Raw genomic sequence first — 144179 nt, 5'->3', positions numbered from 1 at the left:
TAAAATGAATTGTAGAATATATTGTTCTCCTGATGGAGTTGAGTTACAAACAATGGAGGAAGATGGTTTATACAGAATGACAATGATGATGATGGAAGCAGAAGAAACAAAATTGTTTCCTGCATTTGAAGAAAAGGATTTACCTGAAGAACTTAAAGAAACAGTGAAATCTGAAATATGGGATTTTACTGGAAATGAGATGGGTCTGATGAAAAATGTAGATCCAGTAAAAATTACATTGAAACAGGGAATAGAATTTCCTAACATTCCACAGTATAAAATGAAAGCAGAAACAATCGAAGGTATTACACCTATAATTGAAAAATTAATCAAGCAAGGTGTATTAAAGGAAATGGAGAGTAGCTCTTGTAATTCACCAATTATGGGAGTTAAAAAGTCTAACGGAACATTTAGAATCGTACAAGATTTGAGAAAGATTAATCAAATTGTCGTTCCATGTTGTCCTGTGGTTCCAAATCCAGCAGTAATTCTATTTCAGATTCCACATGATGCTGAATGGTATACAGTCATTGACCTTTGCAATGCATTCTTTACTGTTCCCTTACATCCAGACAGTTATGAAATCTTTGCTTTCAGATTCCAAGGTAAGACCCTCGGATGGTCAAGAATCCCTCAGGGCTATACAGAAAGTCCTTCAATTTTTAACGAACTGTTAAAAAGATCATTCGAAGACCTAGACTTACCTGGTAGGTCTACGCTAGTGCAGTATATTGATGATTTGTTAATAGCTGCAAAGACAAGAGAAAATTGTGTAACAGACACAATAATTCTGTTAAATCGCCTTGCAAAAGAAGGACATAAAGTGTCCCCAGCAAAACTACAGTTTTGCAAACAAGAAGTAAAATATCTTGGTCACAGAATTGCAAAGGGAAAAAGACAAGTAACAATAGAGAGAATAAAAATGATTCAAGCAATGTTACCACCAAGAACACAAAGACAGGTCAGAATGTTCTTGGGAATGGTTGGTTACTGTCGACAATGGATAAGTGGATTTTCAGTAATTGCAAAACCACTACAAAGACTGACAAAGTCAGATGTAAAAGATCCAATTATTCTCAATGATGCTGAGATGGATTCTTTTGAGAACCTGAAAAAGAGCTTATGCCAAGCTCCTGCTTTAGGTATGCCAAATTATGAGAAAGATTTCGAACTGTATTGCAGTGAGAGAGAAGGATGTGCATTATCTGTGTTAATTCAGAGACATGGAAATTTAAAGAAACCTATTGCATACTTCTCTGCAGTTCTTGATCCAATTGCAAAAGCATTACCAGGTTGTTTGAAAGCAGTTGCAGCTACAAGTATCAGCCTCGAACAAAGTGAGGGGATCATTATGGGATTTCCTGTGAAAGTTTTTGTGCCTCATTCAGTTGAAATATTACTGACAAGAGGTAAGACTCAACATCTAACAAGTAGCAGATTGACAAAGTATGAGAAAATCATACTAGGAGCAGATAATGTTTCGATTTCAAGATGTTTAAATCTGAATCCTTCTACATTACTGCCTGATTCTGAAATTGTTGATGACATTGAAACAGAACATGAATGTTTAGATGTCATGGAATTCTGCACAAAACCAAGAAAAGACATCAAAGACAGACCTTTGTCTGAATCGGATTTTGTCTACTTTGTAGATGGCTCATGCTTAAGATCCGAAGGAGGTGTCTTAAAAGCCTCATATTCAGTTTGTACAGTCGTAGATGTTGAAGAAGCATCATGTCTTGAAGGAGTTCGTTCAGCACAGGTGGCTGAATTGATTGCTTTAATTCGTGCATGTGAAATATCAAAGGATATAAGAGTTACCATCATTACTGATAGCCAGTATGGGTACGGAGTTGTACATGATTATGGACAACTCTGGTCACAGAGAGGATACATGACATCAGCAGGATCACCAATTAAAAATGCAGTTTTCATTAGGAGATTAATTGAAGCAATACAATTGCCAAAAGAAATCGCCATTGGTAAGTGTGCAGCGCACACTAGAGGAACTGATTATATTTCCAAGGGAAATGCCTTCGCAGATGAAACAGCTAAATACTGCGCAAGGAAAAATTATTCATACAATCGGGAGAGGAGTAAAGAAACTGATTCAAATTCATTAATGCTAACAACTGTTGTAGAAACATGGCATGAGATTAGAGATTTACAAAATGAAGCAGAAGATGAAGAAAAAGACTTGTGGTTAAGATCAGATTGTAGACCACGTGAAGAAGATGGAGTGTGGGTTTACAAAGATGGCAGAGTAGTCTTACCAAATTGTTTGATTGCTGACATGGCCAGATTATATCATGGTCCAGCACATCTCGGAAGAGATTCTATGGTTAGACTTTTCAGAGAAACATGGTTCAATACCAAGTTTAGAACTATTGCTGAATCTTTTTGTCAAAGGTGTTTGTCATGCCAACAAATGAATCCAAATAGAAAATCAGTGGTGGGGACAGGAATAATTGGTCGAGAAGGTGGTCCCTTTACCAGGTTACAAATGGATTTCATTGAAATGCCATTACACAATTGTTTGAAATATGTGCTTGTAATTGTGTGCTTATTTTCAAGATGGGTAGAGGCTTTCCCTACACGACATTGTGATTCAATTACAGTAGCAAAATTAATGCTCAGAGAAATCATCCCAAGGTACGGTTTTCCAGTCACTATTGAGAGTGATGGAGGAAGCCATTTTGATAACAAACTGATGAAGTTAATTTGCGAAGCTTTGAGCATTGAGCAGAAAATACACTGTGCATACAGACCAGAGGCATCAGGAGTAGTTGAACAAATAAATGGAACAATTAAAAACAGAATTGGAAAAATGTGTCTTGAAACAGGTGTAAAGTGGACTGATGCTCTTCCACTTGTTTTGATGTCATTAAGAAGTACACCAGATAAAAAGACAGGTTTGAGTCCTCATGAAATTTTAATGGGAAGAGTTATGAGGCAAGCTTTTGTACCTGTAGGTAAACTATTGAGCATAAATGACAGTGCAATTTTGGATTACTGTAAAAGGTTATCTGATATGGTAACTTCTGTGTCTAATCAGGTGGGAACTGAAGCTCAATCAGATGAAAAAGTTTTGACACATGATCTGAGACCTGGCGATTGGGTCAGAACGAAAGTACATCGGAGAAGGAATTGTCTAGCTCCTAGATGGCAGAAACCTAGGCAGATAATTTTGATCACTACTAATGCTGTAAAGTGCAGAGGATTGAAACGTTGGATTCATCCTAGTCATACTATTCCAGTACCAACTCCTGAGAGTTCTGATGTTGAAAGTGATACCACAGACGATTCTGATTCTGAAGCAGAAGGCGAAACAGAAGGTGAAATAATTCCAGATTCTGAAGATCGACAAGAAAGTCGACATCTGGAAACTGTGCCAGTGAATGGAAATTTGACAAGAAAAGACTTGGAAATAATTGAAATAGATTCTGAAGGTGAAGAGAATCTGTTAAAAGGAAAGATAACTGAGGATTCGGTTGTCTCCATTGAAGACAAAGAAGCAGAACAAAAAGAAGTTTCAGACCAGGAGAGTATCGAAAGGCAGAGAACAAACTCTGAAGTAAGGAACAGAAATCCGAAATCTGGGAAGTTGGGGGTAATTGAGGAAGAGGAGGAAGACGAATTACCGAGTACCAGTGATGGAAGACAAAGTGAAGTTCCTGAAGGAGTGAAATTGCCGAATAGAGAAGTTCCTGAGTCAATTGAAATTTCAGACTACGAAACTGAAGAAAGTGACGTGGAAGGTGATAGTGAAAACAGAAAGAAAAGGACTTGGAAGTCAGAATCAAATAATTCTGAACCAAAGAAGAAGTACGTGAGAAAAGCAGACTACTGGCCAGGTGGAAGATTGAGAGTCAGATTGATCAAAAAGCCAAAAGAACAAGTTGAAGAAATCAGTAGTCAAAAGAGTCCTGGAAAAGAAGTTGGAGTTGGAAGAAAAATTGAAGTGATATCGAGAAAAGGGAAGAGAATAATAAGACCAAACCAAAAATACAAGTCTCCTGAGTGGACTTACTTAGTAATTCCACCTGTTATTGACATATATGATAGTAGTGAAGAAGAAAACGAAATCCAAGAAATTAGTGACAATGATTGAAGTATAGAAATATTAAATTGGCAAAAGGCTGAAGAAAATTTGTTAGTTGACACAAGGTCGAAGAAAAACTGTTTAGTTGAAGAAAACTTATGTATGACATAAGGTCGAAGAAATCTTGTCTAGGGTTTTAAAAAAAAATATATATATATTTTAAAAGGGGGGTGTAAATATAAATTAAGAATTTTAAGAATTTTTAAATTTATTTTTATTTTTTTTGAGGCTAAAAATAACCAAGAATGCCTTATGTTAAGGAGAGCACTTCAAAGTGTTCTGTTTTTAAAAGATGCTGTAAGATGACTCTGGTGTGTCTGCTCATTTTAGTTCTGCTCTGGTTGGTTCTAGCTGTGATTATCCCTTTGGAGATGAATAGAGAATTACACAAAGTTAACATAACAAGCAAAGCTCTGATTAGTCAAACTAAACATAGTGTGTCTGCAAAAGTTATTGATCATCAGCCTAACATTCATCAAGATAAATCAATTGGTGATTTCTCAAGTAATACATTCACAAAGCTATTGAGTGAATATGTTAAGGTAATGGATGCAAAAGACTGCTACGTCTGTGTTAAGTTACCTGCTTCTGTTTCTGAGGGAGTAACATATAATATGCTTCCTCTCACTTATGCTGTAACATGTAGTGTATTAACTAGTTTATTTTATCAAACTGGACGTTTAGAATATTACTATTCAAATTATGATGAAATTTTTGCAAATATTAAGATTGATAATGCTTTAAATAAGCATAAGAAAGCAAAACAAATGAGAGAATTTTTCCTTGTTACTAACGAACTCACTTACGAGTATGCTTACAAGAATAATCTAACATGTAAATTAAGTGCTGAAGGGAAGAAATTTTTAAATATGGTTGAAGAGAGAAGAGCAATTTATAAGAGGAATGAATTAGTCAAGCAGACTAAGTCAAGTTTCTGGCAAAAAGAGGATGAGAAATTAAATGGCAAAATGCTTGAAAATATTGCAATTCACATAGACAAACCAGTTAGTGGAAAACTTTGCATTAGAAGAGATAATACACTTTTTGATAATTATTTTGTAGGTGCAAGTAACTGTGAAGATACTTATCAGATTTTGGGAGGTTGGGGATTTAAAGGTGGAAAAGATCCTATCTTTCCTGGGATTTATTTTGTTTGTGGTGACAAAGCCTACTACAACCTTCCAGACCACTGGTATGGAACTTGTTATGTGGGAATTGTTTTTTCCTAAAGTGTTTCATGTCGACAGAGATTCAGAAGGATTGTTTAAAATTCATAATTATGTAAATAGAGTTAAAAGAGAAACTTTTACTGAAGTTCTGGGAGATATTTTTCAAGCTGTAATACCTTTTGTTGGTATAACCTTAAATGCAGGGAGAATCAGAAAATTGTCCACTATAGTTGATAGATTATCAACTGACACAGCTGATGGGTTTCAATTAGTGAATGTAGAAGTTATTGCAATTAGATCCATGGTAATTCAAGACCGCCTTGCTTTAGACATACTCCTAGCAAAAGAGGGAGGAGTCTGTGGCATTTTACATGTACAACATTGTTGTACATATATACCTGATGAAAGTAAGAATATTGAAATGTATATTAAGAATATTAGACAAATGCATTCAGAGATAATTCCTTTAGAAGAAGATGATTTTACAGGGAAACTTTCAAAAAGGTTTCAAGCAATTAAAAACTGGTTTCATGATATCGGAAGTTCAATTCTTGGCAAGATTTTGGCACCTTTGATTATAATAGTATTCATTTTTATTTTGACCAAAATAGGTTGTTTGTTACATAAAAGAAAGAAACAGTTGAAAGAAAAGAAAAGAATCTATAAACTCAGAAAAGAAGAAGAAAGAGAGATCGAATTACAGGAGTTACATAGAGAGCGTTATGCTAATTCCAAAGATTATGCAGAAACAGACTTTTAGGTTTACTAATACAAATGAATTTGAATCGATTTCATAGAAAATTAAATTATCAAAATTTTGAGTGCTGGTGTGGTGATTTGTTAATCACCAGATGAGGGAGTTGATGGAGCGAGATAGAAAACAAAATTTTGTTTAAACTCGTGAAGTCACATTTCCATAACATGAATAATAATATTAATGATTTGTGATTTGTCATGCTAATACAACTTAGATTAAACTTTACACATGGGGGGACTAACATGTGTGCTCATAAACGTGCATAATTGTTGCATCTTTTTGTTCGTGCAAAATAATAAAATAATTTATTGTTTTCGTTTTTGTCATAACTAACTGCTGCAAACTTAAAAGAAGCATGTGCTTGTTTTGCTTTTCCTTGTCTATGTGATGTCAATTCTACTATTCTAGGTGCATTTAAGTCTCATGGAATAACGGAGACTGGTAGATATAAACGCTGCTTTATTTGTTTGCAATGGCTATGTAACATTTTGATTAATCGGGTGGGTTAATTAATTAGTAAATCCTGGGGTGGATACAGAATCTACATTATTTCTTACATTAATACTTTTCTTGTGTTTGTTTTATATTAGAAAACATAAGTTGTCTGCTTTTGGGCCTTGTCTGCCCGAACTACAATATGCTGAATTTTACTTCTGCAAAAGTGCTGAGACGCCCATTCTGAAATAAATTATTCGTCAAAAGCTGCGTTCACAAAGCAAAAACTAACGTGCTATCGTCATTCTGTCGGACATGGCCAAGGTCGAAAAAGAACATTTTGTCAGTCCTTAACTTGGCATCCGCGGAAGTCAATTGGAAGTCAATGGACGCTGCGAGAATGACTTTATACAAATGTTGCAATCCTAGGAAGCTCCTGGTTGCACTCGGAAGGGACAATGGTCTCTAAGAAAAGTGACTTAATGGAAGTTTTGAAAAGTGGGTGACATGTCACTTGTCACTCTCAGCCAATGGGACGTCGAAGATTTCTGAAAACTTTCCTTTGCGTAGTTTAGTTCGCGTAGAAAGGTATAAAAAGTCATGCCCCTAGGGATGGGCTGGCTGCTGCTTTCTGACTTTCCGATGAGGGTGAAGTGCTGACGGACTTTGCGTGGAGCACGTAAGAATCCTCAAAGAGCTTTACTTTAAATTCTATCTATTTAGCTTAGTTAGGGAATTAGGTTTTAGAAATGCTAAACTTTATATATTCACTTTAATTTTGTTTCACTTGCTTAAATTGTATTTTACTCACGTTTCTTTACAAACATGCTAACTTTATTGCTAATAAAATTCATTTATAAAACTATCAACTTATATACCATAATTTAGTAAATAAAATCTTACTTTTGACAAACAAGCTGGTCTTGGTTATTCAGGAGTGTAGGTTACTATTAGCTAGATCACGTCGCCAATGGTGGTCGTTTAAATGGTCAAGTTTTATTCTAATGACAATATTCTTTACGTGGATGTATAAAATTGTATATAGATTGTAGATAATGTGTATATAGATTTAATCTGACCACCTGATTCAGTAGGCCCAAAATATGTCAGGTTTATAAATGGGTCCAAAATTTAGTATAGAATTTTGTTTATAGGTTATGAAGTTGGGTAGCGTTGTTTATGATATATTTTCTATAGGCCGCTGGATCAGTTGGAGCACTCGGGGTGCTTGGTGCGGTAAGGGTGCCTGGCACAACAGCGCTTTTCAGCGGGATCGCTGAATTCTTGATTCTTGATATTTCGAGCTACTCGGTAACAGCTGTTACCGTGGAGTAGGCTTATTTACGATTGGACAGTGGATTTGGCTCGGTTGGCATTTTCGGCCAACGGAGAATACTTTGATATTGTCTAGTGGTGTGCAGGACGCACATTAACATTTGTGGTTGTTTTTTACACATACTTTGGTTTATACCCTTTACCCATCTAAGAGGCATTATTTGGGTCACTGGAAGAACGAGAGTTCCAGGGGCCTTCACATGTTTATTTTCATTTAACTGGATATCACAACTAAAGGTGGCAGCGTGCATTGCATTGTGTATAGGTATTAACTATTGTATTTACCTCTTCCACTTAACAGGGGTATTCTGGAGGTGTATGGTTTACACACTTCCCCTGTGATGCACAGTTAGAGGTATACTTAGGTAGGTTGTTATATATGTGATGCATGTTATAGAGAGACGCTGAAGGGTATTGACAAATATCATATTACTGGTACATGCTTTTTGTATTGTTATAGTTACTCCGCAACAATTCTTACGCTGCCAGATACCTCTACACATCTACAAGAGTTATATCTTCCTTTACAGGTATAACTCCTATACGGTAGATTCATATGTACTGTTAGTTCTGCTTAGTGCAAAACATATACTTATGCGTGTGCACTGTTTATGTCTTACAGATCTCCCTCCCTGCTGTCCCCTTCCTTTCCTTCCCTGATCAGTTCATTTTTCCCCTCGCTTGATCTTCTCAATGCTCTGTGCCATTACGGCAATTCAGGCGTTGATTCGATCTAGAGGCGGGCATACTAATCAACAAACCGATCCCGAGGACGTTATCATAACAAAGGCATACCTAGGCCAGACTATGTACAATCAGGAAAGCTCCTAATCTATCAGTTCACCGATTCACATAAAAAGGGTTCCGGACTGCCGCTACCTGCACAGGTAAATGGTTGTTTGTTCTGCAAGAATGTATATTTAAGGTAGAGCCAGTGGTGCTGAAACAATTTTCAGAGAGGGGGCACTGGCCAATGTCATTTCAATAAGATTAAGGGCCAGATGTAGGTAGCCAAATACCGGTCGGTAACGGCCGAATTCGGCCGTTACCGACCGGTATTTGGCTTTCGACATGTAGGGGGATTGCAACAGGGCATTTCGGTAATTTTACAGATTCGGTAAATATACCGGTCGGTAAATTTACCGACCGGTATTTTTACAGAATCGGTAAAATTGAGATGTAGGTGGGACTCTTCAGAGTCCCACAAGCCCTACAAATTCGGTATTTTACCATCAAATTCAATTTGATGGTAAAATACCGATTCAGGTGTGCATGCACATGTGTGCATGCACACCTGTGCCATATGACAGGCAGACCTGCCCTTAGGGCAGGTATGCCTGCCACATGGCCCCGAACCTTTTTTGGGGGTGCTAGAGGGTGTCAAAGTGACACCCCCTGCACCCTTGTCAAAATCTGTATTTACCGATTCGGTAAATACCGACCGGTAATGCCCCATTCATTCCTATGGGCTTCAAAGCCCATAGGAATGAATGGAGCATTACCGGTCGGTATTTACCGAATCGGTAAATACAGATATTTACCGATTCGGTAAATGGAACATCTGGATGTTCCTACATACCCCCCCTTCTTATTTACCGATTCTTAATTACCGAATCGGTAAAATTCGGTAATTAAGAATCGGTAAATAAGTTCTACCTACATCTGGCCCTTAATGATTTTTAAAAAAAACAGAACTTGGAGCTAGATGCAGAATCCTCAGTCATAAAATATACTACATGGCTGGAGTCTAACTGTTTGAAACTTGCTCCTATTACAATGATTAATAAAAATAGCCCGTGGTTTTCAGAAGCCCTGAGATTAGACAGACAGGCTTGTAGAAGGCAAGAAAGAATCTGGCGAAAACATTACGAAGCACCGGAAAAAAAAAGGTACAAAGCTATGCCCTCAGACTTTAAAAGAAAGTTGATTACCGAGAAAAGCCACTGTAACACATCACACAGAAAAAGCTGGCAATTACAATAAAGAACTCTTTCAGACTGCAAAATATTTGACCTCAGACACGAAAGAGGACTCTGTCAATCATAGTCAAGAGTTTTGTGATGCACTTGCTCACACATTCAAATCTAAGGTGGATCAAATCTTTGACCAGTTTGCCCAACTCTAAGTCACACATTAATTCTATAGAGTAAGACGACATTGCCAAAGCGTCTTTTCTTAATTTTACTCCTACATCTTCAACTCAAATAGCTAAACTCATTCTTATGGCCAAATCAGGATCACCAGAAGATCCTTGCCCCCCTAGAATTTTACATAGTATCGGCCAATTCATGGGACCTTATCTGTCCAAGCTGTTTAATCAGATGATGTAACAAGGATCTTTTCCCACTGTGTGGAAACAGGCTTGTATCTTACCTCTTTTTAAAAAAAGTAATTTGAACTCAACCAACCCAGCCAAGTATTGGCCTATCGCAAGAATTCCTTTGCCTGCAAAGATAATAGAGAAAACTATAAATGCAGACCTTTCTACCTTCATCACAGGCAGTCAGGTTTTAGATCATAGCCAGTTCGGTCTCAGAACTAATCATAGCACTGAAACGGCTCTGATAAAATCCACAGAAGAAATTCGGTCCTCTCTAGATGGCGGTGGGTCAGCAGTTCTTATACTGCTCAACCTATCCGCAACATTTGATACTGTAGATCATGCTCTTCTGGTCTATCGATTAAAAAACATAGGGATATGAGGAGGATCCCTCTCCCTACTAACATCATTTTTATCAGAAAGAACTCAAACAGTCCACCTAGGAAAATTCAAGTTGGCACCTTTTACACTGCCATGCGGGGTCCCTCAGGGCTCCTCGTTGAGTCTTATGCTCTTTAACATTTATGTGGCTGAATTGGCACCACTGATCAGAAGTTTTAATTTGATTCCTACCTCCTACGCCAACGAAACCCAGTTGGTAATCTCAGCAGAGGATAAGGATATAAATCATTCCCTAAAACTTCACAATTATATGATTACATTAAGTAACTGGATGAGCAATCATTGCCTGAAATTGAATTCAAGCAAAATGGAGATGTTCATGTTTGGTAATCTTTTTCCACCTTGGTCTCCAGCATGGCGGCCAGGCAATCTTGGCCCCCCTCCTACACCTATAATCAAAGCCAAGAACCTTGTCGTTATTATAGATGACAAATTGAGCCTGAAGCCCCATGTATCCAAGGTGGTGTCTTCCACATACTTTATGATTATAAAATTAAGAAAAATACTCCCTTTCATTCCCAAAAAATCCAGAAAGATGGTTGTGACCTCTCTAGACTTATCAAAACTTGACTACTGTATTGGCCTATACAGCAATATCCAATCCACTCTTCTCAGAAAGTTGCAAAAGGTTACAAAATGCCGCTGCAAGACTCATACGGGATATCCCCAAACATCAGTCTGTTAGAACAGGGATTCAGGACCTGCACTGGCTGCCAGTTGGTCAGCGGGTAAAATTCAAGGTGCTCTGTATCGCTCACAAGGCACTCCATAGAGAAGGTCTGACATTTTTATAGGACCTTTTCAGATGGTATTCACCCAACAGACCTCTACGATCAGCCAATACCAATCAGATGCCTACTGTCAGAATCAAAAAATGAACTGGGGAGGGATGAGTTTTAGCTACAATAGTATAAAGGAATGGAACTTCCTTCCATTACATCTTAGGAAGATTCCCTCTCTTCTTGAGTTCAGAAAGCAACTAAAGACATGGCTCTTTCAGGAATAGTGGTCTGAAACACACTATGGAGAACTGTAAGCGCCAAGACACCTAAGGGTATATGTGCGCTATACAAATCATATTAATATAACATAACATAACATAAAAAATCTGTTATCTTACTGGGTAAGTAAGTCCAACAACGAATCCATTAATTGGGGGGTTGAGGAGGAAAGACTTCTGACTTAAACTCTTTTTTAAATGTAGGAACCATGCTTTCGTCATAAACCACAGAAGGTAAAAAGTGACATATCTGCTCATGGTGAGCAAATGGTGAATCAAAATAACACCATGATGTTCATAAATCACAAGAAGCAACAAGTGCTTAACTGCCACTAAGCCTCACTTGGGGAAAGCAGAGCTTGTGAGGAAAGAGATGTATTATATGTCATGGTTGTGACTTCACAGTATGATAAATTTGCAACCCCATCTTGAGTCTAGACAGGCTTGTTTAAAAAACCTTAGCTCAACCCTGGGTAGCTGCGGCTTCGATCAGTCAGGCCTTGTCAAAGGAACAAGTGCAGAGCATTTAGAAGTACCAAAAACAGCTGCATAAGAAATACATTTAATGGAAAGGAGACCTGACACCAATTTATAAATATAATTCTCATTTTTGTGATTTTTTTACACACCAAAATGACCAAAAGCCACCTGAGGGTTCCTGATATATAAACTATTAAGCAAATAATAAATCAATACTTTTCATTCAACTCGTAAACAAGTATTGGGAGCTACAGCATCTAGCAATTACTTGTAAAACTTTTGAAAATTTTGTGAAGTTGAGTAAGGCTATTGTGGCCTGGTCCGTGTGACCAACTCTGGCAGGTAGCAAGTCAGAGGAGTCAATAAGGCTTGGCAGGACAAGTTATCTTCAATCAATCAATCAATCAATCATAACACTTGTATAGCGCACTACTCACCCGGAAGGGTCTCAAGGCGCTTGGGGGAAGGGGTTTGCTACTGCTCGAACAGCCAGGTCTTGAGTTGTCTCCTGAAGGCGAGATGGTCCTGGGTCAGCCGAAGGTGGATGGGGAGGTAGTTCCATGTCTTGGCCGCCAGGTAGGAGAAGGATCTTCCTCCGGCGGTGGCTCTTCGGATGCGTGGTACGGCGGCGAGGGCGAGGCTGGTGGACCATAGCTGGCGGGTGGGCATGTAGAAGGTCAGGCGGTCGTTGAGGTACTTGGGGCCCAGGTCATGGAGAGACTTGTGTGCGTGGGTAAGGAGCCGGAACGTGATCCTCTTGTTGACGGGGAGCCAGTGCAGGTCTTTCAGGTGGCCGGAGATGTGGCTGCGTCGGGGGATGTCCAGGATGAGTCGGGCGGAGGCGTTCTGGATGCGTTGGAGTTTTTTCTGTAGCTTGGCTGTGGTTCCGGCGTAGAGGGTGTTTCCGTAGTCCAGTCGGCTGGTGACGAGTGCTTGGGTGACCGTCTTCCTGGTTTCGGTCGGGATCCATCGGAAGATCTTTCGGAGCATACGCAGGGTGTTGAAGCACGAAGAGGAGACGGCGTTGACTTGCCTGGTCATCGAGAGGGAAGAGTCCAGGATGAAGCCCAGGTTGCGTGCGTGGTCGGTTGGCTTGGGTGCGGTGCCCAGGGCGGGGGGCCACCAGGAGTCGTCCCAGGCGGAGGGCGATGGTCCCAGGATGAGGACTTCCGTCTTGTCTGAGTTCAGTTTCAGGCGGCTGTTCTTCATCCACTCGGCGACGTCTTTCATCCCTTCGTGTAGGCAGGTTCTGGCGGTGTCGGGGTCTCTGGTGAGGGAGAGGATCAGCTGGGTGTCGTCGGCATAGGGGATGATGTTGAGGTTGTGTTGGCGGGCGATGGCTGCAAGAGGTCTCATGTAGACGTTGAAGAGGGTGGGGCTGAGTGAAGATCCTTGCGGAACGCCGCAGATGACTTCGGTGGCCTCGGATCGAAACGGGAGAGGTGGACTCTCTGTGTTCTTCCGGCGCGGAACGAGGTGATCCACTCCAGTGCCTTCTCTTGGATGCCGATGTTGCTGAGGCGTTGAACTAGGGTGCGGTGGCAGACAGTGTCGAACGCAGCAGAGAGGTCCAGGAGTATGAGTGCCGCTGTTTCCCCGTTGTCGAGCAGGGCTCGGATGTCGTTGGTGGCTGCGATGAGGGCGGTCTCGGTGCTGTGGTTGGCTCTGAAACCGGACTGCGAGGGGTCGAGGGATCTGTTCGTCTCGAGGAAGGCGGCAAGCTGTCTGTTGACGATCTTCTCGATGACTTTAGCAGGAAAAGGGAGGAGCGAGATGGGGCGGAAGTTTTTGAGGTCGGTGGGGTCCGCTGTTGGTTTCTTCAGTAGGGCGCTGAGCATGGCATGCTTCCAGCTCTCCGGGAAGGTGGCGGTGTTGAAGGAGGTGTTGATGATGTTCCAGAGTTGGGGTGCGATGGTGGAGTTGGCCTTGTTGAAGACGTGGTGTGGGCAGGGGTCGGTCAGTGAGTGATCCGGAGTGGATGGTGTTCATTGTGCGGGCTGTGTCCTCGGTGGTCACCGTGGTCCAGGTGCGGAGGGTGGTGGTGGGGGGCGTTGGTTCGACGGTGGGGTGCGTGGATGGTGTGCTGAAGCTGTTGTGGATGTCGGCGATCTTGCGGTGGAAGAACGAAGCGAGGGAGTCGCAGAGGTCTTGTGACGGAGTGATGTCGTTGTTGCCGGTGCTGGGGTTGGAGAACTCCTTGACGATGCTGAAGAGCTCCTTGCTGTCATGGGCATTGTTGTCTAGTCGTTCCTTCAGGGAGTTCTTCTTGGTGGTGCGGATGAGCTGGTGGTGCTTGCGGGTGGCGTGTTTGAGGACGGTCATGTTGTCGGTGGTCTGGTCGAGGAGCCAGGCTTTCTCGAGGGTGCGGCAGGTCTTCTTGGAGTCCTTGAGTTCGTCGGTGAACCAGGATGCCTTCTTGCTTCTGGGTCTGCTGGGGGGGGTTCTTCAGTGGTGCAAGGTCGTCGGCGCAGGCGGTCAGCCACTGCGTGAAGTTGCGGGCTGCTTCGTTGGGGTCCGTTGCGCTGGCGGGTGGGTTCTGGCTGAGGGAGGTGGTGAGCTGGTCGGTGGTGATCTTACTCCAGCTTCTGTGGGGAGCCTGAAGCGGGTGGTGGTGGGTCATGGTTCTTCTGAAGCTGAAGTGGACGCAGCTGTGTTCGGTCCAGTGGAGTCCGGTGGAGTGGCTGAAGGTGATGTGCTTGCTGGATGAGAAGACGGGGTCAAGCGTGTGGCCGGCGTAGTGGGTGGGGGTGTTGACCAGTTGCTTGAAGCCGAGGTTGGCGAGGTTGTCCAGCAGGGCGGCGGTGTTGCGGTCCTTGTTGTTCTCCAGGTGGAAGTTGAGGTCTCCAAGGAGGATGTAGTGAATGGAGGGGAGGGCGTGCGGGCTGATGAAGTCTGTGAAGTCTTCGCTGAATTGTGTGCGTGGTCCCGGGGGTCTGTAGACGAGGGTGCCTCTGAGGGTCGTCTTTGGGTCGGTGTGAATCTGGAAGTGGAGGTGCTCGGCAGCGGCGAAGGTGTCGTTGGAGTCGGTCGTAATGCGGATGGTGTTCCTGTGGACGATGGCGATGCCTCCTCCGGTCTGGTTGACGCGGTCCCTCCTGATGATCTTGTACCCGTCCGGGATGGTGATGGCGATGTCGGGGGCTGAGGAGACGTTCATCCAGGTTTCCGTGAGGAAGGCGACGTCTGGTGATGTTGCGTCGAGGAGGTTCCAGAGTTCCACGGCGTGTCTGTGGACGGAGCGGGTGTTGAGCAGGATGCACTTGAGGTGGTTGTTGCTGGTGCCTGGTCTTTTGGGTGCGGTGCAGGTTTGGAGACAGGTGAACTTGCAGGCTTTGCAGGTGAAGGGTCCGTGGATGCGTCTCGGGGTGGCTCGGCAGCAGGCGGGGTTCCGGCCGGCATCTTCCAGTCATAGCAGTCTTTGTTACAGTTCCAGGTGAACTGCCAGTGGAGTGTCCTTGAGGCATGGAATAATGGAAGCTGAAGGATGCTGAGAAGGTTGATCCGAAGATATTGGTCTTCCTGGGGCCACCCCTTGGTCCACAAAAACACAGTGGAGAAGCTTTGGCTACATGGGTCCCTCGAAGTTCAGTTGAAGTCCAGTCAAAAAACAGTTGCCCCTGATCAACTGGTCTCTGGTTACAGCCAAACCTTCAGTTCCTTTTAACTAAGGCTAGTGTTAGTCTTGGGTGACCAAACTGCACTCCGAGGACTCTCCCTGAGTTAGCAGACTTGAGTGCATCTTTTGAGCATCAGGGCTCGATCTCACAGGTTGCACTTTGGTGGTCAGCGGCGGTCAGGCAATCTTGGCTATCAACTCACAAGGCAGTCTTCTTCATCTTCAGCTTTTGTGGCACTGTAGCTGTAAATGGAAGTCAGCCAACTGACTCTTGGAGTAAATGTTTTTGTCTGAGGCTGTGGGATGACTTTTTATCCAGTAGGGCACCAAAGGCACAGTCCACTCTTTGGTAGCCCAAGGAGTAGTAGGTGCAGTCTAGTACTGGTGCAGTCTCTCTTGGTTGGGTACAGGGAACAGCAGGGAAGCCCTTCTTTTGTCCACTCTTCAAAACATATATGATCTGAGGTCTGGGTGATAGTGGCACTATTGTGTATGCCCAGTACTACCCTCTGGGGATGCTGTGACTACTAACTAATGACAACTTCATCCAAAGTGAGGCATCTAGCTATGCCAGAGTGCAATATTCGGCACACTCCCATGATGGCAGAACCCTTCTCTCAGTGTGTGAAGCTTGATAGCCCACCCTAAAGGTGTGGCTACCTCAGGGCTGTATGCCCAAGAGAAAACTGGATTGGCCACTGTTTTCCCCAATCTGAAAGGCTAGACCGTGTATTTGAGGGTCATGCACCCTGAGGTGGTATGTCTTTTGTTATCGACACGTTTTACACAGCTAAGCCGTGTACTTCAAGTTTATGCGCCCAGAAGTGGTATGCCTTTTATTATTCACATGTTTTACACAGCTGAACTATGGAGTATCTCCTTGTAGGAGGCTGGAAATTCACTCCCTGTGTGGAGTTCCAGGGCTGTGCACTGCCACTGATCCCATTGTTGTCATATAACGGGCATGCAAGTGTGCATGGCATCATGAGTTAGCCTGTAGCATAGTATCAAATACTGTGCACATTACCAACATTCAGCAGAACACCATCCCAATATATCTAAAACAGATATTTACATAGAACACAAATATATATGGTCACGGAAACTACTTCGTGAAGAAAGCCTCTAAATTGTCATATCTCCCCACTTTGCGGATGTAAATGTATTTCGAACCTCTGTATATCACTGCACTCCGTCATATACTTTCCTGTGTATTCCAACATAAGCATCATTTATCTTTACAACAATAGCCTTTGCTGTTTAGTGTACGGTTTATAAATTGAGTAGTGCCCATATCTTGTCATTTTCATTTAGCCCTTGTGTTACTGTTTGGAATTTTGCAATCAGGCCATCTTGTGAAGAATATATAATCGCTATAGCTATGCGATGATATGAAAAAGAGAGTCCAATCACATTCTATACCCATGGATTTTCTGTTAGACTTGCCTACTCTCTGTTTGAAAAAGAACAGTTGAAAAAAAAATTTTCTGCTTAAGACAGAGCTTTTTCTACAAACTATAGCGGCGGTAGCGGCGGCCATTGTTTGTGCTTTTGCATAGGAAATAGCGATCATTTTCATGCCCTATTTTGAAAACATGTGGATCTATGGCAATGTCAACGCATATTAGGAGTACATCACATCATGGCATCGCTATATCGATGATATATTCTTCATTTGGCAAGGCCCCTTAAATACCCTGACATAATTCCATGAGTGGCTAAATGAAAGATTCCGGGACCTTCGATTCGCCATGTCCTATAAGAAAGAAAAACGTAACTTATTAAACCTATAGGTGATGACGGAAGACAACAAACTTATAGTCAACTTATGTACCAAGCCCATGAATAGAAACACATTACTCCACTTTGAGAGTAGCCATCCCAAACCACTAAAAGAGAATTTGCCATATGGGAAATTTCTGGGAATTTGCAGGATTTGCTCACGGAAGAAGGAATACTTCTGCAATGGCAAAGTAATATGTAAAAAGTTGATAAACAGAGAGTACCCAAATAAAACTAGTCAAAATGCCCAGAAGCGTGTGTCGTTCACCACTAGAGAAATTTTGTTATCACCTAAAGAGAGAGAAAATGCCAACAGTTTACGTGCGTACGTCTGCCAATAAAATCCAAAAAATCATCCATTCCAATGTGAAAATATTGAATGCCTTTAACATTCTAAAACCTTTATTTTCCTTCAAAAAGGACAAGACACTATGCCAACAATTGATACATGTGGCTAGAAGAATAGAAGAAGGATCTCTGGCACCAATTCTTGGCCTACCACTCATAACAGGACACTGTAAGTGAAACAATTGCATAGCTTGCAATGTTACCAAGAACAGTTCAAATGTCATGATCAATGGACGCATCTGGCCTCAAAATGTGTTTTAAAATTGTAACGCCAAAAATGTAGGGCCTCATTTATAGAACTGATGCATTGTAATGCTGCTGCAACAATGCGTCAAAATTACCTGCGTTTCACTACATAATTTTTTTAACACCATGGATGGATGCACCATATTTACGGTATGGCGCATCATGGTGTAAGGTCCAGGCTGCATCAAAAAATGTGATGCTTCTGTGGGCGTGATGTCGCAGCAGAAGTAAGAACCCTCACAAACTTGATGGTGACAATGCAGGAGACCTTGCACCAAGAGGCCAATGTGTCTAACATGGGCCCATGCACACAAATGCACTGATGCATCTGGAGCAATAGTAACGTAAGACTGGCCAGTGGCACATAATGTGACGGTAACAACCTTAATGTTACTTTTCTGTGCATGAAGCATCAATAATATATAAAAAAATTACACTTTTGAGAAAAAGAAAAGGGCACAGTTTACAGAAGGCACCCATGGAGCGGGGAGCAGAGAACAGCAGCCAGGTCAACAACTCCAACAACCTCAGCACCAGCCAAGATGTCCATACAGACTCCCACGGGAAGAGAAAGTGCAATTTCAATGAGGAGGAGAATGCCCTCTTAATAATATTGGTGACAGAGCACCAACTTCCACCCCATCTCGCTCCTCCCTTTTCCTGCTAAAGTCAGCGAGAAGATCGTCAACAGACAGCTGACCGCCTTCCTCGAGACGAACGGATCCCTCGACCCCTCGCAGTCCGGCTTCAGAGCCAACCACAGCACCGAGACCGCCCTCATCGCAGCCACCGACGACATCTGGACCCTGCTCGACAAGGGGGAAACAGTGGCCCTCATCCTCCTGGACCTCTCCGCTGCATTCGACACGGTCTGCCACCGCACCCTTGTCCAGCGCCTCGGTATCCAAGAGAAGGCACTGGAGTAGATCATCTCGTTCCTCGCCGGAAGAACACAAAGAGTCCGCCTCCCCCCGTTTCGCTCCGAGGCCACCGAAGTCATCTGCGGCGTCCCGCAAGGATCTTCACTCAGCCCCACCCTCTTCAACATCTACATGAAACCTCTCGCAGCCATCGCACGCCAGCACATCCTCAACATCATCTCTTACGCCGACGACACCCAGCTGATCCTCTCCCTCACCAGAGACCCCGACACCGCCAGAACCTGCCTACACGAAGGGATGAAAGACGTCGCCGAGTGGATGAAGGACAGCCGCCTGAAACTGAACTCGGACAAGACGGAAGTCCTCATCCTGGGATCTTCGCCCTCCGCCTGGGACAACTCCTGGTGACCCCCAGCCCTGGACACCGCACCAAAGCCAACCGACCACGCACGCAACCTGGGCTTCATCCTGGACCCCTCCCTCTCGATGACCAGACAAGTCAACGCCGTCTCCTCATCGTGCTTCAACACCCTGCGTATGCTTCGCAAGATCTTCCGCTGGATCCCGACCGAGACCAGGAAGACTGTCACCCAGGCACTCGTCACCAGCCGACTGGACTACGGAAACGCCCTCTACGCCGGAACCACAGCCAAGCTACAGAAAAGACTCCAGCGCATCCAGAACGCCTCCACCCGACTCATCCTGGATGTCCCCCGACGCAGCCACATCTCCAGCCACCTGAGGAACCTGCACTGGCTCCCCGTCGACAAGAGGATCACGTTCTGGCTCCTCACCCACGCACACAAGTCTCTCCACGACCTGGGCACCAAGTACCTCAACGACCGCCTGACCTTCTACACGCCCACCCGCCAGCTACGGTCCACCAGCCTTGCCCTCGCAGCCGTACCACGCATCCGAAGAGCCACTGCCGGAGGAAGATCCTTCTCTTACCTGGCTGCCAAGACTTGGAACTCCCTCCCCATCCACCTTCGGCTGACCCAGGACCATCTCGCCTTCAGGAAACAACTCAAGACCTGGCTGTTCGAGCAGTAGCATACCCCTCCCCCCAAGTGCCTTGAGACCCTCCCGGGTGAGTAGTGCGCTATACAAATGGCATGATTGATTGATTGATTGAATGATTGAACATCAGCACTTTGTCACCTCAAAATCACCATTAGTGAAGAAAGAGGTAATTTGGCAGTCCATAGTGGCCAAGTTCAACAGCATGGGGCAAGCAAAGAGGACAGTCACCAACTGCAAAAAATGCGGCATGCCTAGGAGTTCCAGGACGGTGCAGGCCACGAGGAATGGAATAATGGCTAGAGCGGTAGACCCCAAAGCTGGGGGACCAGTTTACAGTTTTGGTTGGGACAGCTCAACATCCTGTGATTCAGGGCAAATCACTTAATCTCCCCATGCCTAAAAAAATGAATGTACCCATTCATTACGCAACTGGTGCTCATGTAAAGCGCTATGATACCTTCAGGTTGAGTTCACGTTATATAAAACTCTCCCCCCAAAAAAAGACCTACAGGTAAGTTGCAACAAGGGGCAATGTGTACAAAAAATGTCATGTTATGCAGTGAAGCTAGCTACGTCCCAGCGCTCTACTGTGTGGTGTGCATGGCAAAGGGCAGGAATCTGAGCCATGTACTGTTAAACATCACATAAATGTAAGTCATGCTGCCCAATTACATGTTGCACAGCTCAGACAGGCTCCGTCACGTTTCTCTGTTCCAGGTGTCTAGTGCAGTACTAGTCCAGGTTCACCTTTGTATACTGCCACTTGTAGTGAATTGTGCAACATGAGTCACCAGAACTGTAAGTCCCAGAATAGAAAGCAAAACACATAGACTGGAACAACACATGATGCATAGACACATGAACCCTGCCAAACTTGATGGTAATAAAGCAGGCCACATTGCACCAAGAGGCCACTGTGTCTAACTTGGGCCTATGCACACACATCTGGACTGTAAAGCAATGGAATGGAACGGGCGTGGCAGAGGAGAAACTGCTCACCTGAGAGGGGGATCAGTTGTGGGGCATGTTAAGTATCCACACATGTGAACATTTCAAGAGTGATGAGTGTAGTAACCTGCACAAAACTACCAAGCACGCAGCTGTCTCGACGTGAGGCGAGAGTACACAGATATCAGCCGCCATGGTAGGGACCAGCCAAACTCCTGTCATGTGCTAAATCAGAAAGGGTGTGGGGTGAATGCAAGTGATGCGCACCAGAGGACCATGTGTGTTGAAACAAAATATGGTATGGGGACCTGATGGGCCCCTGGTAGTGGAGTCCAGTGTAGGCACTGGCTGAGCATGTTGACCTGCCACTGTGTCTGAATGGGGAGGCACTGCATAGCAAGAAAGTGAGAAGGAATATGTGTACTGTAAGATTGCCTGATCAAGACATGTGCACTGCTGTGTCAGACAGTGTCACATTTGTGTTGTAGCAGGGAAGGGACGACAGAAAAGAACCCATTGGGTACTACATGCTATATTTGATGTGGACCTGGGTGAAGATGTAGCATGTGGCAGGAGGGAATTTGAAGGCAAATTGTCTCACCATGCCACATATGTCAAAGGTAGAGGATGTGAAACAGGGATCTGTCAAGGTATAGGATGAACTAGATTGCCACCACTAAGGCCAGGAGTAAGGGATGTTTGGAGACTGAGTGGGATGGGAATAGTTGTATGACAAACCTGGGCAGGTTCATGTCAACAAGTGCAGCACGGATCACTGACAGAATTTCGACAACAGTAATATCGACCTACAGAAATATTGTGACAAAAATATTGTTGTAAAAAATGTCAAAGTAGAAAATATAGTTTTTTGTAATATGTATAAAAAATAATGTAAAATAAACTAAATAATACATTTAACTTCAAAAAAATACTTAGGGGCCCATTAGGATCTCGGGCGGATCGTCACCGCCCGCATGGCAGTGGCGATCCACCCGAGATCCGTCTCCGCCTGCCACCCATTTCCCCCCACCATATTACGATGGCGGTGGGGACCGCGGCGAACAGAAAGACTGTCCGCCGCTTTTCCGCCCAATCAACAAGGTGACCAGGCACCGCCAGCCATATTATCATGGGGGCGGAAACATGCCTTTCCATGGCGGCATTGCCGCCACAGAAAGTCATGTGGTAAATACTTGCAGGGGCCCGTTGCGGGCCCCCAGGGACTCTGAGGGGCGGGGGGTGACATGGGGGGTACCGATGGTACCCCCTGCACTTCCATGCACAACATGGCAGGCACCACGCGGTGCCTGCCATGTTGTGCATGGAAGTGCACAACATGCCTTCCTGGCATTGTGGCGGGCGGTGCTGAGTGCACCGCCCGCCACAATGACAGGAATGCAGGATGTGTCCGCCACTGTGGCGGGCGCATCTTAATATCCCCCGTGGAGGGGAATAATTGACTATTCCCACTTCAATAAGTGCAACAGTAGGGAAAGTGTTGGATAACATAGGGGTAAAAGTTACTATTCCCACTCCAGTGAGTGCAATAGTAGGGAAAGTGTTGGATAGCGGAGGGGAATAATATACTATTCCCACTCCAAAGAGTGCAACAGTAGGGAAAGTGTTGGATAGCGGAGGGGATAAAATTACTATTCCCACTCCAAAAAGTGCAACAGTAGGGAAAGTGATGTATAGCGGAGTAGTAAAAATTACTATTCCCACCCAGCGAGTGCAACAGTATGGAAAATGTTGGATAGCGGAGGGGAAAAAATTACTATTCCCACTCTAACTAGTGCAGCAGTAGGGAAAGTGTTGGATAGTGAAAGGATAAAAAATACTATTCCCAGTCCAGCAAATGCAACTGTAGGGAAGTGTTGGATAGTGTAAGGGTAACATTTACTATTCCCACTTCAGTGAGTGCAACAGTAGGGAAAGTGTTGAATAGCGGAGGGGAATAATTTATTATTCCCACTCCAGCGAGTACAACAGTTGGAAAGGTTTGGATAGCAGAGTGAAATTATTTATTATTCCCACTCCAATGAGTGCAACAGTAGAGAAAGTGTTTGAAGCGGAGGGGCTAAAATTACTATTCCCAGTCCAAACAGTGCGACAGTAGGGAAAGTGTTGGATAGCGGAGGGGTAAAAATTACTATTCCCACTCCAGCGAGTGCAACAGTAGGGAAAATGTTGGATAGCGGAGGGGTAAAAATTACTATTCCCACTCCAGCGAGTGCAACAGTCGGGATAGTGTTGGATAGCGTTGGGGTAAAAATTACTATTTGTTAATCAATGAGGACTAGCCTATCTGTGAAGGTATTACAGGACTCAGGAGTGTATAACAGGATGGAAACCATTAGGTTTCTTCATGAAGCCCTCACCCACCAACCTAGTTGGTGGCATGCTTCATCATCGGGCCCACCCAATGACACCGAATGTGTCCCGGGTGTGCTACTACGTCTGGTTACAGCGGAGCTGGCATGTGACTAAGTGTGCAGTGTGGTGACGTGAAAGTGAGGTTTAAAAAGGCTATACAGTGGTCCCAGTACCCGAGGGGATAATTAATCTTTAATATCCGGGCCTCTGTTAGCATTAAAAAAAAAGGCAAATTGGATGTTATTGGAGTACATTTTAAGACCTCCTACATCCAGGTGTGGTCTACATGTTTCAGCCAGGCCTTTGTAGTGAAACTGGCTTTCCTCAGGACCATTTGAGTAAGTGATGGTGCAATTTATATTTTAAGTGAGTGTTTTTGATTTGGAAAATATGTAGCACTCGCTAACGTGCTATATATGTGGGAGGGGGATTCCCTCTCCAAGCATTACTGAACATATAACATATAAGACGGACACACATACAGAGAAAAAGTCTTTAGCATGATTGCTAAAATCACAAATGAATGGATTGCCAATTTATAAGGTGGTGTGATGGCGAAAAAATGTGACAAAGGTGTAACCGTACTGGTGGTGCGGTTATGGTGAGATAAGCGGAATATGTGTATGGTTGTGGTGGGCTAGGACACGTGAGCACACACACAGGTAATGGTGGATACAGTAGGGAAAGTATCCTCACGCTAGCGATTTGAGGCGAATGCCCCAAGGAGAAGTCCGGCAGAGGTTTTGACCCTATAAAGAAAGGAGGGGGCCAAAGGCTGTTATGGGCCTGTGGAGGGCCTGAAAAGAAAAGAGTGTCTTACCCAGGTTGTAGGAGATTCATATGTTACTCACGGCTCTGGTGGTCAAGACCTACAGGAAACCTACACACCTAATTAATAATTAAAAAACATTAAAAAGGTAGAAATGATTGTACTAACCAAATGTTACAGGTTAGAACATAAATCCCAAAACAAAATACAAAAATAAACAATTACCAAACATGTTTATCAATTCAATTCAAATAACTATCGATGATCAAGTAATGATTAATTAGTGTAAACTAAATTTCTTTCCACCATCTACCCCAATAAACACCACAACACCCACCCACAAATATTTACACAATTTCCATAACTAATTTTACATTAATAAAATAATATCAATGAACAACAAATAATTAATTAATTTTTATAAATTTCTTCCCACCATTTACCACTATAAACACCACAACTCACACATCAAAATTATTACACAATTGGCATATTTAAAATGCATTAATTAGCATCAATTAACAAATAAATAATTAATTAAAAATAAATGACCTCCCACCATATTCCCCTATAAATGCAGCACCAATTTCGTAAAACATGACACAATTAACATAATTAATTAACAATTAATTAATCGCAATTAACAATCAAAATATAAATAACAATTATTAAATTAATTCACACAATTGACATATTAAAATAAAAATGAATACATGTTATATTAAAAAATATTAATAAAGGTATTAAAATTAAATAACCTCCCACCATACTCCCCTCTCAACCCACAACCCGCTCCTAAAAAAATGACACAATTAACATAATTGCCAATGAATTAATAATAATTAATAACACATTAATAATAAATTAGTTCCCACAATTAACAATATAAAATATTACATAAATACATTTTATTAAAAAACATAACCTGACAGCTCGACCCAGCACTAAACTTCAAGGACTCCTACTTTGAATTCCAACATCATCCGGTAGGAGTCCAGCGGAAGCTGGGAGATGTGGTGCAAGCGGGGATGGAGACCCTGGTGGGTACCCTAGAGGGAGTCCGTAGGTGCCTTAGTCCCAATGGGAACACCTTGATGGCTAGAAGAGGCACCTACCCTCTGCTCCATGGCTTGGATCAGTCCCTGGATGACATTATTGATGTCATGAGGCAGAGGCACAAACAACTTCCCTGTCACAGTGGCAACAGTGAGGTTGCCAACCAGCTGGGGGAGATTCGCAACACCCCGGAGTCCATGGAACAGAAGCAGGCCTCCTACAAGGCAACAATGCTTGCCTTAAACTGCAATGTCGCTGCTGTGCTGACAAATCAGCAGGCCCCACTTAGTGCAATGCTGCATTAATTGTTGGTTCTAAGAAATGCTACTGTGGGAAGGGGATCCACATCTTCAGCCCATGATGTGTGTGCCTCCATCACCTCCAGCACCAACAACACTCCGCTCGTGGGAAGCACCAAACACATCAGAGGATGAAGATGTGAAGTTCACCCCTTTCTATCATAAAACTGTCCAGTAGCATTTCTCTGTGCTACATGGCCAGTTTTTCTTTTGACCTGGGTTTATGACCAAGCCAGTGTACTTCTCAACTGGTACTGTCCTCTATTTGCTTTCCCACCTGTTGAGATCACTGATTTGTGGATTGTCGATGTGTCTTTTCTTTCCAAATGGCAATTTGTCACTCCTGCTCACTGGACCACTCCTCTCCTCCACAGGTCCAATGACATGCATCCCTCATGGACTCTGTCTGGCCACCCAATTGCTCACAAAATATGATGGGGTTGTTGCCGCAAGGACTGCCACTTGCTCCTTGTCTCAAGTGTCAATAAAATCAATTACCAGAAGCAGCATGTTGTTTGACTGTTCATGATCAGACTAAGTAGAGCATGGTGGATGTGATGACCCTAAAGACACTACTTATTGTCACAAGGGGATTGTGTTTCATAGACCCATGGAAAAAGCTGCACAAGCCAAGGCAAATAGTTTATGTGATTCCTAAGTGCATCTAACCTATCAAGTAGTTACCCAAGGTCACAAGCATGAAGTGCTACAATTAGCAATCAGTCAATGGTAAAACCGAATAAAGTTTCTGCCTAGGTGGTGGATACTCTCATGCATACTAGTCAGCAAACAACAGCGATGAGACAATAAAGTGGTGCAAGGGAGAGTGTGTAAATGTCTGGCATCAGTGTATTACCCAACACATCCATCATTAGTCACAATGGTTTGACATAATAATCCATACAAAGCATATAGCATCACTAACACACAGTGCAACGGTAGGTGAATACCTGTTTTGGGCTGTGTTTCCATTTATAGCAAGTGTGTCACAGTGCACAATCACATTTGAAGATCCCTCAAGTAGCACCATTGCAAACTTGACGTGATCTAATCCTTAGGTGGCCTATAGATGTTCTGCGAACCTGTCCACTGACTCCTATGCCCTGTGAACCATTTGCATGAGTGTGGCCACCTCCAGCTGAATGCCAGGCTCAGCTTAATGTCAACATTGTCTATAAGGCATTGCTTTTCATAGACTGCTTGTTGCCCTGGGGTTGTGGGGACAGCCTGCGGTGGCATTGCCAGCTGTGATGAGGAGGGTCCCAGGACAGCCCCTAGATGGGAACCACTCTATTTCCTGCCTGGTGCTTGCCCTGTCAATTGATTTCTGTCCCCAAGGTGGCAACTTCCAAGTACCCGCTGCCTTCCATCCTCGAGCTTCCTTCCCATGGCAGTACCTCTCCAAGTGAATTCGGTAGGCCTTCTCATGCTCAGGTGTCATGTTGTCGAGTAATGACATATGTGTCAGACCAAGCTGAAGTTGTCCAAGTTGTCATCAATTGCATGCCTGAATTACTGTTAGCTGTTACTAAAGACACTGATCCCTAGACAACAGGTAGAGAGCAACTAATCAACATATGCTAAGTAGACACTATGGGCCAGATGTAGGTGGCCCAATACCGGTCGGTAACGGCCGAAATTCGGTAATTTCGGCCATTACCGACCGGTATTGGGCATTCGGGATGTAGGGGACCAAAAAGTAGCTGAATCGGTAAATATACCGAATCGGTAAATATACCGAATCGGTAAAGTTACTGAATCGGTAAAGTTTCCGAATCGGTAAATATACCGAATCTGTAAATTTACAGAATCTCTAAAGTTACCGTATCGGAAACTTTACCGATTCGGTATATTTACCGAATTGGTAAAGTTTCCGAATCGGTAAAGTTACCGAATCGGTAAATTTAGCGATTCAGTGAATAAGAAATGCTAAAAATGAATTTCGAGATGTAGGTCCCCTTTTAAATACCGAATTTGCATGAAATTCGGTATTTAAGAGTCGGTATTTACCATGGATTGAAATCAGGTGGTAACCAGGTGCAGGCTATAAAAAAGGCCCCAAAATGCACCACTTACACCAGAATGGCGGCATTCTATGTCATTGCGAGGCGTCTACCGCTCCAGACAGAAGGAGAGAGGGTCTGGAGGAGGGAGGAGCAGGTGTATAGGCAGAGGATCACACTATTCCAGCTCACTGAGCCTGAGATCCTACAGAGGTACAGGCTGGCCCCACAAACAATCCTGGACCTCATCAGGGACCTACACCCACTTTTGGACCATCCTACCCCAAGGGCGCACGCCATCCCACCCCATGTGCAGGTGCTGTGCAGCCTACACCTGCTTGCATCTGGAAGCTACCAGAGTGTGGTTGCTGCGGTAGGTGGGGTGTCCCAGAGCTGTCTGTCCCGTTTCTTTAAAAAATTCCTTGATGCCATGTTGCAGAGGATGCAGCACTAAATTAGCTTCCCTGCAACGCATTCAGAACTGTTAAGGACAAAGACAGACCTCTATCAGATGGCGCAGTTCCCCAACATCATTGGCTGCATTGATGGTACCCACATACCAATATGCCCACCTGCTGCCACAGAGTACATTTATCGGAACCGTAAATCCACCCACACCATAAATGTACAGGTGATCTGTGATGCAAAATACGTGATCACTGACATAGTAGCCAAATTCCCAGGGAGTACCCACGACTCCTACATCTTCCAAAACTACGCACGCCTGACTGCGGGGGAATTCGGCGAAGGATACTTGCTAGGTGAGACACTGTGTAAATATTACTTGAATCGTATCACAGGTGGATGTGTGTGAGCATGTGATTAATGTTAATTTCTTTTTACTAATAGGGGACAGTGCATATGCCCTCCGGTCCTTCATCCTCACACCCTACCTCAACCCAACAACACCAAGTCAGAGGAGATACAACAGGGCACACAAAACAACTAGAAACATTGTGGAGCGCACCTTTGGCATGTGGAAGAGCAGGTTTCGCTGCCTCCATAAAAGTGGAGGGGCCCGACAGTACACACCAATCACCTGCTGCAAAATGATTGTAGCCTGTGCAATGCTGCACAACCTGGCGGTCAAGAAGGGCACAGAAGTTGAAATCTCAGATTATGAGGACCATGACGACGAGGAAGCAGTGCCTGAACCACACACATCTGGAGGAGCAACATCAACTGATGGCAGACACAGACGGGAAGAGGTCACACGCAACTATTTTTAAGTAAGTAAGGAGACAAAGACAGGCGTAGTATGCTACAACACTAGTTTAATTTTGTAATGACGTTGGTTTTTTTAAGCACAAAAGTGCAACAAAAAGCATTTAACTGCAATGCTCTCAGTTCTGGTTAACTTCACCATGAACTGTGAAAGTTATTTCCTTGCTCGCTTCCCAGTAACACTAGTAGGTTGTTCAACCTGCTCACTGTCTTGCTGGCCTGTGGCCTCAGCATGGCGCCTGCTCCTCCTAGTTTCAGGTGCAAGGGTGCTTCCAATGCTGCTCGTACTCGTGCTCTCCTCACTTACAGGCACATCCAGAGCAGCTGTGTGTGCAGTTTGTGCATTCAACAGGACCTCAAGAGCACTGGTCATCCTGCCCATGCCCCTAGTGACCTCATTTGTGTTTTCTGTCATGGCCTCCTGCATGTTGGTGCTTCTCCTGCATAACAGGGATGTGGCAGTGGCCAGGCGGTTGATAACTGTACTTTGGACATATGCACGATGCCTATCCTTGTGCCTTGCAGCAAAATCATTGTCTAGTTTGGTGCATAGTAGCTGCACCGAGTTGTTGATTCCCCGCATCCCTGCTGCCATCTCCTTGTTGACCTGTATCACTGATGCCCTTTCCTATCTCTCCAATGTTACTATTCAGGGACCTCAGCTGTCGTTGGCATGCCTGGATGGCTCTTCCCTGCATCCTTTGTATCCGCACCATGCTCCCCTCCAGACCAAGGAACACACTTCCCTCAACATGTGCATCTGCTGGACTTTCTTGCACTCTGCGGCGTCTTGCAGTACTATGGCCCATCCCTGCACTGGAGTGTGTTGTGCCAGAGCTCACTGCTACAGGCAAGTTCTGTGGTCCGTCACCCTCCATGTCAGCTGCTACGGACTCCAAATCGGGGAGGGGAGCCACGACATGCCTCCTGCCTGGTTGTGATGGGGGTATCACATCATGCTGTGATGCTGGCATTTCTGGTGATGACCGCAGGAGAGGGGACTGAGATCTGCTAGGGGACGCCAGCAACTCTTGGGCCATTTCTGTGTCTTGGGCAGGTGGATGGCTACTTGATGCAGCTTTGTCCTGTGGTACGTTGGGGGTACTTTGTCCTGCATCCTGACTCTCCTCCCTCTCAGGTGGTGTCCCTTCAGCCTCCTGCGAATGCCTGCGAGACGTTTCACCTGTGGACACATGAGCGTACATTAGCTAAGCCTACTGTTTCACAGTCACTACAATTAAATAATTATCACATTGGCCATGTTCTGTATGCAGTCACTACATGAACTAGTTGGTTGGTGTACTGTATGACATGTCCTTACATTTCCTGTCTACATATCGCATCATGCATTGGCCCTGTATATTGCTAGCAGTACTGGACTTGGGTTCACTTGCCCACTAAGGGTACAGGGAAGGGTGTTGGTATTGGGGGGGGGGGATGCAGTGCTGTCTACTTCTCCCAGTCCGCAGACGCTGTCTGGTTCTATGGTTGAGGCCACCATCTCCTCCAGGTCAGTCAGGGGGGGTGCTGGGTTCTTACCTACCTCGATGTTAAGCGCTCTGATACCCACGGGTCTTGTTCGCGCTATACAAAACTCTATAATAAATAAATAAATAAAATAAAAATTACCTCCGCCTGTTTTTGATGCCTGCTTGTGATGTTCTGCCATTTTCTTTTTGGTTAGGCTCCTCAGGTCATAGAAACGTTTTTTAAGGTCCTCTGTGTCCATGGTGGTCACCCCAACGGCATTTACTTTCTCCATAATGTCCAGCCAGATTTTTCTTTTGGCTGATTCAGCCACAGTGAGGGACTGCCTGCCAAACAATTTGTGGTGCACCTTCACCACCTCTTCCACAAGGACCTGCAGCTCCATGCTGCTGAATTTCAGTTTCCTCCTCCTCTCAGGCTGCTCTTTTTCTTGGCTGCTTGTCATTTTTCACTTTTAAAACTGCTCAAAAGCCTTTCTGCTGCTCCTGCACTCTGCTCAGCTCCAACTGCCTTTCCAAAAGCTTCTAATTAGTTGCAGCTGCCTGTGTATCCACTTCCTGGTAGGGAGGGGGAGGGTGGTAGCACCTGATTGGCTGCCTACATGAGTTTCACTTTTGTTTGCTTTCCGACTCGGTATTTACCGAATCGGTATTTACCGATTCGGTATTCCCTATTCATTCCTATGGGCCTTTTGGCCCATAGGAATGAATAGGGACTACCGATTCGGTAAATACCGATTCTGTAAATACCGATTCGGTAAGTTCCGATTGTCCGATACCGAATTTTACCGAATCGGCATTTTTTACCGATTTATTTCCTACATACCATTTTCCGATTCTAAAATACAGATTCGGTAAAATTCTGTATTTTAGAATCGGTAAAATCGATTTACCTACATCTGGCCCTATGTTCTTTGTCCAGCCGGACAGAGTTTATTTAGACAATATGTTTATTTATACAATTAGTGAAAGAAAAAAAGTGGAGCGCAACCTGCGACCCACACAAACAAAACAAAAAATTAGAAGGGAGGGGGTTCAGGCAAGTCAACTTAGATACATAGGATCATCTTCAGGGCAGTAAATTAGAACATGCCTGTGTGCAAACAATAATCTGTTTGACAATCCTTAAATCAAGGCAAAAATACATATTACAATTAAGGGAAAGAATTTTGGGAAGAAAAGAGAGAAAGAAATAGGACCGCTTGGACAACAACCCACACGACAGCAAAGAGTTTTTCAGCATTGTAAAGGAACTCTCCAACCCAAGCGCAAACGACATCCCGCCCTCACAAGAACTGTGGGACTCACTAGCCATCTTCTTCCACCGCAAGATCGCTGACATTCACAACAGCTTCAACACCACAACCGCCCGACTACGCCAGACTCCACCTCCCCTGCGAACACCTCCAGCGCCATCCACCTGACCTCCTGGTCCAACGTCAACGACGACGAGACACACAAGGTCATGAACTCACTCTACTCAGGATCTCCGTCAGACCCGTGCCCACACCACGTATTCAACAAAGCAGACGCAGTCATCGCACCCCAACTACGGAAGGTCATCAACATCCACTTCAAAACAGCGAAGCACGCCAAAATCAACGCCCTCCTCAAGAAGCCCAAGGCGGACCCCAAGGACCTTAAGAACTTCAGGCCCATCTCCCTGCTCCCGTTCCTGGCAAAGGTCATTGAGAAAATCGTCAACAGGCAACTGGTCCGCCACCTGGAAGACAACAACATCTTGGACCCGTCCCAGTCCGGATTCAGACGAAACCACAGCACCGAGACAGCCCTCATCGCCACCACAGACGACATCAGGCGCCAACTAGACAACGGCAAAACTTCAGCCCTCATCCTCCTGGACCTGTCGGCCACCTTCGACACGACTGCCATTGCACTCTAAAGACACGCCTCCTAGAAGCCGGAATCCAAGAGATGGCCCTTGACTGGACCACGTCCTTCCTCTCTGGCAGAACCCAAAGCGTCCGCCTTCCACCCTTCCGATCCAAAGCCACTGACATCATCTGCGGCGTCCCCTAGGGCTCATCCCGACGCTGTTCAACATCTACATGGCCCCCTCGCACAAGTGGCCCACCAGCATGACCTCAACATCATCTCCTACGCCGACAACACAAAGCTCATCCTCTCCCTCACCAAGGGGATTGAAACTTTGCTTTCAGACAGGGTGTATTTGAGTCCACCACAATTGTTATTGAGCCAGTGGAGCAGTTGTACGAGGGAGTCTGCAGAGTTGGTTCAGAGCATAAAAATGTCGTCAATGTATCTTTTCCACAGGGCAATGCCACTGTGGAAAGGATTTGTAGAGTTAAGGATGCATCTCATTTCCAGATCATCCATGAACAGGATAGCTAGGTTGGGAGCAAAAACTACTCCCATCGAAGTACCCTGCACCTGACCATAAAATTGGTCATCGAACAGAAAGAAGTTTTTTGTCAGGCAGATTTCTAAGAGTTGTAATATAAACAATGTTGGTGCAGTGTGTGGACGTGGGCGCCTATTTAGTACCCCTTCAATGACAAGCATTGACTCTATTTGTGGGATGTAAGTATAGAGTAATTCCACATCCAGCGTGCACATCGTGCTGTATGTGGGGTCAAAAGGATGTTCTTCAATGATGTTAATCATAGACATGCTGTCTCTTACATAACACTCTGTTTGTGGGATGAAATCTTTAATGAAAAAGTAAATATATTGTCCAAGTGGTTCTAAAATGGAGCCGCACCCTGAGACAATAAGGCGGCCGGGTGGTGTTTCTAAGTTTTTGTGAATTTTTGGTAAACAGTAGATTACTGGTATTCTAGGTTCTTTAGTATTAAGGAATTGGTATTCCTTTTTAGAGAAGAAGCCAGATTCCAAGCCCTCATTTGTGATTTGCAGAATGAGTTTTTGTATCTCTTTCGTAGGATTACATGGGAGTGTGCGATAATGATCAGTGTTCCTCAGTTGTCTGAGGATCTCATCCTTGTATGTGTCTATACTCTGAATAACAATTCCCCCACCCTTATCGGCGGGTTTGATGACTAAGGTCTGGTTATTCTTAAGTGAGGATAGTGCTTTCTTCTCCGTGAGAGAAATGTTGTAAGGCACATAAGATTTTTGTTTTTCCACCAATCAAGCACCAAAATGGGCGTCTAACCACCAGCTTATACCGCAAACCCACTGAGCGAAACACACTTCTCAGTTACAGCAGTCACCATACACATGCTCTTTGAGACTCACTCCCCTATTCTCTTCTTTGTATTCGACTGAATTGTTATCACAAAGAGGATTACTTTACTGAAGCCAAGACACTGAGTGACATGCTCTGCTACCGTGGCTATCCACGCAAACTTGTCCGACGGTCCTTAAAAAGAACTTGGTACTGCCCCCGAGACGTCCTCCTGGAACCCAGATCCAAGAAACCCCAGGAGAGACTTGTATGTGTCACAACCTTTTCTCCAGAAAATGCCATACGCAAGAGTGTATTGAAACATTGGAAAGTTCTTAATGTAGGTGTACTTGACATTGAACGCCCCATATTTGCCTTCAAGAGAGCAAAAAACATTAAAGACCATCTTGTAAGGGCAGCTCTTCCACCATCTGTCTCTAGGGGCACCTTAAATGATTTATGGGGCCTCCCTACCCTTGTAGGTCACGCAAAATGAGGGGAATGTTTTGCATGCGATACCACCGTTGAAGGCAAAGTATTCACTTATGACAAACTAAAGTTTGAAAGAAGGCATTTCACTAATTGTAATTCTGAAAACGTTATTTATGCCATTTTATGTCCCCGTATGAAAATATATGTTGGACAAACAACTCAAAAGGCCAGGCTACGGATCGGACAACATCGCAGCAGGATCCGCTGCAGCACCCCCAATGCCCCACTAGTGGACCACTTCCAGGCATTTGGACACAGTGAACAGGATTTTACCTCGACAAATATTACTACGATCAAACCCCCAAGAGGAGCAGACATCTCGCAATTGTTGAACTAAGAGGAGCTAAATTGGATACTAAGAACAAACAATATTTGCAACGGCCTCAACCGCCTTGAGGACTGGAACTCATTACTGTAAAACAAAGACAGTAGTCCACCTGCCTTTATTGCCATACCCTTACAGTGTGACTAAACTCCACCGAATGCACACACTGTATGTTACACTGGATATCTTTGCATTCTGCCTATACAGTAACCTTTTTTTTAAATGCACACTCTTACTGTTTTAATTGTGAATCACATATTGTAAACAATCACACTGATCTCCCCTTTTTAACTCTCACAATTGTATATATCACTATGGCCTCACACCTTTCCAAGATGGCCTCCACCTTTCCTACTACTGTGCCTCTTCTATTTTCATGCTCCCAAATCACGTGCGCTGCAATCACATGATGCTGATCTAACCTCAAATAATAACTGACTCACTCCCTTGGCACCACAAAATTCCCGCTGGAGCCGCGCTAAACTGGCCGCCCTTCGAGTATTCACTCGGTAAGTTTAACCTCAGCACAGCCTCTTGATACCGCGTCCGGTTGCCTATGTGGTTTACTAACTTTAATCTTACCTCCCAGGTAGCCCGCCGTAATCTCAACCCGCGACTGCTTTTTTCATTGTACTATACTCCACCAATTGATTTGTGGGATAGGACCTCACAATGAAGTTACTCCGGCCTTACTATCGGGTAAGACCTCCATTCCCTATTGCCCTCTGCCCACCGGCACCGTTACCAGTTCTCTAAAATGAGCCAATTTTTACCCACAGGCATCTGGCCCCCTGGGCCTAAATACACAGCTCATCACGAGGCCGACCCGCTCGCACCAAGAACCTGCACGCTAATCGTGAGTTGCAGGCACCCAGCAACTTCTGGTAAATAATGGAATTCATTAGTGTATTGTTCGCGGCAGGGCCACATATTCTCAGACCTTAGTTCACATAAAAATCACTCCTTTCCAACGTATCATCAGACTCTCCTGGTCCACATTGATTTAAGTCCTTAAAGCATCAATCGCGGCATGCTCACATATTCTGCTATATTGATTTAAGTCCTTATAGCATCAATCGCGGCATGCTCACATATTCCGCTATATATATCCTTAAATTTCAGTCCACCTTCTGCTATATATGTCCTTAAATTTTCAGTCCACCGAAACCTCACTAAAATCTCTCCTGATGACTCTCCATCGCTATTTTTACTTCTTTCATTCTCACTAGTCGGAATTTTCCTTCCTGAATTTTCCTTCCTTTCTGTTCCAGACCATCGTGGCCTAAAACAAATGTTTTGAATGAATTCCCTCACTTACCTCCCTACTGCATGCTCATGTAATGCAGTCAACTTAAATAAGTGGTCTGAACTTGCAAATGGTTTTTAATATGCCTTATTTTTTTCTCTCTTTTCTTCCCAAAATTCCTTCCCTTAATCGTAATATGTATTTTTGCCTTGATTTAAGGATTGTCAAACATATTATTGTTTGCACGCAGGCATATTCTAATTTACTGTCCTGAAGATGATCTCATGTATCTAAGTTGAGGGATCGAAACGTCGACACCAATTGTACCATATGGCACTAAATACTGTGGATGTAATGCACAATGGTACTAATACAAAAATCAAGTCTGTCTCAAATACACTAGAAAACAGACCCCCCTCCTTGCCTGAACCTCTCCCTTCTAATTTTTTGTTTTGTTTGTGTGGGTCGCAGGTTGTGCTCCACTTGTTAAAATATTTTTTTTCACTAATTGTATAAAAAACATATTGTCTAAATAAATTCTGGCTGGCTGGACATGGTGTCTACTTAGCATATGTTGAGTAGTTGCTCTCTACCTGTTGTCTAGGGACCAGTGTCTTTAGTAACAATTACCTACCCAAGGTCCCTAGTGAATTGCCTTTGGGTTCCCTTGTTTCCTTACAATGAATTACTGTTAGCAGCACTAGTGGCATGTCCAGCCAAAAAAGTCATCTATGGAACGAATCATGACTAACTGTCATAGAATGCATGCACTTCTCCTAAAGTTACAATGCAAAAGTACTCAGATCTTGCCATGGCAGTGTCTAGCCTAGTAAATGTATACCCATGTGAATAGTAAGACTGATTCAGAACATTTATGCTGTGTACACATGGAATTGTACATATGGTCCATATAGGTACTCCCTTTGGATTGTCATTCCGCATGCAAGAGTGTTTCATTAACGGCCAATCACCTAAATGAAATGTGTAATGTGTAGCAAATACATTTAGTCTGCCTCAGCAGTGCTTAACTGTTATGGTAAATACACAAGGCCACACACATTGCAGCATAGAATGACTCTGTGCCAGTTAGTTGAAACATAGACACGGTGTTGTGAGTTGCCTCCAAATCAACAGACTTGTTGGATAGTTCTCCAATATTGACTCATAGACATACCCGGAACACTTTTACATATATTAGGTCATGGAATTCAATGTATAGCATGTGGTCCTTTACATATCCAAGTGTATCTTCTTAGATTTCAGTACTAATTGTTACCTAGATTCACATGAACTCATACTTTATCCATGTGATGAGTGTGTGCATGCATGCTCTAGATCTCATATGTATGAGTATATTGTGCTGTATCTTACAGGTCATAGTGCAAAAAGGTTCAATGGTGAAAATTCCTGGGGTAGACAGTATGGGTAACAACAGCAGTAGGTGAACTGTGAAATGGCCTATATGCTGACAACACAGTGCATACATGCCCGTAGTACTTAACACATTGGCCTTATTCGTCACAAAACACTACAAAAATATATACAAGTGTCTTTTGTAGGTTATTAGGTATATGAGGGCATTAGTCAGGCATGTACTGGTGACATCTGCCATATCAACTCATACCTATTCTGTCTGCACTGACGTAGGAATCATCACAGTCTGTGTGGACCTGCCACACAAAATTGACCATATGTTGCCATGTAGACGCCTACACTTGCAATGTGCATCAGGCAGGCAGATTCAAGTTTATCCTTTCAATTCTAAGTTCACATAACATTTTGTGACTGAATCCTTTCTACCACCATGGCATTTTGTCAATTGTTCTTCTATCACCCCATCTGACATGTCACCGATATGCATTACTATGAGGGATGCGCAGGTACCAATGATGCGGGATGACAGTTGCCACACATCATGGTGAATGTGGGCTAAGGGGGAACCAATTAAATAATTGAAATAGACAATGGACGTACACACTCACAGCAACAGATGACGATATGTAACTCGCAAACTTGTATTGCTATCATGAATGATGTATTTCAAATCTGTCACCTCATAAATACATAGGCAGCATCTATACTAGGAAGGAATCATGTTTCGGTATGCCTATGTTGCTCACATGGTCACCCCAATCCATTGGAGTCCAAACTTTGGCTGAACTACAGGTACATGTATGGATCCCAAAACATTTTTCTTTTTTAGCAGCATGAATGTCTGACATGCCTTCTATCTTTTAGACAGTACCATATTTGGCAGGGTGGAGGAACGCATTATGCAGTCATGGACATGTTATGATTGGACAGACAATACAAAGACAATTAAATTGTAAAATATGTTGCTGTGCACATGTCAACATTAAATGTGCTGTTGACAAGGTTGTATTGTCTGGGATGTGTGTTAAAACCCAACCACACATGTGCTGCTCAAAGTTTGACTTGGCCAAACATAATGTGTCAGAAAAATCACAGCCTATCCCATGCAACATTTCTGTCACATATTTCGGGTAAAATGTTGTCACTTTCTGTCCATAGTGCGGGTGAGAGACATTTTAACTAATGACCAACTGTTGGTTTTGGGGCAGGTGATGGTACATGTGCCATAAGCATTCACACCATAGTTGGCACAACATTAGCACAGCAGATTCAGAGCCATCCATCTTGGGAGCCTGCATAAATTGGAAACTAATTCACATTGCATTTTGCCCCAATCATTTGCACATGAAACTTTGTACTACTTCGTGTTGTAAATGTAAATGTAAATGTAGTATACTTGTAAAGCGCACAGCTGCCCCAGCAACGGGGCGTCCCGGCGCTGTATAACTCTGGGGAACCCGTCCTGGCTTTCCCTGTGGGATGGTCCCTTGCTGGGAGTCCCCAAGGTGGAGCCAGGCATCCCCGGAATTGGTGGGGCCGTTGTGGAGATTAGGCAAGCTAATGCCCAGAGTTGCCGAGTGGAACCCCTGATTAGAGTAAGCACCGAAGCGAGAATTATCGAGTCCGCTGACCAAGGTCCACGACCCTGCCGCGTCGGGAATTGAACCCTGGTCCCAGGCTGACTTCTGCTCTCAGGCCTGCCGCCTCTAACCAGTGAGCCACACTACTCCACACTGTGAACTTACATCTAATGAAAAGTTTGTTTCACCTAACTGATGATAACCCTTCCACATCTCACTGCAACCAATATACAAGAGCACATACAATCCTTTCAGTGACACTCACTGGCGGCATTGGGATTTCTGAAGCTGTCTTCCTCATCGCGTGTGTATTTGTCTGGTCCTCCTATAAGACAAAAATATTGTACATTGTTTTGTGAACGCTGAACATGTACACTGTGTAAATATGAAGAAAAGTACATTGACATCACAGATGCCTGGTATTGTCTGTATTTTGGACATGTAGCAGAAAGCAAAGTTTGAATGCTCTAATGATGGACATGTTGCAGTGTTTTCGGATAACAGCAGGTGTATCAGGTGCACAGAGTGCAGAAAAGGTACAAGATCAGCCTCGCTTGCTACATGGTGCAAGGGTGCCTGGCTTAGATGGCTATGTGGACAGCCCAACTTGACTGCATAGTATGATATTGCTGGGGCCTTTTCAAGTCAATACATGTTCTGAACAGTGCTACACACATCAGACAGTAGCCATGCTTATTTGTCTTCTTCAATCAGCTCCTTACGTGTGACCAGTGCACTGTAAATAGGCTATGATCTTTCAAGTACTGTACAGGTTCATAAAGGAATTATGAAAGTTGTTTTATAATATACATGTATGTGTAACAATTTTGGGGGCAAAGCAAACACCCGGTCCAACCTGTTGCCTGATGACATGTGAGTGCACTCCCCTGTAACATACATGGTGGATGGCCCCCACAGTTTGGAGTCAGTAACGACCTAGCAGGCCAGGTGACAATATACCCCCTGCACAATGGCAGATGAGTCCCACAGCACCTATGCTTACCCTCTGCACTGCTCTTTTGGATATTGTAGTGCCACTGTGAACAGGCCCATGTGGGATGTTCTCTTTATTTGGCGGAGTTAGCCTGTATCGGGCCATACTAACCCAAATACATATCTGGCCCTTTCTGTTGAAAAAGCATTTAAAGATGTTTTCAAAAAACACACAGCTACAAGCTCATTGAATTTAGGGACTTATCGATAAGCCCACCAACTTCCGTCACTAAGTGATCTAGGATATCTGCTTCCTGGCTGACCACATCTGCCCATCAGTGCTTAAGTTGGTGGACGCTATGTTCAACGTTGAAGACACGACTCATCTGGAGCCGCATCTTCCCCTAACGTTCCTGCCTCTCTCGTGTATGGCAGCCTTGGTTTACCCTTCCTCCACTGCTGCTCATGTTCAAAAGGTAGTACACCAACAGCCACAGCAGACCACCAAACTCCTCCACTACAGATTCTTGGCTCAACATCTCCCACCGGATCTACCCACCATAAACACAAACAGCGCAAAATAACAACCTTTCCCTGTACTCCTAAGACTACAAACCCCTAAATAGACAAACACTTAACAATACAGTGAACAAAACAATACAAAATACAATTACAATACAAAAATAACAGTTTACGTAGACAAGAGGGACAGCATAGAATCCAACAAGCTAAAAATAAAAACGGTACAATTCATAAGAGCTTACTCCAAACACCTTCAACAGCCAGCACAGACAAAAAGACTGTAAGTGAAAGGAACATCACACTTCCTGGTTTGCAGCATGGCTAAGTTATTGCATCATTTCCTGGATAGATGTGTCATGTATATTGTCACATGTCCTAGTAAAGCATCACGTTATCTACTAAAGCATCACATTTCCTACTAAAGCATCACGCTTCCTACTAAACCGTCACATTTCCTACTAAGACATAACGTTTCCTACTAAAGCATCACATTCCCTACTAAAGTGTCACATTTTCTACTAAAGCATCATTTTTGTTAGACGCTTCGCTAGACAAATAGGCAAAGCATGAGTTACACATAACACATGACAATGCACAATGCATTGTTTTGAGGCTTTGGTGTTGATGTGTGGCTTCCGACTGGTGCACCAGGTGCAATCCGTCATGCAATGGGCAAATGCGTGTGTTTTCATTGACACAACTTGCCCTTTGTGTGTGGTACAGTGTATTGATTGGTGGAATGTAGGTAAAAACTCCCAGGAACCACTTTTCTTGCTCACATTATCTTTGATAACATGCTTGTAGACTTGAGATGTGTCACATGTGTATGTTAACAGTGCACATATGTGTGACTCCTTGCGTTCATGGTGCGGACACTACGACAGGCAATATATCACTGTGAAATACACTCACATCCTGTCAAATGTGCATATCTTGACATATTCAATATGTATTACAGTTTGTATTATGCTTTCCTTGATGAATGTATCTGCGTAGTAGGCATTTTTTGTTCACGGATATTGCACTCCTATGCAAATGATATCCACATTGTCATACAAGATTATGCCCATACTTGAAGATCGTACTGCCTACCTGCATTACTGATAAAGGATGTGTTGCAGACACAATACTCACTCAGGAAATGACATACACTGGCTACCTCAGCCTGTTTACTGTGTATGTGGCACCCAGCTCACATACTGACTTTATAGATGTGAAAGGTAAGTTGCTAGGCCAATAGGTCACCTGTTCTTATGTGCATGGCATCATATAGCAGACTATAATACCCAATGACCACTATATGATACAGGGGTACACACACATCTGCTGTCTGGGCTTGGTGTCTGGCACCATCTGTGACACATGCACATTATGCCTGCAGTAAAGTGTCAGCCAAAACTGTTAGCCGATATCTGGTTCTTCACGATTTATGCTTGAGTAGGCATAAAATGTATGATAACTTCCAAATAGCAATATGTTTAGCATTTACATGCATCACATTCTTCAGCAACAGAGAGGGCTTATGTGAACTTAGAATGTGGATAGGCATTTACACCAGATGGGTAAATGTGTATTTTACCATGACAGGTTATTGGCCTGGACGGTGAACTCCTCTCCGTTTGTGGAGTTTGCGGAGTTTTCTGCAGTCCACAGAGCATGCGGAGTTCTGAAAAACTCTGCTCCGCAAAGTGGAACAGAGTTTTTTTTTCTCGTGCTTGCCAACATTAAGTTGGGGAGCGCGAGCATGGAAAATCCAAAGCAGGATCACCTCCCAGCTAGATTTCTCAACGTAGGTGGTCATGGATGGTCATGACAGCTCGCATTGAGAAACAGTCAAATTGTGTTGAGGAAACTGCCGCTCGAGTAGAACATCTACTCGAGCAGCAGAAAGATGCTGTGCCCTCTTGCACTGTGCATGGTGCTGTTTGCACTGATTTTCCAGCGCCTGACACACATCCAGCACTAAAAATCTGCAAGAATGACGCAACCAAACACACTCCACCACTTGCGGAACTCCCTGCAGTGTGGCAAAGATTTCGGACTATGTAGAACTTTGGGTGAAATCCACCTAGGCCTACAGATTACGCCACTCTTGTCTGACCTTGGATTTGTCAGTGCATGCTAACTTGCCAGGGTTGACATCACATGTGGTTATAGCTTGACCTGTACTTGGCTATTAGATTTGTCTTTTGGCATGAACAAATTAGCACACTTAGATGGAGCTGTAGGAGACACAGCTGTGTTTCAGAGTAAGAGAGCTACACAGGCACATTAATTCCTGCATGTAACAGTTGCATCCATGCTTTGTGGATCAAGTGTGGCTGCATTGTGGCTAGGTAGCCAATCCAGCATCGGCACACGTTAGGAGTCCATATTTATATGCGTTAGATGAGACGCTGCACTAATTTTGCTATGTGCTTGCAAATGTTTGTGTAGCATATGTAGACTTGCTAGGTTACACTGTGTGCCCATGGGTCTCTGTTCACAGTCATAGGACAACAAGACCTCTATACTGGCCTCCATGAGCGTAAAGTAGTGGAAATGTAATGACTTACAACACATACACTCAGTCATTGCACACTGTTTAAGTGTACACTCTCTTTGGATTGTGGTAGGATGTCTGATAGTCAGTACACTGTTGCATCGCACATATTCACGGCATGAGCACACGGTTTCACATTGCTACCTTTGTTTGGTGCAAGTCTTCCACACAAACATTCGTTTGGCACATGTTGTTGATATGCACCCATGTTTTGGACCACATGATGGTGTCCTGGGATAAGAAAAACACCTAGCTACAGACCTTTGTGATGGGTGAAATATAATTAGATGAGATTTGACTCTATTGATGTCTACAGTTTCTGTTAAATAAAAGTACTTACACAAAGGAAGAGTTCATTCATTTATCGGCATTTTTTAGCACTTGTTCAAAACAAAAATTGGATTTATGGCTATGAAACTGATTCAGGCTTTACTGAAAAACTTCTGCACAAGGGGGCTCCTTCGTCGAGTCCCAGCTATTTGCCTACCTTTTCCCCTCTGTCCTCATCTTCATCCTCATTCTCATCCACTGCTTCCTGTTCCTCGTGGCACTCGTTCCATTCGCACACAGATGTTGTACAATATACAACAAAGCAGGATAATTTACAAAGCATGGGAGGGGGAGAATAGCAATTACCCCAGGACATGTCCACACAGCGGAAGCAAGACTTCAGTACCCTGAAAGTCCACTCAACATAATACCACTGGTCTTGCCCAGTGCAATGTTGTAGGTGCGCTCTGCGTCTGTTTGGGGATGTGCAAATGGGGTCATCACCCATGACTGCAGACCATATCCTTGGTCAGCTGAAAAGACAAAGGGAGAAAATTCAATCAATTCTTCAGGACACACAGAAAATATTATGGAATGGTCAGTTCTATATGGAATACCCAAGAAGACGAGAAGAGAACAGGCAGAAAGCCGGTTACTAAGAACAGAAGCCCACCTGTTTGCAAAATTCCAGACAGCAACACAAGGACTAAATGAAAATGACGAGATATGGGCACTACTCAAAGTATAGTCCGTACACTAAACAGTAAAGGCTATTGTTGTACAGATAAATGATACTTATGTTGGAATACATATGAATATATATATATCATAGAGTGTGTTGATATTAAGAGTTACGAAATACATATACACCCGCAAAGTGGGGAGATAGGAACATTTTTAGGCTTTCTCCACAAAGTATTGGGTTTCTATGTACAAATCTGTTTTAGATAAATTGGGATCGTGTTGTGTTGAATGTTGGTAATGTGCACAGTATTTGATACAATGTTACAGGCTTACCCATGATACACTATATATAAAAGCATATGGAGAAGCATATTGCTTTTAACCCCAATAATTAGGCTTATTTCTGGGTATCTGAAGAAAATTAGATATTCTCAAAACAATAATAATTCTGAATTGTTTTGCATTGTGTACATCAAACAAAGGAAAGTAGTTTATTTTAGTGCGTATGCTTTGACTGTACTGGAAATGTATGGTCAAATCACGATTTAGAGGCAATTAATATTATTTCTAATTCCAAAGCAAGGCAAACATTTTGTTTGAAATATTTGTATGCTTTAGAAAGGCCATAGACAAATGTTACTGGACATGTTGGTGTGTATTTAAACATTTGAAACGCGCTGGGCCCAAAAATGTAAAAAGGCCCTTGCTGTGCACTCAAACAAATGTAACATTAAATAAAAGAACAGTAATATTGCAGATGATTTGCTCATTAACCTTCTAACATTTGTCTTTGAGCTAGAGCACACACTAAATTCTACAAACAACAACAAAAAACATAAAATTATAGTCTCACCTTTGTACATTGTCATAGTGCAGGCTCTTTGGGGTTGCTGCCGCACCAAACATATCTCTATGTCTCGTGCCACTGGTCATTGTACTTAACATGGTATAGGGAAAATAATAATCATCATTGGTTGCCTCAAGTTACCTTGGATTTGGAAGTGTGAGATGAAGCTTTTGAAGAAATGAGAATGTGGTTTCCATTGATGTGAATAGCTGAGTGCGAGTTGGAAATATTGTAAAATGGAAGAACGTTTTGGATGAGGAATTGAGGCGTCCAACGCTGACAAAGACGTACATATTTATGAAGTAGTCAATTTTAATTTTTTTCTGTTTGTGATTTAGTGTATCGAGAAGTGAAGTGTTTGCACTTCAATTGAGTTGAGACTTAGGAAAACTAAACTCCTTCATGTTAGACATCATTGAAAGAATGTTTTAAAACACCACGAGACTTGCTTTTGGTTGCCAAAATGAATGATGATCTAGAGAGTATAGCCTGTGTGGGGTTAGTGATAAGTTGTACAAAAGTATGTTACCTCTTCTTAAGCCTGTCAATTTAATGAAGAAACCTTGGGAGTATCTGCACTGGACATCATGTTAGTAAATTATAGCAAGTAAGCACCAGTTCTTATAGATTATTTTTCCAGGAGGTCAGTGATACGATGTGTGAGATGAGGAGTCGTACAGAAGTCTCCAGATTTTCTGGAAATTCTGTTTGACAGAGGAGAAAATTGGACTGAGTTGTTCACTGAATTTGCATTTGCAACTGAGTAGTTTGCTGCACTCCAAGATGTCCAGCTCAATTTTTTGTCAGAGTCTCACCTGCCTGCTTCTGTTGGGACATCCCCAATTGGATCGTCATAACTTTCTCTTTGTCTAAAGTTTCTCTCTCTCTTCCTCAACCTATCATCCTCTGGATTAGTCCTGCTTCACTTGAACTGTCCTCCTGACATTTGTGGGGCACGTCCAGCTTCTAAGAAGCATTCTTCTTAAATTGTTGTCTTCTGCTTCTGTTTGAAATCCTGATGTTCTATACTCGTCCTGTGTATTCTACCCTTCAGATGTAGTCATTGAACCCCTACTTTGTCTGGCCTTCTTCTCTGGTCCATCCATACTGGTTGATTCATCTCCCCAAGGCATCTCTTTTCTCAGGTGCGTCTGTAGGAGAGTAGGGTCTGCTATCCTATGGTCACCCCAAATTTTTGCTTTTTGCTTCACTGGTTTATGACTTAATCTGGCTGTGGGCCTGCCAATCAGACCCACAGCCTGCTGTTCTCTCTCTAAATTAATGCCAATGCACTCTAGGTGCATTACAAATTTGAACTGGTTCTCCTTATAGGCCCCTGTAACAGTGTACCCAGGGTACACAGGGCATAGGTGTTTCCAAGGCCTACCAGGGGCTGCAGCACGTATTGTGCCACCCCTGGCCTGGCCTCCATATTTGACACAACTGGCTGATCACTCAGCTGGGGTAAGTCGGTGTAATCACCCCTTACTTAGGTATACTATGCCTGTACCTAACCTAAAATGGACACATATGTTCCTATCAGCCACTCCTATGGAAGGCCTCAGCAATCCTGGAGGCAGAGTGCTTGGAAATATGTGAGATGGTGCTCTGGCATGAGCTGAGCCTGTCTGCAGCTTTCGGAACCAAGTCCTTTAGCTGTTCCATGATACTGCCATACCATATACTCTTAAGTGCATTATGAACCTCGCGGTTAAATGCTATCTTTGGTTTGGCTTTATCAAAACATGTCGAGTGAGGTGTCATACGAATTGGAATACTACCCCCTCGCCAGTTCTGGCGACGGGGGTAGCATTCCACCCTTCTAGAGGGACACGACATGTACCTAGCCTGAACCCGGTTAAAGTTAAACGTGAGCCTTAGCATCACAAAATGGATGCTCCCACCACAGACACAAGTCTGACCTCCTGCTGCTGGGAGTCCTTCCAGCGAGGGAGGCTTGGACAAAGGGTTTCCTGCCTTGGGAGGTGCTAGCACCACCCCAGACAGGATTTTGTGTATTGGGTAGGACAGGGCTGAATAGAATCAGACATGCCTGGGGCACACAAGGTGTCCCTGTGCATATGCCAGTCCAAACCGGTGCTGGGGCTCTCCAGCCCCAGTCTTGGCGTGAAGCTGGACAAAGGAAAGGGGGTGTAACCACCCCCTTCCTGGTCCCACCCCGAGGAGGGACCTAGCAGGTAATCCGGCCCCTAGATTTGGAATAAGAGTAGGAGCTGTGTCCCAAGACTTCAGATCATCCTGAACTCGACTTGAAACTAAGAAGAAAACTGGACTTCGACATTCTGCTGCACAGAAGACTGAAGAGAATCTCCCTTGTGGCCAAAGAGTGACCACCCTGTGAATACAGGCACCAACCAGCAACTCGATATCTGCTTTGCTGCCGCCTCCTGCCGAAGCCCGAGCCCAGAGCTCGACGAGACCCAGACTTCCAGACATCTCAGAGACCGATCCACAGTCCCTGCAGAGAAGAGACCCGTGGAGGCACCGAGAGACGTGGGACCGGCCATCTCGAAAGACCCCGAGAAGCTGACTGCGCAACACCCGAGGCACCCTCGATGCTGTGCTTTGTGATTTGAGAAGCCCTACCATCGAGCAGCAACTGCACCGAAGATCAGCCCCCTAGCATCTCCACAATCTGCGTGGGGCCCTTTTGCACTTTGCCACTTGACGCGCCATCCCGGTCAGTTGCCACATGGCTAGCGGCCATCTTGGCGACGAAATCTACAAACTACACCACTGGTCTGGTTGCTCCAGACTGGCCCTTGCTCCCCTTGACCGATTGATTGCCATTGCTGCTCGGTCTGAAAGGTGAACAAACGCCATTGAGCAGACCTTTATTCGAGCCATTGGGCTCTCCTCCCTATCCTGGCAGGGGCAACAGTGTGCCTTGCTACCCGAGAATCCAAAAAAACAGTTTGACCGACCTCGTCACGGAATACGGCCACATTAAGCCTCCACCTAGTATTGTGACTAAAGGCTTAGTTTAAATATAATGGTTAAGACAACAACTGTCATCTCCTGTCCTGATGATGATGCCCTAGATTAAAATACGGCATCGAAACGTCGTCGACCTCTGAACCCCCAAATGCGATATATGACTGAAATATTATCATTTGCAGTGGAGTGTTATAATGAAATTTAAAATCTGTAACAACTGATTAATAGTATACAGATGCAATTTTTGCTTTTGCCCTCTTGGCCACTATTGTTTTGTTGTCTTGTCTTGTATTGTATGGGTCACGGCTGTGCCCACTTGATACTAAATGGTTCTTCCATTTTCATAATTATCGTTCTAAATCAAATAAAAATAAAAATTCTTGTCCGGCTGGACAAAAGTCATTTCACCTATCAAGTGTATGAAAATTGTTTTGTCTGTCCTCACAGACTATTTCGTTTCTAAAATAGGGACCACTGTTTTAAAAAATATGCCCCTGAAAAGGAGCACCCGCTCTGACCTTGCTGGTCCGAGTGTGGTAAATAAATAAATAATACCCTATTTTTGAATGCATAAATGAATAACAGATAGCTCAATAAATAAGAGTCAAGATTCGAGGTAGTAGGAGTTTCGCAGGTTTATTACAGCATAAAGGACAGGAACAGGACAACCTGCATAGGAATAGGATGGCAGGGCCCAGCAGCTGCTGGGGCTGGATCTGGGATGAGCGCGCTGACTTTTAATAACAATACATGAGCATATATACATAACGCAAACACATAGCATTACATTGCAGTAGGCGTAGCAGTGGGTGGAACAGAAGGCGTGACGCGTAGCAGTCGCGAAAGATAAGGGCGAAAAGAGGTGTAACAGGGCGTATACATAGACATGTGATGCAAACGTAACAGAATATGTCATGAATGGGGCGGAAACCATGGAGGGGGCTACCTAAGGAGCCGGGACCTCTAACCTGATGGTGCGCGCAAACTAGCAATGACGTATCACTAGGAGAAGCTGGGGGCTATGAACTCTGTGCTAGGAGCAGAGACTGAAGTCTGGAGAGTCAGGGCGACATGTACCTAAACAGTATCTAGTATCTGATGTTTAGAGAACATGTTGATATAAACTAGAAGTCAGGAGAGGAAAGGCTGACTTGATTCTAAGACTGGACCATGCATTATTCTACATGTAGTGCGTGATGAAGAATATTAAATGACCATTAAATGCAGTATTTCTCTAACGTGGAGACGTGAAGGCTAGACAATGACGGAAACTATTGATGCGATTCAGTAGCTTTAGGAATGCAGAGAAGGAGGACTGAACTGATAACTGGAATCATAACATATTCTTGGCAGACTCAGAGACTGAGCCAGGCTGGACCGGGCACTGCGAGGCAGGAAGTAAGTGAAGGGTCGAGGATACAGGTGGGGGCTGTATCGCTCCTCAGCGAGGCTTCAGGAGACAGGAGCTGAATCTGGTGTCCAGGCCCTTTTGAGGCCTAGAAACGGGGACTTTATAATGGAATAACGTGCACACTGAGAAACGTGGCAACGTAGCTTTACATAGGCCTGATATTCGTAGTATTCACGAGGACTGGAAACTGGCATACTAGAAGTGGACACAACTATAATTGCGTCATTAATCGAACATGGGGAATGCATATGCATATTTAATCATGCACACATAACATATGATGGATGACACGTAGGGACACAGAACATGGCAAAATTTACTTTTCCACATTCCCTCCTTGTCACTACGTTTCCATCAGGAAACATCAATTTTCATGATACCGTCTATCATTTCATACAGTATCATTTGCTCGTCTCGAATTATCCTGGAACGGGATTTAGAACGGGGCTTGGGACTAGGAATACAAGAGGTAGCACAAATGCCGCAAATCGCAGGGCCACATTGTATACAGAGGCAGCAGCTGAATATGATCGCTGCTGCAATACCTAGAAAGGACAATATTTTCCATCCCCATGCGGAAATTATATTCCAGAACCAACCGGACCATGTCCAGGTGCCTGGATCTTGGTGTATCAGATGGGCAATTTTATGGAGTCTGGTTATAGCTGAATAAACAGACGGCGCGTTATTTGGAATGAAAATGCAGCAACTAGATCCGATGACTCTACAGGCCCCGCCCCTATCGGCCAGTATGACGTCAAGGACGAGACGATTCTGTAAAACGACAAATCTCATAGCAGATTGCTCTTCGGTTAAGTTACCTAGAGCAGAGGCAGTCTCATTTACTACAGCTTCGAGGGTTCTGGTTAACCTACGGATCAGTTTACTATTCTGGATAGGTCCTATAAAGAAGAAGAAACCTCTGTTGAAATCTGTATACTGTTCTAGAGCAGTTTCAGTATAATCGACAATTGGGGACTCCCTTCTATGTCTAATGTGTACTAGATGTGTGTTTCTATGATAATCAGGTGGGGCTAGAAAAACTGGTGGCAGTAGGAAGGCAATGTAACAGGTTCCCTCCCAATCGAGAGGCAAACGAACATATGCAGTTTGACCACAAATAAAATAAGAATGACGTGAAGCTTTGAAGATAGATTTCCCACTGTCACTATACTTGACAATAGTAGTACAATCACTATGTCCTACATGTACAGAACCATAATTACGGACACATAATTCGCCTTTGACTGGTAGTACTGAAATAGCAGGTAAGTCTGGAGTAGTATCAGACTGAACATTCAAGACCATGAAATTAGACGAATAATTACCTAAATTATACACTTCATTTTCTAGATCTAACCCGGTTCTGTGGGGGAGACCTTGCTTGTCTGGAAAACATGTACTGTTAAGACAAGACATATCTGTTGAGGATGACGTTAACGTGGACCATGCTCCACACGAACCATTATGTGAAAATGGATAAGGAAAAAGTGGCAGAACTCCCTTCGGGGTCTGGAAAGGGGGGAGTCGACCACACACCCAACAATTAGTGGCATTGCTGGTCTGGTGTGAGTAATGTAACATGCGGATAAAAGAGTTATTTCGCATGGCGAGGCGGTAAGAGAGTTCATGAGGAGGCAGATCACTAAACGTGTGCTCTACTGTAGTATTAGCAGACTTATTTACATGAAGAACTGAGAAATACAGGAAAAATGCATAACTGGTGCAGGAAATCATAAGGCTGGAAAACAATATGAAACATAGAAAAACGATACATCGGATTGAGTTTTGACTAACTCTCTCACTATGGGGGTCTATTTTATACATGTCAGAAACAGTCTAACCGTTTCACCTAGGGGAGGACTTAGACAATCAAACTGACTGACTTATTTTACTAGACCGGAGTTTTAGCTTGTACTCCTGCTGCGGAGTTTTCTCTAACAGGGGAGGGGTTGTAGCAATGTCTTTTGCGGGACAGTCCTTGAGAACAATATTCTGGCAATCCTTTGAATCCTGGGAAATGTTCTTTAAGGCGGGTTTCAGGCCATTAAAAAGTTTGACATGAGAAAGGTGTACCCAGCCTTTGCGTCCTTCCAACTTCACGGCTGTACGGGTGGTGAGGAGGACCTGTCGGGGCTCTTTCCAACGAGGCTCCAGCGGACTTGATCTGTCAAAGTTGCGGACCATCACCATGGATCCTGGGACGATTTCATGCGGTGCCACCTCGGTATTGTCTGGAAATGCGGCGGCAACCTGTGAACGACATGAGTTGAGGGCAGACATCAAGGAAGCTAGGTAATCTGTCAGCATATTACTTGAAACATCGGTAATACTTCGGGGTCTAGGAGTACCCCACATGTTAGGGGGGCGGCCGAAAACGACCTCATACGGGGACAGACCTGATCTGGAATGTGCGACCATGCGCATATAAAATAAAGCGACTGGCAGAGCTACTAGCCAGTCCACACCTTTTTCTTTACACACTTTTGCAATACGGATTTTCAGGGTCTGGTTATGTCTCTCTACGAGACCGGCTGCTTCAGGATGGCGTACACAATGAAACTTCCACTGGTACCCTAGCAAAAGGGAAACATGCTTCATGAGTTCAGATGAGAATGGCTGACCGTTGTCAGAATATACGACTCTAGGGAGTCCATAACGAGGGAAGAACTCACGAACCAACTGCTTGGCAGTGGTCGCGGCTGTGTAATCTGGAACTGGATATGCTTCTGTCCACCTGGACAAAGCGCATACAACTACAAGGACATACTTGAAACCTCGACATCGCTCCATCTGAATATAATCCATCTGGAGGACTTCAAAAGGGTGGTCAGGGGGCTGGAATCCACCTTGTTCCACCGGGACACTTTTACCTGGATTAAACTGACAACATATCATACAGGTACGGACTTTCTGCTTGGCTGCAGCTCGTAAATGCTTGTTAAACCAAATGTTCTGGATACTGTCTAACATAGCTTTTTCCCCTAAATGTGCTGGACTATGTGCGGTATTGATAATGACTTGAACCATAGAGTCGGGGAGAAACCATGTGGCTCTACCCTTCGTTAACCATCCTTGATCTGTCTGGACCCCTCCTTGTTCGGACCATTTCTTGATTTCTTCGGGAGTAGCGTGTAACTGTATGTCTATGACATCTTGTGTAGGGTCCTTAACTGTCATGCATGTAATCGGATCTGGAGTGTGTGTCATGTTAACTGGAATGTCTAGAGACTGTGCTGTAAGCTTGGCTGTGCGATCTGCTAGATCATTACCTTGAGAAATAATGTCAGTAACTTTCGTATGTGCTTTGCACTTCATGATAGCGATAGATGTCGGCAAGTGTATGGCATCTAACAGAGCTTGAATAAGGAGACCATGCTGAATCTTGGTTCCATGAGAAGTCATGAAACCTCTCTCCTGCCAGAGCACTCCGAAGTCGTGTACGACTCCAAATGCGTAACGTGAATCTGTGTAAACATTAACTTTCAAGTTCTTGGCGTGTATGCAGGCTTGTGTCAGAGCAACTAGCTCTGCTGCTTGAGCGGACAGGGTGTCAATACGGTGTGTTTCAAGAACTTCAGTGTCAGTAGTCACTGCATACGCGGCGACTAGTTCTCCTGTACTAGTTCTCATACATGAACCATCCACATAAAGTGTCAGGTCGGGATCTGGTAACGGAATATCTGTCAGATCTTGTCTTGGCTTTGTCGTAATGTTAACTACTTCCACGCAATCATGTGGGTCAGGATTTGAATTAACTGATGGTAACAGTGTAGCAGGATTCAGGATGTTGCAGCGTCTGATTTCTATGTGAGGCTGGAACAGTGTCAATTCATAACCTGTTAAACGTGCAATTGTCAAGTGCTGAGTTTGTGTTCGGTTTAAGAGAACTTCCACGGAATGTGGAACTTGTACTGTCAAGGAGTGTCCTAAGACTATGGAATCACTTTGTCTGATAGCTAGTGCTGTGGCTGCAACTGACTTGAGGCACGCAGGCAGAGCCTGGGCTACAGGATCTAATTTGCTCGAAAAATAAGCACAAGGCTTGTATTGTCCTGCTTGATCTTGTGTGAGAACAGATAATGCTGTACCTTCACGTTCAGTGACGAAAAGTGTAAAAGGCTTACTGTAGTTCGGTGTCGCTAGAACTGGAGCTTGGCATAAAGCTTTCTTTAACTCATTGAAACTAAGTGTATGTTCAGATGTCCAAGGGAGGACAGTCGATACGGCTGCCTCCTGTATCGTTAACTGTATCAGTGGTTTGGCTAGAAATGCATACTGAGGAATCCATTGTCTGCAGTAAGAAGTAAGGCCGATAAAAGCACGTACCTCCTTCTGGGTCTTGGGCTGAGGAAGACTCGCTATTAACTGGATACGGTCTGGTGTCAACTGCCTACCCCTCTTGGACAGCAAGTGTCCTAAGTAGACCACTTGCTGGACACAGAATTGAAGCTTAGAAGGGGACACCTTGTGCCCCATCTCGGCTAGGAAATACAAGACTGTAAGGGATGCTCGCTCGCAACCACGTTCAGAACGGGCTGTGATCAGTAGATCATCGACATACTGGAGCAGGGCAGTGTCAGTTGGCATGTGAATGTTGTCTAGTTGTCTCTTAAGTGCTTGACTGTAAATACTAGGACTTTCTGTGAAACCTTGAGGAGCTCGTGTAAACATATAGCTCCTTCCATTTAAACAAAATCCGAAAAGGAACTGGCTGTCTGGATGAATAGGAACACTGAAAAATGCGTTCTTGAGGTCTATGACAGTGAAGAACGTGGCTTCGGAATCAATGGCCGTTAATAGGGAAGAGATGTCTGGGACAACTGGGTACTGAGGAATAATACATTTATTAAGCTCTCGTAGGTCAATCACTAATCGATATACTGGGGGTGCATTTGGATCAGTACGTTTCATGACTGGAATGATCGGAGAATTACATACATTGGAGTCAGTTTCTACAACCACTCCCTGAGCAATAAGCTCGTCAATAATTTTGGATAAGGCTGCTACAGCCTCAGGTGGCAATCTGTACTGTCTGATTCGTGGTAACACTACACCTGGCTTGAGAGTCACACGATAGGGTGTGATTTGCATGTAACCTACATCAGTTGATCCTTGCGCCCATAAATGCTGCGGAACATTAGACAGTCTTGAATCAAAATCACGTAATACATAGTGACCCTTGAAGTCACGTAGGAACAATCGTATTCCCTCTGGGGAACAGCATATAACTGCACCTAACTCTTTCAGTGTCTTAATGCCTAATAGGTTTTCTGGACCTGATTTAGTAAGTAACAGATCAGTAGTGCGGGACAATGGACCTACTTCTAGAGTAACTGGCTTTGAAATCTCATTTACGATAGGTTTTCCTGAAAATCCAAGGGAAACATTTCTTGAGCCTGAGAGCGGAGCCCCTGGAACTTCGGCGTGACTAATTGTGGTCCTACTTGCCCCTGTATCAATCAAAAACTTTCTGTCTTTCCCTAATACTTGACTGTGAACATAGGGACCTTCTTGATCTACAGGTATCTCGATGAGAGGCAAGCCTACCTCCCTCTCTAGGCTGTTTCATGAATACTGCTGGTACTCTGGATACTCAGACTGTGCATACTGGTACATCTGCGATGTAACATGCTGTGTTGCAGCGATAGGCTGCGGTGCTGTAACTGTCTGTGGCGCATTCTGTGGCTGAGGAGTCTGTGAAACTTGTTCTTGTCTAGGCGGACGTGGTCTTTCTTTAGTCTTACCAGTAGCTATGTTGTGTTTCAGAACTGCACACTCATTTATGAAATGACCTGGCTGTTTACAATAATTGCAGTTCCCTTTAACGGGAGCTGCAGGATGACTGGCTTGATTCGGACCCCTCTTCTGACTGTCTTGAGGAACAGATTGTGCAACTAGTACTTTCATTTTCGTGTCTTTCATACGTTTTCTTTCGTGTTCTTGCTCTTCTCTGATTCTATTCTGGTGGTATTGAAGCATTTGCAACATCTGGGACGGGGTATTAGCTTGCCAGGTACTTTCGACTTTCAGAACTCGATTTTTAATTTGTGGGCTTGAATTCTCGACTAATTTAGTAACAAAAAGGTGAGGGTATGACTCACTACTCGTCTTGAGGCCACTGTTGATGCTAAAGCATTTTTCAAACCTAGAATAAAAATCACTAATATCTTCGTCTTGCTTCTGTTTACAGGCTGAGATTGCATCCCAGTCTTCTTTTCTAGTTGTCAATAATCTAGGTAAAACTTGTATTAATAATTCTGGTAATTCTTTACATTTATCTCCAAGACCGGTACCTGGTACTCGTACCTTATCTTCGGCTTCTAGAACTGCCCAATCGATCTTTTTCTCTCCCACCTCCCATTCTTTTTCCTTGAGCTTTTCATACACCCCTGCGGGCAGCAGAACCTTTAACATTTTAGTTATATCTGGGTACGTGTATTCTCCCATACGGAGCATGTCTTTTAATTCTCTATGGAACCCTGCTGGATCTTTGTCATGACAGGGAATTAATTTCTTCATCTCGAGGAGTTCCATCTTTGTAATTGGAGTGTAAACAAACACTCGCTGCATTTCGCCACCCGTTCCTTTAACTGGGTGGACTTCTCGTAACGGATTCTGTCTTTCCATGTAAAATGGTTTACCTTCTGGAGGTGAGGCATGAACAAAATGCGGGTTCAGAAACGTTCTATATTTGTGACGCTGTTCTAGAATGACACTAATTAAATCGGTACCTAGACCTTTCCATCTATACTGGAGTAACTCGTTCAGGACATCATGTAACGGACCTGGATCAGAGTGCTGACCCTCATACAATGTAATGAGGTGCTGAATCATATACATACCCGCCAGTCGTTGCTCGGCTGGGGGCATTTTCAGAAACATTTGTGCCACTATTTCGTCTGGAAAAGTGGTAGAATCAGTAATCCATCGGACTGCTGATCGGGCTAGTTCTTGTTCATGCATGGCACTTAACTCACTGTAACCGATTCGTGATTTCAGAATGTGATCGGTAGCTTGAAACACTTGTTCTAGTGAACCTTGTTCTGGTGCTGGAGAATGAAAAATAGACTTGTGTTCTAGGCGTAAATGGCGATCTGGAAATCTAGATTTTCCTACATACGCTATTCTGGCGGGATTCTCGTCCTCTACCTCTTCAGTATCAGAGTTACTTTCTTTCTCGCTTACTTGTGCTGCTTTACGCTGTTCGTGTATCTTTATTATTTCTCTACGGATTTTCTTGTACATACTCTCTATAGCACCGACGGTCTTGTGCTTACCCTCGGCTATATTATCACTCCACCTTGTCAGGATTTTCATTTCGGCCGGATCTTTAGACGGGTAATCTTGTTCTCTTATTAGACAATTGATCAGAAACTTTAATATCATGAGCTGGATCTCGGCTTTCCTTTGAGACATGGCCTCGCTAATACTTTCTGGATCATCCCCTGTACGGATGAAACGATATATTCTGTCTAGATCTTCTTTCATATTCGGTAAGGTGACTAGATACTCGGCCACCTTTCTTACGCGGAATGAATATAAAACCATATTATCCTCGCCTGGGACTGGATCATAGCCGCATTCGGCAAGGGATTTTCTTATTTCTGCTACAGTCTGATGTCTGGGCGTACGCTGTGACGCTTGTGCATGTAATTCGGCTGTCGTTAAACGCTTGTGTGGCGGCGGGGTTTGAGGAGGACCTCCTCCTGCGGCCCCTAAACTGGAGTCTAGGTCTACTGAGGCTCTTCGTCCTGGCAGAGTGGGAAATGGAAATGTAGGCTGCACTTGTATGGCGGGCTGGACCGGGGGTACCGTAACGGGTACTCCGGTGTCTGGAGGAACGGGAAGTGCCTGATTTACAGGGACTGGTGGAGCGCGAACAGGATTTGCATATTCTGGGACTGTGTCGTCCAAATAGGACGAAATAAAAATATCAGCTGCGGTCTGTTTGTGACGTAGCTTGGTCGGAACTAATGGTGGCGGGAAATTACGGGATGCCTCTGGGGTCGCTTTTGGCAAGCCCTCGGCAAGGAGAGGATACATACCCCTAATAAGGGCATGCCTCTGTCTGTCTGACTGTTCGGCTTTGACTTGTTCACCTATCTCGATTAGTTCTTTTTCTTGGGCTCGCTCTAAGGATTCTCTACTTAATTCTGACTTTCTGATTTCCTTTTCAGTTCTTCTATGAGCTTCTTTGCGCCATAACTCGATGGCATCTTTCTGTGACTGTCTGGCTTTCTTTTTCCATAATGCCTCTTCTACTCGCATGATGCACTCGGCATCCCATGTACCCGATACGGGCCATCTATACTTTTCTTCTAACTGTTTGGTATACTCTACCCATAAATCTAGATACAATATGGCGCTTATGCCATGCTTCTGATACATAAAATGACCTGGACTGTCCCTCGGCGGAACAGGAACTGCTTCTTCTAACAAACCCTTTCTAGTTTTTAGCTGACGTAATCTCGAAAAGAGAGACATTGTAAACTTGAATCGGAACACAATACAATACACGAGAAACAATAACAATTTGGAGAACAATTCAGGCATACCACGACATTGGAAATACATTGAACAACATCATAACATAACAGTTCGGACAGAATATTACCTGGAATACTGAGAACAGAAACACAAGAATTTCTCGAGAACGGAACAGACTAGAGTTACTGGATGCACTGCTGAAACAGTACGGAACATACCGGTCCCATAAAGGGACGCATCAAGACCCGTATCCACCTAGGTGAACACTTCGTTTGTGAGTCTGTGTACCACCAACCCACGGACCAGAGTCAATTTAGATTGACCCTGTCTAGATACTACCCCAGTAATGGTACTCACCGGGCAGCAAGAACGGAAAGCCTCGGACTGGACTGGACTGCTACGACGACGGACGACGAACTTCGGACTTCAGTTACGGGTGGGCCTCCGGATACCTCGGACCTTGGACTCTTGGCTTGGGCTCTGGTCGGGACTCGCCGCGTTCCTCCACCGTCTCGTTTGGATGCTGGACCGCCTCCTCCGTCTCCTCCGTGGGCCTGAGGGATACTTGAAGCAGAAATATCTGCCGGTGCACAGAAGAGTTCCGTCACGACTGCAGAGGGTCAGGGGGTCGGCGTGGCTTCACCGACGCGTGGGGAAAGGGCAAGTCCCTGTTCGGGCGCCATTATGTGGTAAATAAATAAATAATACCCTATTTTTGAATGCATAAATGAATAACAGATAGCTCAATAAATAAGAGTCAAGATTCGAGGTAGTAGGAGTTTCGCAGGTTTATTACAGCATAAAGGACAGGAACAGGACAACCTGCATAGGAATAGGATGGCAGGGCCCAGCAGCTGCTGGGGCTGGATCTGGGATGAGCGCGCTGACTTTTAATAACAATACATGAGCATATATACATAACGCAAACACATAGCATTACATTGCAGTAGGCGTAGCAGTGGGTGGAACAGAAGGCGTGACGCGTAGCAGTCGCGAAAGATAAGGGCGAAAAGAGGTGTAACAGGGCGTATACATAGACATGTGATGCAAACGTAACAGAATATGTCATGAATGGGGCGGAAACCATGGAGGGGGCTACCTAAGGAGCCGGGACCTCTAACCTGATGGTGCGCGCAAACTAGCAATGACGTATCACTAGGAGAAGCTGGGGGCTATGAACTCTGTGCTAGGAGCAGAGACTGAAGTCTGGAGAGTCAGGGCGACATGTACCTAAACAGTATCTAGTATCTGATGTTTAGAGAACATGTTGATATAAACTAGAAGTCAGGAGAGGAAAGGCTGACTTGATTCTAAGACTGGACCATGCATTATTCTACATGTAGTGCGTGATGAAGAATATTAAATGACCATTAAATGCAGTATTTCTCTAACGTGGAGACGTGAAGGCTAGACAATGACGGAAACTATTGATGCGATTCAGTAGCTTTAGGAATGCAGAGAAGGAGGACTGAACTGATAACTGGAATCATAACATATTCTTGGCAGACTCAGAGACTGAGCCAGGCTGGACCGGGCACTGCGAGGCAGGAAGTAAGTGAAGGGTCGAGGATACAGGTGGGGGCTGTATCGCTCCTCAGCGAGGCTTCAGGAGACAGGAGCTGAATCTGGTGTCCAGGCCCTTTTGAGGCCTAGAAACGGGGACTTTATAATGGAATAACGTGCACACTGAGAAACGTGGCAACGTAGCTTTACATAGGCCTGATATTCGTAGTATTCACGAGGACTGGAAACTGGCATACTAGAAGTGGACACAACTATAATTGCGTCATTAATCGAACATGGGGAATGCATATGCATATTTAATCATGCACACATAACATATGATGGATGACACGTAGGGACACAGAACATGGCAAAATTTACTTTTCCACACGAGTACTAAGCTTTTTCCACTTCCTGCGTGCTTGCATTAGCCAAGGCCTGTTTGCTCCAATCAAGTTGCCGACACCGCCATCAGCTAGAGCCTTTGTGGGACAGCTCGTGATCGACTTCTGGACGTCCTTGACCTCTTCGTGTTCACGTGGCTGCGGAGACAAGCTGCACCTCTTCACCTGTTTGCACCCGACATCGCCTGGTTCCATCCTGGTTCCACGGTAGTCACTGGCTAGTGACTTTGAACATTGTCCCCTCTGCTTTCAGGTCTTCACATCTCCATATCCATCCTTGGATCCACCGGAACTCTCCTCGACGACCCTCCTGCAGCATCTTCATCTCCAGGCTCCATCGACCTGCGTGATGAAACCCGACACGACTTGGCACCTGTGCACCCGATTCCTGTGGGTGAGGTAACTCAGCAACGCCGGTGTTCCTACACTGGTACACAACCCTAGTGCCTAGCTCTAAAGTTTCGTCCTTCTAGGTCCATCGGAAGGTTCCTTAAACATTAACTTTGTAACTTTTACGCACCATTGACTTAACATTGGTGCATGCGTGCACTTTAAGCACTGCACCCGAGTCCCGCGGGCCTTTCCCGACTTCATCACTGCTAGTCCCGAACAGCTCCAGCGATTCCCCAGGCCCTAGGCCTCCTTCCTTTCCCATTGGTGGTTCTTATACCACTATTTTAGTATATGGTTTAAGTGGCCCCTAGGGCTCATCCATATTGTGCAACTTTTGTGTATTTAAACTATGTTTTGTTTTAACGCATTTGCTTCTGTGCTCATAAAGAGTATAGGGGATATTTTGTAGTAAATAAATATATATATATTCAATATATATCTGTGTGGTGTCCTTTCATTTGGTATTCAAGGGGATTGTGTATGGTAAAACAGCTTGCTTCACATGCCTTTACAGAGTTTAGCCTAAGACTGCTTTGTCCACGCTACTAGTATAGCTGGTCTATAAGGTTGACTTACAACCAATCATCATAAGGGTTGCTTGGCATGGTACAATGTGATCACTAGAACTAGTGAGCATCATATACCAGGCCAACTTCTCACAGCGTCCATCTAGAAATCACTGCTTACTCGTTTATCTGTAATCCAAAGGTGCTTTTCCTATTTCTGTAAATGGACCAGGCTGCTTGAGCTAATGCTATCTTGTGTGCACTTTTCTCATGAAACTATTGTACTCCTGAAATCATATCATTGTTTTGGTTTCCATCACATGTATCGCATTGGTGCGTATATGTAAACTTATATAAAAGCTCCAAGCATTGTGTGTGGGGGGAGAGGGAGTTTAGAATTAAATGCTCTTTCCACCTCTCCTGCTACTGAGCCTACCGCATCATAGCAGGTTAAGGAGTGTTCTGGGACTTCCGGGTAGAGCAGGTTTAGGTGCCCTTAACCTATGGTGAACGAAGGTAAGGATGTTACATCATTGTGTGTGAGTTACACCGGTTTAAGTGTGAGGAGTACATTATATTTAATTTGATATTTAATGAGTGAGGGCCTGATTTACAAAGTTGAACTTACCCTTTTTTGTAAGTTTACTACTTTTTGCTATTCACAAACTACATGCAAAATATTATGACTTTGCACTTACTATACTTATGTGTGCGGGGTTCACTGCCTTGATTGCGGAGGACTCGGCACATATAAGTGCAGGAAAGGTAAAGTCATACAATTCTGCATGTAGTTTGTGAATACCAAAAAGTAGTATTTATCAGTGGCAGCTGGAATGACTCATGGGTGGCGGGAACTGGGGAAAGGGGTGAGGGGTGTACGGGGGTACGGGGAGGTGCAATGCTGTGCAATGTAAAATAAAAATAAAAATAAAAATGATACACTTACCTTGCCACCCCCGCGTCTCTCCTTCTTGCTCCTGCTCTCCTAGTGGGACAGGAACCCAGGAAAAACAGCCAGGCTCCCTTGACCAATCACAACGCTGCAATGCAGCATTGTGATTGGTAAGCACCCAGGCTCCCCAAACCAATCACAACACTGAAATGCAGTGTAGTGATTGGTTTTGAGCATCCTAGTTCAACGCTTAACCAGGGAATCGTGGCCTGGCCTTGTTCTCCACTCATGGAGAACGAGGAAAGCGCGCATGACTGGTTTGGGTGGCCTGAGAAGGCCACAATTAGGTGTGGGCAAACCACTCCGCCCTTGCCCTGCTCCGTGAGCAGAGCAGCCCCGCCCACCCACAAAGGAAACATAAAATGACAATAACTCAAAGTTATTATCATTTTATATTTTCTTTCCTGTACACTTCTCAAAGGCAGTGGGGTGACACTCTGCCATAGCAAAGGAGGCGCCACCTGTATTTATAGGGAGTGCATAGTAGTAATCCTCTGACCATAGCTTGTGAATACCAATAAGTAGTAAACTAACACAAAAGTGTGAGTTTACCTTTTTTGTGAATCAGGCCCGCAAACTGGCATGGAGGCACTATAAGGCACAATGGGCGTCAACATTCCATAGTGTTTTATGTGCTTATAGTGCATGTGGCACAAGCAGAGAAGACGTGAGCCTGCTCCTTTGAAGGTTGAGATGTGCCAAACCAGATCTGCAAATGCAAGTCATTTCCACTGAGATTCATTGTGGTTGATTTGCATATATTTCATTGTGAACATCCTTAAAAACTGACTAGATTTAAATACTCAGTTGAACAACTAGCACAACAGCAATTCAGAGACTGCCTGTGTCTACCTGCAGTACATAAGCCATTGTTGTACTTGTTACACGGCGGCCCTATTTACAACATATTGGGTTTCACCCCTCCTTTCAGATGGCAAGATATCGTGAGAGTTCATGATCCACGTGCAGAGAACAGGTACAAGACAGAGGCCACAGTATCTTGTCAGGGTCGATGCCATCAATACTTTTTTATTGTATAGTGCTTCATTCGCAATTCTTCCATTTCTAAGCATTGTAAATAAGAAGTGTTACCTTTACACAACATAGATGTTTTCAGTTTACTGATTACGAAAGGATGAAAGGTTAAGTCGGCTTTGCCCGAGTGTACACTCAGGACCCGCATATCACCACACTCTGAACCATCTCGCCTCCGACATGTATCCTTCAAAGGCTAATGAAATGAGTCCCCTTGAGTTGGATAATGACTTGTAATTATAATGAATGAAAAATGCAAATTTTAAGATCTACATTAAAAATAAGGTCTGCTTTTAAAAATAAGGCATCGTTATTAAATGTAAATGTCAAGGTATTTGTAGAGCGCACTGCCACCAAGCGGTTTCCTGGCGCTATTACTCATACTGCTGTGGAGCCCTTCCTGGCTTTCCCTGTGAAGTGTCCACTCCTGGGCACCCCCAGGGTAAAGCCAGGCATCCCAGCGCTGTTGGGGGAGGTGTGGAGGTTAAGCAAGCTATTGCCCAGAGTTGCAGCGTGGGGCCCATAATTACAATAGGCACCGAGGCGAGAATTATCAGGTCTTAGGAAATTGAGCCCAAGACCCGCCGAGGCGGAAATTGAACCCTGGTCCTGGGCCAGAGCTCTGCATCAGGGTCTGCTGCTCTAGCCATTGAGCCACACTCCTCCACTATCGTTATTATGTAAGAGATACTTGGTGAATACTGCCCCTCTAACTGTAACGTTATTTCTTGGTAGAAAATGTTCCTCTCTTCCGCCACTCTGTGCAATCTTATATGGACAAGAACAAGAGGCTCTTGACTTAAGAAGAAGACAGGAATAGAAACCAGAATTTGCAATACTATGTTTTAAATGTGTTTAGGGCAAGTTGAAAACATTTTTTCATACAAATTACTTTGTAAAGAATAGTTATTTTTCCAGCGCCAATTAGGCTGTCAAAAAGGGAGGAAGGAACAGCAGGTTTATTTTTAATTCTTTTTAAATAGTACTTTAATTAGAGCCGCAAATGAATGTGAAAAATAGATGAGCTAAGTACATACAGACAAAAAAAGCACTAGGTCGGATAGTGTAATATATCACATCGATTTCACACCTTCATGGACTGTCACCATAACTCTTGATATGCAGAGGCGGCCCAACTAGCATTTCTAGGCATTAATATGTCATGTTAAAATTTTCAGTCCAGTTGGGAGAGGAGAGATGTTCGTTCTCCATATAGCCAGCAAGATAGCCCCAGCTCATGAGTGAGATATGATTTAAGTATGTGGGCCCTTAACACTAGTATCAAATCGAGGCACAGATACATAGATAGGAGAAAGGTGGACATGCTTGAGGATATATCTCACATGCATGCGCATCTTTCATTACAGTGAGGATTGGCTTTAGCGCTGGTGGCACCTGGTGCGACAATCTTTTTTGGCATCCCCCAGACATCCTCCTCGGATTCCCTCACAACCACCAGACAAAAGTGCCCCTCATCTCTCCATGGCTGCTATCTCACATACATTTCATTTTTTTTAAAGCACAGGTAAAGCCTGGCTTAACTTATCCACTCAGCTATCCACATATCCACATAAAATACAGATCTGTTCTTTGTAGCAGGCATATTAACCAGTGGCGGTCGCCACTAACAAAGGGTGATGGGGTGGGTGGGGGGAGTGTGAGGGTGGGGAGGGTGGGAAAGCAGGTGCTTATGATGGACACGGGACAGGGTAATAATAATTAAAAAATCTTACCTGACACAGTTGGCCGCTTTCTGCATCGAGTCGCTCCTACTGGCCTCTTCCTGGGTCACAGCAGCCTCCCAGCGAAGAATAAGGTCCCCGGGCGTCATAGGGCAGCAGACTCCATATGCCCCTTTTTAAGATTTGTGATACAGCAGTGTCTTCTTGAGAACATACACTTGGGATTCAAGTCAATATTTTATTAAGTTATCCAAATGTACAACCAGCGGACATGCTTAACACTGCACTTAGGAGGAATATGGATGTCATTGGGAAAGAAGGAACCTTACCTGGTTGTGATAGAGAGTTTGAGAACACTTCTGATTCACCCAAGTTGCCCAACAGTATTGATTCATTCAGAGATGGTCTGGATACGTCCATCATTGTACCAAGGCATTGAATACCTGTAAATTTGCTTATCTTAGGATTGCACAAAAACTGGCAAAGTCATACCACAAAGAATGTCACTCCAGCATCCATTTCAGAGTTTTAATGTAGCCGGGGCAGTTGAATCATACATTTCATATATACCACTGATCTATTTAGATAACCGTGCCATTTCCATACCAGTCCACAATCAAGGTTATTGAGGCATTTTTTGCTATATGTACCCTGGTGTCATAAAGGTCTAGGATCTCCTAGAGATGATTCTATTAAATGTGATATACATGTATGATATGAATGATAACATCCTCAGCTTCAGACAATCTCTGAAAACCTGGCTTTTTTCTCAAGCTCATCACTGACAGTATAGCTCCATTCACTGACTGCCTGCCTGGTTCCTTCCTATAGCGCAATGAAGCCTCCGGGCGTACGAGCGCTCAACAAATCCCAAATAACATTAACATTAACATTAACATTAACATAAATATTAACATATATTTGCCTCCTGGATCTAAAGTAGTGCGCAGGGCTGTGACACCACACAGGAAGTGCACTGCTTTTCTTTCACAGCATCTGCTTTTCTGGAAGTAAACCAGAGCATGCACAAAATTATTAAGTAATACAAACTGTTCTAAAATGTTGGTTAATTGTATCAATGAAGATTAGTAGATTAAAGCACCATTGCAATGCCCATTTCTGCTTGTCCCCCCTTTCTCAACCACCATTTTTTAGGTGCCGCCTGCATCTTGCGAGACATAGTATGAGCTTACCAATAACATACAAGATTTAGGAGACCATCCATTGCTTACCATTGGTTGGCTTACCCGTCATTCTCATTTTTCTGTTTCTTATTCGTGTCCCAGCTTGTCAGTCTTGTGCTTGTCCCTCCAAAGGAAAACAGCCTTTTTACCATCTCTCTTGATTGGCTGCCTTCTATGCTTCCTCTGCTTGCTTTTCAAACACTACTTTTTTCATTTGGGTTAAGCACTCAAATAGAGTAAATGTGTTTTCTAGCTCTCACCCTCGTGTATTTCTTTCCTTCTTCAATCTGCATTGCTCTCTGTTGCCTATGTGATTCTCCTGCACCTTTCCATGTTGTGCTTGCCCTCGTGTACTCCACCTTCTATTGTATCTCCCTCACCCACTACACACTGCTCTCTTTCCCCATTTGCTCCCCCCACACTCGACTTTGGTCCCTGTCATCTGTTTCTACCTACTCACACCCTCTATGCTGCTGCCCTGTGTTGCTTCTGCCACTGCCCCTGCCCCTAATTTAGGGTCCAACAACTCGAATACAAAAAATATGTTAGCTCTTTTTATTTTTTTTAGTTTCTGATCCAACTCTGATTGGTAAATCCTGAGGTTAAAAAGAAAAAAGTGGTCATGTCCTTTTGTAGGCACATGCATGTTTGGTGTGTATGTCTACAAGATGATTGGGATGCTGTGCAACATGGTCAAAAACCATTGGCAAAGCCAATAGGTCCCAGAGGCAAGATGTATTGGCTTTCCCATTGCTTGTTTAATTTATTTCTTCACTTTCCTTGCATTCACTGGAGCCATGTTCAACAGAGGGATGGGCTGTTTGCTCCTCAGGGTCCTTATCAACCAATTAGGGGGTTTATAAAGCACGCTACTCACCCATGAGGGTCTCAAGGTGCTGGGGGGGAGCGACTCCGGATCAGTCAAAGAGCCAGGTCTTGAGGTCCTTCCTGAATGTGTGCAGCGTCGGGGAGCATCTGATGTTCACAGGGAGCTCGTTCCAGGTCTTGACTGCATTGTAGGAGAAAGCTCTCCCACCGGTTCTGTCCCTGCGGATGGGAGGGACCTCTGCCAGGGCAAGGTCGTGGAGTGGAGGTTCCTCTTGGGTATGTTGAAGGAAACTCTCTTGTTGAGGTATTTGGGTCCGATGATGTTGAGGGATTTGTAGGCGTTGGTGAGGAGTTTGACGGTGTCCCTCTTCTCGACAGGGAGCCAGTGCAGGCCTCGAAGGTGTTGGGACATATGTTTGTGGCGTGGTGTTCCGATATCAAGTCTGACTGCAGCGTTCTGGATGGTTTGGTGTTTGTGTAGAAGAGTTCTGTTGATTCTGGCGTAGAGGGCTTTGCCGTAGTCAAGTCTGCTGGTTATGAGTGCATGGGTGACGGTCCTTCTGCAGTCGGGGGGATCCATTTGAAGGTCTTAAGGAGGATGCACAGGCAGTTGAAACTAGTGGAAGCTACGGCGTTGATCTGGCGGTTCATGGAGAGGCAGGAGTCAAGGATGATGCAGAGGTTCCGAACGTGGTCTGTAGGGGTGGGTGGGCTCCCGAGGGTGGAGGGCCACCAGGTGTTGTCCCAGATGGAGGTGCAGGATCTGAGGTGAGTACCTCGGTCTTCTCTTAGTTGAATTTCAGACAGCTATCTTTCATCCAGGCTGCCACGTTCTTAGGCGAGCAGAAAAGTAATGTAGGCAAAAGGCATCAACTCTTTTTCAGGGTGGTGTTATCACCATCTACATCTCCAAGTCAGAATTTAGATAACAGCCCCTTCAATATGTGTGCATGCTGTATGAATGGTACAACACAGGTTCACAATCTAATGAACAGTGTCTAAGAATGCTGCGAAAAAAGTTTTAAAATCCCCAGTTGGTGGTTTACACTCATAGTGCTCAATGTGTTCAATTAAGTGATGTTGAATTTAGATTGATATGTGTAGTCCTTAAAACAACAAGCTCAAAATGTTCACTCTTTATCATTTTAACTATTTAATTCACAATTTAAAATTTTTTCAAATGGTCATTATCTTTTATAATATAAAAAATCCGACCTTGTTTATTGAAACTAATAAAGGGCGTATATACAATTAGGTTTGAAAAACTGGATTATTTGCGAAAAATATGCCTGTATGTTCAAAATTATTTTCATTTGTTGGAAAGTATTCCACTACTTGCATTTTATGAGAGAATTTAAGGCTAATCTGAATTTGGCTTAAGTACATTTTGCGACTGGCTTAATGCACACATTTAATATTAAATAAATTCAATTTTTACATGACATTTCACTCTACTCAAATATGTAAGATTTAACATGTGGAAAAAAAACCCTTGTTTTCATATGTGCAACTGGTAATCCTTATTTGTTTAAAGATAAATGATTGCTTATTGCTGTATGTTGGGTTGCACTGATGCATCAAGAGATATATCGTAGTTTGCTACAGTGGAATGGAATACATCCGCGAACATCACATATTTGGGGTTTTAAAAATCACACAGTTCCACAGTACAAATATTGAATGTTTTTAGTCCAGATTGAGGTGTTGTTTCTTCATAAAAATTCAAAAGTAGCAGTCTATTCTTGCTTTAACCAGGCAGTAGTCTATGAAATGTCGGTGTGTACATCCCTTGTGTATAATTCTTCTGTACAAGGCTGCCAGCAGCAACATTAAAAACCTAGTGTAAGGCTGGCAATCATGGCACACTGTTGATCGGCCTACTTTGATTGCAATTCATCTTTAGATGCATTTTGACCATACATGACATTGCTCAGTACTCATGTACGCTGCCTTCGTCCCAGCTTATGATTGAGGGGAGTTTTTACCCTAACATGCAACATCCATTTTTCAGAGAGTTGCAGACCACATTTCAGAGAGCCTGGCATGCTACTGCAAAGGTCACTGCAATCGAATTTCTTTGTAGGTTAGCATTATGACGATCTTTTGCAGGAGAAGGGCACCTTTCATCATTTATTTATTTTCCAGACTAAAGTAGGAGTTTGACCTCACCTCTCAGATCAATAGTAATTATAAAGGGGTGGAGACCGTCTGTTCTCTGTGACTTTCTATAGTGGAGCAGCTTTATACTAACAGCAATCTCGTTTTCCTTGGGTGTAGAATAGAAAACAACCAACAACTTTTCTCTTATGCGTGCTCTCGTTATCTTGAAACATGCCTTTAGCAGCTATTAATATAGCTGCAATGAAGAAGTGTAGCAGAACAAGATATTGCTCCACCCGGAGGAAGCCACATAAATAGCTGCTCCCTGCAGGGAGGACAAATGACCACTCCTACAGCTTGTGGAGAGCTTGATGGGGCCACGAAGACCATGGAGCTCCCCCCGCACCCCCCAAAGTTGTACATGGTGGATGATCTGGGTGAGCACTAGGGCACCAACCTTTAAATTATGCGGGTCCTAGGGGATGGGTTCCATGGGGCCATAATAGGCTTAGGGAAGGGGTCCCCTCCCCTTCAAAATAGATACAGCCCTGGGGATGGGGTCCCCAGGGCCTGATGAGACGTGGGAGGCATTAATGACCTGGGAACTCCATCTCCCAGGGCCAGCTCCACCAACGTCCTAGGTGCCCCCCCCCCCCCACATTGTGGTTTCCCTTCCCACACTGGCACTGGCAGTGAAACCTGTATTCGCTGTTACTTGGCAGGAGTAATTTGAAATCTCCCGCCAAGCGGGAGCAAACATGAGGTCTGCTCCCATCTGGTGGGAGCTTTTAAAACAAGCATTAAAAATGCAAAAGGTCTCGCCTTTAATTAAGTTAAAGCCATTTGCTTTGCTATACAATACCATTAGCAAAGCAAATGGCTTTAACTTAATAAAAAGCGAGACCTATTGCATTTTCAATGCTTGTTAATTTTCGCAATTGGCTAGTCCCCTTTCATTTTTTTCCCCTTCTCCTTTTTAAAAATATTTATTTTTTATTTTTATTTTAGAACATCTTGTAACTCCCCAGACAGTGCCACCTGGCAACTTGCTTGCTGCTCACTTAATTCCATCTGCAGTGTACTGCAACTGCTTCTTAACAGGGCAGCTATTTTGGAATGCTATTGTCCAGTGTGTGTAATTGTTATACTAGTACAAGATGACTCTTATGTTTAGAAGTATTAGGTCAGCCATCTTGGATCAGTACAACAATGATACAGTATGCATGATACCATTCCAGTTTAGCCATTTACTGCGAAATTTACTTTTTACATTTTTTTTACATTATTTTCCAGTCAGACTTCTTCGAAATACAATAATCATGATATTCAAATAAGAGCAAAAAGGGGAAGGACAAACAGAGAAAAAACAGCAAAAGAATCCAATGTCACAAAAGGTAGCATGCCTAATCTAAAGCTGGAGAGATAGTTAACAAAAAAAATAGAGAATCTAGAACTGGAGATGTAGATAAGAAAAATACATAATTATTCACTGTTAACACTGCAGAAATCCCAACTGAGATTAATCCAGAATTGATCAAACTTTTTCAGCGAGGAACGACCGCCAACTTTAAACAAGGGTAATTCGGACTCTGATGGATGAGTGCACACCATTCAGCTGCTTTTGGAGGAGTCACAGAGACCCATGAACTTGCAATACATACCCAGGCACAGACTAGCATTATCGTAATTAAGAGCTGGTTACCTCCCTCATACTCAAATTTAGCTCCCAACATGATATCTTTGGTAGATAATAAAACTTGATGTCCCGAGCTAGAACACATAAACTTAATCCCAAACCCAAAATTCATGTAAAACGAGCCATAACGCGAACATATGTAAAATAGCCGCAGCTCGAACGTTACACTTGGGGCATCTGGCCTTATCAGAGAGAGTATCACTCCCCTTCTAGAGATTTTATCTTGTGTGTAATACAAAAGAAAATTTCCACAGCTGTTGTAGCTTTAAATTCATAAATTAATCTGAATCCCTGAGACTAGAATCTTAGATGAGACCCGCCGACTTCACTTTGCTGCCAATAGCACAGCGTCATCTTTGAGCTACTGAGAAAGGCCTTGGAGATCGTACTGTACTGATCAATGGTTTCCTGCCTGATTTATAATGTTAGTACGTAAGCGCTGCTTCCATGTCAAGTGAATATTGAATTCCTGACTGGATATACAGCCTGATTCATCATTCTCCCGTTTTGCGAGCCCCTAATAGCGATTCATAAGGAATCGCTATTAAGGACTTGCAAAACGGGATTCATGTAGGAATTGCTAAATAAATTGCGATTCCTACACATTCCTTATTTGCGATTAGCAAATTGCTAATCGCAAATAAGGAATAACTCCCCATTCATTCCTAAAGGCCCATAGGAATGAATGGGGAGTTATTCCTTATTTGCGATTAGCAATTAGCTAATCGCAAATAAGGAAGCGATTTCAAGGGTGCCAGGGGTGTCCAAAGGACACCCTGTAGCACCCCTGAAATGCAACGTTACACAGGTGTTGCGCACACACATGTGTAACATGCAAAAGAAAAAAATGCACTAAAGTGCTTTAATCTATTTTTTCGCTATTTACCATGAAGTCAGACTTCGTGGTAAATAGCGGCCAAATATAGCGAATTCGCAATTTAAATTTGGTTGATGAATTGCATTTAAGGAATCTCTAATAGAGATTCCTTAAATGCAATTCCTCGCACAATAGCGAATTCTATAATAGCGATTATTGCATTTGGGATGATGAATCCCAAATGCAATAATAGCGCTCGCAAAGGGCCAGATTCTCAGAATCTGGCCCTTTGCGAGCCGATTTTCGTTTCATGAATCAGGCTGATAGTCCCTTACTTGCAAATGGCGAGGAAGCTTGTACGTATCTTAGAGTCCTGAAAGAGTGAAGGGCATTCAGATCATACAGCTGGACCAGCATGAGACCCCCTGGTGTGCCCAAGCTCTACAGGTCGAATCTGGAAAAATTGAGGGAAAAGCAGGATTATCCCAGAGCGGTGTATCTTTGTTTAGAAAAGCTATTAAATATTAAAAACAGATCTCCTTCTGCACATACACGAAGATCTAAGTCATAAAGTGCATTACAAGCCTGGTGGGGTTGGAGGGGGGCTACACCAATCAATAGGAATAACATGTATTTATAACTTTTAAACAAGCTGCAATGTTCCAATATGAGACCAAGTATATACGGCAACATATAAACTAGAGAGAATGTGGAGAAAAATACAAGAGTAATCTACAACAGCCGATTGAACACTGCAGTCACTACAAAGGAACTCGAACAGCATTGCACAGGGTGCTAGAGAGCTATTTCTGAGACCGGTAGAATGCTATAGCCCATTAACTAATGGGTCGCGATCCCTTCCTCTTGCAGTGTTGCCTTTCACTGTATGAATGTTTTCCTCTCACCATATCCGAAAAGTTGCATAGTCCATCACAGTACAAAGGGGTCACACCTTTGTAATCACGAAATATTGTTCCTCGGTCCATACTAAAGGTTATTATGCCCGCCTCGCCAATATAATAAGAAGTTATTGAGGTGCCCAGGAAGAACGGTGAATGAATTCTCCAAGTTTCCCCGATAGTTTTCCTCATCTGCGAGGGCAAGCCTGTGTCCCCTTTAGATGCTCGTACCCAACAATGTTCCTTCCTTAAGAGATAAGACATGTAACCCTGTCAAACAATGCTGGATGTTAAGCTCCCCGTAACCGATAATGCTACGTGTCCTACTTTGGAAGAAAGATAAATACTACCATGGGCTCGACGTCACAGTACCCCATAAAAGAAATATATTGTGGCAGAAAATGCCAGTACTCGATGATGCCATGCCCAGAAAAAGACACAACTTCAGCGACAGTGGCTGATTAAGTTCTGAGTCTCCACCCGTCAGACTATCCAGTGCAGGCCCGGACTGGCCATAGCGGGCACCGGGCAAACCCCCGGTGCACCGCACGGGTGGGGGCTGGTTTTGGGCCCCTAGGGGCCGTGTTTGTTACAGGGCCGTTTTTGCAGCATAGCTGCAAAATCGGCCCTATACCAAAATCGGCCGAAAACCGGCCCCTCAAAGAGCTCGGCGGCACCCACAACCCCCCGAGTGGGGGGAGGGGCGGCCGAGCACTTTGCCTGGGCTGGTTGTGGTTCCCTGTCCGGCCCTGGTCCAGTCCATAGTCTCCGGTGTTGTTATGTTCCAAAGGGTGGTTTTGCCTTTCTCCTTTACCTTAGGATGTTGTGGGCCTCCATGCTCCGATTCTGGTTACTGGAGCAAACCACGGCCACTTGGAGGGGTAAGGCAGGCATTCTACTGTCCGGAGCCGCCTGGGGCCTTGGTGACCTAAAACCTCTGGGAGGACTCGACAACACCACTGCTTCTCACACAAAATGGCACCGGAAAACTCACCATAACTGGAAGAGACGCTACCCTGTCAACATAGGTAGGAACGAAGAAAGTACATAGAAACTGCCACACTGCAGAGGAAGAGAAGAAATACTGCATTAACAAAGTGACTCTATTGGCATTAGAAACAAGTCCTAAACAAGCATTGCCAGGCAGCCGCAGTTTATTTTTGCATCTCGCTTTCACTTTAAAGTGAAAGCGAGATGCAAAAATAAACATGTGCCCTGCTTTCCTTCTGTCGTGACGATTTCTTGTCTTTATGGGGCCATGTGTTTGAACACATGGCCCCATAAAGATAGGAAACATTTTACTTCAGAAGGAAGGCAGGCGAGCACGTCCAAGTGGGCCGTCTGACAAAGAAAAAAGTCTACGTCAGATAAACCTCTTTTCCAATGACTGGCCACCGTTTAGCATAAATGGTGATGCCGGCCAATGGAAAAGAGGGGCGGGGCTTAAAGCCTATTACTGAAAGCTACTGAAAACTTAAAATCTCGCCGAGCGAGCTGCGCATGTGCGCAGCCACGTCAGCTGAGACCTAAAAAAGGCCCCCACCAGCTGGGAGTGGACTTCAATGCCGATCTGAATATTGCTCCTGCCCGCAGGAAGCAGCATTAGTTGCTCCCTGCGGGTGGGAGCAATGCCGGTTCCTGCTGGAATCGGGAACTGGCTGGTGCCCTGGGGGCCTTCGCGCTCTCCCGCATCCCCCAACAAGTAGATGGTGGGTGCCTTGTGTGGGTGTCAGGGCACCCCCCCCTTTATTGGCTGGGCCCCAGGAAATGGGCTCCCCTGGGCCAAAATGAACCTGGAGGGGGGTACATATCTACCTCCCACATTAATTATTAGTTGGGCCATGCAAATGGATCCCAGGGTCCAAAATTGGCCTGTGGAGGGGCCACGGGCCCCCTGCCCCCCTTTAATCATTAGCTGAGGCCCGCGGATGTGGTCCCTGGGGCCGAGATTGGCCCAGGGAGGGGACAGGTGCCCCTATCTTCAACAAAATATGCCAGGTCCCGTGGAATTTGGTCAGCGGGGTCAAAATGGACACAGGGAAGGGGTGGCACCCCCTTCTTCAGGAACGGCTGCCTCTGGGGTTTACCACAGGACTGGACAGCAGGCAAGGCATTGTGGCCAGCCCACAAATGTGCACGGCTTATGGCTGTGGGTTTGGCTGCATGGGGAGATGTTGGCCAGGCCTTGCAGCCAACCCCCTACTGCACATGGCCCAAATCGTGTGCTGCGGTGGTTGGATTAATGTATGGTAATTAAATAATGCTTCACGTAAAAAAAACTAGAAATTCACTGATTAAAAACAAAAGTTAAAGGGACATTATGGTTAGGAATTAGCAATAAAAAAAATTGAAATTCACCTAAAAAAATTAAAGATTTCAGGGACGTTATAGTTAGGAAATAGAACAAAAAAATACTTGAGAAATTCACTAAATAATCAAATGTTACAAAGATGTTATAGTTACGTCCACATTTTACACACACAAAACTATTTTATAGACACAAAACCAAAGAAATTCAGTAGTTATAGTTATCTCAAGTAAGCATAACTTGTACTATAAAGTAATAATAACTAGCGCCTTCACCATGCACTGCTAATTGCCCCACATATTATATCACTCTTTACATTTTTTATGGCCTCTTTGATAATATTGCTGCAACATTTGCTGGCAAATTATTGATAAGAAAGATGAACATCCCTGTAAACTTTGTTTTTTAAGTAAATATATATATCTATAAAGATATCTATATATATATTCACTAAAAAAACATAGGTTTCAGGCACGTTATAGTTAGGAATCAGCATTTAACAAAACCTTTGAAATTCACTAAAAAACATAGGTTTCAGGGACCTTATAGTTAGTTGGACATTTGACTCATATAAAACCAGAGAAATCCGCCTGTTATAGTTAGTTGAGCTAACTATAACTCGCGCGCCCGCAATGCACTGCTGATTATGTCACATATTACATCACTCATGACATGATCAGTGACATCACTGATGACATCTCAAATGACATCACTGATGGCATCACTCATGACATCATCCACGTGACATTCTGATGCACATACTGATGCTCTAATATAAACTTTGATACACCCATTCTAAAAATGCTGATTACTATTTTTGAAGAATGCCTTATATTACATAGCACTCACTATTTCCTAGGTCTACACACACATCCCTGAAACCTATGCTTTTTTTAGTGAATTTCTAAGGTTTTTTAAATGTTAATTTCATATTTTAATGTTTCTAAAACCTATATTTTTTGTAATATTTTTTTTAACATTTTTGAACTCTATTATACTTCTTCTTTTTTTTTACTTTAACAAATATGTAAAGTTTTATATCTTCCCCAAAAAATATGTATATTTTTGGGGGGAGGGAGAAAACTGCACTCCCATACTGGTAGCGTACCAAGCTCCATCACCACACGAGTCCTATTCACCATATTGCTAAACTCGTAAATGATGCGCATTTCATATCCGATGACTTCATGTCACTGCGTCCCGCATAGCATCATATAAGCATGAAGTCACCCCAGCTGCTACTTTGGTATGCGATGGGTACGCAGTACCAAGCCACGTGTTACGTCATGTACGTATGGGGTCGCGACCTCTACACTTTGTGTATGTGACGAGTTCACGCTGCCAGACCCTGTGTTACATCACAGACGTATAGTATCGCGCCGGGTACGCCATTCCTCTTTTTTTTGTCTCAAAAGTATATCTAAATAACTTTAAACAGTATATGATAGCAAAGCGATAATCTAAAATTTCTTAAACATTTATATGTTTCTAACTGTAATAAACTTATATTATGAGGAATATATTTTGTCAAAATCGCTTCGGTTGTGGCCTCCTTGCGCACTCGGTGCGCGATTGCCATGTGACCTAAAAAAAGCATTTGATTGGTTCATAACATTTCCCATTGAAACAGTTGGATGACCCCACCCATTTTAGTCATTCTCTCTACAGCGTTGGATGAGAGACCCCTCTTCTGCTTAGAAAGCTTTTTTGAAAAGTGTTTTCCTGTATACACATATCTTATACTACACACAAAATGCAACGATCATCTTGATCAATATTCATGATCATGCCATGCATCTCAAACGTTCCATCAAAAAACAAATATGTGTTACACGACGCCCCTGGTGTGTGTTTGTGTGCACATTATTGTGCTACCTTTCGGCCTGGGTATTCATCGCTCTAAGAAGTATCAGGAGCCAAGGGCAGAGTGCACATCCTAGATCACATGTGACAAACAGTAAACAGCAATGTGTAGATTTCTTTTGCTGTACGCTCTGTTGTCAGGCTTTACCAACATAGTAGTGTGTTATATGTGAGACTCTCAGATCCACATTTGACATGCATTGCTTGACTGTAATGAGTGTTATCACTGTGTATGACGTAGCCTCACTGCTGATCCACCCTCCATCCAAGCACATTCACATGTGTACGCTTCGCTATAGCAACACTTTCAATAATACCGCACACTATTGAGATGCGTGTCTGCGCATATTCACTACCTTGACAACGACATGTAATGTTCACCATTCAATCTTTTCAAACACCATCTCATTAACGATGGTTTCCGCCTTCCCGACACATGCTACACTAATCTAAAGTGCACACTCCGCAAGGTCAAAACTACAAAAGAAACACACATAAGTACACTTCCTGGCCAGACAGGAACTAAACAACGCCCCGTCCCCGGAATAATTATTCACACCCCTACGCTGGCCAGGCGAACCCAAGCCCAGCCCACTTTGCATATGTATAAATAGGATAACGACTACGCCACATGTCCCAGTTCTTCCACACTGCCTCAGGTGATATGGCCACATCCACCTCGCATATCACAATGCGCAATAAAAACAAAATGATGCATGAGGTGTACACCATCCTGGCAATCAACACGTGCTCTAAGTTGTGAGCCCTACTGCCCGTCGTCCACGAAAGGGCTCCATGAGGTGTACACTATCCTGCGATCAACACTCCATTTGAATTGTGAGCACTGCTGCCCGTAGTGTTTGCTCACACAACAGGTTTTAGTAATGATATAAAATATGCCCTCAACATAATACATTCTGCCAAATCATCCATAGAGACAGGCCATGATGCAGTTTTCAATGACACACAATATGTCTCTATCACCATGCAGACGGTTATACACGTAATACCATATCCAAGTCAGAAGAATTTTTTGACTGCATCGTAATTATATGTGATATCCCAAGACCATCTCTTTATTTGCATGTATTCGACCACCACCGAATGTGTGAAACAGTGTGAAATAAGGATTCAAGCAAGCCGGGCCGAAGATGGCTGTAATGCCAGAAACCGGTCCCCGGAAGCTTGTTTCCTTCCCAGTGTAAGAATTGGCTTTTGTAGTTTGGTTTGCCCTGTTCCCATGATGCACTGGGACAGGAACAGACTAATTTGCATACAGCCAGGTTCTGAAACTGGGATGGTGCAATGAGCTAAAAAACGGTGTTGGATCTAGCCCTGATCTCTTGACGGGGTGAGAGTATTCTGCTTAATTCAGAGACTCTGTCCCTCACCACCCCTTGTTGTAAATATTTTTGTCCACCCTAAGCGTGGAAGGGTATACTCAGACATGAGTCCCTTGCTCATTGCACCATCAGGATTCAAGCAAGCCGGGCCGAAGATGGCTGTAATGCCAGAAACCGGTCCCCGGAAGCTTGTTTCCTTCCCAGTGTAAGAATTGGGTTTTGTAGTTTGGTTTGCCCTGTTCCCATGATGCACTGGGACAGGAACAGACTAATTTGCATACAGCCAGGTTCTGAAACTGGGATGGTGCAATGAGCTAAAAAACGGTGTTGGATCTAGCCCTGATCTCTTGACAGGGTGAGAGTATTCTGCTTAATTCAGAGACTCTGTCCCTCACCACCCCTTGTTGTAAATATTTTTGTCCACCCTAAGCGTGGAAGGGTATACTCAGACAGGAGTCCCTTGCTCATTGCACCATCAGGATTCAAGCAAGCCGGGCCGAAGATGGCTGTAATGCCAGAAACCGGTCCCCGGAAGCTTGTTTCCTTCCCAGTGTAAGAATTGGCTTTTGTAGTTTGGTTTGCCCTGTTCCCATGATGCACTGGGACAGGAACAGACTAATTTGCATACAGCCAGGTTCTGAAACTGGGATGGTGCAATGAGCTAAATAACGGTGTTGGATCTAGCCCTGATCTCTTGACAGGGTGAGAGTATTCTGCTTAATTCAGAGACTCTGTCCCTCACCACCCCTTGTTGTAAATATTTTTGTCCACCCTAAGCGTGGAAGGGTATACTCAGACATGAGTCCCTTGCTCATTGCACCATCAGGATTCAAGCAAGCCGGGCCGAAGATGGCTGTAATGCCAGAAACAGGTCCCCGGAACCTTGTTTCCTTCCCAGTGTAAGAATTGGCTTTTGTAGTTTGGTTTGCCCTGTTCCCATGATGCACTGGGACAGGAACAGACTAATTTGCATACAGCCAGGTTCTGAAACTGGGATGGTGCAATGAGTTAAAAAACGGTGTTGGATCTAGCCCTGATCTCTTGACAGGGCGAGAGTATTCTGCTTAATTCAGAGACTCTGTCCCTCACCACCCCTTGTTGTAAATATTTTTGTCCACCCTAAGCGTGGAAGGGTATACTCAGACATGAGTCCCTTGCTCATTGCACCATCAGGATTCAAGCAAGCCGGGCCGAAGATGGCTGTAATGCCAGAAACCGGTCCCCGGAAGCTTGTTTCCTTCCCAGTGTAAGAATTGGCTTTTGTAGTTTGGTTTGCCCTGTTCCCATGATGCACTGGGACAGGAACAGACTAATTTGCATACAGCCAGGTTCTGAAACTGGGATGGTGCAATGAGCTAAAAAACGGTGTTGGATCTAGCCCTGATCTCTTGACAGGGTGAGAGTATTCTGCTTAATTCAGAGACTCTGTCCCTCACCACCCCTTGTTGTAAATATTTTTGTCCACCCTAAGCGTGGAAGGGTATACTCAGACATGAGTCCCTTGCTCATTGCACCATCAGGATTCAAGCAAGCCGGGCCGAAGATGGCTGTAATGCCAGAAACCGGTCCCCGGAAGCTTGTTTCCTTCCCAGTGTAAGAATTGGCTTTTGTAGTTTGGTTTGCCCTGTTCCCATGATGCACTGGGACAGGAACAGACTAATTTGCATACAGCCAGGTTCTGAAACTGGGATGGTGCAATGACCTAAAAAACGGTGTTGGATCTAGCCCTGATCTCTTGACAGGGTGAGAGTATTCTGCTTAATTCAGAGACTCTGTCCCTCACCACCCCTTGTTGTAAATATTTGTGTCCACCCTAAGCGTGGAAGGGTATACTCAGACATGAGTCCCTTGCTCATTGCACCATCAGGATTCAAGCAAGCCGGGCCGAAGATGGCTGTAATGCCAGAAACCGGTCCCCGGAAGCTTGTTTCCTTCCCAGTGTAAGAATTGGCTTCTGTAGTTTGGTTTGCCCTGTTCCCATGATGCACTGGGACAGGAACAGACTAATTTGCATACAGCCAGGTTCTGAAACTGGGATGGTGCAATGAGCTAAAAAACGGTGTTGGATCTAGCCCTGATCTCTTGACAGGGTGAGAGTATTCTGCTTAATTCAGAGACTCTGTCCCTCACCACCCCTTGTTGTAAATATTTTTGTCCACCCTAAGCGTGGAAGGGTATACTCAGACATGAGTCCCTTGCTCATTGCACCATCAGGATTCAAGCAAGCCGGGCCGAAGATGGCTGTAATGCCAGAAACCGGTCCCCGGAAGCTTGTTTCCTTCCCAGTGTAAGAATTGGCTTTTGTAGTTTGGTTTGCCCTGTTCCCATGATGCACTGGGACAGGAACAGACTAATTTGCATACAGCCAGGTTCTGAAACTGGGATGGTGCAATGAGCTAAAAAACGGTGTTGGATCTAGCCCTGATCTCTTGACAGGGTGAGAGTATTCTGCTTAATTCAGAGACTCTGTCCCTCACCACCCCTTGTTGTAAATATTTTTGTCCACCCTAAGCGTGGAAGGGTATACTCAGACATGAGTCCCTTGCTCATTGCACCATCAGGATTCAAGCAAGCCGGGCCGAAGATGGCTGTAATGCCAGAAACCGGTCCCCGGAAGCTTGTTTCCTTCCCAGTGTAAGAATTGGCTTTTGTAGTTTGGTTTGCCCTGTTCCCATGATGCACTGGGACAGGAACAGACTAATTTGCATACAGCCAGGTTCTGAAACTGGGATGGTGCAATGAGCTAAAAAACGGTGTTGGATCTAGCCCTGATCTCTTGACAGGGTGAGAGTATTCTGCTTAATTCAGAGACTCTGTCCCTCACCACCCCTTGTTGTAAATACAGTGTGAAATAAGGCATGTGTAAGATCTTTCCCTTCTTGCTAGGCCATGTTTAGAAATGACATAATAGGAGATATATTTTTTCATGTCTTGATGTACGTATGTCCTCTTTTTCAAAATTCTACTTGTGTAGATTTGCACGATATGTACGGGACATAGCGGTCGACTACTATGTTGTACGATCACTCATTCTAAGTAGGTGTTTCTCAGACTAAACTAGGCCCACACACGCGAACCTCTCCACATGGCTCTATTCCACCGTTATACCGTGTCACTCACATCAGTCCCTCGGCCAATGAAAATTTAAAGTGATGCTAGCATCTAGCGCCAGCACCACGAGGCGAACCACGCCCCCCTGTATCCTAAAAGCTGACAGAACCGGCCTGATCCACCCTGTGGAACAGCAGAGCGATCGTGTGACGCTTGCAGGTAAGACGTGCTCTGAGCTCCCCTCTCGCCTCTCTTTGTTAAACTCTGTGCCATTGACCTTGCACTTGAACCCGCTATACCGATTCCCTGACGGAATACAGATCGGAGTGCGAATTGGTAAACATTGCACGCACGATCAAATACACGTATGCCCTAGCGCAACTATCACGCCACTTAGTTTTTTATCCTGATGATTTATTGAAATTCAAACTTGCTTAAAGAAATACGAGTGTTTTAAATATATCCGAGTCATCTATCACTCACACGCAATGTCACTAGTACATAGCATTTGGCGCCTTGACCAGATCGCGCCTGTACACAGAACGCGATGCCTGAGGCAAGGCTTTTGGTAATAGAGACAAGCCATGGAGGTATCTGTACTTCAGTCGGGTCCAGGGACAAAACGCACGCCCCTGCCTAGCGAAACCTCTACGCTAGAATGTTATGTGTCCCAACGTTTTTTAATAATATAGCCTTGTTTAATACACAAAGGCTCTCGCTCCGATGTCTAGAACTTCTGCTTTTTATCTACATTGCGACCTCATGTAGTGTAAATGCACCCCTCTGTCTACCAGTGTGCACCTTACTTCATGTATTAATATGATTCTCTTTAGACGCTGATACCGACTGTTTAGCAGTAGAGGACCCAACAACGATCGGATTGATAACGATCATTTGTCCACACACTCACCATTATATGATGGAACACGATTGAATTCCGAACGTTTCCTGTTTTTCCAAGTGAGTTTTTAATCCATTTCTTAAAATAGTTGATCACCCCCTTTTACTGTTCACTAATGTGGTGATCATCATCCACAGATACGGTTCTACGCTGCGGCCGTCAACCAAGATCGGACACCCTGAGCCGATAAATGTAGGTAGGTAACCCATTAATTTCTCCTTAATAATGATAGATTATGTAACCCCCATCTAGGTACTGACTCACATTTATGTTTTCAGGTGCTCATACATCTTAACCTGTCCTGAGGAAGACACCAGAATGAGGATCAATTAACCCTTTGTAACTAGGGGTCGAAACGTTGACAACCTTCTACATATTTACATACACTATAGGATTGTGAAATAATCCATTATTGCCCTATGTGTAATGTACTAATATGGGAACTTTTGACCGAAAATAGGCTGTAAAGGTTCTACCATATATCAATGAATTGTGTTGTTATCACAACGCCTTTACCCTGTCCCTCACTGACCCAACCACCTCCATCCTACTCAAATCCCTTTCCCTTTTCTTGCACCTATGAGCACTGTAATATATTGTATAGAATGCTGTCATGTACTCTTAGAAATCTTGAAATTATTTTGAGCAAAAAAAGAATGTATTGACACTGATAACTGAATGAATTAAATTCAGATTCACAATAGTAGCAATCATCTTTCTCTTGAATTATTGCATAGTCTACCGCCAAACTGTATTTATAATTGAATACTACACCGACCACTTCACATTTGTACCAACACAACAATGACAGAAGGTAAGCAGAACAGCCTGGGTGCACAGGGCCTCCAATTGAGTGTGGTGCGGTGGGACGGGTGGGGTGCATCACCCTGGCTGCGCAGGTGCAAACAAACGATGTTGCCATGCGTAATGATGTGATCTCTGACCTCATTCAGTCTCATCTCTGTCTCATTTTAAAGACCTGCTGGACCGTACTGTAGGCCTGAGCCAGCGGGCAGCGCTGCCCTACAGACACCTCTTGAGCGCTGTGCTGCGGGAGGGGTGGGATGCATCAGCCCGAGTGCGCACGTGCGAATAAGTGATGTTGCCGTGTGTAATGATGTGATCTCTGACCTCATTTGGTCACATCTCTGTCTCATTTTAAAGACCTGCTGTACCATACTGTAGGCCTGAGCCTGCAGGCATCGCTGCCCTACAGACACCTGTTGAGCGCGATGCTGCGGGAGGGGTGGGGTGCACCACACTGAGTGCGCACATGCGAAAAAGCGATGTTGGGGTGCGAAATGAAGTGATCTCTGACCTCATTCAGTTACACCTGCCTCATTTTAAGGACCTGCTGGACCGTACTGTAGTCCTGAGCCAGCGGGCAGCACTGCCCTGCAGACACGTGGCATTGGCTTTTAGGACACTGTAGTGAGCTTGTTACTAAGTGTACATGAACACAGGCTTCCGCCACTGCATTACACACACACAATATGCTTCTAGCATGCGCTCTGTTCCTTTCTATATAAACCTTTGTATAACGTATAATTATCTAACCTTGTGAATTCTCGAGCACTCCATCTCCTCCTTGAACCACGATTACTACTAACAGTTGGTAGATCGTACTTCAAAAACGAAGGATGCACTCAACTCCTATTTTCTATCAAGCTTGAAATAAACCTTCATCTACCTCCAGACGTTTCCACCATTAAATTATTTCTCCCTTTTCAGACATTCCATTGATTGCCTAAAGAAGTGCAGAGTGGGAGCTGACCCCGCAATGATGCCCTGGACATTCTGATACCTTCCATCATGGTATCAAAACACCGTCCCCGACCGGAGACCTGGTCTACCGTACAAACGTACCCCGGACTCAGAGCTTGCACCAACATGTCGTGGGACACACCGGTGGTGACAGGTGAGCAGTGAAGCTTTGGTGTGCAAGACATACAATTGAGCACAGTGCCGAGGAAGGGGCTGGTGTGCATCACCCTGGGTGCACACTGCACAGGTGCATACAAGCGATTTTCCCATAGCTAATAATGTAGGAGTATATTATCAAAGAACGGCGATAACATTATCACCACCTTAGCAGCAGCCACTAAATCGGCTATAATGGGCTTGATAATTATGAATTCCCATAGAAGCCCAGGTTCTGGTGTGAACCTGGGCTTCTATGGGAATTCACAAGGGCATATTATCAACCCCTTATCATCGATTTAGCAGCAGTTTCCTGCCGCTAAAGCAGCGATAATGTTATCGCCGTTCCTTGATAATATGGCCCATAATCTCTGGCCTCATGTGTTTCATTTTAAGGACTTGCTGAACCACACTCTTTCTCGTGATTCCAGCGTCCTAGACAAATGGGTGACGGGAGGGTAAACACAAAGGGCTGGGTGCAGTAGGCTGACCCTCTGTCTCCTTCTCCCTCTCTTCTTTTTACTCTGCCTTCCCTTCTATCTTCCACCCACTCCCCCTCCCTTCCATTCTCACTATCGTCTATTCATTCGGACTCCTTTTCTTTACCTCTTCCACATAGCACACATACTTATGTTTCATTTTTGTCCTGCAGGTTTCCTACGCTGCTTCCACTGGAGTCCAACCCAGGTTTTTTTATTATACTGTTTCTTCTATTAAAGTTAAATTTCTATTTATTTGTGTTTTAATAAAGGTTACTTTTTTCAAATAAACAACTGAGTGTATTGGTCTTCTTTTTCTGACAACACTTGTTTATTATTTATTGTGAAAATCATCTTTTTATAAGAGATTTTAAGGACAAAGTTATTTATTATTAGAGTGCACCTACCAAACATAATCTAACTGACTATTAGACAAAAGATGCCAGGGTAATTGTACAACTGCAAGAGTACTATGAGTGTATCACTTTATAACACCATAAGTACTGCCTGTGTGATTACCGAACAAATAAGGCACTGCCTAGGACCACCGAGGCTTCAGGGACTGCCGTGGCCCACCCAGCATATTTAAATAAAGCCCCGAAGTGTGGCGATCCCTGGACTTCAGTTGGCCTCTAACCCCCCTAAAGATTTGTAAACAATACCAGGGACGGTGGCGGTCCCCTAAGCTACAAAACATCTCTGCGCCTAATTTACATGTGACATTAAGATCCCCAGTCCTACAGAGACCCTGCAATATAATAATTGGATTGGCCACGGAACATTACCCACCAGGAGCTTATTTAAAAGAATGGGCGAGACCCTGCCTTTTTTTTTGTTTCTTTTTTCTCTCCATTTTTACCATCTGCATCCCCTCTGTTAAAGCGATAAGAGGTTTTCCTCCTCTCACTTCAAGTAGTCAAACAAGTATTTGCTATCACACGGTGGAAGCCATGCACCAGCCCTCTAATAGCAAACACAAATGTCCCGCGAATGCACACCCCGGGACATTGCATGACCTGCACTTGACATGTCGCCCTCCCTAGGGACCATGATCCATCTGTTAGTATAAACACATACTAACACTACTTACACATGTGTAGTACAGCGACCAGAATGTAGTGAAGAAGCAGAGGAAGCACAAAATATAAATCCTACCAGAAGTCGGATGACAGTTCAATGAGCCTACGACCCTGTCATGAGTAGAAACAGCTACACGAAGAAAACGGGTCTTCAGCACAACGCAACAAATTTTGATATATTGGTGAGTGGTTCTTTCTTTTTACCTTCTCCCGCTCGTCGCCAAATTTATGTAGTGAAGAGGCAGACAGCAGTGGATCCAATAAGTAGATTTATTACAAGAAAACAAGACACCTGAAACAACCACCAACAGGAGCAGACAGCAAGGCAACCGTCTTCTCCAGCACCGTGTACAAACTCTGCAAGGTTCCCCTCATGACAGCCCTGCATTCTAACATTACATACCGAGGTTCTAGTAGAATTACATACTAACATTCTACTATGACTTACATTGGAATACTACACAGAGCACATGAATTTACAGCAATGAGCTCATGGTTTCATCCACGAGTCTTGAGACCGGTAGGGGTAAGTATTTTGCTTCCCACTCCCTATATTTTATAAACGTAAACTAACACTACTTACAAACTTATACTACAGCGGCTAGTATCCTACAGTGCCCAGAGCCCATCACTTTACAGCAATCAGCTCTGTTTGATCCCCGAGTTTTCACACCTTTAGACGTGAGTGCTTCGCTTCCCACTTCCGCTATAGTATAAATGCATGGTACCGGTCAGTAGTTCGCTTCCCACTCCCTGTATGGTATAAACGCCTACTAACACTACTTACACACGTATACTACAGCGCCCAGAGTCCATCCTTTTACAGCAATCACCTCGATTTCATCCCCAAGTCTTCACACCGGTAGGCATAACCACTTTGCTTCCAGCTTCCGGTATACTATCAATACACAGTAGCGGTCAGTAGTTCGCTTCCCACTCCCTCTATGGTATAAACGCCTACTAACATTACTTGCACACGCATGCTACAAACACCAGACCACATCACTTTACAACAATGACCTCACGGTTTAGACTCTCGGTTTCATACTCGAGTATAGCACCTTATCACATCAGCACCATGTCACTCTGAGCAACACCACACTTTCAGACCGGTAACAGTGACTACTTTGCTTCGCACTGCCCCACAAAGCTTACAGTGCTCCTACCCTCCTTTCCTACTTTTTTGCCCTTTTTTCCCCTTACTCGCTTCAAAGGAATCACAAAATGGCGGCCAACACTTCCTAGCTGCAACACAATCACAGCCAATAAGCAGCAAGCTCCAGCTCGTAATGCCTCAACCAATCAGATGACAGAATCCCAAAATATCGATAGCTATAAATTTTGATATTTCTCAAAAACCAATGAACGGATTTACACCAAATAAAAAAGCATGCTTTCTACACCAAGACCCTTCTCCCTGCCAAATATGGGGTAATTCCGTTCACCCGTTCGACCTGTAGCCTTGTCTAAACTTTCCTATGGAAATGAACATGGAGAAAACATGTTTTTGGACCCCCCTTTTATCTCGACCCCCCCTGGACGAATAACCCCCAAACTTTCAACATAGGAGCTGATATGAAGAAAGAATTAGTTTTCAAAATTTCATGAAAATTCATCAAATGACGCCAAAGGTATAAGGAAAACAAAAAATGTTCTTCCTATGGAAACTCGGTCCTAACTCTATAACTACCTACTGGCGACTGCCAGTAGGTAATAAAGAACAAATTAGAAAATGTCCTTGATTCTTTTAGCTTTTAAAACTTCTCTCTATTACTGTCTTTCTAATTTTCCATATAAACAAGTTTATTAATATTTAAGTACACATAGAAGCCAGAAATGCAACGTATTCTCCCAACACACTTTCTAAAACACTCTACAACACGTGGAGGTTAAATGTTCATCAATTTTTTTAAACATAACAATATTTTTTGCAACATTTTCTCGAACATTTAACGGCACGTGCAGGTCAAAAGTTCAGGATTGTTTAAATTTCGAACAGTGCCTTCCAAATGCAAGTAGCAGGTGTGGTTGAGTTGAGTAAATTTTTTCCTATAATATGTACGCCACGTTCAAACTTCTTTTTCTTCACCAATCACAAAGATGCTTTTCCACAAAAGGAATGTGCACCCTACTTTTGAAAAACAATGCTTTTCATCTCCCAATCAGGTACCGTTTTGTATGCTAAAATAAACGAGTTCCCCATCTTTAAACATATCTCTTATTCTATGAAGGAATTGCATGAGCTACAGACATCTTTCCATACCTTCCAGCCATACCTTCCAAATGCTAGTGTGGATCGTAGGAAATAGCTATGTTTTCTGGTGCAAGAGGTATGAAGAACAGAGATGTATTGACTTAGACCTAGATTTACAAAATGTGGACATTAAATGGTTGCACTGAGAGGATTGAAGTGGCACCAATTGTTGCCTTTGGTCAAAACCTGTTCGCATCTCCAACACCCTGACCTCATGATTGTGCACTGTGGTGGAAACGACCTAGGCATATTGACTTGGGTAGGTTTGATAGAGATCGCAGGTCACCCAACCAATATTTTCACCACTCAGGTTTCGGGCCCATATATTTCATTTCACCAAATACATTGATCGGATGACCATACAATCTACTACCAATAATTGTGGGTCCCTTTCGATTACTTCCAGTGTACCCAACTTACCATCCACTGTTATGGGTACCTATGACCACGATGGGTCAGGGAGCTAGCTGTAAAAGGAAAGGCAGCTAAATACAAAACCCAACATAAAAATGATTTCAATGTTTCATCAAATGACCACGGACAACTGGGAAGTTTTAAAAGTTTATCTTAGATTTCAGATTCTGCAATCATACAGTTTATAGTAATGAGGCAATCTATAATCAGAATAACGAAGAGCACATATCCATATAGGAAGAGTATACAGGCAACCATCTAACCCTATAATGAGGGAATTCAGAAATAACGGAAATGGAATTCAAGGGAGTGTACTTAATGCTAGGAATTTTTATGCACGTATTAGGATTTTATCTTTGGGTCATATTTCGAGAGAAAAGGACACCAGGGAAACCTATACATCTATGGAAGGGTAGAAAGTGCAACACGCTATAATTCTAACGTTATTACTTCAATTCAGTATTTAAGAGAAAATTGTAAAACATATTTAATTCATAAACAATATGTAGAGATTTATACTGAAAAAGGCAGGGGAACATAGGAACATGCTATGAAATTAAAGGCAAATGACTTTAATGAGATGCAATGGTTGCGTGAGAAAAAGCATGGAAAATTATCATATGCAAAGGTATGTCTTTATTGAAGCAAAGACAGAAAATAGAAAGGTGCAGTTCAGAGTTTTCGACAAGATATTTACCTAGACTGGTGTGAAAACCAACCCTGGCCACGGGTCAGTTAAGGACAGGAAATACCCCAAGGAATAGCAGTCATCAATGGGACAGCAGGTGCAGTAGGGACACCTCAGGACAGGACAGGAAACCCAGATTAGGATCAGGACAGGACCACCAGGATACGACCAGCACCCGCAGTTCGGAAGCAACGCCTGCGCTCCACCCTCTCTGCAGCTATCAGTCAGAACCCCGATTGGGTTAGCGAACTCCCCAGCAAAGTGCTCCGCCAGCACTTTAAGGTTTAGTAAAACCTTAGTCTATGGTCAAATTCGGACAGAGTGCTCCGCAGCTCTCTGTAAATTCAGTCACCTATTGAGTGCGTTGGGTCAGTGACAGGTCAGCTATTCGGACAAGTCAGACGAATTCCCTAGGTGAACCTAGGCTAGATATACTGTTTTGGGACAGTGTACCACCCCCCAAATGTTGCAAAGTGTCAGAATCCCCAATTTCGATTGGTCCTAAGGTAGGATTTGGTTAACACACCAATCAGAACAGACTTTTCTAGGCCCCTATTTACATGTTTGGGCACCGCCTAACAAGATTGGGGTTCTCACGAGAAGTCACACAGAATACAATGGAGAAGAATACAATGTAATAAATGTAGCATTTTTATTCCTCTGGCTGGGTGAAGGTGCATCTTCCCATGCATGACTTTGGCAGCAACCTTCTGTTGGCTCGGTTTCAATGCCACCTCGCCTCGGCTGCTTCTGCGCAGTACTGCCCTCCAAGATGGACTCACAAGCCCCCATCACCCCTCCGTGCCGAGGAAAACATGAAAAGTAAGCGAAAACAAATTAGCACATAGAAATAAAGGAATGTATTACATGTCATGATTTCACACTTCAGGTTTATCATCATAAAAATATACTATGCAATTACGGGTAAGTGCTACACATAACGACACGATGAGCAATAGCACGAGCTTCACTTCATTATCACATTAAGCTGCCATTTTATGGCTATTACGCATGCGCACCCTTTCCCTCCAAAACTATCTCTACGTGAAGTCACGTGAGTGTGACTGACGCATGCGCAGAAGAGGAAAGTCAAGCAGCGGCCATTTTAGGAACAAGGATTAATCGTATTAGTAAAACACATAGGCAAGCATCTCTATGATACCCACGCACATTCAAAATACATAAATTAGTAAAACGAACAATTGAAGTTACGAGATTATAATAGATTTTCCGAGGTTCTTGACTCGAGGAAGTCGCGATGCGAAATCTTGCTCTATCAATCCCCTCTTTGATGATATTTACTATCATCACAAACTAATGGAACCAGATGCCAACTTTCTTTCACACTTTGTACATTTCTATCTCTTCTAACAGGCGATTCAGTTTCTCGTTCTCATTTTTGGTAGGGTGAGAATTTTTCACCTTTTTATAAATCTGATTATTCATTTCTTCCAATTCAAGCTCATCCGCACTCCGTTTCACTCCTCTCGCATTCACTTGGTATTTCTTTGTGTGTTTGCGACATTTGCAACAGACGAATATGAGAAATAAGATAAGACCTATCACTCCAATTGGCATCAGTACCTTTAACAATAAGCTTTTACCTAAACTAGCAAACCATTGACCTACATTGGAGAGACCATCAACCAGTCTCTTCCAGGCACTGTCAACCTCGAGTGGTTTGAGTTCCTTTTCCAAATTAGTAATGTTTTTCACATATCTTTTGAGCTGTACGCTTTTGTCCGGAATGTAAGTGCAACAATGTTGCGCCTTCAACATCCGGCAGACTCCGCCCTCTTTTGCTAATAAGGTGTCAAGAGCAAGTCTGTTCTGCAAAACCATTGATCTGATCGCAACCATTTCAGTATTGACCAGCAGAAATCCATGAGCCGTGTCCGTAGACAACACATCCACTATTGTGGATAATTTGCAAATTCTGTGAGTGTTCAGAACCACTCCCACTCCAGGTATCAGTGCACTAAATATACTACCCATTATTTCACCTACGCTTTCTCTTTTACTACGCACTAAGCCATTAGTGTTTTCGTTGCTTCCAGCAATTTCATTCACGTGGTATATTTTCGGGAAAACAATGCCAAAATAGCAGCTTCCATACCAGTGATCCGGCAATTTGAAATAAGCCTTGTTTCCACATACATAATAAATTCCGGGAAACACAGGTTCTGACCCATTTTTGAAACCCCAACCTCCAATTACCTTGTAATTGTGTTCACATTGACTGGAACCAATGAAAATATTATTATAATAACTAGTCTTCTCGCAATGAAGACAGAGTTTCCCTTTCTTTTCGAAATCCAGCAACAAAGCAGGCCCTGCCCCGCCATTTGAGGTGCTTTCCATGTCCTCAGCCCATTTTGGTGTTTTCTGTCTTTTGTCATTTGCTTTTCTTTGGAAACTCTCCCTTCTCTTCTCTGCCATGTTCAAAAATATATTTTCTTGTTCATGTAATGAACAGGTCAAGTTGTCTCTGTGTGCTTCATTTAAGTCTATTGTACCTATAGTCAGAAAGTATTCTCCCATATAACGTGTAACGTCACTTTTGGTATGTACAGGATTCAGATTTCCACGTATAGGAAGTTCAGAAAAGATCACGTCATTGTTAGAGTAATAGTACTGTAACGGTCCTCTTTTGTAAAATAAGCTTGCTAAAATACTACAGGAGATTCCATAGGTCAGAGGTAGGTGATGATATGTCACGCCTTCAGCCACAGAAGTAGGTAGCTTCATGCAGACATAGCAATCTTCTATTTCCATAGTTTCTACATAATGCACTAACAGATTTGCGAAAACATTTAAGTGTGTCTGGTTTCTAACTCCGTGGTAATGTAGTCCTTCCTCATCTGATGCTTCTAAGTCTCGTTTTGTCTGTCTGAGTGCTTTTTCACGTCTTTCTACACTTCGTGTTGTCAGCTCTTCAGTGTCGGTAATCTGAGTAGGGTCAATATTAGTATTTTTGCTTACCATAAAGGGAATGAAAACTGTTAGTCCTATCCAAACTAATATTACTATAACTATACTACATATACATACCTTGCAGCATGTTTTGCAACAACTGCGGCTAAGTCTACCACTCACGCTTGAATCAGACATTTTGGCTCAGAAGAAGTTTTCAACCCCTCTTTGTGGACTTGCACCGGTACCTTTATGCTGAGCAATTTCACGGCGGTTCGTCCTCTTCCTCTGCAGAGTAATCAGTAATCTGTTTACTGTCGCTTTCGTCAGTAATTTCAAGATCCTCTAAATTTTCCAGAATCAGATATGTCCACTGAGGATCCTGGTATTTCTCATTTAGTCTTTTTATTCGATCACTCCTTCTGTTGGAGCTTTCTCCAGCTTGCTCTGCTATTCGTATGCTTTTTCTTCTGTCAGCAAGTTTTTCTTCTACTGTTTTTATTCTCAGTCTTAGTCTCTTAATGTATCTTGGTTCGATATTTTTCTTTTTCTTGAGTCTTTTGGTTGGCACTGTTATTTTACTTTCTTCTAATGCTCTTTTGTTTTCTTTCGTTTGTGGCACTTCCTCTGTCTCTTCCCTTCCTGTCTTACTAGTCCCAGGTCTTGTATCTAATTCTTCTGCCTGGTTACTAAACTGGCCTCGTTCAGGTGAAATTGGGTTCTGGCTTTTAAATGTCTCTGTTTCTATGTCCTGAACACGTTCTTCTAGTTCTGTCTGATCCTGTTCAAGCACTTCGATCTCTTGATTTTCTTCTGCTCGAACCTTTGCACTAGTTCTAGTCTGTCCCTTTTCAATATCAGGAGTCAGTGGAGGAGTATCGATCACTTGTTCTGTCCCTGTCTGACCTCCCTCTTCGTCCTCAGATTTGATGTGAATCTCAATGATCTGAGGGTCTTCACCTGTGCCTGTCTCGACCTCTCTAATCCACTCTCTATCTTCGTAGATTCGCTCTCTTGTTCTGATTGGGTCTTCAATTAAATCGATTATAGGTATCCAATCATCTTGGCTGGTGCTCGGTTGCTCGTCATCAGCTACTTCCGGACTAACGTTTACAGGTCCCTCAGCTGGACTGGTGCTTGGTTGTTCGTCTTCAGCTACTTCAGGACCGACATCCGCAGATCCCTCAGCTGGACAACCTTCAGCTCCAGGCTCCTTGTCTGGAATTACCTTTTGAGTATGGCTGGCATGGATCCACCTGGGAACGCCTGCACACTTCACTGCTGTCGTGGTCACCAGTATTACTTGGCGTTTTTCTCCCCACCTCGGTGCAAGGCAACTCGAACGAGTATGCTTCTTTATTCTAACCCAGTCGCCTGGAACCAATTTGTGAACTGGAGTTGTCGGGTTGGCGACGGCGTCTTCCCCAATCTGGCGAGAGATAGAACGCACTTGGTCACCCAGTTTCCTGCAATACTCAAGTACCAAATCATCAGAAATGCTTAACCGTGTGTTTCCTGGTACCCATGCTTGTCTCATCACTCTTCCCATCAATATTTCATGGGGGCTCAGGCCTGTTCTCTGATCAGGAATACTTCGGAGTCCCATCAGAACAAGAGGCAAAGCAGTAATCCAATTCATTCCAGTTGAGTCACACATTTTGGCCAACCTTGATTTAATAGTGCCATTTATCTGCTCTACCACTCCAGAAGCCTCTGGACGATGTGCACAGTGCAATTTTTGTGTGATTCCAAACGCTTTACAGAGTTGGTCCAACACCTCATTCTGAAAATGTCCGCCTCTATCTGATTCAATAGTGACTGGCACCCCGAACCTAGGTATCAATTCTCGTAGTAACAATTTGGCTACTGTTAAGGCATCACTCTGTGGGACAGGGTAAGCTTCCACCCATTTTGAAAATAGGCAGACCACTACAAGGACATATCTTTTTCCCTCGCAGCGTGGCATGGTGATGAAGTCAATTTGTATTCTTACAAAGGGACCCCCTGATTTCCCAATTTTCCCCAGTTCAACTACTGTTCTTTTGCCAGCGTTGAACTGTTGACACGTCATGCACCTCTGGCAAAGGGATTCTGCTACTTTCCTGAACTTCGGGTTATACCATGTTTGTTGAAATACCAGAACCATGGCATCCCTACCAATGTGTGATCCTTCATGTATCAGTCTGGCCATAGGGGCGAGCAGGTTCCTAGGTAACACAGGCATACCATCTGGGCCCACCATGACACCATCCTCACGTCTTGGTCGACAACCAAGTCCCTTCCACTTCTCTTTCTCTTCCCAAGGCACAGCATGCTGCCATTCTCTCACTTCATCCCAGGTAGGCACTTCTTCAAACACCATAAGTTGGCAGCTGGTTCCAGTCCCACCCCGTCTGATGTTCATTGACATGCGATCCATAGCACATTGTTTTGCTACCCGATCAGCAAAATCATTTCCCAATGACACAGGGTCAAGGCCCTTTTTATGAGCAACACATTTGACCACTGCCAATTCCTTTGGTAATTGGATTGCCTCTAGAAGGTCTTGGATAACTTTTCCATTTCGAATGGGGGTACCTGATGAAGTCAGGAATTCTCTTTGTAGCCATAATTGGCCAAAGTCATGCACAACCCCATAACAGTACTGGCTGTCAGTATACACTGTTATTCTTTGGTCTTTTCCCAATTTGCAAGCTCTTATCAAGGCAATTAGTTCGGCTACTTGTGCAGACTTTATTCCAAATAAACAGGATGCTTCTTTAACTTTGTCTAACGCAACCACAGCGTAGGCAGCACTTAGGCCTACAAGTTCGTGTCTCATGCATGAACCATCCACAAACCATTCTTCATCATGTACAGGCAAGGGTGTTTCTTTAATGTCTGGGCGGGGTTTAGTACTGAATTCTGTCAGGTCAATGCAGTCATGCTCATTCTCCCCCTGGTCTTCTAAAACCCTTGAGTCAGGGAGTAGAGTGGCTGGGTTCAGTATATTACACCGAGTGATGGCCACATTTGCAGCACCCACGAGAATCCTCTCGTATTTAGTCAGCCGACTAGGGGTGAGATACTGAGTCTTGGTTCTTGTTAGTAAAATCACAACTGCGTGTGGAACATACACAGTTACAGGATGTCCCATGACAATAGATTCACTCTGTTCTAAACTTGTGCATGTTGCAGCCACTGCTTTCAAACATCCAGGTAATCCAGCAGCCACTGGATCTAAAGTGGCAGAAAAATATGCCACGGGCCGTCTAGTTAAGCCATGTTCCTGTGTTAGGACCGACAATGCACAATTGTCTCGTGTGTCACAGAATAAAGCAAACTCCTTGGAATAATCTGGCATTCCCAAAGCAGGAGCAGTACACAGACAATCTCGTAATTTTGTAAATGCCGTTAAGCTTTCATCATCCCATTCCACAGGGTCCGGTGCTCCTTTCTTTGTCATTTTTATTAAAGGCTTTGCATGGACTGCGAATCCCACAATCCATTGCCTGCAGTAACCTACAACTCCAAGGAACATTCTGATTTCTTTCTGAGTACGGGGTAACTGCATCTTTTGAATTATTCTGACTCTCTCTGAGGTGACTTTTCTGATTCCCTTTTCTATCTGGTGCCCCAGATATTTCACTGATTTTGAACAGAACTGTAATTTTTCAGGGGCCACTTTATGTCCCTTTTCACTTAGGTGATTTAGTAGGGCAATGGTGTCAATCACGCAATCCCTATGACTTTTGGACGCCACCAAGAGGTCGTCAATGTATTGCACCAAAACAGACTTTCTAGGTAAGACTAAAGTTTCCAGGCATTTTTTCAAGATCTGATTAAAGATAGAGGGGCTCTCTGTGTACCCCTGGGGGACCCTGTTCCAAACGTACACGTGACTGTTGAAAGCAAATGAGAAAAGAAATTTGCTATCTGGATGCAATGGGATTGAAAAGAATGCATGACATAGGTCTATCACAGTAAACCATTCAGCATCCCAGGGAATCTGATACAGAATCACAGCTGGGTTTGGGACAATAGGACAGCAAGGAACCACAATTTTGTTTACCTTTCTCAGGTCCTGCACTACTCTGTACTTGCCACTAGGTTTCTTGATTCCAATTATTGGGGAATTACACGGGCTACTCATCACTTCTTGTATGATGTTTGCTTCTAGCAATTTCTGTATTTCAATGGCTACTCCTGCTCTCACTTCGGCACTCATTCTGTAAGGCTTAGTATTGGGGTAGGCTGCATTTTCCTTTATGGCTATTTGTATTGGATCTACATTGGCCATTAATCCTACATCCTTTCCAGTAAAGTCCCATACTTCTGGCTTTACTGTCTGTTGGAGTTCTTCAGGTAAGTCTTGTATAGTCATTCACTTAATTTCTGAGTCAGGTCTGACTAACATTAGCTTGTAAATACCATCTTCGTCTGGCGTTTGAATCTCAACGCCCTTTGGTGTGCAAAAGATAGTGCAGTTCATTTTGCACAGCAAATCACGTCCCAGTAAGTTCACTGGACTGGTATCACAGACGACAAATCTGTGCATTTCTTTGAAGTTCCCTATTGAGATCTCCATGGGCTCGGTAACGGGGGTACTAATCAATTGATTAGATACTCCCACTACTTGGATTGCTTCTCCCGAGAGGCGTAGGTTTGGAACGTCTGCTGTTCTTACAGTAGAACGGGTAGCACCAGTGTCCAATAGAAAGGTGACATCATTTCCATCAACCTTTCCTTCAATGTATGGCCCTGATTGGTCTACCGGCAAAGAGGCGCCAAGTACGCACTCCTTGTCCTCCCCTCTCAGGCCCCGTCAGTACTCGTCGTCACAGAAAAAAGTGTCATTTAACAAATATTGCGAAGTTGCTGCATTTCTGTTCTCATTGCCCCCCCAAATCTCTATATCATCTCCCTGCGGTGATTTTCCCTTAAAAGTTGGCTTTGGCGATCGGGGTATTTGAATCGTTTTTACCTGCTGCTGGGTCTTTCTTGGCTTTTCATTCTGCGTCTGTGGAATTAAATCAGGGGTTTGGGTATTATCGGACTGTAAATACGGACACTCGTCTCTCCAATGTCCAATTTCCCCGCACTGGTGGCAGGGAAATTTCTTTTTGGCTTCCTCTCTGCTCATTTTTGCCCGGGGCTTTCCTCCACCCCCACCCCCAGGGCTTTGGTTCTGAGTAGTTTTATTTAGCTTATTCAATTGTTTTTCCTGCTGTTCTGCGAGCTTTACTTGAGCCCACATCACCTTTTCCTTCAGGGCCTTTTTCTTTTCTGCCATTTCGTCCTCACAGTACTTTGCGTACCGTAGGACCTCGTCCATTTTCTTGGACTGCCAACAGATTTTGTTATCTTTTATCCACTGACAAATTTCTGGTCTTAAACCGTTTACAAACCTGTAAATGAAATGCGTCATGTCCTTCATTTCGATGTTATCTATACCACTGTACGTTTTGAACACCTGCAACAGCCTTTCATAAAAGGAATGCACAGTCTCGTCCCTTTCCTGCGTGGTTCTATCTATCTTGGTCCAATCAGTTTCCTTTGCGGGCACTTTTAGCTTCAGATGCTGAATTACCTGATCATATTTTTTCATCACTTCCTTAGATGGTTCTCCTGTTGCTGAGTCCCTCGGGTATTCCTCACTAGGCCAACCTATGGCGATTTTACACTCAGTCCACAGATCTACAGGGACCACTATGTCGAAGAACCCATCCAGGTCCTTCCATAAGCATTTTTGCACTTTTACAAATCTTTCTACTTGCCGGTACCAATCGACGGGCTTTTCTCGTAATTTCGGGAAGTCATTGGTAAAGGACACAATATCCTGTCTGGACCATGGAACATGTACATATTTTCCTCCTGGCACTTCGCGCATAGGGCATAACTGTTCTGGTTTGTCAACTTCCTTTAGAACGAATTCGGGAGTTACCTGCTTAGATCTGGCCTCATCTTTTTTCCTAGCCCATCTGGCTTTCCATCTTTCTACGTCTCCCCATTTCTGTAACACTGTCAATAGTTCTTTGACCTGTGCCTTTTTCCCTGATATATTCAGGTTTTCCAAATCTTTGTCTGAAAATTCTGCTCGGTATGGTTTCTGCAAGGGTTTCGATTTTTAAATATCTATTCCCATGCTAGCGGCAGTATCTGTCAATTTTTCATGAAGTACTCGGGCATTGCGGGTAAGACTTTTGCAAATAAACAACAGCTCTTCTTCAGAGTAGGTATTTAATCTGTCTAATCCCACATTTCCTGCCATTAGTTCTTCTATTTCTACTCTCAATTTGTAGAGATCTAATGGTTTCGTCTGCGAAGTTTGTTTTTCTAATTCTTGGCTCCATCTTTCGATTTCCTCAGGTGTGACCAAAGTGACACTTCTAGTACCCGAAGTCGATTCCATTTGAATCTCCCTCGCATTAAAAGGATTATGCCTTTTCTGCATTCTTTTCCCTGTATTTCTTTTGGGCAGATCCATTAATGAGACTTCAGACTCGCCCTCGCTTGTCTGTTCATCTACAATTGAGGGTTCTGGTCTTGGCTGGGTTATGACTGGGGAAATGACTGGAGGGTTTGGACTTTCATGCCGATCCCCGTACAATGGAACCACGGGTCCGATTGTTACTGGGATTGTCAATGCCTCAGGACTGGTATTTAACTGGGACATTTTCTGAATTATCTCAGCTCTCTGCCTTGCTAGAATTTCTCGCTCCTTTTCTTCCAATAATCTTTCTACGGATTTGTCATGTAACACTTGTGGGGTCAGAGTGGGAGCATAACTCGGGGCAGTGGGATGAGTCTCACTAGGTCCTTCACCATAATTTGGTCTTGGGAACAAACTTCCTGTACCTAGGGACCTTGGTTCTCTTTCATATAGAGGCTGTAAAAATGGCATTCCTGAACCTGAGGGTCTTGGCTCACCCTCATAGGGAGGTCTCGGGGAAAAATCGCTTTCACGGGAGTGTCTGGCATCCCCACCAGCTGATATTCTTGGATAGATATCTCTTGTATCTACAGGACCTAAGCTCTCGGTATAAGGAGGTATTGGCCAACCCCCTCCTGCACTGGCTGATCGGGCCTCATCCTGAAGATGAAGTCTTCGGGAATTATCCCCCTCACTGGTAGGTCTATTTCTTTCATTATAAGGAGGCGGACTTCTCATACACAGGTCATCTAATAATTCATCATCTGACTCTCCAATAGGTACCCAATGTTTGCACTTTTCTGTTTTCTTCTCCCCCCCCAGGAGGACCACATGCTGGCAACATGGGAAACAGTCCTTCTACAATCATATTCTGTCTCCACTGTTTCATCTTTTTGGCTCGGGCTTCCTGTTTCAACTTTGGGTAAAATTTTGTTAACCCTTTATCCATTCGGGGTTTATCCCTTTCAAAAGCCTCGATTTCCCATTCCTCTAGTGCTTCATACTGCGTTAACCTAGGTCTGGGATGTAAGTCATTCATTCGGGTTCTAAGATTAAATAGAATCCTACTGTTAAAGGTACCCTCTAACGGAAAAGCCAATACTCCGTCATCTTTCGTGTATTCCACCCAATTCTCCAACCATACACATGTGTTGTACCCTTTTTCGAACATCATGAAAGATGCGGGAGTGTTGGGTTGCGGTATGACAACACCTTCTCTAGTTTTAATCGGCTTGTCCTTTTTGAAATAATTCTTCACTTTGTTTACAAGAGATACTTTTCTCTTAGTTCCGTACATAATGTCGTTTTTAACGCCTTTCCACTGATCGTCCTCAAATCCCATATGCCGTGGATCAGGTCTGGTATGCGGTCTATACGAATGCCACATACGATTTTTACGAGTGACTTTGTTTACAAAATCACTTCCAATCCGAGTGCGTCTATTATTTTCGTGCGACCAATGAAATGCACGAGTTCAAATAATCTCGACCAATGGGTGCACGGCCCTTTCGCGAGACAGTTCCCACGCTCCGGCGCTCACCCCTCCTTTACAATTTTCAGCTCTGCTACCAGCTCGCTACGCCTACCAATCCCAGCGCGGCACGGAGTGACGTCAGAGCAGCTTCGCGACTGACTCCCTCCTTCACAAGGTAACGGAAACTTTCTTTCTTTCTAAAGTGCTTAGTGCTTTGTTATTTAACAACGAATACACATTCACCACTGTGCTCAAGTGTCTAGACAGTAAAGAGTTTGGTTTCACTGCAAGAAAACTACTTCCATTTACTTTTTACACTCTACGAGTAGATCTCTTCTGCCTACCCTTCACACTAGCATTGGGGCACCTGCTACTTCCCTAGACTCATCCACCTTTCCGGGATATATCTAAGTCTAAAGTTTCACCAGCGAGCCCTTTTGCTTTCACCCAAGCTCCGATGAACCTGCTACTCTTCCGGTGTGACCCATACTAGGTTATGCCACAATAGGAATTTTGCCAATGAACTTCGTTACTAACATTTATTCAATCATGCACTCAGAAAAAGCCCTAGTTAGTGCTTCCAGGTCTGCCTAACCTGCACCAACTTTCCTTGAAAGCCAGTGACCTCAAAGCAAGTGGATTCTATTCACCACTCGCTATTCAATTCCCCGGGGATTTCCGACAACACATAAACCGTTTTACAAACGAATGGATTAATACATATAACAGTATAATAACAAGAATAACGATTTTAAAACATTTCATAATTTTTTTAAAGCAAACACTTCAAGTGAGTGATCCAATCACTCGAATGGTTTACTTTCATTTAGCAGCATCCAACTTAGTTAATCTTAACTAGTCCTACCTAACCTTCAACTATTCCCTAACCATCCTCGATGCTACCAGAAAATTACTGATAGAGATCGCAGGTCACCCAACCAATATTTTCACCACTCAGGTTTCGGGCCCATATATTTCATTTCACCAAATACATTGATCGGATGACCATACAATCTACTACCAATAATTGTGGGTCCCTTTCGATTACTTCCAGTGTACCCAACTTACCATCCACCGTTATGGGTACCTATGACCACGATGGGTCAGGGAGCTAGCTGTAAAAGGAAAGGCAGCAAAATACAAAACCCAACATAAAAATGATTTCAATGTTTCATCAAATGACCACGGACAACTGGGAAGTTTTAAAAGTTTATCTTAGATTTCAGATTCTGCAATCATACAGTTTATAGTAATGAGGCAATCTATAATCAGAATAACGAAGAGCACATATCCATATAGGAAGAGTATACAGGCAACCATCTAACCCTATAATGAGGGAATTCAGAAATAACGGAAATGGAATTCAAGGGAGTGTACTTAATGCTAGGAATTTTTATGCACGTATTAGGATTTTATCTTTGGGTCATATTTCGAGAGAAAAGGACACCAGGGAAACCTATACATCTATGGAAGGGTAGAAAGTGCAACACGCTATAATTCTAACGTTATTACTTCAATTCAGTATTTAAGAGAAAATTGTAAAACATATTTAATTCATAAACAATATGGAGAGATTTATACTGAAAAAGGCAGGGGAACATAGGAACATGCTATGAAATTAAAGGCAAATGACTTTAATGAGATGCAATGGTTGCGTGAGAAAAAGCATGGAAAATTATCATATGCAAAGGTATGTCTTTATTGAAGCAAAGACAGAAAATAGAAAGGTGCAGTTCAGAGTTTTCGACAAGATATTTACCTAGACTGGTGTGAAAACCAACCCTGGCCACGGGTCAGTTAAGGACAGGAAATACCCCAAGGAATAGCAGTCATCAATGGGACAGCAGGTGCAGTAGGGACACCTCAGGACAGGACAGGAAACCCAGATTAGGATCAGGACAGGACCACCAGGATACGACCAGCACCCGCAGTTCGGAAGCAACGCCTGCGCTCCACCCTCTCTGCAGCTATCAGTCAGAACCCCGATTGGGTTAGCGAACTCCCCAGCAAAGTGCTCCGCCAGCACTTTAAGGTTTAGTAAAACCTTAGTCTATGGTCAAATTCGGACAGAGTGCTCCGCAGCTCTCTGTAAATTCAGTCACCTATTGAGTGCGTTGGGTCAGTGACAGGTCAGCTATTCGGACAAGTCAGACGAATTCCCTAGGTGAACCTAGGCTAGATATACTGTTTTGGGACAGTGTACCACCCCCCAAATGTTGCAAAGTGTCAGAATCCCCAATTTCGATTGGTCCTAAGGTAGGATTTGGTTAACACACCAATCAGAACAGACTTTTCTAAGCCCCTATTTACATGTTTGGGCACCGCCTAACAAGATTGGGGTTCTCACGAGAAGTCACACAGAATACAATGGAGAAGAATACAATGTAATAAATGTAGCATTTTTATTTCTCTGGCTGGGTGAAGGTGCATCTTCCCATGCATGACTTTGGCAGCAACCTTCTGTTGGCTCGGTTTCAATGCCACCTCGCCTCGGCTGCTTCTGCGCAGTACTGCCCTCCAAGATGGACTCCCAAGCCCCCATCACCCCTCCGTGCCGAGGATACATGAAAAGTAAGCGAAAACAAATTAGCACATAGAAATAAAGGAATGTATTACATGTCATGATTTCACACTTCAGGTTTATCATCATAAAAATATACTATGCAATTACGGGTAAGTGCTACACATAACGACACGATGAGCAATAGCACGAGCTTCACTTCATTATCACATTAAGCTGCCATTTTATGGCGATTACGCATGCGCACCCTTTCCCTCCAAAACTATCTCTACGTGAAGTCACGTGAGTGTGACTGACGCATGCGCAGAAGAGGAAAGTCAAGCAGCGGCCATTTTAGGAACAAGGATTAATCGTATTAGTAAAACACATAGGCAAGCATCTCTATGATACCCACGCACATTCAAAATACATAAATTAGTAAAACGAACAATTGAAGTTACGAGATTATAATAGATTTTCCGAGGTTCTTGACTCGAGCAAGTCGCGATGCGAAATCTTGCTCTATCAGGTTTATGTTTGGAAATGCTTATGAAGGACACCTTTGGACAACTGATGTAACTTCTGCCTAAAACTGTCTTTATATATTCCAATATATGCCAAAGACAGAAGTGGAAATGGTCCAAACAATTTTGTCCTCAGATTGAAAAATATCTGAAGAAAGTCAACAAAGCTGTGTCTGCATACCTCAGAGACCACAAAATGGGCTCCATCTACAACAACAACATACGTTTTGATATGGCGGATATATACAGAAGTGATGAAGTACACTTCACAGATCAGGGAAACTGAGTTTTCCTGAATAACTTGAAGCTGTGCATCTGCACTTATATGTAGCTCAAACTAATGAACACAAGAGCTCTTTTTAGAACCACCCTATAACTTACAACTTATGCCCACTATTTTAGGGCCAGATAACGGCATTTCCCGGACCCTCACCAGTGGCCATACCATCTCACTTCACAGCACAGACCTCTTGCTTTAATCCCCGGCTCTACTTACCCATAAGGGTGAGAAGTTGGCACTTTACAATTAACGAATTGATTTAACTTCACACTCCCTATACAACACCACCTAAGCACAATATACTAGTTGAACATGTGTGGCACAGCGCCCAGAGTACATGGCTTCACAGCATAGCACACACAGTTTAGTCTCACTGTTTCATCCCCGAGTCCAGCAGCAGCTCAATTTAACAGCAGGACACTCTAGGCAATACCTCACTTAATTTCTGTATCCAGCACTTTCAGACCGGTAGGGGTCAGTAGTTCAACGGCTTTACCCCAAGTCCGTCAGAATCTCAGCTTACCCCCCCAGCACCATCAAACCCGTAGGAATGGGTAGTTAGCACTTCACAAATACCAAATTGATTTCATACGCGCACATTTACCTTCGCACTCCCTCTATAATGCCCCCTAAGCACCATACACAAGCTACAATGTTCAAAACAAAAGTTCATCCAATTAGCTATAACTACATGCTGACACTACTTGGACAGATGTGGCACAGCGGTCAGAACACATGATTTCACAGCATAAGACAAACAGTTTGGACTCACGCTTTCAAGTCCAGCAGCAGCTCAGCTTAGCAGCATGAGACTCTAGACAGTACCTCACATATTTTCCGTACCCCAGGACTTTCAGACCAGTACGAGTCAGTAGTTCGTCCTAGAAGTTATAAACACATGCTGACACTACTTCCATAATTTCAGTGCAGCTGCCACGGTACATGACTTCACAGCCGAAGACACACAATTTGGGCTCACGCTTTAATCCCCGAGTCCCGCACAAGCTCACTTTAGCAGCATCAAACTCTAGGCAATACCTCACTTAATTTCCATAACCCACCACTTTCTCACCAGTAGGGGTGAATAATTCACTTTGCACCCCCTCTATAGCACACCCTAAACACCCCACAGAGGTTACAGTGATCCTACCCTTCTCTTTCCCACTTTTTTCACCCTTTTTTCCCCTTACTCGCTTCAATGGAATCACAAAATGACGGCCAACACTTCCTAGTTGCAACCCCTCGCAGCTAATCAGCAGCAAGCTCGTGCTCATACCGCCTCAGCCAATCAGATGGCAGAATTCCCAAATATAGATATCTGTAAATTTTGATATTTCTCAAAAACTACTGAACAAAATTTACACCAAATAAACAAAAGCGTGCTTTCTAGACCAAGACCCTTCTCCCTGCCAAATTTGGGGTAATTCCGTTCACCCGTTCGACCTGTAGCCTTGTCTAAAGTTTCCTATGGAAATTATCATGGAGAAAACACGTTTTGGGACCTCCTTTTTTCTTGGCCCCCCTTGACAAATCACCCCCAAACTTCTGATATCAACAAAGAATTTGTTTTGAAAATGTTGCGAAGATTCGTCAACCGGCGCCAAAGTTATTGGGAATAGAATGTTGCCATTTTCTATGGTAACTAGGTCCTAACTATAACTACCTACTGAGGACCGCCAGTAGGATATATGTATATATATATATGCTGCCACTTAAAAACCAAAAATAAAAATCTTCACCTACCTGATCCTGTGATCTGTCTTCCTGCTTCGCCGTTCCTAGGACCGAAGGTTGCTGTGGAGTATTGCTGCATATACACATATAATATTATTCACAAAAAAACAGAGGTTACAGGGATGTTATAGTTAGGCTTAGATTTCACATGCACAAACTATAAAAATTCAGCAGTTATAGTTGCCTGAGCTTAATGTAACTTATGTTTATGACTTCACCTATTACATTATTCATGACATGGTAAGTGACATCACTCATGACATCCCAAATGGCATCACTGATGTCATCATTTAGTGAATGTGAGTGTTTCATAAAAGTTTGTTCAGTTTAAACATATATACTAAGTTACCACATAAGCTAAATTAGTATACTTTATGTAGTACTATCGAGAAATAGTTATTCTAACATATGTTATCTGAGTGGCTGTGTGACTATCTGTATGAGTGTGTGAGTGGTCGTCTCAGTGGCTGTATGGCTGTATGAGTAGGTATGTGAGTGGTTGTATGGATCTGTCAGTTGATATGTAAGTGGTTACGTTGCTTTCTCAGCGAGGGTGTGAGTAGCTCTATGGGTCTGTGAATGGGTGTGTGAATAGTTTTCTGGATGTGTGACTGGCTGTATGGATGTGTGACTGGCTGTATCGCTGTATAAGTAGGAGTGTGAGTGGATGTATCAGTGTGTGAGTGGGTGTATGAGTGGCTCTATGGGTCTGTGAATGGGTGTGTAGGTGGCTATATAAGCCTGTGAGTGTTTGTGGGTGTGTGAGTTGTTATATGAGTGAGAAGTTTCTGGGTCTTTGACTGTGTTTGTAACTGTATGGGTCTGTGCATATGTGTGAGTGCCTGTATGGATATGTACGTGATTGTGTGAATGGGTGTATGGGTCAATGAGCAGATGTGTTAGTGGTTTTTAGGGTCTGAAATTGGATATGTGCCTGCCTGTGTGGGTATATAAGTGGTAGTTTGGGTCTGTAAAGTGGTGTGTTAATGGTTTTATGGGTGTGTTAGTGGTTGTATGGGTCTGTGAGTTGGTGTGTGAGTCGTTGCATGAGTGTGTGATTGGTTGTATGGTGTGTGAGCCGCTCTGTGAATGATGTCATCAGTGATGTCATCTGTGATATCATTTGATATATCTGTAGAGATGTCATCTGTGATGTCACTGCCCATGGCATGAGGGAGGTAATATGTGAGTTCATAAGCAGTGCATTGCGGGGGCATAACATAGTTAGCTCAGTTAGCTACAACTGCTGAGTTTCTATGGATTTGTATGTGTGAAATCTGAGCCTAACCATAAGGTCCCTGTAACCTATATTTTTCTGTGAATTTCTAAGGTTTTTTTCATTCTATTTCGTAAATATAATACCCCTGTAACCCTTGGTTTTTAAGTGACTTTCTATGGTTTTTTCATGCTGTTTCCTAACAATAACATCATTGTAACCTTTGTTTTTTTTATTGTGAATTTCTAAGGCTTTTTTCTTCCTTACTGTAATCCAGAACATTTGAAAGTGGATGTGTGAGTGATTGGATTGGTCAGTGAGTAGTGTGTGAATAGCTGTAAGTGTCTGTGAGCAGGTGTGTAAGAGGCTTTATGGGTCAGTGAGTGGGTGTGTGAGTGGCTGTATGGGTCTGTGACTGGCTGTGTGAGTGGCTGTATAGGTCTGTGAGTGGCTGTGTGAGTGGTTTTGTGGGTGTGTGAGTGGGAGCATGAGTGTGTGAGTGATACAGTGAGTGGGAATGTGGGTGTGTGTGGGTGTGGGACTTGGTTCTTGAGTGTGTGTGTGTGTGAGAGAGAAAGTGTCTGTGAGTACATGTGTGAGTGGCTGTGTGGATATATGAGTGGGTCTGTAAGTGTGTGACTGGGTCTTTGACTGGCTGTGTCTGTGTGGGTCTGTGAGTGGGTGTGGAATGTCTGTGTGCATTTGTGAGTGGTTCGGAGAGTGGGTGTGTGAGTGGATCTGCGAGTGGATATGTGAGTGTATGTGAGTCTGTAAGTGAGTGTATGAGTGTGTGTGTTGGTCTGTCAGTGAGTATGTGTGCGTCTCTATGGGTCTGTGTGTGGGTCTGTGAGTGTGTGACTGCGTCTGTGAGTGGGTCTGTGAGTGCCTACTTAACAACCTGCTTTTAAAGCATCACATATAGTTTACTTTGTAAAAAGTACAGATTTTCAAAACAAACACTCCCTAATAAATAATATTCCCCCCCCCAGCACTTGTAATAGTAACCATGTTTGGAACACTCACTGCTAGCACTGGGTCAAAAGTTCACAACCCTTTCAAGAGCAGCATACAACCTTCAAATTGAACTAAGGCAGCTGTGAGTCTGGGGGCTTGTGACTCTGTTGTGGCCAGCTGCCCCTGAGCCCTAAACTGGACTCCATTGCCCACAATACACAGTGCCCAGAGGTGCTGCAATGATCAGAGAGGAGGGGCCGCACCATCCATGCTCTGATAGTGAGTCCTGACATCACTTTGTTTCAACCCTCTGACAAACCACTCTGTTGTATGCAGCTGGACCCTTTATTGGAGGTAAATGGCCTCCTATTAGTTTTAACCTTTTTGTATGTGGTATTAATTCTTTTAAATAAGGACTTCCTGGTAGCATGTGTAAATGCAATCTGGGGGACCGAAGGCAGTACTATAGACAAAAAGCACTACCATTGACTCTTTTTAAGCATGAGCTGTGGGAGTTATCTCCAAAGAGATAGACATGGCAGAACACCGCCTATCCCTGGGTATCACTAGGATTAGTGGGCATGTAGAAAATACAGGGGAGCCTGATTTGGATGAGGTGACAGCAACAAAAGAGTTGTTAGGTAATCATGAGGGTTTAGATAATTTTGCTCTGCAGGAGTTGCCTGGAGCCCCAGAGGTAGCTCCTTCTCCTCTGGCCCTCTCCCGGTCCAGGGACCAAACTTAGAAGAAAATTCAGAAAGGTGGTTAGCTACTAGCCCAAGCCCTATTGCATCAACTGTACAGGCTTGCTCTCAGTTTGATTATTGCTCTGTTTCTTTGGAATAATCCTTGTGGGGTCCTGTTCTGAATTTTGTTGACACCATCAAAGAAATGGTCGTGCTACTTAAGGAGAAACTGAAGCATCTGGAAGATAAAATTGATAAAGTTACTTTTCTTTGCCGTAGTACATCTACAACAAGTATGTCTAGTGCCAACATAATCACAGTGAAGCCTATCCCTATCAATCTAGGTCAGAACTGTCATGCCCCTGGATTTGAAAATGGGTGTGTACCAGGAGTTGCTTATACCTCTGGGCCTTCATCCAAGCAGTCAATAGTTGAAGACAATCAATAAAAAAATACTCTTTCCTGTGCACATGTTCAGTCACAGAACCCTTGATGATCCTTACTGACCCCAATGATCGATCGCTTCCTTACTATTAACTGGCTACCAGCTTGCTGTCCGTATGTCACTGATATGGTTAATATCCCCCCCTTAAATCATGAACAACAAGAATCCCCTTAGACCTTGAAGAACAAAGTTGTGCATTGGTTGAACAAGAATCATATATTCCCACTTGATAGAGCACACCACATTTTGGTAGTCAGGAGAGTGGGTGGGTAGAGCTGCTTAACAAAAGATTTAAGAGGGTTTGTATCATTATTAACTTTAATCACCATTGCTATGCAGAGGAAATCCTGGCTAAGTTTCTATCATCCCACTTGTTTGTTAGTTCCATTGATCTCTTTCTGTTGGGCTATTTTTTTTTACCATCACATACATTCTTTTCATTCAACATATAATGTTGTAATTATAGTCTGTATTCTCCTCTAGCAATGGCCAATAGGTTCCAGGTACGCAGCTACAACGTAACAAGAGGGCCCCTGAAAATTGGAATAGGAGAATAGGCCAGGGGGAAACTATTCATCAACAAACATCAACAAAATACTCTTCTCCAGGTACTCAGCTCCCTACTAGATAATGATTGACTCGGGTAGGGAAGATCCTGAATTAGGAAATGTGTCTAATGCTGGCACAGATTTGACCAATCTTGATTCGATTGAGAAGGGTTTTCATATTATTGAGGGTAATGATAAGCCTATTAAAAGTATTGATATTGGCAACATTAATTTGAGGAAAATAATTATGTATTAGTTTAACTGGAGCTGGAAATTGGAAAATGTATGTGGCAATGTCGGATTATTGAGCACTTGCAGGACCTACAATTATGCACTTTAGCCTATTCTATTACATGGAAATGTTTTTATTTTTTTGTTATTCATTTTTATGTACTTTTATGGCTGTTTTAACTTGCTGAATAAAGTCTTCAAATCAAATCGAACTGTAGCAGGTGTAATTGACTATATGCACTAGTATAGTCTTTATTGCATGATTTAAAAAAACCTTTGCAAGTTACAGAATTTTAAGAACGATATATCAATAAATACATGTAAAAATGAGTATAGGATCATATGCGTTATGAAAATTGTAAAAATGTATAAAAACATACTTATAAAAAGGGAGAGCTAAGGATCATGTCCGTTATACAGTAAGGTGGCAGTTGGAACTAGGCTAGTAATTGTGCTGATGAGAAATCGCATACTTGGGACTCCTTACCAAGTTTTTTTTCTGCTTGTTCCAAACACCTTACTAGGGCACAGTTTAATTTAGTGTTCCGAGGGTCAAAGCAAGCCAAGACTGCCGCTCTACAGATCTAATCATGTTTGTGTTCCCGAGTTTCCTCAGGAGGGACCGTCTTTCATTCAGCAGGTTTGGACAAAGACAAAGGATGTGTACTATGTCTTCTTTGTGATTCCCGCAGAGTCTGCATTGTTCCTGTCCATGGGCTCTTTTCCATTTTGGCAAATGGACCAACAGGTAGATAACTCCCATTCTCAACTTTAGGAAACTTAATTTTATTCGTGCAGTGAATGGTTGAATTAGGTACTCCTGTGGGGTCAACTGGACGTAGGATTGCAAGGACATCCATCTGTGACTTCTTTTTGCTAGCCGAGCCTTGTCTTCCACTGAAGAGAGCTTTTTTGTGCTTATTTTCGCTAGACGTTTGAATTCGTTATGGCTTACTTGCATGCCCCAAAGGTCTTTCAGGCCTAATGTTTTTAATCCTCTTTCCCAATATGCATGCCCTGCTCGCCATAGATTTGTTTGAAGGCAAGACCATAGGTGTTGCGCTAGGCTGCCTTCCTTCGATGACCTCAATTTATGACAGCACGTTAGAAAACTCATGGCTCTGGCAAGTGATTGGTGGCAGATTTCCAGTTCCAACCTAATTTGGGCCGGTGATGTTTGACTTGGTAGCTTGAACACTATTCTATAAATGTTTGCAATAATTTTGTCCAGTTGGCCGCTATCCAAGCCTTTTAGAACCTCGCTTCCGTAGGTTAATGTGGGAATCATTTTTGCTTGCGCTACCTGAATTGTTGGAGCAAACGTTGGGCCTTGTAGTTTCTTATGTATAGAACTGATTGTGAAAGCAAGCGCAGAACCCTTCTTTTTTTGTTCTTCTAAATGAGTTTTGTATCTACCGTTGTTGTTAAAAGAGACACCAAGGTACTTATGGCATTTGGATTCAGCAATCCTTTCCTGATTCAAGACCCAAACCAACTTCTTGGCCTTTCCTGAACGTACCGCCAAAAGTTTTGTCTTCTTGCTGTTTATCTGGAGCTCATTCTTATTTGAATAGTCAGAGATGGCGTCCATGAGTCTTTGCAAGCCGATCTTTGTTTTGCTAAGAAGTACGACATCATCAGCGTATAAAAGATTTGACAACAGGAAACCAGCAACTTTGGGAGAATGAGAATTTACCTTATTTAAGGCTTCAGGAAGGTCGGATAGGAAGAAATTAAAAAGTATTGGGGCAAGGACACATCCTTGTTTGAGCCCTTTTGTCGTCGGAATTGGACGTGATAGTCTCGACCCGTCCCCAATCTTTATCTTGACACATGTGTCCTGATGGAGAAGCTGTATAGCTCTTAAGAGATCATTTGGGATGTTTAGTCTGTACAGCTTCTGCCAGAGCTTAGCTCTGTTCACCTTATCCAAGGCAGCTTTATAATCAATAAATCCCATATAAAGTGGGCAAGTGCTTACCTCGGCCTGGTCGATCAGACAAGAGAGGGTCATAAGATTGACCGAGGTGCCGGTGTTACTTGTAAAACCAGTTTGGTTCGGAGGAATTACAGAATGTTCATCAGCCCATGCCCTAAGTGAGTTAAGAAGCAGACCAGCAAAATACTTTGCTTCATTGTCAATGAGGGCTATGAGGCGATAATTCCCGGGAGATTTTTTGTCCCCACCTTTGAAGATTGGTGCCAAAATTGATCCCTGCCAGGATGGTGGTATGATGTTATTTTGCAGGATACAGTTGAAGAGGGTGGTTAGCTTCGAGGCCCAGAAGGTTGTGTCCTCCTTAGCCTGAGGGATTCCACCGGGGCCCGGGGCACCGTCCTTCAGACCCTTTTTGATCAGTTTTTCGATATGGGCCGCCTCGATTGTTGATGATTCTTTGTTGCTTTGCGTCGTAGGGCACTCATTTGGTAGTGCAGTTTTCTGGCCGACGTTAAAAGATTCCTTCATTGAAGGGGATTTGATGTTACAATCAGTTGGCTTAGCTGCCGCTTTTTGGAATTGTAAGCACATCCCAAACAGCATAACTTTTTTTTCTAAAGCCAATCACAGATGTTGTAATTTTTTTCTCTGAATCAGTAGCTCCTTTTAGCTACCTGCATATTGACACCATCCAATCAAATATGTTTTTTTTAAATGTAGGTGCTCTCCTCCATTTTAACTGCCTTTTAGTTTGAAAGCTGTCTTATTTAGCTGTCGTCTTCTCCTATGTGCTACTCAAGTTTGCCTCCAAAATGGTCAGAGTGTGGACTGTGGATTATAGTTTGTGTTTTAGGCCTCAGAGAGTGCTGGAAAGAGGGTCAATGACAGTGGCTTGAGTTTACCTAATGTAGATCTTACTTAGCTTGGACAGAGAGGATTAAAGTGGCATCAACTGCTGCCTTTGGTCGAAAGCATTGTGGACTTCCAATGTCCAGATCTCATGGTTGTGCACTGTGGTGGCAATTACCTAGGCACACGTACTGGGGTAGGACTGGAAATCTTAATGATGGATATCTTGGGTAAATTAATGGCAGTTAACCCTCACAGGGCCTTGGTGTTCTCCAACATTTGCCAAAGGCAGCAGGCGAAGTGGTCAAACAAATTGAGTACACAGATCCAGGAAACATGTGAATAAAGCGGTTTCTGCATTCCTTGGAGACCACAACTTGGGCTCTATATATAACAATTTGTGCTTTTGATATGGAGTGTATATACAGCAATGATGGAGTTAATTTTACAAAGAAAGGCAGCAAGGTCTTCCTTAACAAGTTAAAAGAGTGCATCCTGTTTTATGTGTAGTTATCATCTACACACCATAAACACAAACACTCTTTTCAGAGCCACCCCATTTCCCAAACACTGGTTCATTTTCTTTTTATATCCTTTACTGTTAATTTCTTACTCAGCTCTGTGGATCCGTCACAGATTCACAAACCAAAAGCACAAATCCAATACAAAGCAGCACATTTAGAATTGAAGATGGATCCGCAGCTCCATTCCCAAAAAAAAAACACTCATTTAAAACAACAACCAATTGTATCCAGTGGCATGTGCATGGTTTTATGAGGCTGTGAGTGGCTGTATTACAGATGCTGTGGGTCTTTGTATGAGTGGGTGTATGCGTCACTAGGTGTGTCAGTGCTTTTTTGGGTGTGTGAGTTACAGTATGGCTATGTGAGTGGGTATGTGACTGGCACTATGGGTCTGTCAGTGGGTGTGTGAGTGTCTGTTTGGGTCTGTGTATCAGTGTATGGGACTGTGAGTAGGTGTATGAGTGTATTATTGGATTTGTGAGTGTGTGTGTGAGTGTGTGTGTGTGTCTGGGTCTGTGAGTAGGTGTGTTAGTGTCTGTATGAGTTTTGAGTGGCTGTGGCAGTGTGTGGGTCTCTGAGTGTCTTAGTGGGTTTGTGTGTGTGAGTGTCTTAGTGGGCCTGTGACTGGGTATGTGAGTGTCCGTGTAGGTCTGTGAGTGCCTTAGTGGGTGTGTGAGTGGGTATGTGAGTACCTGTGTGGGTCTGTGAGTAGGTGTGTAAGTGCCTGTGTAAATCTGTAAGTGGGTGTGTGAGTGCATGTGTGAGTCTCTCAGTGCTTGTGTGGGTCTGTGAGTATTTTTGTAGGTTTGTGAGTGGGTGTATGAGTATCTGTAAGTGGGTCTGTAAGAAGGTGTGTATCTGCATTAGTCTGTGAGTGAGTGTGTGAGTGTCTTACTAGGTCAGTGATTGGGTGTGTGAGTGCTTGTGTGCATCTCTGAGTGAATGTGTGAGTATCTGAGTGGGTATGTGTTAGACCTGGTATCCTTAGCATGGTTTATCCTGTCTTTTTGTCTCTACTACTAATATTTTTTACTGTATGCTGGATTTGGTTTTTGCTGGCTTTTATTTTCTGGGCACATTATGACTGCAGATCAAGGCTAAAGTGCAAATGCTCCCAATGTGAATTGTAATTCTGATTTGTTATCCATGATTTGCATATTTGATTTACATGTAAGTCTCAAGTAAATTACTCTATATGTGCCCAGGGCCTGTAATTCAAATACTACTAGTGGGTCTGCAGCACTGGTTGTGCCGCCCAGAAGAGTAGCTCTGTAAACTTGTATCAGGCCTTTTCACTGTGTTACTGTATGTTATGTACAAATACTTTACATATTGCCTCTGAGATAAGCCTGACTTATCATGCCAAACTATCAATGGGGTGAGCAAGGGTTATCTGGGTGTGTAACTTCCTTATCCTGACTAGAAGGATGTGTGACTGTTATAGTGGGTCTGTGAGTGGGTGTATGAGTGTTTGAGTGGGTCTGCCAGTGAGTGTTTGAGTGGGTTTGTGAGTGGGTGTGTGAGTGCCTGATTGGGTCTATGAGTGGGTTTCAGAGTGTCTGAATGGGTCTATCAGTGGGTGTGCGAGTTTCTCAGTGGGCCTGTGAGTGGTATGAGAGTGTCTGGGTGGGTCTGTGAGTGGGTGTGTGTTAGTGGATCTGTGAGAGGGTGTGTGATTGTCTGAGTGGGTGGGTCTTTGAGTGGGTGTGAGAGCATGTGAGTGGGTCAGTGAGTGGGTAAGAGTCTGAATGGCTCTGTGAGTGGGTTAATAAGTGTGGGAGTGGGTGTGTCAGAGTCTGAATGGCTCTGTGAGTGGGTTAATAAGTGTGTGATTGTCTCAATTGGTCTGTGACTTGGTGTGTGAGACTATAAATGGATCAGTAAGTGGATATGTGAGTGTCTGACTGGGTCTTTGAATGTATGTGTGTGTGTGTGTGTATATTTCTGTGGGTCTGAGACTGGGTGTCTCAGAGTTTGAAAGGGTCTGCAGTGCGTGTGTGATTGTCTGAGTGTCTAACTGGATCTGTGACTTGGTGTATCAGCTTCTGAATGGGTCTGTGAGTGGGTGTCTGAGTTGGTCTGCCAGGGTGTGTGAGAGTATCTGAGTGGGTCTGTCAGTGGGTATGTGAGTGTCTCAGTGGGTCTGTGACTGGGTGTTCAGTGTCTCTGTGGGTCTCCGGGTGGGTGTGAGAGGGTCTGTGATTGATGGTGTCAGAATCTGAACAGCTCTGGGAAGGGGTTTGTGAGTATGTGAGTGGGTGTGGGTGTCTCAATGGGTAGGTGAGTGAGTGTGTGAGTCTCTAAATTGATCTTTAAGTGTGTGTGGTGGGAGAGCATCTGAGTGGGTCTATGAGAGGGCATTTGAGTATTTCTGTGGGTTTGTGAGTGGGCACTCAGTGTCTCGATGGGTCTGCCAATGGGTGTCAGAATGTCTGTGTGGGTGTCTGAGTCTCTGTGTGATTCTGTCACTGGGTGTCCTAGTGTCTGAATGTGTATGTGAGTGAGTGTGTGTGTCTGAGTGGGTCTGTGAGTGGATGTGTGAATGTGTGTGGGTCTGTGAATGGGTGAGAGAGCATCTGAATGGGTCTGTGAGTGGGTTTTTGTGTGTCTGAGTGGTTGTGTGAGTATATGTGTGAGCACCTAACAGGACCTGTGACTGGGTGTATCAATTCTGAATATGTCAGTGAGTAGGTGTCTGGGTGGGTCTGAGTGGGTGTGGGAATTTCTGGGAGGGTCTGTGAGTGGGTGTGTTAAGGTCTGAGTGGGTTTGTGAATGGGTAGGTGAATGTCTGAGTGGGTCTGTTAGTGGGTGTGAGAATCTCTGACTGTGCCCGTGAGTGGGTGTGAGAGTATCTAACTGGATCTGTCAGTGAGTGTTTTTTGAGAGTCTGAAGGGGTGTGTGAGTAGGTGTGAGAGTGTCTCAGTGGGTATGTAAGTAGATGTATGAGGTTCTTAGTGGATCTGTGAGTGGGTGTGTGAGTGTCTTAGTGGGTGTGTGAGTGCTTGAGTGGGTCTGTGAGTTGGTATGAGTGCCTGGTGGGGTCTGTAGGTTGGCATGAGAGTGTCTGAGTGAGTCTGTGAGTGGGTGTGTGAGTGTCTGAGAGGGTCTGAGATTGGGTGTATGAGTGTCTGTGTGGGTCTGTGAGTGGGTGTGAGAGTGTCTGACTGGGTCTGTCAGTGGGTGTGAGAGTATCAGACTGGGTCTATCAGTTTTTTGAATGTCTGATGAGTCTGTGAGTGGATGTGAGAGTGCCTGTGTGGTCTGTAAGTAGATGCTTCACAGACTTAGTAGATCTGTGAGTGTGTGTGTGTGTGTCTCGGTGGGTCTGTCAGTTGGGTGTTTGAGTGCCTGAGTGGGTCTGTGAGTGGATATTTGAGGATATGATGTGAGTGGGTGTGAGAGTGTCTAAGTGGGGCTGTGTTTGGATGTCTTAGTGGATCTGTGAGGGGGTGTGAGTGGGTATGTTAGTGACTCATTGGGTATGTGAGTAGGTGTGAGTGTGTCTGAGTGGGTGTGTCAGTGTCGGAGTGGGTCTGTGAGTGGGTGTGTGAAGTCTGAATGGCTCACTAAGTGGGTGCCTGAGTTTTGAGTGGGTGTGTGAGTATCTGAGTGGGTCAGTGAGCGGTTGTGTGGCTGTCTGAGTCAGCCTGTGACTGGGTGTGTGAGTGTCTGAGTGGGTCTGGGACTGGGTGTGTGAGTGTCTGAGTGGGTCTGTGACTGGGTGTCAGAGTGTCTGAGTGGGTCAGTGAGTGGGTGTGAGAGTGTCTGATAATAATATCGAAATTTATGGAGCACATGATTACACCTGGGTGGTGTGTTCCCACGCTGAGGCCCTGACCAACGGAGAAGAGAGAAACAAGAATCAAGCATGATCGAAGAGTTAACAAGAATTATGGAACAGCCAGGTTTTCAGTTTACTTCTGAACACTGTTTCTGAGGGAGACACTCTCAGCTCATAAAGAAGCGAGTTCCACATTTTAGCAGCCAGGAATGAGAAGGATCAAACCCCCAATCTGTCGTTCATTAACTCCGGTATTCAGGCTAGTTTAGCATCAGATGATATAGGATCACAACCTGGAATGTAAGGTTGTATCATTGAATGCAGGTATATTGGGCCGTGCTTGTGAAGGATACAGTGGCAGAGGCACATGGCTTTTTACGTAATTCTTTGGAAAACTGGGAGGCAGTGCAGCTGGTTGCGGGCTGCTGATGCAGAAGATATTTTGGAGAGATTGAGCTCAATCCTAGCAAAGCCATTCTGAACTCTCTGAAGCGAGTTGATACTCCCCTTCGTGGCTCCAAGATACATGACATAACCATAGTGCAGTTGGGAAGTAACAATAGGGTGCACAATGGTTTTACATGATTCGGTAGGAATTAAGTATAAGATTTTTCTAAGGGCTTTGAAGGTGCCAAAACACATACCTGCAATGTTTCTAATCTGATCTTCGAAGGATAGTTTGGAGTAAAAAAACAGACTCCCAGATTTTTTACTTTGAGTTTGGGTTCCAGAGGCTGGACAAGGGGGACAGCCATTATGAAATAACGGGTAACACACAATTATCCACGGACCTGGGTATCAAGCGGTATAGAGAAACAATGGTCCCAGACTTCTTATTTGTTACAGTCTAGTTAAGAAAACATTTATTATTCAAAACAACACATCAAATATGTATATGATTAGTATAGGATCATTGGTACACATCTAATTCTCCAATATGCAAATCTGTACATCCGCAAATGACACAAAGTCATCCAGGTGGCTGGTGGTTCAGTGGACTAATGCATCCAGTGCAGGGGCCTGTGTTCGACATCATTGTCACAGATACAAATCCCGGTGGGTCCACTCAGCCTTTCATCCATTTGAGGTCAATAAAATGAGTACCAATGAGTTGGATAACAATGAACATCTGTTATTCAGTGCCAAGAGACCACTGGGTGAACGTGCCCTTTACAAATACTTATGTTATGTTAATATATCTACAATGGTGATTGTTTATTATTTTCAATAGCTTTTATAGCAGATCACAGTAAATAAATACTTTCAACAGAAAGGTTGCTCCAAATGGAGTTTGGAAAAGGGGAAAAATGTGCTCGTGAATAGGACGGATATGAAAGAAGGGAATCAAGTCTGAATTTTTAAAAACACAGTCAATTAATTTTTATCGATTAGCAAACTGGCTACGGTTTAGAATGACAACAGTTCACAACTAGGCCTGTCCCTCATATAGAGTTCCAAAACGTGTTGGTTTGCGATTTTCTGACGATGCACAGAGAGGTATATGTGTACCAATGATCCTATACTAATCATATACATATCTGATGTGTTGTTTTGAATAATTAGTGTTTTCTTTACTAGACTGTAATAAATATTAAGTCTGGGACAAGGGGGACAGGCCACCAGGCATAGGTCAAGATCGAGGGGGTCTTGCCTACTGTTATATTTGCATTCAATTCTAGACAACTGTCAGTCATCCAAGTGGCAACTTCAGCCAGACAAAATCTAAAACAATCTGCTAAGATGATGTTGGGTTCTGAGAGATTCACAATAAATTGGGTTTTGTCGGCATATGACACCACCTGAATTTTGTATTTGTTAATAATATCTGCTAGAGGTCAAATATAGATATTAAACAAGATTGGACTCAGGATCAGGATGGGTGTATGAGTGCCTGAGTACATCTGTGAGTGTATATATATATATATATGTATATATATATATATATATCATATATATATATATATATATATATATATCCTGGACACTCGAACCACTTCCAACTCCCGCGCACGGCGGTTTGGCGAGGAAAGAGACACAGACCTCACAGTTTTTTCTGGGCAATAAATCTTCTTTTATTCAAAGACCCAAACACAAATATATATAATTTATTTTAGTTTACGGCCATAATCACAGATTATCGGTGAGTTTACATGGGGTGTAGCGCTAAGCATTGCAGCAGCACTGAAAATCCTTGCACGTGGAAAAAAAATTTTGGGGCATTTCTTTGCCCATCAGTGGCCCCTCACAGACCCCTATATTGCACCCATAGGGTCAGGGTATAGCTACCCTGACCCCTTCTTTTAATTTTAATCTGAATTTTCCCAGCTTGGTACTGTTCCTTGATATCTAAAATGGCAGCCATAACTTTCTACTTAAATTCAGGCCATCCAATCATAGCATTGCTATTCATGTGAGGATTCAAGGAGAGCCACGATGGATCCTCGATGGCGCCACGTCCTTAGATATACATATTTGTTTTTCCTTAACTATCATAAAAAAAATTTACCCTCATCCCACCTCCTTTTTCTTGGCCACTGCTTGACAGATCATCCCAAAACTTTCCAAGCTCAACTAGAAACAGGAAGTCACTTTTATTGGAAAATTTTGGGAAGATTTGTCAAATGGCATCAAAGTTACAAGCAAACGAAAAAACTGCTTTTCCTATGGAAACTATGCCCTAACTTTAACCACCTACTAGTGACCACCAGTAGGTAATATGATATATACTTTAAATATACTTACCTTTTTGGTTTAAAGGAATGAGTGGCAAAAGTATATTTGTAGTGAAGTCAGGCATGGTAAAGGTATTGACTGGCAAAGGATGCATGGTAACATCATCCCATTGTAAAGATAACATTGTAAAAAATTGTCTCCCATTTGTGTGGGCTGTTTTGGGGCTGTTTGTGGGCCTGTTTTATGGTCTACGGAACGTTTGTTTTCACTGTTAATTTCACTGAATTTGAAAACAAACATCACCTGCAGGAAGTTCAAATTCCTGCATCCACCCTTACCTTGCAAAACACTTACACAGCGTGTCTTTACAAGTTCAAAACTGCCCTGATTTGCAAACATGGGCAACTTTTTTCGCAATGTGATTGACCAATAGGGCAACCATGGTCGTCATTGCAACCTCTGGCTTGTCCCTTTAGACCCCTAGCACTGCATTTGTGACCTCTGACCTCTAAGGTGGCAAAAGCAGTACCAAGCACAGAAGGTAAACAGTGATCTAATCACCACTGTTTAAATTAGGGACCATCCTTTACAACGCAACCGCTACAACGCGGTTGCGTTACGACGCAGCTTTAACAACGAAAGTCGTTACAATGACTTTCACTGGAGGGCGCTCTAGGATAGGGGATAGTTTAATTTACTATCCAACACCTTCCCTACTATCCACGGGGACTGGTGTTGGAATAGTAAATTAAACTATTCACTATCAGCGCCTCCCCAACGCAAGTCGTTGTAACGACTTGCGTTGTTAAAACTGCGCCGTAAAGGGACGCGTTGTAACGGTACGCGTCGTACCGTCATACATCCGTTTAAATTCTGCAGATCCCCCAGGGAGATAATTTTTTAGTTAAAAATTGATAATATAAATAAATTATACAATTTAAATAATTAACAACTGGAAGAAACTCTTGATTTTTAAAATGTGTTGTCATGGCCCGCTATTGTAAATAAATGAAAAAAGCATATGTTTTTTAACAGAACCTTCCCCTCTGTGTTCCATATGAGTTCATGTACTATATAGAGTTCCGACCAATTACGACCAGTGGGCCTGACCACTGCATTTCGCTCTGAATTGGCAATTATTTTTCTCTTAGAGGTATGCACTAGGCTTTTTGTGATGTTAACTATTATGCTGTCGATTGGATTCTTTCGTAGGTTTCAGGGATGTCACTTCCTGTGATGCCATTGAGTTGTAAGGTTATTTCTACTACCGCTGGCATTTTAGTTAATCAATGTTCATGGGGGTCACTTTGATTATGGTGCCCGGACCTATTTTCTGTCAGTATCCAACACTGCCAAGGTTATCTGGCCGCACTGCATGCAGAGACATGACAACCACTTATCATCAACATCTGCTCCAGTCCACTGCAATGCCAAGCTGTGATTGCTCCCGGGTTCTTCCGTATCGTAACACCAGTGGGAGCGGATAAAATCGATTGTTGGGCCGCAGAGCTCTGGGGGGAACTGGCTCTGGCTCAGAGTGCTACAGCACAAGAACGCTTTGACTTCTAAAAACCATTGTGGACTTACTAAGAGACAAAGCCTAACATGGCAGTTTCCTTTGTTATTGAGTAAAGGAGGATTAAGTTTCAAAGGTTCAGCCTCATAACAAGTGCATTAGTTGTCATCAAGGGAGACCGGAGTGATATCCATCCAGATTTGCAACGACTCCTCCATAATGTTGCATCAGAATTTAATAATGCCCTGTTAAAATGTTAACAGTATTGCCCACTAATTGGAAAGGAGGGCCTAAAATGTGCCACACGACTTACTCAAAAAATCAGTAAGTCTTTGGAACCATTGTTTATTCCAGAACAAATCTGTTATTTTATTTTTCAATTTGTATCAAACCATCATTGAACAATATTCACACATTTATATACAACAATATTTACACTCCACATTACACACAATCATTCTCATCCTTGGTACCACTTTCCACCATCCATACATACCCTCTCAAACAAAAAAGCAATTGACATTTAGTTTTCATGTAACAAATAATCAAGAATTTGATTTAAAGGAAAAACAACACGGGAAATCATATAGGACAATTTAGAAAATGAATTGCTATTTCGAGAAATTATCCTAGTGTTGTATGCAACGGTCTACGCGTTTCGAAAACCCAATGTTTTGAGGGAATTCTCATCAGGACCACGTAGCTCAAGGTGCTTGTTTTCTTGTACCTCAAGAGTTATTCATCCATTTGTACCATATTTTTAAGATGGAGTGTGGGAATTTTGAGTTATTTTTGGAAGCAGCATATATTGGGCATCCGCCGAGGGGAGCCGTCCCAGGTTGGAATCAGTCCCCGTTAAGACTGTGTTTGAAGAGCCGCGTTTCTCAAGTTCAAAAGGCTGCGAACGTCCACCTTCCATCTGAGGAGGCGGTGGACGTTCGCAGCCTTTTGAACTTGAGAAACGCGGCTCTTCAAACACAGTCTTAACGGGGACTGATTCCAACCTGGGACGGCTCCCCTCGGCGGATGCCCAATATATGCTGCTTCCAAAAATAACTCAAAATTCCCACACTCCATCTTAAAAATATGGTACAAATGGATGAATAACTCTTGAGGTACAAGAAAACAAGCACCTTGAGCTACGTGGTCCTGATGAGAATTCCCTCAAAACATTGGGTTTTCGAAATGCGTAGACCGTTGCATACAACACTAGGATAATTTCTCGAAATAGCAATTCATTTTCTAAATTGTCCTATATGATTTCCCGTGTTGTTTTTCCTTTAAATCAAATTCTTGATTATTTGTTACATGAAAACTAAATGTCAATTGCTTTTTTGTTTGAGAGGGTATGTATGGATGGTGGAAAGTGGTCCCAAGGATGAGAATGATTGTGTGTAATGTGGAGTGTAAATATTGTTGTATATAAATGTGTGAATATTGTTCAATGATGGTTTGATACAAATTGAAAAATAAAATAACAGATTTGTTCTGGAATAAACAATGGTTCCAAAGACTTACTGATTTTTTGAGTAAGTCGTGTGGCACATTTTAGGCCCTCCTTTACAATTAGTGGGCAATACTGGTGCTTGTTTTGGTTTATAGTTCATAGTGAGGCTTGTCCTTATTGCCCGTGAGTCCAGACCCAGTTTTGGTTACGGCTGTTAAAATGTTAGACATGTATATCTCCTCTTGGCCAACAGGATGTAACTGAATGTTTGCCTTTGCCCTACTTGAAGTCATCAGAGCCTAATTGTGTCTTTTGTAGAAAGGTTTATCTGCCCAAAGATGTTGCTAAAAGAACTCATGAAGGACAGACTTCTCTATGTGTGGTTATGGTGCCTCACATGTTAGCTCAAGACAACGAACACAACATTGGTTTGTTTGGAAAAACTGACTGGTCCTTAATCCCTGTCCTTCCCCTGAACTTCTCCCCTTTCTGAAAGAAACGTTTGTGACAAGAGAGCGGAAGAACATGTTTAAGTTTTCTGACAAGTGCACTCAAGGCACTCCCGCAAATCCCTGGCTTTGTTTTTGAATAAAGGAAGATATCTCCACCTTCTAGAGTTTCTGTTGCATTAATTTCCTAAAGTCACAGAACGTTTCTAGTCTACTTGCTTGCCAGGACTAAATCTTGTAAAATAATATGATAAGACCCAAGTCGCTGGGCAAGCACCAGCTTCCTTTTAAGGGCAGAGGACAAAAGGGGAAGAAAAATAAAAATGTAATACTTCAAATCTATGAAGGGGGGTTATATTAATAGAGCGACATAAGGCAAAATGAAAAAGTCTGCTTTAAACACATTTCACACCGTTTGAAATGATTCGAGTTTCTTGAATAAATGTGCATATTGTGTGGAAACAACTCAATGTCTTTAAATACTTAAGGCCATGTGCCGTTCAGTGCAAGGCCCACTTTACTTCACAGACAGACTGGAGGTGCGTGCAAGGCAATATCCACATTTTCAATTGCTGCCCCTTCTCAACAGGCAATGCGAGAGAATTATAGACTAACCTGCAAAGTTACAGTGTGTAAGCTCTAATCTCGGAATGTGACACAATGCCTCCCCTCCTGCAGTGAGACTGATTTTGTCATAAGGAAGTAAAGAAAGGCAGTAAAAAATATATGTTTGAACGTGTCTTGACCCAAGAGGGTAGAGGCAAAGGAGTCATTGGGGTGGAGCATATTCAAAAAGCAATTTCAAAGTGATAAATCCTTTGCGTTTAATTTCCATTTCTAATAGCGTGCACTGGGCTCTTTCTTAGCAGTCATTGTTTAAGGCAAGTACGCAATATGCTGAATCCATCTTGGTGAGTGATTGCAATCATTCTGCATGTCACCCATCTGTCAGCACAGGGACTCCTGTAAAAAAAGAAGAGACGTCGTCATCGAGCAAATTAGAGAACTTCACATTTCTGTCTGACTAGGATACAGAGGCACCTGGTACCAGGAAAGGCCTCAGTCCAATATTATCCTATGGCAACATGTGGCCCTTAATCCCCACGCCCCACCACCCAAAGATGCACTTACCAACATTGTAAGTAATTCTAAGGAATGAGTGGTCTTGGCAGGACAAAGGTGGTTGCGGTCATGGGTTGGTGGGTCAGTGGCAGGCTTCAAGACACAGGCCCCTACACAAGAGATCCACTGCTTGGTAAGGTAAGAGCTGGAGACCATGTGCTAGGATGAGCAGAATTGTGTGCATAACTATTTTTGCTGAATGAGGTGCAGTAGTACCAACCAAGAGATCCGAGGGAGCCACTGCACACCCATTATGAACATCTTTTACTTCCCCCCAGTGGGCAGGCAGATTTATTTTCCGTTAGGGACCACAACACTCTTGAGGTACCAACATCTTAATTGTATTTGCCCAGTTCACCGAAATTTGGTGAGGCTGCGCCTGTAGATGAAGCTACGGGAGCCGAGTTATCCACATACCTAACACCCCATATACAGGTCAGGGGCGTATCGCAAAATAATGCTCCCTTCACACACCCTGCAGAATGGGACGAGGGGGCCCTGGGTCTACCTTATCTCACAGATACTCATTGTCCTTGGACAGAAAGGGGATCCTTGAGGGGCTGGTTCCCACTGAAGGCTTGACCCCCTGCCCTCACATCACCCCAGGGAACCGTATTATGACCCTGGTACAAACGAGGAAAAGCTCAATACAAGAAATGTCTGTCTCTGCAGCTATGGATGCAGTTTAGTTAACGGTTACCATGGTAACCGTTCCGGCACGACAGGTGGCGTTTCTTTGTCACATGGAACGTTGAATTATGTTTTTTTAGAATTTCGGACGTCACCTTTGATCACGCCTTTTATCTTGTTGCATTCTTTTTTTAGGCGTTTGCACGTCACCTTGGTCCCCGCCTTTTATCACAAGCCATAGCTAATCTGTTTCCTTCGTTCATGCCACTAAGGGATTAAGTAAGAAGCGACGGTGTAACCACTCCCTTCACTGCTCACCTGTCTATGTGTATCAAAACCTAGAGTGATGGCGAGAAATTGAAAACGCAGGTACAGTCACGTAACGAAACTTGAGGGGGGGGGGCTTGCAAACTGTATGGAGGGGGCCCACACGCAGTCAAGACCCCTCAGGCCCTCTTTCACAGTTCCGGAGGGGGCCTTTTGAGGCGGTGAGCCCCGCGCACCGAGGGGGCTATTGGCCAGCCACTGCTCAGATAGAGTGAGAATATAGATATAGCAGACTGAGGCCACTAACACGAGTGCGGCTGGGACAGAGTAAGTCGCTTGCAGGATGACGCCTTTAACTGACATATGTAGGCAGCCCCGTTGGCCTGTCAGAGTTTGCTGCCTATTGTGAAACCTTACTCACTCCTTACAGGCCAGTCCAACTTTGCGCAGTTTCTCATTAACTGCTCGCCCTCTCTTGGGGAAATATTTTCAAAACGGACTGCATCTTGGAGGGGCTCAGAGAGTGAGATTGTCACGAACAGGAAATGGAAAAGTGCAGTAAGTTTTGAGAAGGGTTCACGCAGGGACAGAGAGAAGAAAGGGTGAGCTCTGCGCCCTCGTCAAGATGTTTCCTGTGATGTATCTTTCTTTTCACCGCGGGTTCTCCTCCAGTCAGGAGGCTGCGCCGCGCCACATACACCTGCTCATTTCGGTTTCTGGCGCCTATTACTTGAAGACAGGAAAGGTCCCTCGCCGTGCCCTCCAACACAAAAAACGCGCACGTCCTAGCTTGGTGTTAAGCAAAGTGAAAAAAAACGGGCGGGCTACTTGGCCTTAAGTAGGAAGGGAAAAAGAACAAACGCGCGGAAGCAGGAAGATCAGTGAGGGGCAGCGGCAGCCGGGCCGGATCTAAGAGGGACGGGAACAGAGTCTGCGCCGTAATGAATGGCAAGACAGCTCCCTGAACAGCGGCGGTGCGTCCATTGGGGCGTTCGGGCGTTGCCCTCCCAATGCGCACTGCCGCCATCCGGGACCGCTAGTGTGCCTAAAATAAAACATTATTAAGACATTATTCAGACTAGTTTCTGGCCGGCCGGTCACCGGGCCGGACCAGAAACCATCAGGTAAAGGGGGGGGGGGGCTGTGCAGACGCGCTAGTGCGCGTGTCCGCTTCGGACAGGTCATTTTTCTGCCCGGCGGGAACATGCGCACTAGCCCTCCCCCCTTTGGAAACCGGGGGTTGCCTCATGCCACAGCCCCCAGCCTCCTAATGGGGCGGGGAGTTTGGCTGCTCTCTAACCAATCCTGACCTGCTTGATGACGTCTGGTCACTCTCACCCCGCACCCGCAGCCACTTCCACACACTGTGCTGCCCGCTTCAGTTGATTCATCCTTGCTGCCTAGGGGCCCCCAAAAGATTTAATCCGAATGCGCCAGGTGGCATCGCTCTGTGCGCTAAGGCCGAGGGGGAGCCATTTGAATGACAGGCTGAGGAGAGATAAGAACAGCCTGCGAATATGTTTTTATTTACTGCTTTTTTCAGGGAATAATAACAGCACGCGTACTCTGGTGATTGATGCACTTTAATGGAGAGAGCTGTGATCAGTCTAGTGATAATTTTGACTCCTGCTAAAGCAACTTAGAGTGTTAATGTTCCTGATGCGAAGCACAAAGTGTAGCATGCCTATCACAGATTTTTTTTGTAGATAGCTCAGTGGGTTGCTGCTTTTGCCACAGAGATCATTCTGTTTCTTGAACTTCATAGGTTACCATCCTTCGAACATAGCTCAGTGAATCATGACTGGCATCAAAGTGCTGCATGTAAACTGAAAGGCATTGTTTCAGAACATCTTTGGTTTTTTTTCTCGATCTTTCGTTATTCTATGTTTGCAAAAAATGATTCCTTTGGGTTGTAATACATTTTTATTTAAATAGACAATCCCAAACAGTAATGTTTGATATCTTGAGTTTGTGGATAAGATTCCTGGACAGGCCAGTGGGCATTTTGTTGTATTAATAATGTGGCCACGGCAGGGAGGGGGGCGCGCGCGTTGGGGTTAAATGATTATGCTCCAGTTCCTAGGGATGCCCCGCCTGCTGTGATCACCATGGCAACAGAGATGAAACACCCTCTTGTTACTGCGAGTAGGACGCGCTTGCGAGCTACAGTGCGGAAATCATTTTCCGCCCCACCAGGTTCAAATGTCACCAGCCACCACTGTCCCTGAAGTGTTCATTATAGCGAGAGCGAATAAGAGGGATTAAGACATCATCAGATTAACCACGCCACAGATTCGAGGCGATTGGGTGTGCACGCGGAGGCGGGCAGAAGAGACGCGGAGGCCTTGCTTGCGGGCGGGGGTGAAGGGGGCACAGGGATTCCTTCACTTCTTTTTTTTTTTTTTAAAACCCTCCGGCTGAACACGTGTACGACGCTGCCCCGCCATGCTCGGATTAGCCTGAGCTGTGGCATTGTAAGCATTGGGGTGGAAAGGCCTCTGTGTCAGTATCAGCACCGTGCAAAAATCAGAGGATGAATCTCCAACGCATCACCAGAGCAACCGCAGCTTCCCTATAAAGAAAACTTTAAACAAGCAATGGTAATGCAACAGGTCATGTTTATGAATGAACTGTTAAATCAGACCTTAAAATTCAGGTAGGTTGATGACTGCCCTCCTCCCAGCTGTGAGTGTACCAGAGAAAAACACCATAAGTTATCTAGTTATCTAGGACACTTTAATAGCAGTAAAATGTTGTGTGTGCCCCTGAAATTTCAACCTCAGGCAGCTGCAAAATTAAAGTAAAGGATCACAGTTACCACATTCTCACCGTCACTACTGTGACTAGTTCGTTCCTGCTATCCGAAGTCTGATTCCTGTTGGCATTTAACTTTTGGCATTTTGGCATTTAACATAGTCTGATTCTGAGGGGCGTGGCCAAGATGGCGGCAAGAGCGGTCAACTGAACTGAGCTCCACTCTGGCCAGCTGGAAAAATCCTGTTAAATACCTCGTCATGGCTGAGTGAGCCCCGCAAAATAATCAGCAGGTATCTCCCCGCACCAGCCTATGTACCCACTGGTGCTTAGTATCGATCTGCGAGGCTGTGCGGGCCTCGATCCCGAGAGGTGTGATGCTGGGCCAGTGGGGCCTGAGATCTACTCCAGGGGTGCACTGGCTTGTCCAAAGCTGTTGGCCACTAAGCTTGCCCTCGGACACGGACCACAGGTGGACGTTGAGGGCCTCTGCTCCTGCTCCAACGACACAGCAGGACCAAGCGGAGCTGCCCAGGAACCCGCTACTGTGCCACACGGCACCAATGGAGCGTCGCACATTGCCGGGTACGTTGATCGACCAGGCCTGCGGTCAAGGCAGAGAATCACCTTAGAGGGGCGTTGGGAGTTTGGAGAAGCCTGCACCTTCGATCGGGGTTGTGGTGGCTCGGCAGAGCCCACAGACGACTTGGCCTGCCCATGTACACAGGCCGCTGTTGGCACCGGGGAGACTGTGATGACCCCGCCCTTACTCAAGAAGTACTGAGAGCTCGGGCGGATCGGCTATCTGTGGCATCGCAGAACATGTGGTTCTGCGCGGTCCGCGGCAAATCACGGCGAACTGTCCTGAGTCGGATGTGCCCCCCAGAGTATTGCAGGGTTGAGGTGGCATTTGCACTTCCCCTGATGGTACACCAGGGGCAAAAAAAAGATTAGAGGCCTATACTGCTCCCTGAGACATTCTCCTCCTCTATACTGCATGGAGTGGCCTGGATGAGGACAATTAGCAATCGGCAACAGTGCATCTGCCATTATTCATACATACTCCTTTTGGGGCCAACAGCAGTGGGAGTACAGAGCAAGGCGGGTCAAAAGGTCTGCAGTTACCCCAGACCTCATCATTGGCTGGCTTTAGAGACCCAGAGGCTTGGAACCTATAGAGAGAATGTCCCCAAAGAAGTGTGGAGAAGTGTGGCTCAATGGTTAGAGCGGCAGACCCTGATGCAGAAGTCTGGCCCAGGACCAGGGTTCAATTCCCGCCTCGGCGGGTCTTGGGCTCAATTTCCTCGGACCTGATAATTCTCGCCTCGGTGCCTATTCTAATCATGAGTCCCAATCTGCAACTCTGGGCAATAGCTTGCTTAATCTCCACAACGGCCCCAACAATGCTAGGATGCCTGGCTTCACCTTGGGGGTACCCAGGAGTGGGCACCTCACAGGGAAAGGCCAGGAAGGGTTCCTCAGCGGTATTCGTACAAGCGCCGAGATGCCTCCGGGTAGTCGTGCTATACAAGTACGTAATTATCATTTATCTCTGAGGATGTGTAGAGTGGGATTAATTAATGCGCGTGACGTCTTCTAAGAAGGGCATTAGCCAGCTCAAGGATATGCTCGTAGCTCAATCCACTGCAGCACTTGGACTCTACCCCATACCTGGAGCGATTATGTGCGAGAGAGGCCCCCACACGTGGGTCTGTGTTCCGTCTAGCGGATACACGCTGCAACGATAAGTGCCACATGCACACTCAACCCGAAACCCCTCTGCGCAACATTAACGCCAAGATGGGTAAAACCAGAGGGAAGAAGCCCCAAGTACAACCACCAGTGGTGGAATCAATACCCCAGAATGCAAAAAGTGCAGGCAGTCCGGAACAATCCACTTTTGGGGACTACAGTGACCACTCACACAGATTCGATGAACTGATTGTGGCGATACATGATATTAAAAACACCCTAGGCACAAAGATCGACTCACTGGGTATAGATATGGGATATCTTTAGGAGGACCACAAGAAACTGAAAGGCAGGGTGGAGGAGTCTGAATCCACTTAGGCTTCTTTAAGGACTACGGTGACCGGGGCGACTACTCAGCCACAATGCCTCCAAAAAGAGGTGGACTTCCTGAGAGCACTGGTGGAGGGTGGAGGACCAGGAAGGGCACTCATGCCGGAACATTGTCTGCATTGTAGGCCTGCCCAAACATGTGGAGGGAACCAACATAGAACTCTACTTAGAGGAATGGTTCATTAAAGACATATTGCAAGGCAAGGCCTCGAAGTTCTTTTTCATAGAACGTGCTCATAGGGTGCCAGGAGGCCCCCATGCACGGGGGCTCCCCCCAGACCAGTGGTGGCGAGACTGTTCAATTATCATGACAGAGACCACATATTGAAAGCTACTCGTGCTCAAGGCCCCTGGCAAGTTGAACATTCCTCAGTCCACATGTATCCGGATTATACTTTGGCATTACAGAGGTGCCGCTCCACATATCTGGAGGTCAAGAAATGCTTGAGATGAGGTTCTGTAATTCTCGAGTCTGACTCCATTTTGTTCTGTGCCACCATTTTGTTACCCTCACGTAGGCCTGTAAAGGTAACCTGGCGAACAAAGTGGCCTGGCCTTCTTAGTTCATGTATACATTAACTAGGTTTCTTTTTGACTCTGAAATGAACTGTAAGAAACTGACCTCTTCACCTGAAACTGACCTCGCAAAGCCAATTTCCCTGATCGATCTTTATCTGAGATTGCCAATCAATGTTCAGGACATCGTTAACTTTTTAGTTTCCTTGCACATGCCTTATCTTGTTCAGCATCTGTTACTGTTTCTTTTTTTATGTTTCTTCATTACATGGGTTATGCTTTCAATTATAGGTTTGTCTGGCTTGTGGAGATTGAATTTGGGACATTCCTAATAATTAACTTTTGGGTTGGGATACTGTAAATTGAGTTTTTGCTATGTGATACTTTGTTTGAAAATGTATCTTATTGGCTAGAATTTTGTGCAGTGGGTGTACATTTATAATGTGAATATTGGGTATAAAAGGAGACATCTCGCCTTAGTAAAATGAGCAGTCTCCTGAGAATTTACACAGTGATGTATTTCTAGGATCACTGTTACTAGCTGCAGCTAATAAACGTGGTCTCTGACGCCATCCAGAAGTATTCCGTGTCTTTGAATACCAAGACAGGTGAACTCGAAGATCTTAGGCGTGCCCCTGACGCCGCTGGATTAAACCCCGGTTCTTCAGAGGGACCACGAAATCCAGTACTCACTATAGTTTCTGACGCGTCGACATATTCGCCACAAGGAAAGCACGATTTTCTGTAATACACCAGCGGCGGCATGGGCTTGGATCGATCACCAGGGCCTGGCACACGCAACACCCTCATCACCGACGGACTCACAACAGACATGGGAATTTATGAACCCCATGGCAGGGGAAGGCTACGTCATCCAACAAAAGCGCAGTTAGCTCAAGAGTGTGCACGGGCTATCAAGCCAGCAGATCACATAGGTAGTCCAACATCCTCCCACAGATTGGATTCGGATTCGGACACAGCGCTAGTCCAAAGGTCACCTCTCACGGCCTCGCAACTAGAGGTACTCGCGGGGAACGGACCGGCCCTTACTCTGGAAACACTCCAGGGCACACGCCACAACTTTCACTGCAAAGACTGACCGCTACGAATAATGTAGTGTGCCACCCGGCTGAACTGTGAGAGGCGGCACACTGGAAATTACACCTTGAATGCTGTGCCCAATTCAGTGAGTGATAAGTAGCTGATAGCGCACAAATCTTGTTTATAATTGTTATATATTCTTTTTCTGCACGTTTGAATAGCATTTTAGTGCAAATGGCCAATTGCTCGCTGGCAAGCCGGCCTGGGGTGGGATGTTGGGGATTTTTTTTCAGTGTGTTTGATATGTCGATCTCTCTCATTGTCTATATAATGCAGGGAACATGGGCAGCTAGTGCATTTTGGTGTTGTGTGCAGGGGTGGGGTGAGGGGGGCGGGGGATAGGGGGATTAGGTGGTGTGTCTTCCTATGCTTCAGACATGTCCCACACCATTAGATTAGTGAAGTCAGAGGATTATACATTGTTGATCTGGAATGTTAGGGGTTTGGTGGGCTGTGCTAAGCGACACAAAGTGTACCAATATTTGCGAAGTCAGAAGATCACTTTTGCACTGTTACAGGAAACACTACTCACCACACATACTCCATCAAGCTGGCACAACACATGCAAGTCCATGATGCTTGGCATAGCAAATATCCTTTGGAGCACACATACTCGCACTACTGAGAGCTACTTGATTTGTATACTAGGGTAGACATTATATATTGTTTGGGCAATGCATTGCACACCGTCTTGCAGGCTGACTACTTGGCACGAATGCTACCTGATCATAGTCCATTAAAATTAAGCTTGTCCTAGAGTGCGACAACACCTGACATTTCGACCTGACAACTGCCGTGCGCCGCACTAGCTGACTCCTCATACCGGGCTACTCTTTAGAACTCCATCGATTCATATTTCCTGACGAATGCTGGTACTGCTTTGTCCATGAGAATAGAATGGGACGCTTTTAAGGGGGTGCTTCGGGGACATGCAATTAAAACCATGTATGGTACACGTAAATTACTGGCGGACGCCCTCCAGACTCAAAAACTGGAAATATGAAGATCCAAGCAACTCATTCCTAATTACCCTCAGGTTGGGCCCACACTGGCCCAAGCCCATCTGACATACAAAGTTGTTATGGATGATATCTTTGCACTGGACTACAAAACATTTCTAGCTCACAGACATAAGGAGGGAGATAAAGCTGGCAAGCTACTAGCATGGTTATTGAAATCTGACACCTCTCAACCCCCCATTACTGCCATATAAACATCTACCAGGACCCTTTCGAATACACAAGAGGCAATTTACCAGTACTTCTTTGAATACTACACAGCACTGTATGTGGCTCCTGTCCTATGGGACCCTGTCTCCACACGGGGCTTCCTTGCGACACTGCCTCCACGCAGGGCTTCCTTACTGAGATTTAACTCCCACAAATCACACCAGCTCACTACGACACCATAGAAGACCCCATTATGGTAGATGAGATAGCAGAGGCAATAAGGCAATTAGCAACTGGTAAGATGCTTGGAACGGATGGTTGGCCATCAGAGTTTTATGCTACATACTCTAAACAGCTTATGGCCCGGTTGGCCAGCATGTTCACTAAAGCCTTTGAAGTAGGGGAACTCCCATTCACCCTAAGAGAGGCGAGACTGGTGATCCTACCGAAACCATGCCGAGACGCTTTTATCGCTCTCTATCAATGTTTAAGGTTGATTATAAGATTCTTGGGAAACAACTAGCAAATAGGTTAATTGCGACTGTCCCGTTGCTGGTCCATGAAGATCAGAATGGTTTTATACCAGGGAGAAATACTGGTTTGAACCTGTGACGATTATTTGCAAAGCTGGAGTTGGCAAAGGGGGAGGTGGAGGTACCCTGGATAGCGTCCCTAGATATCGAAAAGGCGTTTGATACGTTGAGTTGGGATTACTTGATGGCGGTTTCGTCGGGGTTTGGCATTAGTCGTAATTTCTTACGTTGGATACGGTTGCTGTACCACAGGCCGCAGGTTAAAGACGGGTCAAGCTTTTTCCTCACTTTTTATGATAGCGCGGGCACGCATCAAGGTTGCCTTCTGTCATCAATACTTGTTGCCCTGGCCATGGAGACACTGGTGTGTAGATTACGACAGCGGGTAATGGAGTGGGGCCTACATGCAGATCGTCAATGGCACATAGTGTCGCTATATGCGGACCGAGCCGAAATACTTCAACAGATAATGGACCTGTTAAATGAGGATCCACGGGGCTCGGGATTGCGAGTCAATTGGTCTAAATCAGTGGTGTTCCCGATGGCCCCCATGTAGTTGGCCCAGAGGAAGGCCGCACCACAGACGTCACTGGAATGAATGTTCGATACTTTTAAATATTTGGGGATACAGGTGTACCACTCGGGGGTGGACACCATAACAGTAACTTGGGATGAGCCATCACTAAATTCATATCAACCTTCCTGTTCTGGTTAAGTCTTCCCTTATCTCCCATGGGCAAGTGGCGATCTCCAAAATGTTGATCCTTATGTGTCTCCTATACTTTTTTTCCACACTCCCATATCACTTGCATTGGAAAATCTTCAATGATCTTGAATCTCTCTTGGTCTCGCTTATCTGGGGACACTCTAGAGGCAGAGTGGCTCTACACAAATTATACCTGCCATTATCGGAGGGCGGTCTGAGCGCTCAGAATTACGAGTGTTACTACACTGCAGCACAATTGTTATGGCCAATGAGATGGTTAGGTAAGTGTAACCTTAGTGAATTGGTAATGGAGGCCATATCCTGGGCTTCTCCTGCAACACAGACCCAAGGAATCCCTCACCACTTCCAATCAGAAGACCACGATCAACCCATAACCACTCTAATGCATCTTGATTAACGTCCGCTCCCTCTGCAAACGTTCCACAGTTTTATAGGACACCATCACCACCATCACCTCGGACATCGCCTTTATCACCGATACTTGGCTCAACCCCTCCTCGAACCCCAACATTACCAACACCACTCCCAATGGCTACAAGATAACACACCAAGATCACACCGACAAACACAGCAGGGGCATCCCATCACCTTCAAGGAAACCATCTGATGCTCCATCCCTAGCGACGACCCAACGCCCCTTATAGAACACCTCAACCTCCGACTACAAACCAACACCAAGACTAGTATAAGAGGCACCCTCGTCTACAGACCCCCAGGACCTCGACCATCTTTCTGCGATGCCATCTCCAACCTCATTGCCCACCTTGCCATCAATTCCGCCCACAACGTCCTGCTGGCAAACTCAATTTGCACATCAATGATCAATTTGCACATCAAGTACACCAACAATGCCAACTCTGCCACCCTCCTGGACAACGGCAACAACATTGGCTTAACCCAACTGGTCACCAAACCCACGCAAAAAGCCAGACTCACACTCAATGCCATCTTCACCTCCAGTGACACAATCAAATTTACCTGTGTCACAGAACTCACCTAGACCTACCACGCCATCATCTACTTCACCATCTCTGATGCCCAGCCCCCCACCACCAAGCACCCCCTACCGCAGCTGGGGTAAAGTAACCAATACCCTATGGATACAAGCCCTCTGCACCACATAAGCTGAAACCTCATCGAATCTTGAACAGGCTGTTCAGAACTTCTCCGTCTGGGTCAACAAATGCACCAACAGAGTTGTCCAACTCAAACCAGGGAAAAAACACCAAAATCTCAAAACAAGCCAGCTGGTACACCCCAGAGCACAGAATCACTTAACGTAACTGCTACCGACTCAAGAAGTGGTGGTGCACCACCAAGGACACAGCCAAAAGAGTCGCCTTCAAAACAGCCCTCAGCAAATAGCACCTGCACATAAAGGAAGCCAAGAAAGCAACCATCATCACCCGCATCAACACTACAAACAATCACACAAAGGAATTCTTCAAAATCATCAAAGAATATTCCAACCCAACAACCAAAGAAAACACCATCCATGCCTCCCAAGAACTCTCTGACTCTCTCTCAAATTACTTCCACGGCAAGATTTCCACCATCTACAACAACTCCGATGCCCAACACTCTTCTCTCAGCCTCAACAACATTGACCAAGCAACAAACACCAGCCAGATAATAACCACCTGGTCTCCACTCACTGCCAAGACCAACACAACAGTCATGTCATCTATCCATTCCATGGTGCCCAACGATACCTGCCCCACCACCTCTTTAACCTCAAAGCCAACCCTATCAGCGCAGAGCTCACCAGCATCTTCAACACCTCCTTGTCCACAGCAACCTTCCCAGATATATGGAAACATGCAGCAGTCAGATCCGTTCTAAAGAAGCTCTCTGCCGATCCCAGCAACCTCAGAAATTACGGACTGATCTTCCTGCTCCCATACCCAGCCAAAATACTCGAGAAAGCCATCAGTCAACAACTCACCAAATACCTTGATCAAAACCACCTACTCGACACCTCCCAATCAGAATTCCATGCCAACCACAGCACTGAGATCTCATTGATCACATCCACAGGTGACACCAGGACCCTCCTCGACCAAAGAGAAACTGTGGTGCTGATCGTCCTCGACCTCTCTGCTGCGTTCGACACTGTCTCCCACCAAACCCTCATCAACAGACACCACAGCATTGGCATACAGCAGAGCACCCTCAAATAGATCGCTTCTATCCTTTCAGGGTGTACCCGGAGCATTCAACTACCCTCGTTCATCACCAAACACGAGAACATAATTAGTTTTTTTAGTTTTATATAGCACAAACTAGACCCGAAGATGTCAGGTATCAGAGCGATTTACATGAGCACCAGTTTCATTACAGATGGATACATTAATTTTTGTAAGGCACAGGGAGAGTGAGTGATTTGCCCAGAATCACAGGATATTGAGCATCCTTGCAGAAACTCAAACCCGGGTCCCCAGATTCGAGGTCGACCGCTCTAGCAGTAAGGCTACATCCTCTCCCCAATCTCCTCATTTGCTGCCTACCCCAAGGTTCATCCTTCAGCTCCACCCTGTTCAACATCTACATGACTCCCCTTGCAGAGATAATCATATCCCACAGAATCAACATAATATCATATGCGGATGACACTCAACTGATCCTCTCAATCATGAGGGCCCCTTCAATGCCAAAACCAACCTCTACAACACCATGACCAACGTAGCCAATTGGATGAGAGACAGCTGCCTCAGACTCAACTTTGACAAAACAGAACTACTGATCTTTGGGAAGAACACATCCGTATGGGGCCACAGCTGGTGGCCTGCAGAACTCAGACCAGTACCCACTCTGAGAGACCACACATGCAACCTCGGTATCATCCTCAACAGCACACTGACTATGAAATAATAAGTCAACACAGTCATCTCTTCCTGCTTCCTCACCCTTTGCATGCTCTCCACACTCTTCAGATGGATCCCTATCGACTCCAGAAGACCATTATGCAAACCCTCTTCTCTAGCAGCCTCGACTATGGCAGGGCTCTCTATGCCAAAATCTCAACGCAGCTCCTTGAAAGGCTTCAGTAAATATAGAACTCTGCCGCCGACTCATCCTCGGCATCCGAAAACAAACTCACATCACCCCTCACCTCAGAAACCTCCACTGGCTCCCCATCCAGAAAAGATGACAATTCAAGATCCTCACATACGTATGCAGAGATCTTCACGATCAAGAACCTTCATATTTTAACCATCGACTGAACTTCCACTTGCCCGCAAAACATTTACGCTCCTTCTCACTCACCCTTAGCCCCCGCATCCGGGGGCTAAGGGTGCCCTTCTCTTTCACCACCACAAAAACCTGGAACAATCTGCCCCTCCACCCCTGAACAGCACCCTCCCTGGCTGACTTCAGAAAGAAACTCAAGACCTGACATTTTGAAGGAGACACAGCACCGTCAGTGCCTTGATACCCTTAGGAGTGACAGTGCTGTGCTATACAAATGCTGATTGATTGATTGATTGAAAGCTGGGTGAAGGGCAAGCACCTTTTCCGTGGAAGCACACAACTTCTTCACAATCAGAACATGTATTACTGTCTCCCAACACACAGAAAGAGACAAAGCCCCTCACTAGTGATGCTCACAAAATTTTCTGGGGACAGCCGCGCTGTTAAGCCAGACCATTAAAAGGAGCAAGGGATTGAATCCTGGTGGCTAAGAGTCCAAAGAGTGCCCCGTACTGTCTTCCTTAACCATAATAAACTGCTGCTCGACTTGTTTTGGAAATTGGAGTAGAAGTTGGAGTTGCCATTCAGGGTGGGTAATTGGGTTTTGACCCCTAATGTATTTATTGTATGTCCCTTATTTCATTGCTCCTGCAGTGCTTTTCTAGTAGCTCTGGTGCAAGGATTTTCAAGGCTCCAGGCAAACTGACAGGTTGCCTCTAAAGTGATTCCCCTCCCTTAGCAATACGGCTAAATGTTGCAATCTGGCATCTTTTTTTGGTCTTTTGTGGTGATGCCTTAATCAAATCAGGAATATTTATGTAGCGCACATATCACCCGGAAATCTCATGGCGCTTGCGGAATACTCAGGAGTTGGTCTGGACAGGAGTCAGTTAATTGTCAAATAGCCATGTTTTTAGCTCCCTGCGAAAGCGATTATGATCAGAGACAATACCTAGATGTAATGGCAGTTTGTTCCAGAAAGCGGGAGCGAGAAATGAAAAAGATCTTCCTTCCTTTCTTATGGCACGAATCTTGAGGGGAGTTAGAAGAGATTTGTTGCTGGATCTTAGAGCTCTGTATGGCTGGTACCAACTGAGTTTCTTTTTCCAGTAATCGGGACCATTGCCGTACATGTTGTTATGTATTAGGCAGAGAATCTTGAAACAACTTGGCTTCCTAACAGGAAGCCAATGAAGAAGTCTCAAGTTTTGTGCCAAAGGCAATCCCATCGGAGATTCAGCACTAGCCTGGCAGCAGTATTCTGCAGGACTTGGAACCTAGTAAGAAGATCTTAACTTATTGAAGACAGCAAAGCGTTTCCGTAGCCTATGCGGTTGATAATCAAACCTTGGACTAATGGCTTCCTGGCTTCCATCAGGAGACATTTAAAAACTTTGTGCAAGTTTCGCATGATGCCAAAACAGGAGCTAATTAAGTAATTAACCTGATCTTTTATTGACAATTGGTATTCTATTTGGATACCTAAGTTCCGGACTGATTGTCTAGGCACTGCGCAGGGGCCGAGGGTTTGAGGCCACCAGTCACTTGACCAGTGTTCAGGGTCTTTGCCAAAGAGCACTATCTCAGCTGTTCCTCCGTTTAGTTGTAGGTGATTTAAATTCATCCATCTATCGATATGGATCATGCAATCTTTAAAACGTGATTTTGTGTCTGTTGGTCTGTTAACACCTACAGTAGTCTTTGTACGTATGCTTTGCAGGAATGCATGATGGGTAGACTTCTGAATATTCCCTCATGCCATTGGCTTAATTTTTCAAATGAGTCTGCATGTCTGGACTGCCTTGGTGTCGGGTCCGGTTGTAACTACTTTTGAACATCTCACATCACGCCTTTTTCTCCCCAAGGTTTCCACTAACTCACTTGTATTCCCCACAATGAAGTCTCTTTAAAATACGTGTTGCATATTTTACTAATATTATTAACAATGGAAAACGAAAAAAGACCTCCTGATCTTTGTAACCCCATTTACTACAAAACTAAGCAAAACCTAATTTCCAGGAACGCATGAAATCAAGTGAAAGTAGCAAAACCAAATAAAATCAGAAGGTCACATTGTAACCTATATTGTTGCTTCCAAACGTCGAGGAGAGGTTGCAATGTAACCACTTTCACGTTTACACAGTAAACGAACCATTCAAGGAATATTTTGTTTTAATGACACAGAGGAATTTTCAGTGCATTGGGGCGTTAGGGTGTGCCTCACCAAAACAAATGCAGAAATTGGGAACAGTAACTTGGTGTAGGTAAGTGGTACAACAACAACAACAAGTGAGGAGGGTCTAAGGGCAAATTTATCGACCAACCAGATATACGCCCCTAACACAATCTATCACAACAATTGATATCTGGGGGTCAGAAAGAGAAAGGAAAGTTTTGACAGTAGGATCCACTATATCAGACAGTAACAGTGAGAAATAATAAAAGAGTGGTCGAGTCAAGACTCAAGGGTACCAGGAGGGAAATATTGTTCCCATCAGAAGCCACACTGTACCGCCCTTATTATCATCATATGGGATCTCCTTACCCAGGAGGCAAGACGGCCGGTAAATATTACCGTGACCGAGATGTAATATGAGGTATGAGAGCAGAACAGAGAAGGGTGGTGGTGGCTGCTGAAAAAAGCAGTGTATAGTGATGAAAAAAGTGAAAGGTACTAAAATTAGGTGAATGGGTGGTAAAAAATTTTTAATAATAACCCCCACACCCTAAGGTTAAAAGGCAGGTGTAGGTGCAGGCTTTAAATAATAACCGCACTTAGTGGTCGACATGTTTCAGCATATTGTAAGATGTTCTTAATGCATTCCTCAGGACCTGTATATAATACACTACTGCTTTCAAAAAATAAATAAATTAAAAGTGTCACCTGAAAGTCCAGGCGTGCTCAACCGTAAACTGTCAATGAAATGGTTAGGGATCCAACATGTAAAACAAAACGACAAACAAACAAACAAATAATACAATGCACGTTATTATTTGTATTCATAGTGACATTACAATATGTTCAATCATGCCTGATCGTTATTTCAGGTATGCACTCACCCTTATGTGTAGGCTGAGGAGCTTCACCCCACCTGGCGGCAGCGCAGGTAAAAGGAGCACCGCTCTGTGAGAAATCACATAACGTTTAATCGAGCGGTCAGTGATAAAGCACTAACCTATTTGAGTAGCATAATAAACTTTGAGATGGCAGGTTAACTGGGCTGTTTATAACCAGGCTGCGCGTGGGCGCCGTGTACTGTCATGACTCAGGGGCAGTGACCACACGAAGGGGATAGGTAATACGAAAGGGCCGTGCAGCGTCAGTTAGGAGGTACTGACGGAGACCGCTTAATATTAAAGTTGCGGAAAAACATCTAACAGCGTGTCAGTTTTAGAACGCACACAGGGGAAAACCGCCACGCATTGTAAAGCGGCGTTCAGGGTAGAGAGAAACGCTGCATATGCTCGATGTCAGGCTGGCCTCTAACGGCAAACACAAGCCGAGCGAGGCATCAGAAAACTACGCATAACGCGTTGGATCATGCGTTGGCTCACCTGGCCGTCGGCGTCTCCAGGCAGTCTTCAGTACTGCTCGGGGGGGCGCCGACCGCCGAGTGAGCCAGTGTTTTGTTTGATTCACGGAACCAGCGCGTTGACGAGCAGTCACGTGATAGTGAGACTGCTGGGAGTTGTAGTTCGCTCTAGGAACCAACTCTATAGGACCAAGTATGCTGGTACTACCAATGTCAAGTGTGGGTCCTAAGTGATGTACTGAAATGCGCGAAAGTATATAAAAGTGATTTTCACGAGTGCATTACAAAAACAAGGCCTTAGCGGCATGACTCTGGGGCAGTGTGTACTGTTGCGCAATGGATAGATGTTAAGTTACAGACGTCTACTAACAATGATGATAATATGAAGGCGTTCTTTAATGGGGTTGTTATGCGCTATTGGAGCTGATGCACATATGCGCAGTGGATGTAGAAGATGACCGTTACTGCTGATGTTAATATTAATGCGCTTCAAAGGAATTGTGATGCGCTATTAGTACTTGCATATTTTGAAGGGAGGCAATAGAGACTGATTTCCAGTGGGTATTATGTGCAGTGCTAAGGAATCAATGGGAGGAATATAATGATTACGCCCAATCAGAGGGACATCCAGGGTATGGGTTCATTGAGTCCCTCCTTGTCACTGTTGACGCGGTATACCCATTTCTGTTCTATCTTGAACAAGAACCTGCTTGTATCTGCACATGAGTCTGGAATGTGCGGTTGTTCAAGAACTGTCCAGTAAAAATCTTCTGGACCATGGCCTTTCTCCAGGAAATGTGCGGTAAGTCTGGTTGCTTGTTTGCGGCAACGCACCGTGCTTTTGTGTTCCTGGATGCGTGTGCGTACCTTTCTAGTAGTCATACCGACATACCGTAATCCACAAGGACATTTGATCAAGTATATCAGGTTACTGCTATTACAATTAGTAAACCTGTTCTGTGTCCATGGGCGATTAGTGCCGATGTCAACTTCTGTGGATTTATTAGTCTGAGGGCAGACAGAACAATTACCACATGGATGGTGGCCAACCACAGCTGGTAAATCCCACAGGGTACCCACTTGTCTCTCTTCTTTACTGCGTGGGCGTGTATGAACCAGTTGGTCCTTCAAGTTGGGTCCTCTTTTATATGCAAACATGGGCTGGGGAATGTTGTCACCTCCCGTTTTTAGGATGGACCAGTGTTTCTTTATGATTTTCTGCAACTGGTTGGATCGGCTGTTGAAGGTATTTACAAAGGCAATCCGGTCTGATTTTTCTTTCGGTGGATTGATTGCAAGAAGGGCATCCCTCTGGTTATTAGAGGCCCTCTTTTTAGATCTCCGAATGATTTTCTTAGGGTATCGTTTCTCCTTAAGTTGTTCCTCCAGGTTTTTGGAGTGCGTTTCAAAAGACTCCTTCTTGGAACAGTTTCTTTGTACCCTCAAGAACTGGCCAAAAGGTAAATTGTCCCTCAGGGCTCTTGGGTGGCAACTGTCATACCGTAACAAAGCATTCCTGGCCATGGGTTTACGATATAGCTCGGACTCAATGCCCGCTGGGGTTGCGTGTAGTCTCAGATCAAGGAATGCCAGTGAGGTTCTACTGTGCTCCATGGTGAACTTCAGATATTGGTTTACACTGTTTAACCAATCATGAAATGATAGTAGTTGTTCTTCAGTGCCCCGCCATACTACAAGAATATCATCAATATAGCGTTTCCACACGTGTATTGATGATAGGTATGGGTTGGTGTTAGTAAAGACACTCTGTTGCTCAAAGTGGTGCACATAAAGATTCGCCAGGCTCGGCGCGAAAACACTGCCCATACTGGTCCCGGACGTTTGTAGATATAGCGTGTCTTCGAAACAGAAATAGTTCTCTTTCATCGCCATTTCTGCAAGTTGCATTATAAATGGTATTGGTGTCATCGATTGATGGTTATTCTGCTCCAGAAGTGCTCCCACTACTTCTAGAGTCTCAGTTTGAGGGATCGAGGTATATAGGGATTCGACATCGAACGATACTAAGATGTCAGTCTCCTCATTGTATTGTATCGTCGGAAGAAGTCTTAAGACATCTTTGGTGTCTTGTAGAAAGGTGGGCATAGCTTTGACCATCGGGTTGAGAAAGTGGTCCACAAAAGTAGAAAGGGGTTCCAATACTGACCCAATGCCAGAAATAATGGGCCTCCCAGGTGGTGGCCTCATTGGCTTGTGGACTTTGGGCAAGCAATAAAAGTAAGGAATTGTAGGGTGTTGTGTGACCAGATATTGTCCTTCCTGTGAGGTTATCCATCCCTCACTCGTGGCTTCTTCTACCAAGGCACTTATTCTGTTTTGTAGACCTTCAGTAGGATCCGATCTCAGTGGTAAGTAGGATTTACGATCACTGAGTTGTCGCAGACACTCATTTCTATACACTGTAGTGTCTAAAATTACAGTCGCTCCCCCTTTATCAGCCGGTTTTATGGTGATATTATCGTTGGCGGTAAGTGAGCGCAAAGCTTGCTGCTCATCTCTGGAGAGATTCATAAATGGCTTGACATCCTTTTTATATAGGTCCGTGACATCCTTTTCAACAGCCATTTCGAAGGTAAGGACTTTCGGCGGTAGTGTGGCACTGGGTGGATTAAATGAAGAAGGTCTCTTCAGACCAGTGTTAACGTCCATACAGGTGGTCTCCAAAGTGGTTGTTTTCGCAAAAAAGTAATGCAACCTGATCTTCCTGAAGAGCTTGGAAAGTTCAATTTGAGCCAAAAAGGGATCACCTTTTTGGGTAGCCACGAATCCCAAACCTATATTCAGGAGAAGTTCCTCATTGGTAGACAGGGTGTGTGAACTCAGGTTTATCACGAGGCCGGCTGGTTGCTTGTTCCCGCAGCGTCTTGGGGGACTTTCTTCCCGCTGCGTAGACCCATTCCCGATTGTTGCGGGATATTCGTGTCCGTGTTCCAATGGACTTGCTGTTGCACTGCCCCTTGTCTCCTCCTGCCTCGGCCTCGTCTCTGGCCAAAACCTAAAAAAGGAAACGATCCCGGGCCTTGTTGCATCTGTGGTGGATAAAAGGGGGGACCCATCTGTGGAGGGCAGGCTGGACCCATCATCCATGGGTTGATAGGCCACCATGGTTGGTGGTTACCATAATTTTGCGATTGGTTTCTCCAATTTCTCTTATTTCCACGACCCCGTGGGGCTTGGTTGGATGATCCGGGCTGTGATACATCTGAGTCACTGGATGTCCCATCTGAACTGGAGGTGCCATAGTTAGAGCCGCCTCTTTTGCCACTGCGACTGAATGTGGGTGCTACATAACTGTCGCTACTGTAGGGGTATATTTTCTCCATTGAGAATTTCTCGAGATCCTTTTTAAACTTCTCTAGTTTTATGGATAAGATCGATTCCTTGAAATCTTTATTGGTCTTGTCCGTATCGTCCTGTCCCTTTTTAAACTGTCCACTTTTAAGAGTGGCTTTTATGTGGCCTTCTAAGACCTGAATCTCAATCAGAATGTTATCCGCGACTCTTTTCGCGGTTTTAATGATCAGGACTAGCCAGTCTCTCGTGCATCTCCATGCTATTAGTGCCCAATCTTTGAGAAATTGTTTATCGTCAAGAAAGAGGCGTGGTGCATTATTGACGATGAGGCCTGTGGGTGCACAGTTGCCCCTAAGATATTGGGCCATAATGATGCCATGAACAGAAGTACGAGAGTGGGATTTCTTTAGGATCAAGACTTTGTTCCAATTATCATCATTATTAACTGCCTGGGGTGGAGCGGACACATTGTCCAAGAGGCTAGGGTTCTCATCTAAGATGTTTTGTACTTCAGCACTTTCGAATGCTAACCCCCAGTTGGTAGCCATAGCTCCGAGTTAGACAGGTGAAACAGTCAAGCCTCAGAGCGAGATACTCAAAGTATATTTTATTGCATAGGTGACCAATGTGGTCAACAAAAGAGTTTTTAAAAAAAAAAAAAAAAAAAAAAAAAAAAAAAAAAGAGACCCACAGCCTTAGCTGTACCAGTAACACAACAACAACAAGTGAGGAGGGTCTAAGGGCAAATTTATCGACCAACCAGATATACGCCCCTAACACAATCTATCACAACAATTGATATCTGGGGGTCAGAAAGAGAAAGGAAAGTTTTGACAGTAGGATCCACTATATCAGACAGTAACAGTGAGAAATAATAAAAGAGTGGTCGAGTCAAGACTCAAGGGTACCAGGAGGGAAATATTGTTCCCATCAGAAGCCACACTGTACCGCCCTTATTATCATCATATGGGATCTCCTTACCCAGGAGGCAAGACGGCCGGTAAATATTACCGTGACCGAGATGTAATATGAGGTATGAGAGCAGAACAGAGAAGGGTGGTGGTGGCTGCTGAAAAAAGCAGTGTATAGTGATGAAAAAAGTGAAAGGTACTAAAATTAGGTGAATGGGTGGTAAAAAAATTTTAATAATAACCCCCACACCCTAAGGTTAAAAGGCAGGTGTAGGTGCAGGCTTTAAATAATAACCGCACTTAGTGGTCGACATGTTTCAGCATATTGTAAGATGTTCTTAATGCATTCCTCAGGACCTGTATATAATACACTACTGCTTTCAAAAAATAAATAAATTAAAAGTGTCACCTGAAAGTCCAGGCGTGCTCAACCGTAAACTGTCAATGAAATGGTTAGGGATCCAACATGTAAAACAAAACGACAAACAAACAAACAAATAATACAATGCACGTTATTATTTGTATTCATAGTGACATTACAATATGTTCAATCATGCCTGATCGTTATTTCAGGTATGCACTCACCCTTATGTGTAGGCTGAGGAGCTTCACCCCACCTGGCTGCAGCGCAGGTAAAAGGAGCACCGCTCTGTGAGAAATCACATAACGTTTAATCGAGCGGTCAGTGATAAAGCACTAACCTATTTGAGTAGCATAATAAACTTTGAGATGGCAGGTTAACTGGGCTGTTTATAACCAGGCTGCGCGTGGGCGCCGTGTACTGTCATGACTCAGGGGCAGTGACCACACGAAGGGGATAGGTAATACGAAAGGGCCGTGCAGCGTCAGTTAGGAGGTACTGACGGAGACCGCTTAATATTAAAGTTGCGGAAAAACATCTAACAGCGTGTCAGTTTTAGAACGCACACAGGGGAAAACCGCCACGCATTGTAAAGCGGCGTTCAGGGTAGAGAGAAACGCTGCATATGCTCGATGTCAGGCTGGCCTCTAACGGCAAACACAAGCCGAGCGAGGCATCAGAAAACTACGCATAACGCGTTGGATCATGCGTTGGCTCACCTGGCCGTCGGCGTCTCCAGGCAGTCTTCAGTACTGCTCGGGGGGGCGCCGACCGCCGAGTGAGCCAGTGTTTTGTTTGATTCACGGAACCAGCGCGTTGACGAGCAGTCACGTGATAGTGAGACTGCTGGGAGTTGTAGTTCGCTCTAGGAACCAACTCTATAGGACCAAGTATGCTGGTACTACCAATGTCAAGTGTGGGTCCTAAGTGATGTACTGAAATGCGCGAAAGTATATAAAAGTGATTTTCACGAGTGCATTACAAAAACAAGGCCTTAGCGGCATGACTCTGGGGCAGTGTGTACTGTTGCGCAATGGATAGATGTTAAGTTACAGACGTCTACTAACAATGATGATAATATGAAGGCGTTCTTTAATGGGGTTGTTATGCGCTATTGGAGCTGATGCACATATGCGCAGTGGATGTAGAAGATGACCGTTACTGCTGATGTTAATATTAATGCGCTTCAAAGGAATTGTGATGCGCTATTAGTACTTGCATATTTTGAAGGGAGGCAATAGAGACTGATTTCCAGTGGGTATTATGTGCAGTGCTAAGGAATCAATGGGAGGAATATAATGATTACGCCCAATCAGAGGGACATCCAGGGTATGGGTTCATTGAGTCCCTCCTTGTCACTGTTGACGCGGTATACCCATTTCTGTTCTATCTTGAACAAGAACCTGCTTGTATCTGCACATGAGTCTGGAATGTGCGGTTGTTCAAGAACTGTCCAGTAAAAATCTTCTGGACCATGGCCTTTCTCCAGGAAATGTGCGGTAAGTCTGGTTGCTTGTTTGCGGCAACGCACCGTGCTTTTGTGTTCCTGGATGCGTGTGCGTACCTTTCTAGTAGTCATACCGACATACCGTAATCCACAAGGACATTTGATCAAGTATATCAGGTTACTGCTATTACAATTAGTAAACCTGTTCTGTGTCCATGGGCGATT

The sequence above is a fragment of the Lissotriton helveticus genome, chromosome 7 (assembly GCF_964261635.1).
Source record: "Lissotriton helveticus chromosome 7, aLisHel1.1, whole genome shotgun sequence".
In the NCBI taxonomy this organism is placed as follows: domain Eukaryota; kingdom Metazoa; phylum Chordata; class Amphibia; order Caudata; family Salamandridae; genus Lissotriton; species Lissotriton helveticus.
The sequence above is the reverse complement of the archived record's forward strand: the minus strand, read 5'-3'. Positions refer to the sequence as shown.